At 39.9% G+C, this 111,403-nt stretch overlaps 1 protein-coding gene across 15 annotated transcripts; it reads left to right on the plus strand.

Moving 5' to 3' along the window:
• The first annotated feature begins 17,750 nt into the window (after nt 1-17,750).
• Nucleotides 17,751-106,560, plus strand: LOC136834415 (fibrous sheath CABYR-binding protein-like). Of its 15 annotated transcripts, none has more exons than XM_067096981.1 (12): nt 17,751-18,029; nt 27,204-27,515; nt 44,364-44,458; nt 44,824-44,899; nt 96,296-96,466; nt 98,658-99,896; nt 100,986-101,036; nt 101,470-101,535; nt 102,560-102,628; nt 103,095-103,547; nt 104,178-104,240; nt 104,940-106,560. In XM_067096981.1, exons 2-12 carry the CDS (start codon nt 27,300-27,302, stop codon nt 104,973-104,975), a joined length of 2,535 nt encoding a protein of 844 aa, XP_066953082.1. In that variant the 5' UTR covers nt 17,751-18,029; nt 27,204-27,299; the 3' UTR covers nt 104,976-106,560. The 15 variants fall into 15 exon arrangements, with proteins under 15 accessions (XP_066953082.1, XP_066953086.1, XP_066953087.1 ...); XM_067096985.1 differs by having other exon boundaries at nt 98,658-99,242; XM_067096986.1 differs by lacking the exon at nt 104,178-104,240 and having other exon boundaries at nt 98,658-99,242.
• Nucleotides 106,561-111,403: the final 4,843 nt, after the last annotated feature.

Below are 111,403 nucleotides of genomic sequence, written 5' to 3' on the forward strand. Positions count from 1 at the left end.
ATATTTGCGATTGAAAGAGATGTCACATTTTGTGGCGTATAATACATCAAATAAAGGTCCTCGTATTGGCTGTATTGAACTGTAAAATTTAGGGAGATTTTTTCGGGTCTGTTGTTAAGCTTTGAAGTGAATTTTGTCTTACATTAATTTAAAATAGATAACTGGGAAGAAACTAACCATGAGGGCCCAAGTATTGAGACATTGAGCCAAAGAGAGATGTTATGTCGGCGAGGAGGGGTTGACATGTGAGGGAGAGGTGCGTTAAACGGCGGAACTTTGGCGTACACCATGAGGTGTGATGCTCGTTGGAGCCACTGATAGTATTGCAATGGTGAAAGAGGAGATTTTTTAGTCGGTTGACAAAGGCGTGATTGGATTTTATTAAGAACAAATCGCATTCAGATGGGAGAAAAAAAAAGTTAAGTATACCTTAGTTTAACCAGACCACTGAGCTGATTAACAGCTCTCCTAGGGCTGGCCCGAAGGATTAGACTTATTTTACGTGGCTAAGAACCAATTGGTTACCTAGCAACGGGACCTACAGCTTGTTGTGGAATCCGAACCACATCATACCGAGAAATGAATTTCTATCACCAGAAATCACGTACTTTATTGTAATATATCAGATTAAAGATTTCATGTGCTCTGTTGCAATTCGCCTGCTGTGTTCTTTTGCAACAGATCTGACTGAGGGGAATGTCACATACTTTATTCCCCTCATTCTGGCCGAATGATATCTCACTGGTTCTGTTGCAATTCAAACGGCTCAGGGAAGCCTCACTGACTCTTCCTATTGGCTCAATTGAAGGTGATTATACAGTAATAAGTTCTGTTATACAATAGATATGATTGAAAACTGTGTCTTATGGGATTTATTGATTCTTTTTGTTAGTAAGAAATAATATGTCGGCTTCCATTGAAGAGGGCTGCTGTGCTCGAAGGAATGAAATCGGCTTCAGTTATTATAATTACAACGAGAACCGTCATATTAGTGAACAATAACCATAGTGCTATCCTTCATTACATAATGATACATTATTGTATCATTATCATTGTAGTATTATTGTATCGTGTATCATTGTGGTAGTAACGTTAATGGCATTAGAAACGCTTTCTTATTGGGCAGTAGAGAAAACTCTTGCAATAGAGGCACAATCCTCCTCGTTTTCGTATCGCAACTGTCAACATTAGTAGTAGCATTAAAGAAGCAGTAGCAGCAGCCCCTTTCTGTCGAGCAATAAGAGTGCGTTTTTTCAAGGGGTATTTGTACAGTAAACTTCAGGTTGTATTTTCTCGCTCTCTCATTCTTCAAAAGAAACAGAAACTTGGGAATTGCCTTTTCAAGACCGGTGCAGGTAACAAACCACTTGACCTCCACTGCTGCTTTTGGCTGTTCTTTGAAAAGTCTTCTTCTTCCTCCTCTCTTCTTCTTCTTCTTCTTTTCAAGAAAGGAAGGCACCCAAATCGCTGCTTGCTTTCGTGTAGACGACGTGTTCCTTGTTGAATGTGCTTGTTTTTTTCCGTTGTTAGCGGTGGATGAAGTTTTTTATAGACTTATTGTTGTAAGCATTGAAGTTGGTGCTGCTTTTTGATAAATTTATTCTCCTAATTGCTTGGATTTTGCTGACTTGATTGTCCTCATTGAGTATTATATTGTCTAGATTTCTATACAACCAGACACACCTCGTTTCTGGTGTAAGCTGCTAACATAGAACAGCATGCTATTTATGTACATGTCAACAATAACTATTGTCAGTAACGATAGGTAATAGATGTCTCATTCTTTTTCAGCTTTATGCTACGGATATTGATGATGTCATTGATATACAGTGCCATGTTAGTCAAGGTCATGATTGGCTCTGTAAGTGATTTAAAGTGCACTCGTGGGTACTAGTGTCCAGTGGGTAGGGCCGTGGCCACCGAGAGATTACGGTAGGGCGCTGCCTCACCCTTTCCCTGGCCCTCGTCTCGCCAACGATGAGTCCTGGCTTCGATTCCCGAACAACTGGAATTCTCTAGGCCAATTCCGTTAAACTCCAGTGGGCCTCTTTTGGCCTAAGCACTGTATTATGCACCTGGTAGTTAGACCGCTGTGATGGATTATAACTAAGAGTGAGAAGGATAGTAATATTATGCTAAGACTTACTTAAAACAAAGGACATCACCATCTGGAGTCACCCACTTTGCAGGGAAAAGGCGTATGGTGTATGTATGTATATATATATGTATATATATATATATATATATATATATATATATATATATATATATATATATATATATATATATATATATATATATATATATATATATATATATATATATGTATGTATATATATACTTATGTGTGTGAGTGTATGCATGTATGTATGCAAAACCTTTTTGTGGCCAGACCTAATGATTTTAAACCCTCGTTTCAGGATCAAGTTGAAATATGAATTTTAGTAACAAAAATGAAATGTCCGACGAGTCGCATATCAACATTAAATATAAAGCCGCTCAACAGCAATCACGTGCGTCAGCAATCGGGTCTCAGCGGTCGACATTTTAAACATTGCAGTGGAATTCCTTTGGACGATATCTGCATTATTCACCGTCAATAGATATTTTGCTGTGAAGGGACAGACATCCATGTGTACGTGACGCACGTACATTCTGCGTCATGGATACACCTTTGCAAAGACTTGAGTTGTGCCTTGACTTAGAAATATAGGGGCCGAAGGTGATAATATTTTTAATATATACTTTGATATGCGATCATACATCTGTAGTGTTCCTATTTATCGACCTGATATTATTCAGTGGTTACCAGGGGCCCTTGGTAACCGGGCCCTTGGTAACCAGGGTCACCAAGTTCACCTGGGATGTCAGGTACTTTTATTTGTGAGCTTGATTAAACTCGGCGATAAATCAGTCATATGTTAGTGTTACAAGATAAAGGAAAACAAAACTCATTATCAGAAACCTTTGTTAATTAACTGATGAGAAGTAGCATATTTATGCTTGTTGTTTGTTGAAGTTATGAACTGCAGAGGGAAACGTGAATAAGTTCTTAAAATAGATAAAAGATAAAAACTGAACAGAACATTACAATAATATTAATATTTATCCTTCTAATTTAAATATTTAACATGTTTGTGTACAGTACTCATTTATTTTTGTATAGATATCGCAATTTTAATAGCTGTAAAGCAGACGCCATTTAAATAATGGATTTTTTGAGAGAAGGAAAAAAATGTGCAGAAGTAAAACTTGCATGGCGTAATTAATGGAAGCTCCAAAAAAATTAAAATTTAGTAAGTGAATTTTGTATGCCGTAGAACTTTTTTATTTTTACCTGAGGGGTCTGGTTAGTGACGTTATTGTCTTCCCTCCCCCACCCCCTCCCATTATCCACTTCCTACAGGATCACGGCGTCTCCCTCCCCCTTCATCTTCTCGCTATCACTCCCATCTCCACTACTACACAATCACAAACATTCGTTCGTGCAACCTGTCAAATTTTAGCTTGTTTTTTTTTTCTTTCTTTTCTTCGCAGTAGAGCAGTTTAATGCGAATATTTCCACGGAGGAAAAAAACTCGAGACGGTGTGTATACCCCGAGTTTTATTTCTGCACCGTGAATCATTTCTTTTCGTTTTAACAAACGTTCGGTATAATACGAAGATTGCGTAGGGGAGAAACAATGCCCCAGCGAACCTTTTATGTTGCCTCCCCAACTTAATAATCTGTAAAAGAGCGTTCCTGTTTCCCCTGGGGGGAATGAGGGAAATAGAGGGGGAATAACGGTTGGGGAATTGAGTACCTTTGCAGGTTGGATACTCATGTGGTCTAATGTTATGAAGTTCGTGGTAATGGGTATTTGATGAGTGGTTGATAAATCCTTCTTTCTTCTATTGCATTTCAAACTTGGCAGACTACGGCAAGAAAACCAGCATACAATAATGACAATAATTGTACACGTCTCAGCTTACATCCATCATATATTATAATACGCTCTGGTGTTCTTATGTATATTTTTTGTCACACCATACCAAAATCCTAACTAGAAATCGGAAGTACGACGCTCTGCAACCCCAGCCATTTCGGCATAGGAAAAAAGACACATGCACAATAATTTAAGACGTTATGTACTGTCTTGAAGCTTGAACCAAGCCCGGACTGGACAACGGTAAATATATATATATATATATATATATATATATATATATATATATATATATATATATATATATATATATATATATATCCAACGTAAAAAAATGCGTCATATTTAGCGTTATTTAAATCAGTAGATTCAGATATAAATGACTGCAAGAGACAGCAAAGTCAACTGGCATAGGGGATCAGATTTCGAATTCAAGTGACGTCGGCAATGCAGGGAAGTCTGCGGCTACCGCAAAAACCGTAACGGTTACCAACGAGCTACTGGAGGAACCGAAGGCCGTCCGTCGCCGGCCAGCCGCCCGCCCCTGTCATGTGGTCTTGTGGCTGATATAGATGCGGTGACCTCATAGCCATCCCAGTAGCCTCCCCACAGTCCTAGTCCCATTCCCCTGAAACAAACACACCTAAGTCTCTCCTCCCACCTCCCCCAAGGATGTATGCCACTTTCCCTCCAATCCATCTTCCTTTTTCTGCTGTTCCAGCAGACACCTGCCTCTGGTGCTCCTTATCTGGGCTGACTTATCTTGGCCTCTCTCATTAACGTTAATTTGTTCAGGTTTATCCGCCTTATCTTATCCCTCACCACGCCCACAGCAGAGTTTTCCAACTAGAGTAAAAGACGTGTTAATACTTAGCGGTTGAAATTTTAAGGAAACGTTATGTAACTCAGTCATGTCTATTAATTGGTGTGGCGCTTGTTTTCGCCAAGTAATGTATCTTTTCAAGAAAGTATCCTCGTTGTTGATTAGTTGTTTTTTATTTGTTTGTAGGACTGTTAATGTATTCACTTGTGTTTTGGCTATTTTCAAGCCTCCAACTCTTTAATAAGTAACTTCTTTTTATTCTTCACTTTCGCTCTCACTTTTTGTAGATTTGTTGGTTGTAGTTTGAACTGTATTTTGCATTCATTCTGGATTTGGGACTTCTTGTTTACTCTTGTTTCGTCCCTACATGTTCGCGGTTTGTTGTTCATTCTGGGCACCAAACTTTATGTTTATATATGATACATTTTCATAACCTGCAAACTTGACGTCTCCTGTTTGATTGAATTCAAGATAACTTACTTGCATTATCATCAGGTACGATCCGTAAAATTAGCCGTTTATCACCACCACCACCACCACCTTCTCTGTTGCCATGTTCTGCCAGTTTTCCCTTTGGTCTCCGATGCCCTCTTAGTCCTTGTGGTGTCTATCTGGGTACATCCTTTGCGATTAACGAATGCTGCGAGTGCGCACGTACATGCATCGTATGTTTCTGATACTGAGCACGTCTTAGCAGCGTTGAATACCACCTTGACCGTAATGGAGACTCGGTTTCTTTTACATACGTTGAATTTGAAATAATAATAATAATTATTATTATTATTATTATTATTATTATTATTATTATTATTATTATTATTATTATAAGGGTACTGATGCTGTCAAAAATGACGGCAGCATGAGAGAGGGCGTAGTCTGTATTTACCGACCTCGGAAACGTTACCTACTGTCCAAAGCTCTTTATCAAGGTGCCATCATTCTGCCATCTGTATATTTCACATACACAGAAAATATACAGGTGTACATTGGATTTATTTATATGAAATCAATCCAGAACAATATCACTTGGATAAAAAGGAAGTTAAATTTCCCCAGGTACTTATAAAAGATAACGAAATGGGAAAGAAAGCGTCCTCTCTCTCTCTCTCTCTCTCTCTCTCTCTCTCTCTCTCTCTCTCTCTCTCTCTCTCTCTCTCTCTCTCCTGAAAATCGAAGTCATGTCAACCCCAATTAATAAGAGATTCGGGGAATCCGAGTTTGCCATGCAAGTCCATATCTTGCATTCAATAAGGCGCTTAGTGATTCATCTATCCCCCCCTCGCTCCCTCCCCTCCCCTCCCCCTTCCCTAATCAGTGACCCTATTTAGCAAGTCATGGTGTGATTACGGTATTCGTCGGATCATCCATCCTGGGGAGGTCGTGTTTTGTCATAGACGTTATTATTATGGATGCAAGGTTTCTCTTCTCTCTCCTTGTCAGTGCTTGGACATTGTGACACCGAAGTGCTTTGAGACAAACATATTCATGTAATGCAGATGTACCGCGGTGACGTTATAAATATTAATTGACTTTTGCCGTGATTCGATCACTGAAACACGAAAGTTCTCTCAGTATCCAAGAGAGAAGAGGATTTCTGGCCAATAAAGTATTTAATCCACATTCACAGTACCGGCCACACCAGAACCCTTGAGATCTGTTGCAACATCTTTTATATAGTTATTTATTTTCAAGCAGCTGCGCGTATCAGATTATGTCATAGTAGGCCGATGAAAATTAATTCAAGGCGTTACTGTGATTTTAAATTTTCTTTTGACTAGTATACTTTTGAAGTGATCTGTGAGCTGAGTTTATAAAATATATTTTCAAGCTCAGTTTCCTAACATTGGCTACACGTCCTCATGCGTCGTTAGGCAAAGGATGGCACACATAAGATGTCCCAAATTTCGGTACTCCAAATCAGTGATTGATTTCTTTGTAAATGGTGTAAAGATTTACTGTATAAAGAAGTTTACTGTTATTTTTCTTTTGAATTCGCTTCCCACGTCCCTTTAATCTTCCCTCCTGAAAGAGGCGGATTTAATGACTGTCGTCCTGTTGAAACCCCGCTGTGGTCTTCCATATTTTGAAGAGGGTGGTGCCCAGATGAAAGGAAAAGGTAAATATGAAATAAAATTAGATGAGCACCCCTTCATCGATTAACTCTGTTCTAAGGCACGTGATAAAAGAGGAGGATAAAACTTTATGAATAAAGTTAAACTTGCGACAATTACGAGATTTTTAATGCTGTTTATTTCACGAATTGATGAAGGAAGATCGCTGTAAGAAGTGAAGCTATTGATGTTTACGTGTTTTTATTTTATTTTATTTCATTCCTTTCGTTAATCTCCTTCAAAATGTACATGCATCCCTTAAGAATAAGCCTAGATTGGAATGCAAATGAACCTGCAAACAAAGATAAATCGTATAAATCAACAGACTGACACTCGCAAAAAATGCCATGTAGGAGCAGCTTTGCCCAAGAAGATGAAAAGTTCGTTTGAATAGTTTTGTCTTTCATTAAAATCTGGCTGTCAGTCTATCTGATTGACAGGAGGTATATCTGATCATTATCGGGTTGAAGCTAAAGTGAAACTATAATGTAGTTTCAAATGGAAGGATTCAAGTTATTGCTATGAATATGATTAAAACCAGTGAGTTCTGCTATGAGGAAGAGGTAATGATAGTGTATACAGAGAAGCTGGATGGAAAAGGGCTCAGGTTAAAACGCTAAGGTGCAAGGTTTTTTTGAGACGCCTGCAAAACGCAAGATGAGGTCAGTGTTTCAGTAGGGAGGATATTTGGACACAGACACGGAGGCAGAAGACCTAAAGCAGGGGTTTTTAACCTGGGGTACGCCAAGGGTCAGTTAGGGGATACGCTCTCCCCACGGGTCGTTAGGATTAGGGGCCTGGCTGCCCACTGACTGCATAGCCACAGGTAAATAATTATAAAACAATTTTCTTTATTTTATGGAATTCTTTGTGTTTACAATATTGTTGGTTGTGTCAGGAGTTGTGTGTACTTACTTCCTTCAGTACAGTACTTTGCAAATATACACAATGGAGTGTTTTTTCTATGTTTGTTTTGTTTTTCACTTATACAAAGTGAAGGGGGTACATTATTGACATTAAAAATACCCAAAAGGGCAATGTAGGGGAGAAAAGGTTGAAAACCCCTGACCTAAAGCATCAAGGGCTGGCATATTGAAATATGAAATTTAGTTAGGGAAAATCGGAAACTGCTCTAAGTTCAGTTGCACGACAGGAAATGTTGCAGAGCCTTATGAAAGAGGTACTCAGTGATGATGTGACTAAATAAAACAGTACAATATGTTAAGATAGTTTACAGGGGAAGCTGAGAAAATGAAGCTGTACTTTAAGGAAGTAAATGCAAAGAGGATAATTATTGAGCAAATGGACACCAGTTTAAAAAATGCAGATGGAATCATTGTGTCTGAAAAGAATGCAGCCTGTATTGATGGGGTGATTACTGTGAAAAGATGTTGAAAGTAAGGGATAAAGAAAGTGATGCAGATCTGACAAATGTGAATACAAAAGTAAAGTAAATTTGTCGGTGTTTATTAAATGACTATGGGAGATGTAAGGAGGGTAATTAATGAAAGGGCTTTGGGAGTTCATTGGTGTCATTGACAGTGTGTGTTAGTTATGTCCAGATAAAAGAATGTTTTAAAGGAATAGGTGACATGAATAATAGGATGTTTTGAAACCGTTATTTGAGAAGTCTGAGGAAAAAAAGCAAGCTTGATTTGGCCTAAACTTACAAAAGCTTATGATAGAATTACCAGAGATATGAATGAGAGGTGCTTATAATGACCGTACAATAAGTTCTAAAGCATATAGACAGGAGAGTGCATGGTTCGGTGTAAAAACTTACGTTTTAGACAAGGATGTGTTTTGTATCCTTGGCTGTTCAATAATGTTATGGAGAAAAATGTGAGTGCATGTTTGTGGAATAAGAAAAGGTGCTGTAAGTAGACTGGATATTGGTTGATGTTTACAGGTGACACTACTGATAGACAATACTAGAGAGAAGTCGCGGAGACTGGTGAAAGACTTTTAGGCAGAAAAAGTTGAAACTAACCGGCAGCAAGAACAAGGCCAAATGTAAAACGGAACCTAGGAAGATGGAGCGGTGAATATTATTTACATGACTGATAGTGGTTGATTCATAAAGACTGTGTACTTGGGAATAAATAGAACAGAAGATAGTAGAAAGAGAAAGGAGTTGAGATGCTTCTTGTAAAATAAAGATGAGAAGTGCATTGTGCTTGTAAGGTGGGAGAGAGGTATATGCGCTGCTAGTGGGTATTTAAGATTGATATATGAAATGGTGGATGTTAAAATTTTATGTGGTTCATCCTTCTTCATTCAGCAGGTGAAGGGTACACGTGGCAGCGAGTGTGACTTGTTTTTCAGTAGAGTCCGTCCTGTTAAGGGAATTGGCTTATCTACATTATATATATGTATATATATATATATATATATATATATATATATATATATATATATATATATATATATATATATATCGAGTATATACTGAATTGATAAAAAAATTGTTTACGTAAGACCTGATATGAGCCTGTAGTTTTTACTTCGTACCCCGTATATGATTTGTCGTAAGTGACTCGATAATATTTCATTTACATTTCCGAACAGAACCAGTAAAAAGGTGTATGTCCTTCAAACTTTATCGAAGTACAAACCACATAAATATTTACCTTGTTATCTTGTTAATCATTTAAAATTTTTGTGGCTTATATATACTTTTATAATCTGTTATCACAAACACGAGAGAGAGAGAGAGAGAGAGAGAGAGAGAGAGAGAGAGAGAGAGAGAGCTGCCTTTGTCTTATTCGGAATTCTGTTAAGCCTCGATTTCTAAAAGTCTGCAACACGTTAAGATGACGTCTCATGCTTCATCTTTACTTCCTCTCTCAACCCCCCTCCTTTTATTTGCTACCCCCTCCATTCTCCTTACGTGCGCTCCTCCACCTCACCCACCCCACCCCCTCCCCTCCCATCCACCTGAGGGCGTGTAACAAAGAATCGTGTGGTAGTGTGCTGGGGGCCGTTGGACTGACGTACCCTAAGGCCATTCTGGAGTTTCCATCACTTTCTGGCTTCCACACGCGCGCGTGCACGCGCGCCACGTCTCTTCCATGTGGGCACGCATTCAGCGACATTTGTATTATAGCTGAGGAAAGATCATTTCTACGTCAAAATGCTACAAATGCCCACAGGTGCATTGTGTCCTCGCCATTTATATACATGGGTGGATGCTCCAGCGCTTGCTCATGTAGCCGTATAGTCCAATAAAAAGAAAACACAAAGGATTAAGGCTCTCTCTCTCTCTCTCTCTCTCTCTCTCTTAAATGTTGTATCAACTTGTGCAGTGGTAACCAGGGTAGGGAATGCATATGTACTGATATTGCAGACACAAGACAGCCACTTCTCTCTTTCTTCTTTTCTCTTCTTTTCTCTCTCTCTCTCTCTCTAGCGTCTGCCCGAAGAAGGAAACGGGGTAACTATTGCTACTAAGTGCACCTTTCTTACCTGTATTTGTGAGACATTTGTCATCGTGAATAATTCTTTATTTGTTTGAATATGTTTGAATATGTTTCACGTACGGATGTTATCGTGTTTTTATAATCCATATTTCCACAGCCATTCGAAACAGATTCTTCACATATTGTTCCTATTACGGTCTCAGACCATTTTACCGAACAAAGCTGACTTTTCCCACATAACTTTTATTGTGCGTCTGGTACATTAGCAAGATCTATATATATATATATATATATATATATATATATATATATATATATATATATATATATATATATATATATATATATATAGAAGATATAGAGAGAGAGAGAGAGAGAGAGAGAGAGAGAGAGAGAGAGAGAGAGAGAGAGAGAGAGTGCTCAAATATTTTTCATGTAGACGATGATATATATATGCTATATATATATATATATATATATATATATATATTATATATATATATATATATATATATATATATATATATATATATATAATGTTTGTGTTCATGGACACACAAACAGTTATGTAGGGATAAGTCATCTTTGTTCGGTATATATATATATATATATATATATATATATATATATATATATATATACACTGTATATATATGTGTGTGAGAGAGAGAGAGAGAGAGAGAGTGTGCATTGAGAGAGAGAGAGCTTTTCTGGTAAATCGCGGATTCCTGTGGCCAAAAATAGACATTAATCATATGTGATGTCAACAGGAAATTAATCATACCATTATCGCATTGATAACAATTGTAATCATTAGGTATGCGTTGTGAGCGAAACCAGTTTTTCGATAAGATAATTCCCTTATGAGCAGGCATTACATTGCTTAAGGTCAGTATAGTACGGAATCTTTTTTCCTTAATTCTCTCGTTATTGTCTATTTTACTTTCATGGTTTCTTTCTACTACTGCTACTACAACAACAGAAAATAATAATAATAATAATAATAATAATAATAATTGTCTGCTAATATTGCTAGTTGTAGTAGCAGTATGTGAAAGCCACGAAATGAATGCTCTTGGGAGTCCTCGTGTTAACTAGAAGATTCTGTGACTTTGCAGGACTGTGGGAGGCCCATAGGTTTTAGTTTTCTGTATAAGAAAACTACTGAGATGGCTATTTGTCTGTCCGCCCGCGCTTTTTCTGTCCGCATTCCTATCTTAAAAACTACTGAGGCTAGAGGGCTGCAAATTGGTATGTTGATTATCCACCCTCCAATCATCAAACATATCAAATAGCAGCCGTCTAGTCTTAGTAGTTTTTATTTTATTTAAGGTTAAAGTTAGCCATAATCGTGCGTCTGGCACCGCTGTAGGTGCCACAAACACAGGCCACCACCGGGCCGTGGCTGAAAGTTTCATGGTCCGCGGCTGAGAGTTTCATGGGCCGTGACTGAGGTTTCATACAGCATTATAAGCTGTACAGAAAACTCGATTGCCCCGAAGAAACTTCGGCGCAGTTTTTACTTGTTTAAATCTTGGCTATGCTAGATGTAAGGCTTAAGTTTGTAGGTCTTGCAAAAGTATGATTTAATAGTGGATATATGGCAGATGTCAGCCTTCAAACCGTAGGTCTGACAGCTGTAAGACGTCAGAGTGCAGGTCTAACCAATGTAAGAATTCAAAATTCAGATATGACAAGTCTAAACCTTCAGATTGTAGGTCTGGCAAATATAAAGACTAGATTGTGGGTCTGGCAATAACAAGACATCTGATTGTTGTCTGGCAAAAGAAAGTAAGTCTTCAAATTGTATGTCTGTCAAAGGTAAGACTTCTGTTTGTAGGCCAGACAAAGGCAAAACTTCAGTTTGTGGGTATGGAAGGTGCAAGGCTTTTTAGACATTTCAAGCAAAGAAATGGAAGACTTTTTAAAAGTTTAGGCTTAGCAAATGCACAACTTTTTAGATTCTAGGTATGACAAATGCAAGATTTCAGATTTGATGTATGGCACGTGCAAAACGTATCAAGTGTTATGTACAGTGAAAATAAGACCATAGTTATAAGTATGGTAAATGCAAGACTTATCCAAGTTTAAGTATGACATACAACACATTTCATATGTTAGCTATGACAGTTACAGCACTTTTCATTATTTAGCACGAAAGGAACAAACATTTTTCAATTTGTAGATGACAAATGCAGGACTCAAAGGTCTAGGACTCGAAAATTTTAAGCTTATGAGTCTCTGTCCTGAGAATGCGAGATGTAGGAGCCTCCAGTGGATAGCCAAGATCCACGAATCTTATTTACGACAATGAGAGAATCAAGATCAGTTTTTTCAAGGATTAGGAAATGAATAAAACTAAAAATCTATTATGTTTAGCACGATTCTTTAGCGATGATTCCAAGAATTTTTACCTGAAACGTTTTACCCTTGAGTGATTCAGCATTAATAGTTTTTTCAGCTATGAATGATTCCGAATCCACCCGGCCTTGTCTGTCTGTCCGCACTTTTTCTGTCCGCCCTCAGATCTTAAAAACTACTGAGGCTAGAGAGCTGAAAACTGGGTATGTTGTTAATCCACCCTCCAATCATCAAGCATAGCCAAATTGCAGCCCTCTAGCCTCAGTAGTTTTTATTGTTTAAGGTTGAAGTTAGCCATTATCGTGCTTCTGGCACGATATGGGATAGGCCACCACCGGGCCATGGTTAAAGTTTCGTGAGCCGTGGCTCATACAGCATTATACCGAGACCACCGAAAGATGGATCCATTTTCGGTGGCCTTGATTATGAGCTGTAGCGGCTGTACAGAAAACTCGATTGCGCCGAAGAAACTTCTGCGCATTTTTACTTACTATTGAAATGGGCTTTAACCATGATAATTCAAGATCCATGACTTTTTAACCACGAGAAATGATAAGTTCATAAACCAAGAAAAATTCAAGATCCACGATTGTTCTATTGAAGGATTATTTTAAATATTTTAAATTCGAAATCCAAGCTTTGCTTTAGCTCTGGTAGTGCAAGATACAAACATTTATTTTTTATCATGCGAAGTTCTAGGCCCACGAATGTCTGGCAGCGGGAACAGGTGCAAGACTCGAGAATTTCCAAATCTCTAGGCGTGACACCCGACAGATTCAATACATTTAATAAGAACTTACAATAATGGACCCTGGACTCGTCGAAACCTTTAGTGAAGGACTCGGTAATTTTCTACTTGGGAGCAGCAGTAGTCAGGAAAACTTATCGACAAACTGATAGAGAACCTTAAATGTTTTTGTCATCGAATTCGCTGCAGGATCAGGATTCAATTTAACATCATCAGTAAGAATCAAAAGAACAGAAGCTATGAAATAAGCCACAGTAAAATCCATTAATGTTAAGTCAGTAAAGACAAACGCAGGAAGTGTAACAACATCCATGTGCACTGAAAACAAACTTGATAATGAGAAGTTTAAAAACCCCGATAAGAATAATCGAAAAAAACTAGGAAGTAAATATGGCAACATGTTGGAGTTAGTATACGCTCCTCTTCCCCAACAAAGCAAGGAAAAATATCGGGTGCTTGCTCCAACTCAAGGGGAGACAGTGATGGATAATTCGAAATCAAAAAGCACAGAATCGAGTAACAGAAGGCATTTTGATGTCAGTCCACCATGCAACTTTTGCCTTCTGTGAAGCCCCTCCAACACGCCTTTAAATAAAAAAAAAAAAAGGGGGGGGCGGTTGGCGAATAAAAAATCATCTCTTCTCAGCGTAATCCTTAGTCGGGGTCACGCTTTTTAATAATGTGGAGGGGGTGGTGGGACAAGATGGAAACACCGGGAAACACCAGCATTGGGTGCATCCTTAAGAAAGGGAACTCGCGCTTTAAACTGATACACCATGGTGCAGGGACAGAGGCGTGGCCTATGAGAATGTCCAGTGTTCGAGAACATGGGTTATGGTCACCAGACTCATAAGGCCACGGAATAGGGCATCTAAGGAGACCCTGGGGCCGCAGCTAGAGACACATTATACAATTAACTTTGTAAATCGTATACAAGAGTAAGGGATGGTGAATGGCCTGAGGGCCTAATCTACCCGACAGTGTGGTGTTTCTCCCACGCAATGCTTTCCCTTCCATTCTGCACTCACTGTCCACACCAAAACTTCATCGTATAATGGCGCCAGTTCCCGCACAGAGGGAATTCTTTTCCTCATAAGGTGTTATCGATGTCCTTGTAAGGTCCTTTATCCTCTCGAGGCGCCTCTGTTGACAGGGAGTACCACCTTGGAGGTATGAGAGAAAGAGATATATCCGAATTGACTATGCATTAGACGAAGCTCCATTGCTTCCCAGTGGAAGGGCCATTGTGCTCTCTGCAATTCCGTACACGTAGGTACCTGTAATCCCCTGCATATTTGTTTGGAAGGGCTGCTTCATCTACAGCCAGCGCGTTGAAGGACAAGAGGACGAGATTGTTATTATTCATTTAGCACTGAAATGATCCAAATCGCCAATGACAAATTGTTATTAGAGAAGCAGCATGATTGCTAGAAATAAACCTCATAACTCTGATGTACTATATATATATATATATATATATATATATATATATATATATATATATATATATATATATATATATATATATATACATAATGGTCATTAGAATTACATATGTGTGTGTGTACGTGAAAGCCTTATGAGTATAAAGAATCTGTATATCGTCACTGACTTGTTTACAGCGTTAAGTCGAGCGACTTAAACTTAACAAGATAATATTAAATCCTGCTTACCTCGACCTTTAAATGGACAGCTATATCCCGAAAATGTATAAACAGTACAGTAACAAGGCACAGAATCCTGAACAACAGCGAAAACAAAGTTAACGAAAACAAACTTAGGCCTCTAAACTTTGCGGTGACAGTAACACGTCTTAAGGCACCCCGAAGGTTCATATTTATCGAGTAGGTAAAGTCCAGTGACCTTGGAGCAGGTCAGTCATGGAGAAGACGATAATCAGGGTCTCGGGTCGTGGGTCATTTAGAGGATGGGGGAATTTGGGAAGGGTGGTTATAATTTACATAGGGCGGATAATCCTCCTCCTCTGTAGAATGAGATGAGGTGGCAACGTAAGTTTTATTTTGGTGAACTTATTTTGAAATCCAGACACTGTTAATATGTCGTGAATTTACCATAAAATAAGACGTTGTTATCATTAATGGTATAATTGTTAAAAGTAAGAAACCATACATGTGGGGCATGCATAAAAATCATCGGAATAGAATGTATGGGATGAAGAGGGCATAGAAAGGAATAAAAAAATAGGTAGCGATAAAACAACAAACATGAATACGAAAATCTACAAGACTCCATAAACAGTAATGCGAGTCAGGAGGTCGACGACAATTAGATGACAATTCATTGGTGCTCATCGTTCGTTCTTAACGACCAGTTAGACGTAGCAAGGCGTGGAAGTCTTTCTTGGTTAACGATGGTAGGTATTTTTTCTTCTGAGGAACACGTGGTTTTCCGGCTCAAAGTATCTAAAAAATATTATTGATTGTAAGCGATCTGGCGTTTTGTTATCAAATGGAGTATGGGTCACGAATGTTTTAGGTATTGCGGAAGGAAAATGTAATTATTTTACGGTGCAGTCAAGGGTGCGTGCATGCGTTTTATATATACACTTGATACTTACAAACGCATAGGATGTGCGTTACGTATTATACTGCACGTATAATACATAGTTTTTTATATTTACGCATAATTATTTGTATACTTTCCAGTCAAATGTTCAAACTCATTCTTTAATTTCACTTTTCAATTTTATTTTAAATTGCATATTCGCACACGGAGTTTATTCAACCATACACCTATGCTTAAAAGTAACTTGAATAAACGAAGCTGTGAAATGCAAGAAGTTTCGTTCAAGTGGGAATCAAAATGAAAATCCATAGAGAATACTTGATTTTCGCTGGGGTGTTGGCTGGACAAGCCTCTCCAAAAATTTGAGTTCTCGATAGCGCACAAAAAAGTCCTAGTGTTTGACGAATTACTCTGTCGTAACAAAAGCTACAATGATAATCGCAACATATGGTTTGAAGAAAGACTTGAACCAAAGTAACAGAATAAAAAAGTGTACATTTAAAAACAGCAGCCTTACGGTAAAGGTCTTCGAAATATCGAGGCAAAGCAGCATATGGAAAATTTCCCCAGGGACCATCCACGCTTCAGCGGTAGATTTTTGTTTTGGATTCAGTAATTCCTTTGTTTATCAAGGACAATGCAGGCAGTCCCCAGAACCAGATCAGTCTAAATTTTGCCACCCTCTCCTTTCCTCCTTCAACCAACATGACTGGATTTGAATTCACAGAGCGTTGGCCCCAACTTCCTAAATATTCTTCGTCATTCATGCCTATATTTATTTGTTTATCACTATTTATTTTCATCTTAACCTCTGTGACTAAGTATTTTCCCAAACATGCATTTTATTCTGTGGGCCCACACTGTAATGTCATATTTGATTTTTCGTAAGTCTTCAGTAGGTAATGTTTCACAGCCTATTTCTACACAAGTGTACTGCGTTTATGGCCATGTTAGAATAAATGTCTGGTAAAGTAGGTGAATTATAAAGTAAACACCTGATATGTAAGGGAGGAAGACATTATAATTCTGCAAGTATACCCTTCTTTCGATATTCGGTTGTATCGAGTTAGAACTGCATTTTCTCCCGCATTGTAGATACTGACCGTACTGTATATGTAAGCAATTGGTTGTCCGCTTCTGTTTTACGTTACTGTAAATCGCTGGAACGTTCAAGCCCTATACAATAGATATATGATGTTATTGTCATATCTGAATATGTTTCCATTCCACTACGAATATCTATATTTTTTCCTGCTGTACCTAAACGAGGAAATTTGACGACTACAATAGAGTAATGGTAGAGTTCAACCATTACGTGTGAATAGCCATTTCTAAACTTTCTGCTTAATCCAATAAACACAATACACACACAATAATATCATTTATATATATATATATATATATATATATATATATATATATATATATATATGTTATATATATATATATATATATATATATATATGATGTATAGACAAACGAAAAAGAATTTCCAACAATCTCATCTATGATCCAAACCTCGAGAAGGAGTGGCTCAGGAATTTGATAAGAGTAAATTAGGTGGAATTAGCGAGCTGCTTGTCGTTTTTCTCTGTAGCTTAAAGTAAATCTATATCCCGGCCGTTTCATATATAGCTCTATATATATGGAAGTGCCATGCATTTTCGTGAAATAACTAGCGTTACAGGCTATGAGGCTTTAAATCCCTCTCCGAGATATATAAATCAATTGAAGGCTTTAGACCGCGTTAAACGACGAAATGGTCCGAGGGGTTAACGATGGTACAGCGTTGGTTGTAGGGGAGGTGGGGGGAAGATCGGTAGGAGTAGCAGCTGTGTGGTTGTTCTGGAGCAGGACAGGGGGCGGGAGAAGGAGCGGGAGGGGGGGAGGAGCCATGATTTCGGGGGTTGTAGGAACGGGGGTGAGGCGTGGACAGAAGAACAGCCGTCAGTTCTCAACGAGCAGTGCCCGTGGAAGGTTACGCTTAGCTGTGTCTGTTCCGTGCTCAATTAAAAATCTAGTAGTGGATCTAGAAACTAGTGTGTGTGGTGTCCTTGGTAAACGGATATTAAGGAGTGTGATTGTTAGTAACCCACCGCGGGAACTGTATTGTAGGTAAGGATAAGTCAGCGTGAGTTTTCCGTCATTTTAGGGACCTTTTTGAGTTTTGGCGGGCCGGTTGGTTGGATATTGAAGGGGGTTGTAGGGGGGATATCGCGTCCTGTGGCGGGACTACTCCTCCTCCTCCTCAGGAGCTTCTTTCTTTTACCACGTGAAGAGAAGAGAATAAACTGTCAACGTGCCCGCCATTTTGTCATTTGCGCGCCAAAAAGCTCTGTGTTGAAGTCTTTGGTGCCCAGGGGTTATTCGAGTGGCTTATTTGGGTTGGAGGAGAAGTCGAAAACAAAGAATTAGCGTAACCTTTACAGCGAAAACCTCGTAGACGAACGCAGTAGAAGGGTTATTTTTTTTCCTTTAAAGTAGATGGGGGTAAGCAGATTCTAAAGCAAGCTTTCGGCCCTTATTGGCCTTAAACCTTTGGTTGATATATACCGAAACTTCGGTTTGTAATCTAGTTTACTTTAAGCCTAAGCGAGGCTGGGTAGTAAATTAGAAGATGTGGTAGGATTAGCGGTCTTCCCAGGGTCGAAAACAAAGACCTCGCAGCAGCTTAAGGCGGTTTGGTGCAGGGAGTGAACTTGCTGTTCAAATCTCGCCGTTATAAGTCTACGCTGTAATTAATGTGCTGAGCTCATAAATTCTAGTTTTGAGTGTTGTGATGTTTCGCTGGTAGCCTAGAGTTTTTTTTTAGGGAAATATTACTGTATCAATTTTTGTATTTTTGCGAGTTTACTCGCACAGATTAGTCTACAGTAGGCTTTTATTAAAAATCTGAACCTTGGCCAGTTTTTAGTGATGAATCAGTAAGCAGTACGACGGAAGTTTACTCATTTCCCGTAGCTCTTAATGTTAAAGTTCTCAACCTTAAGTTCTCGTTAACGATTTGGGCATGAAAGTTAAGTCCTCTCTAACATGGCTTGTGGACAGATTTATCCATCCCCAAGTCATTGCTGCCCGGCCTGAGTTCGAGTTCATATTAGGCCAAATTGATAGGATATTTTCATAGCCCTGCCAAGAAATTTGTTTTACGCAGGCCTACTTGCTTGTCTTTACTGCACAAAACTCGATTGTAGACTGCTAGTCTAGCCACTCCACTTCGGCTAAAACATGGACCATGGTTTTGCGCATGTCAATTCTAAATCGTATCTGCATCAAGCTTCGGCTGTATAAATGAAATTTGGAATCTAACCCAGTAATCTCGAAATTTGCTAGATCCCAGAAAGATAGTTGACCGTTCCGTTGCTCAAACTGCTATTAAAAGTATAGACTAATGGCAAGGCTGTATCCAAAGCCTGCCAAACGGCCTTGTATACAAAACTTTTAGGCTACGGTTATTTGCAAAATTGAAGTTTTCATTTGTAAAGCAGTGTTTTTAAAGACAAGAACTGCATCCGTGTAATGGTTAATTTACCATTTTAACTGTATCACACCTATTCCCGTGACCACACCTATTCCCGTGACCCGTTTTTGATACAAGCCCCATGGGAATGGTAAAACAAACATAAGGCTGTAAACATTTGAACAGTAAATTTTGCGCGTTTAGTATGATTTTCTTGTCAAGCATAGGCCTATGAGGGAGGTTCAAGAGTACAGAATGAAAGTTCCGTAGGGGGTTGTAGTACCATGATTGTCGTTAATTTTCCTTATAACCTTAAAATTGTATGCACATTGGGCTGTCATTTATCTGGGTTAGCAGTTCTCTCAATGCTCTTTTATCATACTTTAGTGATGTGTAATTTATAGCACAGTAGTTTTTAACTGGCTTACGCTATGCGGAGCCCTTCTACTTAGTACATGGTAATAGGTTTGCTACAAGGAAGTCTGGAATACCAGCTGATGGACTAAAAGAAGTTTCATTGTTTGATAGTTTAAAATTGAAGGGGGTGATTTCCATTATATATATATATATATATATATATATATATATATATATATATTATATTCATATTCATATTCACGATTTTCATGGTTATCCGTACTTTGTTAGAAAACGAGCAGCCTCTTGCTTATTAACAGCAACCTTACGCTGGTTTACGTAGGATATTTGTGCACTTTATATATATATATATATATATATATATATATATATATATATATATATAATGTATGTATATGTATAAAGGGTTAGGTAGCTTGTCGCTTAACAAACTCCAATGATGTCACTGTTTTCTGAGGAAATGACATGACACCCAGTGCTGTGAATACAGTAAATGATCATTTGTTAATGCCACCAGTACCGTACTGTTGTATTTAAAGGTAAAGATAAGTGGCATGCAGTGATTTCCAAGTACTGCATTTTTGTATTTGATTTCTTTTCATGTCATATTTCTCCTTTGAGCCCAAAGTTCTCCGTGGGATGGTTTATTAAGGAAATGACATTTTTTATAAATGGTAGTAGTTTAGTCGGTATTATGAACGTTGAATTGGCTCACAAGAAAGTACTTTAGTGGTCGACCTTGAAATTCAGTCGAGCAGCGGTGTCGGCTCCATTTTGAGAGGCACCTCCTCTTGCGATGGCTCTCATCCCCTGAGACCATGTGGGCTGCTGGCTCTCTCTCTCTCTCTCTCTCTCTCTCTCTCTCTCTCTCTCTGCGCGTGCTTTTGCTTCATAGTCTGTAGAATGTTTTTATATGGGTTTGCTAAAACTACCGCAGATGCATTCACAATTTTGGTAAGGCTGCAAGTTACTAGTGGTAACTGCCGTGCGAGAATGGAATTTTGTTTTGCAGCAATTTGAGTCTGTACTAGTTTCATTTTGAATTTAAAGTTTTATTGGCTGTAGTTGTACATTTCGTATGACACACAGAATTTACTGTGATACTCGTGCTGTACTAATCAGACAATTCCAGTTAATGTGTGTGCATCTAATAACTGCAGTCTCTCCCCGCCCTCTTGTACCTCTTAAAAGAGAGGCGTCTTGGTGCAGGTGGCTTAGAAACTACTATACTGCACCAGACACGCAGCTGGCCTCATCAACCTAAGGGATGAGCATTGGGTTTGATTGCGGTGGTTTCAGGGTTTGTAAAATCTGTTAGGGGGCCATAGGGCTGGCTCTCTCTCTCTCTCTCTCTCTCTCTCTCTCTCTCTATATATATATATATATATATAATATATATATATATATATATAGTTTTTATACACATTTTCATATACTGTACATATTTACGTGTATGTTCTCTCCATGCAAATGCATAAATACAGCTACGTACGTTTGAATTTACTTGAGCCTGGCCTAAGTCCCTGTGGGTGGGATTCGGTCACGAATGTCTTAATATTTTGGGAGCTTCGTGTTGGGAGATAGAGAGAGCATTTCATGTTTTTCCCGTAATCTCTCTACTGCTTTTCGAGAAAAGTTAGTTTTATAAACAGTTTATGGTTGCAGTTTTTTTTTTTTTTAACCCAGTGACTTAAAATTTAGATTTCTTGGTTACCGTGAGCTTTCATTCATTGGGCAGCTTGATTTATAAATAGTTCGAGGTTGAGAATCGCCCGATTGTATATTAAGTTACTAGTCTTTTCTGTATAGTTTTATGCAGCACTGGAGTGATTGGACTTCGGAATCTTTATTATTCTTGTATACTATTGTGCGCTCGAAGCAGTGGCAGGTTATGTGAAAGTGAAATGGAGTAGAGTATCCTAGTGGGTAGCTTTCAAAGCTGTAACACAAATGGTAACATTTGTTAAGTTTTTCGATTTAATTGAGGTTGCGAAGACCTTGATCATTTGAACATAAGGCATTAGCATTTGACAGCCTAATCTGGAACTTTAAACTTCTAGTCATTTCCAATCAACATAAACAGAATTTAGATACATGTAGTAAGCTGTTGCTTTTGATTTTACCTTAATTAAATTTGGTTTGTTGTTTTTGTGGACTACGTGATAGTGATTGGGCGGATGAATCGAGTTTTTCATAGTAGTATGCTGTTTCATGTCGCTAATATCGCCTTAAATAATTTGGGCCGAGTAGGTCGCATAGTAAAAATACCATAGTGGTTTGATTGCCTTTGATTGCAGTCTGAGGATTGCCTAAATTATTACCCTTTGTGAATACTTGATTTTAAGGCCCTCCCATTGGGAGTGAATTTATAATTTATGAAAATATACAGCGTAATGTATTTATATTTAAATTGCCCACTGTGGTTAGTGTGAGGATTCCTTCACTTATTGCTGGTGCTTGCAAAAATTGTGGGAACTCGTTCCGTTTTTATTAGACGAAAGCATTAATAGAACTATTTAGACCAGGGTCAGATTGTGTTAATGTCATTTAGGTATGCTAACTTCTGGTGTTTGTAAGGTCTTTTTATCGATTATAAAAAAATTTTTGTCCGGCACGGTATTGGTTAAAAGGCGTTATACCCCTTTCAGGCTGAATTACATGCTCTCAAGGTTGATGGTCTCTTATTCTGAGATGTTTTTGTAGATGGGGTTTGGTTAGGTTGTGGTTTGGTTGTAGTGAGCAACGAGAGAACAGTAGGCAAGCATGTGTTGTTGGAAGTGGTTAAATTTTTAGGACTTTTTAATAAAATATTTTTACATTTTGATAATATTAAAATTGTATGGAGAACCGTTCTTACACATTTGTCCACTGTTGCCTTGATATTCTTAACGTTTCACATTTAACCTGGTTTTTTTTATTTGAATTATCACTTTGCTTGTTCAACGTACGTTAGCACAGTTTTAAATAACGTGCAATTTGGTCCAACGGTTTGGTAGGCTGTTCACGTTAGCATTAACAGTCATTAGTAGCTCCTTGAGCCAACCATATTGGTCTGATTTATGGGCAAAAATGCATGAGTAAAATCTTTGTTCTGCATCAGATTTTATACTCTTTATGGCCAGTGATTCATAAAAGAAACATTACTTAACGATTTTGGGTGACTATTTTGGGTTTGACATAAATGTTTCCAAATATGAATTTTGTAAACTTAAGTTGGTAGATCGCAGAGAGATCCGATGAAGAGTGAGTGTCATTAAGTAACAGTAGTACAGTTCAGCGTAGCTAAGGTGCGTTTGCACAGGCTGTGCTTCCGGATGAGTGATGACTCGGCTGGGTGAGTAAGATGCCTTCAGTGTGGGTGCCACTTCCTGTCCTTGGGTCCCTGGCAGACCCACCCCCACCATCTTCAACCCCCTCCCCCTGACTATGAATGAAAGGGTGTGGTGCGTTCATCATATGAGGGGGAGATGTTGCAGCATGGCTTCTAAATTTAAATGGTGCAGCAACATGGCTACTGGATTTGGACTTTCAAAAGTAGTATATTACATAGTTCCCAGGCACCATTTAAGGGAGATGTGTTCAAGAGAATAAAGTGTGCGTACGCGAGAATAGTGTTCGATATCTTGGCACTCGAAAGATTGGTTCCTTAGACATTTTTAGTCGGATTACAAAATGGTTAGGGCCCAGCATTTGGTGTGAGACGCACATGGTCACCAAAAATGTTATGTCGTATGGGAAAGATGTCGAGGGTAGGAATTGAATAAATGCATTTTGTATCCCCAAGAATTGACTTTGGTACGGGTGTCACCATTTCTTGCAGTGTACGAGAATTGTTGATTTACGTAACTCATTTTAATTTAAAGAATGTTAGTCTGGGTTACTATGGTATGTTAACTATATCCTATAAAGAAAAAAGTAATGTTTAGTCCGGGTTACTGTGGTATGTTTCCCTTAAAGAATTAACTAATGTTCTGGGATGTTTAATTTTTAATCGTTTTGTGTATGTTATAATCCCCATACCTTTACCGTTGATAAGTTTTGGAATGAAGCAGTAACCTTAGAAATTAGATAGGTATTGTCTTCATTGACAAGCAGATGGCGGATCTGTATTAGTGGACCTCCGTAGGGGGCCCAGTGGCGTGAGGCACTGCAGGCATTACTTAAGGTTCTTTGCAGTGTCCCTTCGGCCTCTAGCTGCAACACCTTTCATTCCATTTACTGTACCTCGGTTCATACTTCCATCTTACTTTCCTCCCTCGGCTGACAGTTGATTCATAGTGCAACTGCGAGGTTTTCCTCCTGTTACCCCTTTCAAATCTTTTACTGTCGATCTGTTTTCAGCGCTGAGTGACCTCATAGGTGCCAGCTTTTAGCCTTTGACCCAATTTCTATATTTTGTTCTATTCTGTATTAGTGGACACAGGTTTGAACCAAATTGCATTCCTCAGTGCATGAAGTTACGGAAGTCTAGACTACACATTTTTTCAATTGTGCAGTGGGTCCGCGTAAAGCATTTTGGGAATATCCTTGCCGAGAAGCGGTTCGTAGGTAGACTTGTGGACTTGGTTCCAACACTGCAGTTGATGTTGAGTGTGAGGGCTGCATATTAAGACTGTAATTCAGCCCATAGTAATTGTTAGTTTAGTGTTAGTAGGGCCATATCGTATGTTTTATACCGTATGCAAAGGAAGGGTGAGGAAAAGAAAACTCATACAGTACTAACATCAACGCAGAGTGGGAGAGTACTCCGTTCCGTGTGTTATGTAACCCCGGTTGGTTGGTGCGGCCTCTTCCAAGGCCTTGCCTCTTCAGTTGCTACGCTGTGAAGGTTCTTGGGAGAAATTAGTCGCTGCGAATGGTTGAGAGTTGGTTTTGCAGCAGTGGAAGTGTCGCTGGCTTCATTTAAACTTTACTTGTATACTTAGTCAAATAGGAGTATGGGATTTTTCATAGGCTCTAAAATGGTGATTCTGGAATTTGGTTTGTTTTTCAGTGAACTGCTTTTTCTACTAGTATGGGTCGTCGATTTATATATATTATACATACAAATCTAAACTGCGCTCTGAAAGTGTACTTCTCTACCACCTCCATTGAAGACGACCAATGTCATATCAGTTTTCAGTCCGGTAATTTAACGGCCGGATTGTGTACGTGGTTTGTGGTTACGGCGGCAAGTTAACGTGTTTGTTCGTGGAGGCGGCACAAGCCAGTATTTACTTTATATATATATATATAATATATATATATATATATATATATATATATATATATATATATATATATATATATATAATATATATATAATTATATACACATACATGTATATATACACACATGTATATACATATACACACGTATATACATACAATTTTTTTTAAAAATGGTACTGTTCAGAATCCTGAACTGAAATGCTTTAAATTTCGGGGTCCTGTTCAAGTCGAATAAAACACACAATATTTTTCAAGGATTGTTAGTGGTATAAAATGCATTTGGTACTGTTAGGAATGTACAGTAACTTGCCATAGAGCAATGTACTGTAGATATAGGCTGAACTATAATTCAGCACTGTAGCACTGTCTGGTGCCATGTATTCTATGACACTGCATTCATCTTCGTAGTTTATAGCTTTTATGGCAATGAACGAACGTCCAACTGGATTTATTTTAGATAGCTACTTGAGTAGTTAGGTATTTCGTATCAGCCATTGGGCTTAGCTTTCGCAATTGTTCAAGCAAGTTTTCAAACTACCCAGTTGTGAAAAAATCGCAAGAGACTTCAATTGTACCTTTTCAAGTTTTTCTTTGGAGAGAATTTTCATTGTTTGATAGGCGGCCCTTCGGCGCAGAGTAGAAACGACCTAGTTTAAACTGCCATTGTGGCCGTAACCTTCCTAATTCAAACTTCTGACTTTGTCAGTGGTCAAAAAGTACAGGGCATTGTTAGAACCTGAGTGTTTCTATCGGCTCGGCCCCTTGAAGGTAAGAGCATAGGTTGGAAAGGGCGGTGGGATGGGAGGCGGGTAACCGGGGAATGGCTGCAGTTCTATTATTCAGCCTCTCTCTCTCTCTCTCTCTCTCTCTCTCTCTCTCTCTCTCTCTCTCTCTCTCTCTCTATGTAATTCCAAGCTACCGTTAGTTGCCTTCAGTTTTTAGTAGTTTTTGGAAAAAGTTGGGTTAAGCTGACATTCTTGCGCGAAATTTAGTTGAATTAGTTATGGTTTTATTAACATTATTGGTGTGGTTTTGTTAGAGAGACATTTCATTCGTAAGTTTAGTCTCTTTTTCTTGCAGATTAAGCTATTATCCACGTGATCCGACGAAATTTTTACTGAAGTATGTCATGCCGAATAGTTTAATAGTGACTGATTGTAATTTTGAAGGTACCTCTCGTCAGCTTCAATTATGATAATACAGTAACTTCATCTTGAAGTTGACCCTAATAGCTGTATGTAATTTTGAAGGTACTTCTCGTCAGCTTCAATTATAATACAGTAACTTCATCTTGAAGTTGACCCTAATAGCTGTAATATTTTTTTCACGGACACTTATTAGAAAAAGCTATACCCTAGACAGGCTTGTGAAGTCTGGCTCTTTTCGTCAAAGGTCAGGCTTCGTTTTTGCTAATTGTACCCAGTTTTGGTATGACTGGATCATCAAGTATTGAATGTTTCCTGTAAATATTAGAGCTTTGCTCTCTCTCTCTCTCTCTCTCTCTCTCTCTCTCTCTCTCTCTCTCTCTCTCTCTCTCACACACACACACACACACACACACACACACACACACACACACACACACACACACACACACTGGCGCTCGCCATGTGCGCGCACGTGTTGCATTATATATAACTTTAAAGCTCGGAAGTTGCAGGCCAGATTTTTTTATGAAACTTGAAATTAGAATGTTCTAGTGTTAATGATTGTCATGGAAATTGTGTTAAACTGCGGTTTAGTATTGTCTATTCTGAAGTAAATTAGGTAAATGTTATATTTTCCTTGAAAACGCGGTATATATATCAGGAATCCCTTAGGTTAAATACCATCGTTTGTGGTGCGCAAACATTTTTCATATTTGTTGGGGTTATACTGTAAGCTACCACACCTATACTGACTACCCCCCAACTCTGTACAGTAGCTGTGATGCCGTTAGAATGTCCTAGAATTTTAACGACCCTGACTAATATACCACTATACTCCAAGGCTTTCCATGTACGAGAATTATCTACGTTGTGCATTACAATTTTTCGTATAGGCTATGGTTCAATACCACCCCATATGTCTGTACAGTATCTTTTTTTTTTTTTTTTACTATAGTAGTGGTTCCATGGTTGGGCTGCAAAATAGCAAGGTATTTAGTAGTCTTGTAATTCTCTCTCTCTCTCTCTCTCTCTCTCTCTTGCTATTTCTGGTATTAGCTGACCTTTTTCATTAATTCAGAATTTTCTTTTTCAGTGGTAACTTCGAAAACCACACCCACCGGAGGAAATAGTGAAGAGAAAACCCACCGACTAACCAGTCAAGCCCCCACACCACTCAAAACACAACAAAATGGGTCTCCGCCACTCCAAGAAATCCGTAGACATCCAGTCCAGCCCCAAGAAGAACGGCAGTGCCGCAGAGCCCGACGTCAAGGTGAAGGAGATCGGAGAAGACGCGGGCGGAGTCAAGGTGGAGGATGGAAAGACCGGAGAGACCATTGAACAAGTGGCAGAGAAGGCTGCCTCCCCCAACGGGGACGCCACGGCAGATCAGACGCAGCTAGAGGTAAATGGTTCATTCAACAGGTTTCGTTTGTACCAGGTTTTAAGTGTTTATTGTCTAGTACCCTTTTAGATTAGATTGTGTTAGGTCTTGTGCATTGAAGGTATCATTTTGGAGTTTCATAGACTGGCTCAGGTAAAGTGTGAAAGATGAGTGCTCTGAGCTCGAATGGTTTTTCTGGAATGTGGTGAGTTTTCTTGAAAGTATGTGATTTATTTTAGTAAACATATGTCAACTATAAGTTTTGAACGGCATCTCATGTGGAGTTCGTATTAGGTCTTTATAATTGCCAAAGGACAACTGATTTTAAAAATTCAGTCAAAAAAATGTAAAAGGAAGGACCCTTTTGTTGTAGAAAGCCTTCACGGATAGAAAGCCGGTGGTGGTGGGTCCCATCCCTCTGTCCAAGTTTATTTAAACTTGTGTGAATTAAGGAATATGATTTGTTGTGAATATTTGAAACCTCAGTTATTGTTTTTTTTTTCATTCGATTAGTATTGCCAACTCCTGGGCAGGAAATTTCATTTTTGGGCGTAGTGTTCTTTTTGTTAACCAAATATGCATGATTTTATGGGTCCTTGCCGTATTCTGGCTGTACTGCCAATCCTTAAGGTTTCCCGCTAGATAGCTCTGCATTCCTTCTGTATCCACGACCCTTGTTTCGCTCAGGAATACCCCGGGCTTCGACTGTCCTGTGGATTGCCAGGTAGACGCCCAATACTGTAAATCCCTGAAGGTCATTATTGTAGGCCAAAACTGCATTTTTTTTTTAGTTGAAGAGTAATTTGTAAATTTTATGTTAAAAAAATTACCTTACATGTGTTTCTTAAACACTGAGGAATTAATAACTGAATATATAGACAGGTGTTTAATCCAAGTGTAGGAATTCCCTTCAGGGGTCAGCGGTTATGAAGCGAGATGGGGCTCTCGACTGGTTCAGTCGGTGCATTTAACTGCTCATCATAGACTTTCTCCTCGTATGGTGGGTGTCTTTTAATGGTGGGTGTCTTTTAATTTTTGTAAGCAACTGGTAAACTGGGTAACCTGGTTTGGATTTTAGAAGTTTCACCGTGACAAGTCTGCCAAGAGGTACCGCACCCTCTGCTGTTCATGAGCGGATAGAATTGCTGTTGTTTGACTAAGGGCCCTCCCCCCATCTGAGTTCACATTTAGAAGTGTCTTGCGTACTAGAGGTTTTGTTTGCCCAACGCATCAAGACTCGAGGGCGTGTCCTCAAAACAGTTGTTGCCAAGCTATTGTGATTTTTGGTGGTCAGTTTTGCGTTGAGTGGTTGCTAAATGGTCTGGTACAGTGTTGACCAAAATCTGCGGGATCTTAATCCTAGAAATACCGTGGTTCTCTCTCTCTCTCTCTCTCTCTCTCTCTCTCTCTCTCCACTGCTTGAGTGGAAGATGAGCTTATTTTGCTGCTAGTCTTGATTTTCCCGGTGTTACCTTATGGGGCAGCGGCTATTTCCACACGCTTTCCAGGTGTCTTGCAGTATAACTTGGCTAAATTTAGACTTACAAGAGGGTTATAACATGGTTTTGAAGCGGGTCCGAGTACAGCAGTAATGCTTTGAATTTCACCTTGAAATATAGCCATGCTCTTCGGTACATTTATATCAAAGATTCTGTGAGCTTAGCAAAGTAGTGGTGTGTGTAGGAAGGCTGGGTTGGGTGGAGATGATGCTATTAGAGTATAGTCACGGTTTGTGTGGCCCCCCCCCCCCCCCACCGAAATGGAGGTGAAGGTTGATGATTAGCATGAAGCTGATATCATTGCTCCAGCCGTCGATTTATAGTATTTTTTATTTTTTTCCAAAATCAGAGTTAAAATTTTAGCTGAATGTTTTAGGTTGGAATCTTCTCTTTCTGAATGAAATGTAATGATATTTTGCTAATGTCGGTCTACTTAAGCGTTGGAGCTAATGGTGTGGGCACTAAAATAAAGCGCATGTAAAATTTATTTGATAGTCAACCTGATTCTTGCCAGATGTATTTTGGATATGAAATAAGATGGATATTCGTCGGCGCTGGTTATAATTCCTTTTACAAAATAAGGAAAATCTCAAATTGGCCGGTTCCATTGAATAAACGAGGTCGCTTGTGGTGAAGTTTGACGTGCAGAAAGTCACTCCCTTCGGGACAGTGCCATTTGTTGACTCATCCATTCCACCTGAGTGAGGACCCTCCTTCCCCCCTCTCGTTAATCCTCTGACTCTCCTGGTTCTTGGGAGAGGGCAGTTGACTCATTTGAGGGGTTGGATGGAGGGAATGGGATTGAACTTCGAGGTTTTGTGTATTGCTTGACTATAAAGCCCCGTTATTTGGTGTAGTAAGATTGTGGACTTGAAGAAAGTACCTGCATTCGTGAAAGTACCTGCATTCGTGAAGGTTAAGTAGTCGTGGGTAGGGTTGAGGGTAGCTATGTACCACTTCATATTCACAGCTTGCTCTCCACGTCGTCTAGAAGTCTGTGACCTTGAATGGGCGTCGCTGGCTAGCCTTGGGGTTTGGGTTTTTATGCTCGCGTGCTGACTACTTTAGTGTTGGTTGGTACTGTACTGTACTGTGTGATTATTCATTTGTTGTTACTGTGCTATATTTGTCTGTTTGTTGTATAGCGTCTTTAACTTAATAAAACTCAAAAGGTATCGTGTCGGGATCGATGTCCTTAGTCCCTGGGATAGTTTTACAATTCAGGTTAGTTTTTTTCTTATATAGACATCCTAACTGTTGGAACGAATATTTCTGTAGCTGGGTCTTGAAGTAATGAATTGTTACCCGATTAAATTAGAACAAACTTAGGGTTTCGTAAAATACAACCATTACAGTGACGTAAGAACATGCTTTAAGAAAGCAAAATTAGAAGCCACACTGGTTCCTTATGTCGTGCGTCTTACGGAAATCTGGAATACGTCAAGCTAGTCTGGTCATCCTTATGAAGAAGTGGGAAAGCTTTTCATCATAAAGACTACCAGTTTTTATTAATTAAAAATTTCAGATGAATTGTATGAACGGTTTCTGCGCTTACTCCTTATTACACTATCAAATAGTGACGTAATAAGGTCTCTTAAAGTATAATTGAGATTCTTTATTAGATTTCCGTAAATCAGGAAGATCTCAATGGAACTTGACCCTTGCAGAGGCTCTGAGACAATATATTTTGGTCACTGCCTTTATGCATAGTTTGTGAAGAAAACATGTCCAAAGTTAACTAGCCATGTACCGTACCGACATTATTATGAATTAATAAAAATATGCTTTTGTTTTGATGCTTATATTTCCCAGGATGAGAAGGGAATTGGGGAGGGGGGGGGTTACCAATAAACTAGACTCTTAATTCAATTCCTGGTAATCACCCACCCTACCAGCCACACTGAGCTGTTAAGGTCGATTGTGCGTAATGGTTAAAGGCTAGTAGGAAAGCTGAGTTTCCATTTCCTTCCACTTGTCCAGAGCTCTAGGTACCTTGGGGAGGACCGTCCTTGTCCAGTTACCCACTGTCGTCATTGCTTTATCAAATAGGGAGCGCTTTTTAATAAAATAGTTTAGAATCAACGGAAACTCTCTCTCTCTCTCTCTCTCTCTCTCTCTCTCTCTCTCTCTCTCTCTCTCAATAACCTGGAAATTGCTGAAGCTAGTTGTACAGTAGTCGATGTGCGGTTGGCGTTGATTGTCAATTCTTTAGTGATGAAGGCGGCCTCGCAAGTCCACGAAGGGTTATGTTCATTGTTTTTGGCTTTGAATGTGTATATAGTTTGTATAAAAGGGAAGATATTTTTTGTTTAGGTGATCCACTGCGAACGTTGTTTCTCTGTATTTGATATTACTCCCTGGATCAGTTGTGGATTGACAGACCCTCTTAGTGTCATATTTAGGAAATGTTGAAAACATTCTCACTAAGTTTTTTTTTTTTTTAAGTAGCATACATGTTTGTTGTGAGGATCACCCCCCTCCCCATGTTCAAATGAAAGGGCTACCTTATAGAAATATAAGAGATAGATGGGTGGAATAAAGGAAAGTTCGAAGAGGCTTTGTTATTCCACTTGACATTCCACGCACTGTCGTTGGTTTGGGAAGGCTTGCGGGCTCGCTCTCATACACTCCGGTAATTTTAAAGGGGAATTCAGTGTCGAGCCATAATTTAAAGAAAAGAAAATTGAACAAGTCATATGTAAGTTGACTGTGATCAAATTTTCGGAACTGAACAACAAAAATGTGAGAAATGAGTGGCACGGTCAATGGCAAAGGGTTTGTAGCTATGGCCTTAATCGTCCTTTATGTCGGTCCCTCCTCTTTAGTTGTACGTCATCACAACTGAGCCGAGGGACTGGTGAATTCTGATGTTTATTAGTAGCGTTTGGCTTTTTGCACTAAATATAATGCAGTACATATGCTCTTGCCATGTTCCTAAACATGTTGACAGCAGCGTTGTCAACTGGCGTAGCAAGAAGAGTTTAGAGCATGCGTTTTGTTTGATCGGTTAAATAATTTAAAAATAAAGATTTTAAGCATAACATTACTTTCGCAGATGAAATAATGGAATCTGAGAAATTGTGGATATAGGTGGAAATGAGGGATAGCCTACTTGTGGATTGAGTAGGCTATACCGGATCTGCTATTGCTATGGTCCTGTTTTGACTAGGCGGAAGATGATCGCTAGTTCGAAATTTAGGATGAGATACATTACTAGATTTCACAGAATATAGTAATCAGTCTATGGGACAAGAACGTTTGAATTCCATTTCCTCAACGTAAACTGAACTTGCACGTGCTTCAGTTGGCGCGTAGCCAAAGAAAGCTTATATAACCTGCAAGAAAACAAGTAATTTGGAGATAAAACAAAAGACCGGCCGGTGAGTGTGCTACCGGTGTTTTTAGTCTGGTTCTGTTCGCTCATAGAAAAACTGGTACTCCTTGAGAATCTTCTGTTGGGAGTGGAACAGGGCATGAGTTTTATTAGTTCATTACGAAGTCAAGAGTAATGGTGGATATTTCAGCTGAGTTTAGTGCCTTTGGTAAATATATCGCTTAATTTCTGGTAAAGTTCGTGTGAATGAGAAACAAAACTTTTGTGTGAAGTACGAAGGTTTAGTGTAATGGAAAGCTCTTGAAAGCTTGTCATTTAAGTTTCCAAGGTTTTGACATGTCTTCCTAATCTACCTATATTAGAGACAATTCCTCTAAAAATTCGTTTTTCCTCTTGAAAGATTGTGGCTCACGTCGAATGAGACCACGTGGCCACATGTCGGTTTATTTGAAGAGGATGAATTGCAAGTATCTTGGCTACCATCCTTGAATTCTTTGCAATGTCTGGAAGTAGGATGTGGCAGGATTTTTGTGGACTTTTCAATGCAGATTCATTGTTTACTCTCGAGTAAGTGTTTAGTTACACCAGGATATTGAAATGTCAAATCCCCGATTAAACAATAAATAAAAGGCTTTAATTCTGTACTTCGATCACCTTTGGATCATCTTGGGATAATATTTCAATTTGTTTCACTCCATTGAATGACCGTATGAAATTTACAAATTGGCTGCAAAAATCCTCTTGCTTTGCATAGTTTGAGTGGTAACTCTCCAGCAGTAGTTAGATGGTGAGTTTAGGTAATATAAAGGGTGCTGGTGTTCACCTAGTGGGAGGTTGCTCTGTTGCTTTGAACGAAGTCATGTGCATTGTGACCTTAAAAGGTGCCAGTTGTTTTGAAGTCCATAATTAGTTTTAAAGCTGCTAGTGTCTCCATCTAGACATGGATTAAAAAAAAAAATTCGGGAGAAGTGGTGGTATTTTTTCATTGGGTCTAGGGATGCGAGGGGTATGTCGCTTAGCTTGAGTTTATCGAAGCTCCAGGGTCTCTGAGTACAAGTGGTAGGACTCTTTCAAGGTCAGTAGCGTATCTCTCTCTCTCTCTCTCTCTCTCTCTCTCTCTCAAAAACTAACGCCAGATTTTTGCATTTACCGAGCATGAATTTAAACTTTTCATAACATTAGTAGTGATGTGTCCAGTAGAATAACTGTTTGCAGAATTTTAATACCTTACTGAGAGACCTGTACAACCATGAAGTTATTTGAATGGGTCGTTCACGATCACAAAAGCTATTTATATATGCATAAATAGTGATCGCATTAGTTAAATGTACTATGAAGCAGAGCAACTGTATGATAAGGCTTGATGTAGCTGTTATAGGCTAGCCTATATTGATTTCTTAAGAACTGTTAGCAGTCGTTTTCGTAATAGTAAACCATTCAAAAACTTGAAGCAGACCGTACTCCCATAAGATTTCCTTACACTTAAATTTGTGTGAAATGTTTGTTCGGACTGCGCATCCAGCGACCACAAATTTTTTTTTTTCCTTGGTAATAATGTTATCAGCAGGTCTTTCATTAGTTTTGGCGTCAAGTCGGGCCATGTGATAAGCAGGTGTATTGTGGGAAGTATTTGAGTGGTGTAATCTGATAGGGGGGTGGGTTGCCTAGGTGATAGTGGAAATGGCTTGTAAACTCCCTCGTATTGGTATGTGTAGTGATTTAGTTGAGGCATGGTTACAAAAACGCTATTAAATCATTCGAGGCCAGGTTCATATCACGGATGGTATGCCGGTCAAACCATTTTGTTGAAGTTAACTGAAGCATATCTTATGATTGTTATGATCGGGTCTAGGGGAAATTTATGCATTTTAATGGGAGAAAGAAAATCTTAAGACAGGCTTCGAGCGTGGCCTTAGTTATATACATGACTTTGAGGACATGTAATTGCAGTTGATGTACTCCCCACCCCCCATCCTCTTCTAACTCGAAAACTTTTATGACCTCTTGCAGCGAGAAGCACCTGGGTCCCCTCGTTATTGATTGGCCAAAAAACCTCTTGCAACAATCTCCCATTCGCCCGAGAGGACCCCCACTCCTCTCTGCAGATCTGGCACCAGCACCCTCCCGTTCCCCAAACCAGTATCACCTTCCCTCCAGGTGTACTTAACCCGCCCCCCTCCCCCGTTATTAACGTCATGTACGTGGCACTGGTGACACGTCGCTTCATGGCAACTGGGTGGCACCTATCACTCTTTTCGTTCGTTTTCCCACGTGCACGCTCTCTCTCTCTCCTCTCTCTCTCTCTCTCTCTCTCTCTCTCTCTCTCTCGGTTAACAGTTGAAGACTCCTAATTTCGCTGTTATCACTAAATTGCACCTTGTCAAGTGCTTGATGCGATAAACAAATTTCGCCAGTTGACCCTCCTTCCTTATTTCCCTGTATCCCATTGCCGTTACAGTGGCTGTGCATTACATAACCAGCCCCGTGCTAACCTTGTTGCTAAGGAAGGAGTGGTTGGGAGACCCCACACTCATGGCGCGCGCGAACGCACGTACGTTATCTGCAACAGGAACGAAATGACTTGATAGTAAGGGAAGAAGGTAATGCCGAAAACTTGGGGAAGAAAGCTTGAGCTACAAGGTCACGAACATTTTATCAAGAAGACTGCTTTGGCACTCAAGGTTTCTGCAGACATTATAATCGTGTGGACATCAATCTTTGTCATCACGCCATACTACTTGCAGCTTAGGTAGGTCGCGAGGGATAGCTTTGTGCTCTTGTGGCTGCGTCGTTGCTAAATTTTCAGAATAATTTGTTGTATTACTGTTGCGCTGTGAATTTAATGTTAAGTTCCTTAGGTCTATTAACTTGAGGATTATTGTGATTTATTATGGAGGGGAAGAGGTTTCCTTAAAATCTTGCTTTACTGATAAGATTTAGCTTTTGAAGTTTAATTTTGGGGTCATCTTACTTTGCAAGGCGCAGCAAACAACCACAGTGGTGTCAGCAAGAAAATAGGAAGTGATTGTTGCTTGCAAGCAGGGGATTACTATCACTGAAAGAGTATAACGGTAGTATTTAGCTGTTGCGTAGAGCTAACTAGACCTAAATCATTTTCAGAATGTATAAAGTACAGGTTTAATTATGCCATTTACCCACATTTACTGAGAGTACTCAGTATGGCGTCCGTCTCTCTCTCTCTCTCTCTCTCTCTCTCTCTCTCTCTCTCTCTCGTCTCGTGTGTGCAGGCGCGCGCCATAGTATATTGAAGCCGGTTTTCCGTTGGTGACCATGACCCAAGGTGAGCACTTGAACCACGTGGGCCGGATGTACTTCTACGGAGAGAATCCTCCTGCCAGACCATCCATCCTCCTGTTCCTCCTCCTCCTCTTATTTTTGTTTTTTCTCCGTTCTCGTGTTTCGGGAAACCTTCAATTATTCGAACATCTCTCTAGTGTTTTGTTAATATGTTCAGGTGGATTTTCCTTTAACCTGTGCGTTTTCACTTTCGCCTTGGATCTGAGATAGAGGCAACTCTCATTTATGGCACCTAGGCACCTTGCCAGCCCAGTAGTATTGAATTGGAAGGGCAAGTAGGTTGAGCAGGAAGATTTGGAGATGCTATGACAGGCCTTCCTCTTAGCGTATTTGCAGCGAAATTTTAGTAGTGAATGGCACTTTTTAGTTTCGTGGAAATATGTTTTACTAGATTTGAGAACTGGAATCAACGTAGGCGTATGTTTTGGGTAAAAAAAAAAAAAAAAAAACTTAATACTTGCAAATTGTAAATATCCTTCCATCAAGTTGAAACATTACAGGGATGTTAGCTTTAATTAATGAAGTCGAACTGATATGGCTAATTAGTGGCTTGCAGATGGCCCTGTCAGCTGGGATGGAGAAATCAATACTGCATTAGTCATACTTTTTTGCAGGTGGTTTATTAAGGTATTAAACAGCAGGTGCCTTTGTGCATTATGGTTTTGTGGGCAGGGATTTGCATTATCATGTAGGACTTGTTTCATAACCTGGTTTAATTTGCTGCTCTAAGTAATCTTATGTTAGAAATAGGACTTTTTTTTTTTTTTTAAGCATGAGCGAGTTTGGACCGTAATTGATAATGAAGTCTGGCCTGCGGTACATTTAGGTCGTTCATTGAGGTAACTCATGAACTCGATCAGTGAAGAGATTTTAAGCATAGTTCTGTCCGTTGGAAGCTTGAATCTATTTTCAAGTTTGTAGCTGTGAAGGTTTTAAGCAGTAGTTCATTTTCTGTCTGAAAATGAATAAAGAATAGGGAGGAATAAAATTTTTTTAAGACCTCCCAAACTTGGCCATTTTTATATATAATTTGTAAGTTGAACGCCGAAAGAGTTGACTGTAGTCATATATCTGGGAATGCCTTTTGTTTTTTTATCTTGTGGGTTTTTAATGTATTGTCTTGAAAGACTCTACTGGATATTGGTATTTTAAAGGATGTGCAATTTGCGAAATTGTATCTTTGAGTCCGGTGACTGGTATGAAAGTATTTTTTTATCAAGTGAAAATGAGGGCGATTATAGTTTGAGGCAATATCAGTAGACCTACCTTACCTCAACCAGTCTATTCTCGTGTAATAAAAGGTTTTTGAAATAGAAGCACAAGTAGGTTATTTGGTGTCTTAGAATTTCAATGTAATGCATGTTAAAATCATAAAGGTTTACCAGGTAAGAATTTTATATTTTTAAGTGTAAGCTTGAATACCCATTTTCCCCTGTGGTTTTTTAATGTTTATGCATTATTAGGTTTAGATAAGTGTAGACGTTAAGCCTATTGAAAAATCATATGCTTGCTTCCCCTTGTTTTAAGTGTAACCGCGACTAGACCAGGTACAACGTTTTATGAGCAAAAAACAGGTATAAATTGAAAGAAAAACAGCATGTTCACGTGGTACTTTTAATACACAGGTACAAGGTAGACAGAACAATATTCAGGTACAATGGTGATTGACGTGTTTGTCGAATTCACACTAAAGCAGGTGTATTCATTTAAAATCTTAAGATTGCATCATAAAATAGCGGCTGGGCATTATAAAGAAAATGCATGGTGTAGCAAAAGTTGATATAGTGGTCTACAGCCTTATCAGAACAGTGTATTTCTAATCTGGAACATAAGCATGGTACTAAGAAAATTTCCATTGCTGTAGTGTTCGACCAAAATTTATCATCGGCCATTGTTACAGAAGATCTTGATAAAAATTTTCAAGGCGATGTTGCCTACCACTATCTACTCTTCTTTGACAAACAAACAAACAAAACACAACCACTCATGAGATGGGGCATGAACTCCTCCTAAGTCTACTTCTCCTCCGAGCAGATTCTGGTGAGTCTTAGAAAATCTTCAAATCCTTTCTTTGGCTGTGAGGCTTGCTGTATTGTCCTTTCTTCCTACAGGCTATGAAAATATAACTTTTTTCCTTCTAACTTCGTAAACTTTTAACTGTCGCCACATGCTTTATTCAAATTGCTATCACTACACTTCTGTTTTAAGTGCTCGCTACAAGTATTCTTGTTCATGCCACACCGCTGATATGCCATTTTGTTTTTGTTTCCTTTTATTTTTTGTGTTGGTAGGGTTTTGTTTGTGCAAAACTGTCTCCATGGTGTTAGTGTTAAGCAGCTTTTGTAAAGTGTCGACAAGTATGTTGTGTGATAAATTATATTGATTATAAACCGAAAAATGGGTGACACGAACCGCTTACGTCATTGGACAAAGATACTGATTTTATTATAGTTATTATAGAAGTAATTTCATAAATAACTATTGATCTTGTACAGTGCCAGATAATTTTTTATGCTGTACGAGTATTAAATCTCTCACTTTGTCCTAAGACAATGCGTTGTTGACACAAGATCACGGGAAATCCGGTTCAGGCACCAAACTAGACACCCGAACACGTGGGCCAAGAGATTTGATGTTTGTTTCATTTAAAGTTTTTGTACTTTGTCTTCCCAATTGTAGAATGCTTGCCTAAAATAGCTTGAAAGTATACGAACGAGAGAGGGGGGGAGCGACCAGCATGCAAATGTCAGTAAGGAAAAAACCCTCCCCCCCCTGCCATCCCACTCGTCATATAATATTCAATGGAGGCAGGATATTCCAACCTATACCCAGATGCCTCCCGTATCTGTCGCGCTGAGTATTATTCTTGGGTATATGAAGTCGTTGGTGGTTTTCAGTGGTGTATTTTCCGTAAATTAAATATCCGTTTACAGTGTAGGATTTTGGACGAAAGGGATGGCTGAAAGATGGGAGGGGTGTGGAAGGCAATCTCCTCAGCTAAGCGAGTGTGGTGGCGTGGTGTTGGCCGGTGTTGTTGACCTACGGAATGTCATAAATGATTATTTCATTACACTAAGCCTAATTATTAATGTTTAACCAAGTAATCATTAGATTAATAGCTGAAATAATGAATTACAGTTTTTTGGCGGTTGGTAGCACCGAGTCGGGAGAACTCGGGGACAGGAAGTTTGTACGGTTGGTACTACTGTACTTGATTTTTCAAACCGTGGGACCAACTGCCACACACAACACATTAGTACTACGTTATTCTGTCCTGTGTTCTTTACACGCTCTTGTTGCGCTCTTTCCGTCTGTTACATCAGCAATCAAGATTATTGTTCGTTGAAAATCCACCTTTCAATTGATGGATGTTTTAAACGGTTAGGGAGTAGTAAAATTTCCATCTCTTTAAGGACAGAGTATAATAAACTTAGAATTAACTGCAACACTAATTTTTAAGAATAAATATGAAAATTTAAGTTTTGTATTTAGGAACTGTATTCTCGGATTTCATCAGTCAGTGACTGACAGAATGCTTCCAGGAGTTTGTAATCAAACCGTGCGTAAGGGGAGAAAAGTAATTTTAAAAACGTCTTGGCCTTCCATGTTAGCTCTTTAGTTTTTATGTACGATAATCTCATTTTTTAATGCAATAAATTAGTACTTGCATAATTGTGGTGCTTTCTTATGAAGCTCCTGCTTATTTTTGACGTGCATGAATTATAACCACATTTAGCTGTATTTCCAGTGAGGAACTTTTAATAAAGCATCCTGGAAAGTTTAACACCGTTTTAGTTACTAATGGCTTAAAATATTAACAACACGTATTAAATTTAACTGCATAGCTTCCGTGGATATATAACTGGCGTCTTTAGTGCACAACAAGCTTCAATAACAGCTGGTTAGGATTGTCCGGTTCCAGACTTAGACTTTTCGTGCCTTAAGGTTGTAGGTAAGTTTGTATAAGAAAGCGTGATTATGGTTGTCTAGACTAGATATTTCGTGTTTTAACGGTTTGGAAATTTAGTGAAAAGGAAAATTGACCCGTTCGGCAATTTGCCTGCGGAAAAATTATAAACTGAGCATATGGCATTGTAGATTGACATAGTACTTTGGCATTGCCTAACCTTCAGTCGACTCTAGACTAAACTAGACCGGTTAGTTAGCAACGATGAGTTGAATAAAAACGGATACCAAATATGAATGTGTGATCTGCACATGGGTAAGGTTGCGAAGTTTACGAAACATGTAATTGCAGTATACTGTCCGACCTTAAAAATAAACCCAACTACTTTATGGATTTCGATCGTGAGTTTCTAATACGTTCGTATGTACACTACTCATGGTAATGCTGTGAACAACTCTACGGGTATCGCACGCATGTTTCCGGTCTTGAGGTAGACAGTGTGACAAGCACGTGCTTCATCGTAAAATTTATCCTTTGATTATCAACAGCTGTAGTTGCATGTTTCCATCTGTTTGGTTTTGAGGTGACAGTATTAGTTTTTAGCAATTTAAGGACCCTCAAACTATGGGATTCTGTTTTCCCATGAGATAAAATTAACCGGTATGTTGATGTAATTTAAGTGAAATGCCTGTCATTCTGTAATTTGTCAACACATGGTTCTCGCCCGCTAGTAATGACTTAAATACTTTTAAAGAAACACTTGTCAGCAGGCGGTAAGCGCGCTCGCGCTCTCTCCAACGCGTTGTCTAGTCATTGGAGGAGGACAAATTAACGGACCTACAGCTGTTCGGTGGACGGCCCCTCTCTCCATTCCTTCCTCTCCGTCATCTCTGCCGCCATCTTCCCTAGCCCTGGACCACCATCCTCTCTCTCCATTGCCCCTCCCTTTAACAGCACCGGCGCCACACACGCACAGCTGTTTGCATTATTCTGTAACCATTGCTGTCTGATGGTTGACGTCATGGATGACTTTAGCCGTGCACTGGTTTTGGGAATATGCGAAATATAGTTTGTCGGGCGTTTTTGTGGTCATTTCGATTTTTAGAAAATCAGCAGGTCAGGGTATTCTGATGTTGCCAAATAGGCATGTAACATCGAAAATCTTGAATTTGAGATTAGATCAGTCTTGGTGATATGAAGTAATGTTAGTACGGTGTTCTTGCAGATTTTCCTAACTCCGCCGTTAATTTAAGGAACGACTAAAGTGATGCTTATGCTTTCATAATTATCTGGCCAGTGGAGCGGAGGGTGGTTCGGCCTCTTGACTTCTCGAGCAGACGAGAATATAAATCAGCGTGAGGTTATAACCTCCAAATGCTGTAGCTGCGGGAACGTTATCATCCTACAGGGCATTGGGTGACGGAGGGGATGCAGAGGATAAGAGGCGCCGATGTGAAGGGCAAGGCATGGTAGACCAGCAGGAGGGGGAGTGGAAGAAGACTTAAGAAGTTGGTGGTGGTTGGATATACGACACTTCAGACCAACCGGTTCCCCTTCCTGCTCTGGATGCCATCACCGCAGGGTGGGATTAAAACATCTCTCCCCCCCCCCTCCATTCCCTTCACTAATCCCTCCTTACTTTCTAGCAGTGCTCCTTCACGCTGTTTATCCCACAGACCTTTTACAAGTTGACGCTGTTGCTTAGAGCATTCAGTTTTGTAATCGCGTTCTAGTAGTAGAGATATATAAGTACATAATGGGTTAGTCTGATATTTTTCAGTCGTGATATTTGGTTTTCTACGGTTCCACGATAAAAATTATAGATAATACTATAATCGCTGGTATGAGTTATGACTTGTCTGGGCTTTGAAATTGAGTAACCAAGATTTACATTTTTGACACCTTCAAGAAAAAAGTACATGTAAACTATTTTGATTATGTTAATGGTAATTGTAAAGTTTCATTGACAAAAACTTCCAAACGCTAAACGTCAAAGCTGGTAATCGGGTGCTTAAAATCGTTGACCTCTCAAATGAGATTCTCTGCCAAGATCCTGGCAGAGGCTGCGTGGTGAATGGGAAGGTAATTTCTCGAGGGAGTGGCCTCAACTATTTTTTTTTATAACTTTTTGTTTAACGATTTTTGAGGAGGAAGATGTTAAATATTCGACAAAATGTGAATTTGCTTTTATTGACGATTTGCAAACCAAATTCTACAGCCGTTAGCCTACATATTTAAAAAAATCATAGAATTGTTTGAGTCAAGGTATTTTTCAGTCATTGAACTTTACTTACACTACCCCCCCCCCTTTGCTTGCTTGAAGTATAGGTTAGGATCTGCTTCGTCTGAGTTTGCTCTACAGTTTGGCGGGGATGTTGAACTTTACATCCTATTATGTAGTTATTTAAAATAGCAATGAATTATTAGTGGTTTATCGGTAACCTTAAGCTTACAGGTGGTACTTGGAATCCATATATAAGGGCAGAGTAAAGTAGTAATCAGTATATATAAGGCAGAGTAGCATGTAAAAAGTGAGGCATCTCGGGTTTGGACTACACTATTCAGAGAATAGCCGATTGAAGTATCATTGGCTTCGGTGTCACGGCAGGCTGTCTCTGGTACAAAGATTTTTTCCTTTTAATCCAGTAACTGTGTTATAGTACGTAATTATGTGCAATATTCGGTTCGATTAATTATAAAGTATTGCTGAAGTTAACACTGGAACTTTTATTTCTGCATCTGTGAAGATTATTTTTGCTTGGTCAGTCTGACCATTGTAAATGAAAATAGTTTTTATGGTTGTACGGTAAGGGGATGCTTCGAGTAAAGATTACTCCCCCCCCCTTACACTCCTACTTTATCATACTCCTCCCTACTTTATCATACTCCTCCCTACATACCAAACACAATCTTCAAATGATTTCGGTAGTCTTATGCCCTTTTCTCCCGTTTCAACCACACGCCTTCTCTTACCATCTCGTGAATGTGATACTATCTATTCCCTGTCTGTCGATGGTGTTGCTTCTGGTACCTCCGTTCCCTTCATTCGAGTGGCTTTGGGGATGGCACGGGCAGAACAGCCCGAGCATTGTTTATCGCTGAAGGACATCTGCAGTAGCTACGTCAGGTTATAATCATACGTCCTTGAAAAAGTGGATGGGGACGGGGGATGTCTGAAAGGTGAAGGCCTTGGGTTGGGTGGGGGATTTGACCCCCCCTGCCAATCCTCTCGAAGGGGCATTTTATCGTCACTCGTAAAACCTAAATTATGGTGCCTTACGTCCCCCCCCCACCCCCCGCTCAAGTTGCTGGTTGATATTGGCGCTGCTGCTGCTGCTGTGGTGATGTGCTCGGAGGACGTTGATTCCCTTGTGTTGCGGTCATTTTATGATATTGTTTAACGGGTTAGGGACACTTGTCAGAACGTAAATCCCCCACTGCTATAGGATCACGTTGATTCCTATTTAACGAAGGATACAGCAGTGCATATAGTGAAAGCGTATTTATTAAATGAGAATTTAACGTTTAAAAATTGACTTGATTTACTTTGGGAAAGATTGAGATTTTTTTTTTCTTATTCGGGATATTGCTTTGTTGTAGTTATTCCCGAATTTTTCCGTGACAGACATTTACTGGGGCCGTGTTTGTACTTTTAGCTCCCAAAAACCAGTTGCGAGACTTGTAACAATCGAAGGCTCCAGACCTGGAACCAGTGTTTTGATGCGCATAAGTAACAAGAAACTAACGAGGTCTCCTGGGGCGCCCTGCCTTGTTTAAATGAAGAATGCCCCCCCCCCCACAGGGGTGGCAGATAATTTCTCTCGCCCCTCTGGGGGAGAGAGTGTTTTGACTGTTGATGGATCATGTCCGTATTTTTGTAGTGTATGGATACTGCAAGATGAGCAGTACACACCTTGTACAATTTTGTAAATATATACCCCTTGATATTTTGTAGCGGATGAAAAATTGAGCAGATTTGAGTTGCGTTTCAAGTTTTCTTCGTAAATATTGTATACTCATTAAATCATTGGAAGGTTATGAATACAGGAAGCGCACGTTCTCGAGTTTTCCAAGTAGGATGTCTTGAATAGCCTAGTCGCCTGTGCTTACACTTAAGAGATTTATAAAGTATGTAACACGCTTATCTTTGCATTTAATTCATGTGTAAGATATTCTTTACAGTACGAGCATTTATTTTTTTTAGAGGTGGTCCCAAATTAGTTATTAGTAGTAGTAATGAAACCATTAATGGGTTTGTTTTTAGAGGAAACGACGTTCTTAGAATCTCGCTGGATATAACAAGTGCATTATACAGTTACGCGTGTAACTATAAAATTGAGAAAGTGGACTACATTAACTTCAAGAGTTAAATAATTTGGGGAGCAAGTTTCCCAATACGAATAAATAAATCTACATATTAACAACTTAAAAAAAAAAAACCCAGTGGCACTGAGTGGTTTTCATGCTAAAATGCCTTTTAGGTAATTGTTACTGATACAGTACAAGCAAAAGCAGCTGCTAGAGCCGTGTCACAACTGCACATTTGTTTTACTTTTTGATTCCTGTTGCACTGTTTTGTTTCCCGTATTTCTTGCATTTTCATTTGTCGGAGTTTTCCAGCTTTTGCCACAGTTGTCTGTTGCTTTTTACTTTGCTGGATACAAACATTTGTTATAAGTTGAATTGTTAAGGTTCTGACATACTGAATTTAAAAAGGTTTGATTTGGACATATTGACGATTTTACTTTTTTTAGTTTTTAAAAATTCTGATGATATCTTATAATGACTGTTGTTGTCTTCTGCCTTTCCAGGAGAAAAACGATGCTAACACAGACGCAGCAAAGGATGACAAAGAAGACAAGGAGGAGAAAAAGGAGAAGAAAGTGAAAAAGAAGAAATCGTTCAGGTACGCCATTTTTCTTCAGTCATGAGTATTTGATTGTTGGAGATCGTCATAAATATAGCTTCTCCAAAGTAATCTCATGTTCAGGTTAATGAGAGTACTGTTTTGGTTAAGATAATTACAACTGTTCCGATAAATTATTATTGTTGTATTTCAATTCTTAATTTTCGAGAATATGGAAGATTGTCTGTTAACTATGGTTATTTCTAAATTATTACAGAGGATTTCAAATTTACCAGGTCTTATAAGAATTTTTTTTCAAAGATCATATTACTATTGATTTGAATTTCACATTGGCAGGCAGTTTGGTACCTTGGAAGTTTTTGAAACTTCCTTTAAATATACTAACTTAATTTTTACTGTTGCAGGAGTTTCTCGTTCCTCCGTCGAGAGAAGAAAGCGGCGAAAGTCGAAAACACCAACGGTGATGTCACGAAGGATGAGGTCAGTACAGTCTGTGCGAGATCGTAAGGGCAAAGCCAGAATCATCGCCATGTAGAATCATCAGTAGTGATAACATTAAGCCATTGTTCGCCCGGGGTGGAGCAAAGTCCATCGGAGCGGAGTCTCAAAGCATGCCTTGAAATTTCCTCGCTCTCCTTTTATTTATTTATTTATTTTTTTTTATACGTCCGCATATTTTAACGGAGTATTCTTTAACTTAGTTTTCAGGTTTGTCTGTCACAAACCCGATTATAATGGTGAGGAAGTAACCTTTAGTAAGGCAAGAGTTTTGTAGTTACAATTGTAGTGTGTATTTGGAATCAGGTATATCAAAGGTTGGATGATGTCAGGTGTCCAGTGTCCATACTTACTTTCCTACAAAACATGAGAGGATAGCCCCCTCCCACGCACATGCCGGGGAAGCTGTACTTTGGCAAATAGTTTTGAAAATTGTATACCGTATCGTATAATGTATGTATTTGGTCGTATTACTGAAAATATATAAACCCCCTCCCAGTGTGGGGAAACTACTCAATGCATTTAGTACCTAATGACCCTAACTTGATCATTATAGGGGGATGGGAAAGATAGCAAGATTCACTGTAAAGTTCAGAAGGGGGGGGGAGGCAAATTTGATATAGCTGCTGAAACCGGAAGATGAAACGTTAGTAAAAACAAAAAAAAAAAAAAAAAAAAATTGGTCGTCATACATTTTCATTGGTTTGTTGGTGGGTTAGGGTATTCGTGACAGTAGGCGTGTTAGTAGACATGCCCCAGTTTTAGCTACTAGAACAGTCTATCAGTGGGTACTTCCTTAAAGGACTGTGGTTTCCCTAATGCTTCAGTGAAATCATTTGAGTGTCCAGAATTGAGGTACATACTGTAGTCTTTAGAATGAAGTTATTGTAACTTCGCACTTAGGTTTAATTTGTTAATTTAGTCCACATTGCAGTGTGTGTGTGTTTTTTCGTGACAGTTAGGTTTTGGCTAGAGCCATTGAGTTATTGGGGCCGACAGAACTCTGTAGGTCGTTGTCGTCTTAAGTGTTTTAAGGACGCGAGAGAGAGGGGGGGGGATTATTTTTGTGTTGCTATATTTATAGTTTAAATATGGTCCGACTTTGCATAATTTAGGTATTTCCACTCCCACAGATATCTCGTCACAAATGTTTCGCCAGTTCCTGTCTCCTCCCCCCCCCTCACATTGGCAGTTACAACTTACGATGTGTTAGAAAGTCATGTTTTTGTACATGTCACAGTATGTCTGTGGCGTCACCATGTAGTGTAAACACAGTGGAGCTAAGACTGTCCCGAGTAGGGTAGTTTGACAACGGACCGTAAACCTTCCGGATGTTTCGAGGGACGACTCCCCCTTATTGATGGATGGTTTTGGGTGACTGTTGCCATCCATTGGCCCAAGTGCCTATAGGTTGTCCAGTGCTTCGTATGTTCTGTATGAAATTTATTGACAACTGGTGAACTATAGTAACAAGTGACTCCAATATGGAAGACAGCTGTGTTGGAGGGTATCCTCAGAACTGTAGCGACTGTCCGGGCGCATGTGACAGTCCTCTACAGTAAGAATTGTACATTTTCTCCTCCGCTGACGAGCTTTGAATTATTAGTGTAACATAGTTTTACCGGAAATAACTTCCATCATTGAAAAAATTCTCGTCAAAAGCTTTGTGCAGGCAGTCGCTTGCAGGTCATAGTTTAGCCTTGTTTTTGGTAAATGCTTCATCCTCTGTATTTGTAAATATTACCTATAGAGACAACGGAAAACAGTTTAGTATGTGCATGCTTTCGAATGGTACCAGGAAACACGTTCAGACCAAAAATTCTTAGTATGTGTGGGCGTATGAGTAATGACTTGACTCCATTAATCCCCAAGGGAGGGATGAGGGCCATCCCGTGGTGAGGCGGCTTAATTCTCTCTCTCTCTCTCTCTCTCTCTCTCTCTCTCTCTCTCGTCCATCAACCCCCAACTTCAAACCGCTCTTCCTACCGAGGGGTTGCCCTTAGGCGAGAATGAAGAGGATCAGGGAATGGATGAAAGATGGCAGATACTAAATTACTTTTTCCCTCTGACGCCTGTGACTTCCTAAACTAAACTTGACCCCTATGATGACCCCCCCCAATCTGTAACCTTTCTGTACAAGCTGTAGGTTAGTGGATTTTTTTTTTTTTTTCGTTGAGCCTTTTGTGTCAACGTGTGGCTTTGGTTTTTCTTAAAACTGCTGAAATGAGCCCTCAGTGTGCTGCTATCTTGAAAAAATTAGTCATACTTACCATTTTAGCTTGAAATGTTTTACAATACCGATTATCCTGTTACGCCAGACTTTCTACAGATTTCCCAATAAAATTTAATGTCAATGCTTTCTCTAGGGAGACATGGAACCGCTGGCGGTTGTATGCTATGTGAATGCCATGGTTAAGGGAGGGAGGAAAACAAAACGACGAGCTTATTCTCTGGAAGCCCTTGTCAGTACCTCACTGTTTTCGAAGATCTGTTGGAAAACGTGATCACCATCAAACGGGATTTTGATCAGAATGAGGCTTTGGCCCGCACGAAAATGGGAGCTAACCAGTTTTCAGAAGCCGTTGAATCTTGTGCTTTTGTTTTAGGCAGTGTAGGCTGGTTTTGACGATTGCTGTATTGTATGATGGTGATTTGTGTGTAGGTTTATACCTTATTTATAAAAATCATGCATATCGAAGTTGCACCGATCGTAACGATCCAAGAGTTTGTGATTAGATTAGACTACGTTAAGTGGTTATGGTTGGTTTGGGTTCGTTGCAGTGTTAGTTGCTGTGCTATGTATTGAAATGTTGTTTTTGCATTTCTGTTATTACAGTTTTGAGCGTTTTATTGAATATTTAGGACGATGTAGGGTTATAATTAAAGGCTAAATTTTCATATGTTGGTTTTTACACAACATAATACTTTGATGTTTTTTAAGGCGGTTTCATAATTAGGCAAAGCAATTCAGAGAAACGAGCGTTATCCTGCTTGACAACAGGGAATGGCAACACGATCCGTGAAGACTGGTTTGTTTTTAATCTGCATGGTTTCACTCCAAGTAACGTTGCGCTGCTTTGTCCTGTACACAACCCATTTTGTGTAGTTTCATAAACCTTAGGCCTATTTCGTTGTGAAAATGGCAATTTGTCTCCAGTAGGCCTACTATTCCAAGTGCGTGTTAGTCTCATGACTTTCCCCTCTGTGGATGAAGAGGAAGTCGTTCGTTTGGCCATCTCGCATCAACCCAATGCATTTCTGCCTGTGCTTTTAGGCCTATTCGCACGATAACCAATAATGAGCGTTAGGCCTATAGGTACTCATAAAGGGGCCTAATGCACTTGTGGTTGATTCTGCCCATGCGTTTAGTTTTTGTTTGTCTTCCATGTAACTTGAGGGTAATTAAATAGACGTTCAAGCGGTTTTAATCTGTGACGCTTTCATATTTTACAAACTTAGTATTATGTAGGGCAACTCTAGCCCCGTTAAGTGTTTGGTACCATCTGGAGGTTTAGTTTCGTGTGGTCAGAAGTCTGTAAAATATTAAAAATTTTACGATGTTATAAGACTGTTTGGAAATGGTATAATTACGTAACCTTCGGAAATAGGATACCCAGGGTTGTCGACTATCGAGTAGTAATTATCACTGCTAGAAGTAATTGTATTCACGCTCCAAAAAATTAAAATTTGCTACGCTACAACACCATCCGGACAACAGCCTACGGAAAACTGTGGAAACTCCCTCGGAAGCTCATGGAGCGACCTCGCTGAACGATCACTGTTTTTAGTGTGTTCGAGGAATTTCCCGCCTTTTCCCGTTTCATTTCAGTTCATTTTACTGTCATATTACTATCATTTTAATAAAATATTTTCTTCCAAATAAATGTTACTCTAAGATTTCCAAGGGTCTCGGTTAATTTCTTCAAAGTGAGATGCATAAAGTGCTGTCGGCATTTATTAACATTGACTTTGGTACTTGAAGTTATAGTTTATCGAAGTTTCACTGTTTTGAGAAATTTTCGGGTAGAATGCTGAGTAGCGGGTCACGGGGTACTTGGGGTGTGGGGGAATTACGGGGCGAAGCCTCTAGGCCAGGTTAAGACTGCGTCCTATATTAGGTTAGGTAAAATAAGTCTGGTTAGGTTAAGACACTGCGTCCAATATTGGGTTAGGTCAAGTAAGTCTGGTTGGTTATATTCCCTCTGAAATGCCTATCACAAAAATCCCTACTAGGTCTACAGTGGCCCTGACCCCCTACTCTGCATTCGATCCATCCTTTTTTCCTACTTTGATGATCTAAATTGACTATTGGTTCTAAGCTAAATAAATACAGGTTCAAGTCCTGACAATTTGTTGGCGATTCAATCCGGGTGGTAGGTTACCTTGGAGTTGAGGTGCATTGCTCGTTCACCTGTTTTCCTTAATATATATGCGAGTGTTGAATTTTTCCGCTCTTGTGAGATGTTTGTGATACAACAAGAGGTTACAGAAGAATTCGTCCCACTTACTGTTTTCGAGTCGTCATTGGAGAGACTTTCTTACATCTAATTTCGATAATTATCAGTTTTTAGTGATCATGCTTCATATTTGGATTCAAAGCTATCTACAACTAGCAGTCTAATGTGAATTTCAAAACTATTCCATTGGTTTTTTTTTTTTTTTACATTTCCTTTTCTGTATTATGCAACGTCATAATTTTAAATTTCCTTTACTAAATAATCTTATTCGTTTCCTTGTTTAAGTCGAATGTCATTGTTTGGTGAACGAAACTCCCGTAAGTGTTGAAGAACGGTTGTGTACAGTTGCAGAACACGTGACCATGAGATCATTCTAACTTAGTCCAGATGTAGCATGGCTCCCAGTTATGCTTGGTCATGTAGTATGAGGTGCGCTGTTTATAGCAGCTTAGTGACTTGGTTGTTGTGATATTTTCTCTCTCTCTCTCTCTCTCTCTCTCTCTCCACCCAAGAAAAGAAGCATGCTGAAGGATATTACTTTGCTCCATGGGTTGCCAGTGTCTTGCTTGTAGTTTGTGCTTAATTCTCATTCTAGTTTTAGGAAATTTTTAATAAATATCGAAAGGTTCTAATCAATGACAGTGGCCTCGTGGCACAGATGTAACGGCGCACAGCTCACCGACTCCGACCTGTGGTCGAATCTGGAGACGAACTATTATAGAGGACGATGAACGAACGAGCTCTAGAATTTAATAAGGTTGTTTTTAGCCTAAGCTTTGGATCAGGCACATTGGCGTTAATCCTGTCTTCTGGTTGTGTCGTACCTACGGTGGAACGGAAATCTCAGTGAATTCATTGCTGCGTCAAACTGTATACAATCAAAACTGAGGCCCCGACGTGCGTTAATTGACACCACGTGCGTAACGCTATTCCTAAGATTGCCTTCCAACTCATTTATTGTTCTTCGAATATAACTGATTGTCACCTTTTGATCAGTTAGGCGGTTGTCTTTGTTAACGACCAGGTAACGGTAACGTGGTAAGGACCGTGCTAATGAGGCAGGTGTGTTAAATAAGGATTTTTTTACCTTGATAGTGTACGCAGTGGATGACCAAAAAAAAAAAAAAAAAACTATGAACAGCTGGATTGTTGACGTCGTTTGCAAGATTCTTGATATTGACATTAGTTGTGAGGAATCGCCCAATTGAAGGTTTAATACCCAAAATAGTTTCATTGGATGATTTACCGATGTTTTTCATGTTTATCTTGCTGCCAAAGAGTTGAATTTGTTGCCTGGTTTGGAGGCGTTTGGTCTGCCCCCTTGGTCTAGAACTTGACGTAGAGCAGTATTGTCATGTTATATTCAGTATTGTCGTGTTATATTAAGTTGTGCACCGTGGTTATTGTAACTTTGAAACGTTTGTGATTATATTTTTGGCAGAGCTATTGATGTGAAAATATAGAATCTAAAACTGCCCTGAAAGATAACTTTCGTAGTGTAACAGTCTTTTAGACGTGTTATATTAACTTGACTGAGGGTTGAGTGAAACGCAGGATTCCAGATTAAAAGAGTACATCCGCATAATTGGTGTGTTCAGGTGAGCCACACCACACCGCACCACAGGTGTTAGGTCGAGTTTGGCGTGGTTGTTACTGATGACGTGTATTATGAATTGCGCTGTAATTTTCTCCTGGGGTTTGTTTACAAATTTTTTTTAACAGAAAGGGGACTGCATAGTTTTATAGGTAATGAAAGTATATTGGTTATTTCTTTTTACTTGTATCAATTTAACAGCTGCCATGTTGATTTGTTTATTGTTACTAGGCGATATAACGGCGTGTACAATATACCTTTGACTTGTGATTTATACACAGTTGTCAGCAGTGAGCAATTTATTCTTCTACACACTTCTCAGGTACTGCGTATCATTAACCACCACTGTTGTCTCCCACTAAATAAGTTCCGTTTAGGGAGAACCATGACCCCGGACACTCTCTCTCTCTCTCTCTCTCTCTCTCTCTCTCTCTCTCTCTCTCTCCTGACAAGAACCCCATTCACGGTTAGTCTACGCCCTACGGACTAACTATACATGGACAGTGCATTAGAATTTTTTTCCCTTTATTATTATTGACTTGAATTAATATTGTGAACCCGTTAGACATAATTGCTCGGACTGATGAATCACACGGTAATGTATTTTAGCAGAAATTGTTCAGTCCTAAAAACCTTAAATACTTGAGTGCCTTTCGAGATTTTCTAGTGGAAATGCGATGCCATGAATTTCAAGCTGTAGCACCTACTTTGTCATGCTAAGTGTCTTGACATTTAGGTCTTGGCATGCATGTGGATATTCTGAATCTGCGGTTGCTGAGAAACAAATTTCAAATCGCCTATAGTATTTGCGGTACTAGAACTTCTGTTTTAGGGATTTTGTTAGATGTCTTTAGCGGACACGTGTTCTAGAATATCCTGTAATCTTTTACTACGGATAGATAGTTTTTCTTTAGAAGCAAAATAAAGTGGAAGTTTTATATATTGATATGTGGTCACTTTAGGAAAGACGTTAATCTATATAGTACATTAGATTGAAAGTTGTAAGAACCAGTCAGACGTTACTCTCGTCCAAGGCCACTAAACTGCGTGCTTGAAATTTTCTGGAAATCACGAAATTAGGCGTTATTAACACTCTCTCTCTCTCTCTCTCTCTCTCTCTCTCTGGTAATTGAAGTTCTTTATTGCCAACGCATGGAGTGGTCCCGTGAAAAAGACGCAGGGGCTTGTGAGGGCGTGGTGGTGGGGTCCTTTCCCAATGAGGAGTGGAATAGTCTATGGACATGTGGCTGCTGCCTGCAGTAGCAGCTGCTATGCCTGGCATCTCCGATATTGGATAATTATCTTGGTTAGTGGCTGTAGGTTAAATTGAAAAGTAATTTGCACGCTGTTCGGAGAAATACCATATAATTATCTGAATCCCAATTTGAAAATTATAATTAACTTTGCTTCATCGGTCGAAAAGGGCTTTGTATCGTTTTAAATAAGGAGACTAAATGCAAATGTTTACATTTGAGTTACCAGTTGGGGGTTTGGGGAATTAAAGTGCTTGATGGCACAGAAAACATTATAGGTATAAGTATAACTGAAGTAGATAGGATTCTTTTAAGAAATCAGATATCGTAACGCAGTATCTCTTAAATGTAATTATATCCCAGGTACATTAGCAAACAAGCCTTATCGGTCTTAAGAAGGCTGAGATGACACATTAAAAGTTCCAGGCAACTTTAAATTACGGAGTTAATCTGGGAATCATTATTGCAAGTTCATCCGTTTTCTGGCACGTACTTCTGCTCGTGCGTTTTATTATTCGAAAGGAGTTCATTTGGAGGGACATAAACAAAACCAAAACTCACAGCATTGACTTGCCAGCGAACAGCTTGGGTCCCTTTTGACGACATTTTATTGAAGAATTAGTGACTTTAGCTTGTTTGATGGAGTAAATAGAAATATTACAAATTTTTATAAGAACTGCATTTAGTTCTGCTACTCAACCACCATTTTAGGAACGACAGTGGAAAACTTGTTGGCATGATGTTTTCTTTTTAGCAATTTTGGAAATTAACTTATCTTTTAGCTATCTTGTTATTGAATCTTTTTAAAGCTAGAATAGTGTTCTTTATATCACATAACACGAGAACTTTTTTGTATGCTTTAATTTTATGTGCTTCATGACGGGAGACCACTGCAATGGGCAAGGCTGCATGACGTATGGAGACGATCAGTTGGAGTCGCAGGTTATAGCAGCTGCTGGTAACCTAGGGGGAAAGTAGAGTGGGCTAGGAGACCCTATCATTACGCAACTGCTGGTGCTCCATAATTGGGGAAAGTTTAATTTCGTGGAGGCTGTCGCGCGTTGGGATTCGCTTGAGACTTATTCAACCAGATGATGAATACAGGACAGGTTTGATGAACTTTTTAGTTTTATTAAGGTGGATATGTGATGAGCATCTCGTTTTGTCCTTTCATTAAGCAGGATTATTAGTTACTCAACTGGTTTAGTGGCCGGTAGTCGGATCATCTCCCCAATTCCCTATTTGGTGTAAATTTTTTCCTGACTTACTGTGTTCTAAATGTAAAATTTCCAGACCGCTCAATCGCCATTGCAGTCCGAAAATCGGTAAACTTGGGTTAAACATTAAAGAATTAATATGAATAGTTGCAGTCGTAGGAAAGCGAATCTCTTAACCGTGAGGTAACCATTTGAGGGACGGGTGTCACGGGGTGAGTTTCATTTGGAAGTCGTTTGGTTGGATTAAGAGGGGAATTATAGTCCTTAAATCCCCCTCCCCCTCCCGTTTTCGTTCCTCTTTGAACTCTGCTCCCGTCCAAGAACCCCCACTTTGACCCGTAGTTCATCCCTGTCTAAACCCCTCTACCTCACCTCCAAACCCGTACAGTACTCCCGTCAATAACCCTCCCGTTCTCTCTGACTCGGACGCATGGAGTCGAAGCCATTGTTGCTAGGCTACGAAGCTGTGCTACTTCCACTCCCATATCTCTCTCTCTCTCTCGGCTTACTATACTGTTTGTAATTTTTGTAATAGTTTTTGTACCAGGAGCTTTATTATGACAACCATTGTACAGTTTTAGTTTGCGTTTCATGTAGTCTGTATTTTGAGCCCCTACTACCGTAACTTGCAATTGCCCACAATCTACGAATTACGTAAGTTGTACTACTATTTGGGCCCTGTGACCTTGGGGCATATCGGTACAGCATTACGCAAGTTAGCCGTAATAGAGCTGATTAATGCGTTGTTTTTGGTCCGCTCTTTATAGTTGTTGGTGTACGTTGTAGATTTAAGCACAAGGTTTACTTAAAGGTATTTTCAACCGCTGTAGAAGTTTTGACGTTCATTGAAGTGGTTTAGTATGTCAAGGCCTAATTCACGTCCGTGTGTAGAAGGCCTGTGATTGGAAGGTCTCAGTTCTATGTAATAGGTTGGATTCTCTCTCTCTCTCTCTCTCTCTCTCTCTCATGATAATGGATATAAACATTTTTGAATAAGAGACTAAGTGGTACGTGGTACTTGGAGGGTTTTCGCTAGCTTTTATAGTTTTTCATGAAATACTCCAGGCGTTTCAATAGGACTTGAATTGTTTAACCAGGTGATGTCTGCTTAGCGCATCATACTGCTGCCGGATGATTTTATGGCGAGACTAAGTACAACAATGAAAAGAACAGTCAAAAGAAGGAAACTAAAAAGTATTGTCAGGGGAACGGATACAGATGTGGTGGTTGATCAAAAGGGCAGATGAGGAGGGGGAGCCTTCAAGCTGTGAGGGAGGGGCAGTCATGGAAGAGGGCGCAGATTTATAAAAGGGAGAAGAGGATTGTACTGAAGGCAGTGGCAAAGGAGAGTTTGGAGGAAAGAGTCAGAATCTCCACAGTAGAAGCAAAGAAAATGTCAGGAGAGTAAGTGGCTGAGGAAATACAGAAGGCTGAAAGGGTGTAAGTATAGTAAAGACGGAGAAATTTATAACATAGGAACGTGTAAGGCAGTATTTCGAAAATAATCTAAAGGAGTAGCTAGTTACCCTTTTACACACTGGTGGGGAGAAATTTTACACTCCAGTTATATTGGAGATTCAGTGCGATGTGGAAATTTGAGTAACAAGTTAGCGTAAGATAATGCAGGTGGGAATAGTTTGTGCACCAGAGATAGTGTGTGTGCCGCAGTACTTTATATTTGAAGGCATAGCATGTAAGACAAATTTAGTGCCCTGCCACGAAACGAAAATAAGTGAAGACAGTGACTGGTGGTGTATCAGGATAAAATTTCTTAGAACCTTGAGCCTTTTACATGTGATCCGTAGAGGAGGAAGTGATAAAGTGCAGATGAAGCACTCCCTCTGGGAACTTCCATATGCCGATAACTTAGCTTTTACGACAGAATTGGAGGAAGAGATTGCACGGGAGGGCGAAATGCAGGAAATTGAAAATAAGCGACTGTAAATTCTGGCTAATATGAAAAGAGTAAAGGGAAAAGAACAGGCTGGAAGGCGGCTGTTACGGTAAAATGTGGTTAACGATGTAACCATTGCAACGGAAACGTGGCTGCTGATGAAAGTGGAGGATACTTTGAAAAGTTGTGATTATTGAATGTTGAAGGTTCCTGGCCAGAGTGCGCTTGGACAGTTACCAATATGTTAAGATGTCCCACTGTCGGAAAAAAGATCTCAACAAAATTATAATTTTGGAAGGGATGAGGAACATAGTCAGGAGATCAATGGATATTGCTGAAGAAATACGCAGCTTGTATGAAGTCTCCCGAAACACACAAAAGAGGCAGAAGAGCTGGCGCTGTTTATAGGAATAAGGACAAGTCAGCTGAACAGTGTCGTTGAGGAGCAGCTCCGCCAAAGGATTATAGACGTTTACGTCAGTGAAAAGTTGAGTATATCTTTGTTTTACCAGACCACTGAGCTGATTAACAACTCTCCTAGGACTGGCCCGAAGGTTTATTTATTTTACGTGGCTAAGAACCAGCTGGTTACCTAGCAACGGGACCTACAGCTTATTGTGGAATCCGAACCACATAATGACGAGAAATGAATTGTATCACCAGAAATAAATTCCTCTAAATTTACATTGGCCGGTAGGAGAGTCGAACGCTGGCTTCAGATATTTATTCCATATTTAATTCATTACTATTTAATGTTTCCCTCAGCCTTACTTATGAGGGAATGAACATGAACCAAGCGAAGTGAAGGGCTAGCGGCCGCGAAGATTGACGGTTAAACTAGATGCAACAAGAGCAACACAAGTACCTTTTGTTCTTGAAGAGAATGGGGCCAAGGCAAAACCTGGTGTAGACGCTATTGGTGCCCTAGTTTGTAGTTAGTGCAATGGTGGTAGCGTCATTGCCATTAATATTTGCACTCCCTTTTTCCTAGTTGGTGGTCATGGTGCCTAAGGGTGAAGTGATGGCAAAGGGAATTTACTATCGCGAAAGGGAGGTGGGGGTTTAACTGAATACATTAATGGTAATTAAATCTTACATAGATTTAATCAGGTTCCGGTTTGATTGCTAGTTAAAGAGTAACAAGACTAGTAATTTCTGCTATGCTTGTCATTTTCACTTTTTTGTAAATTTCATTGAAAAATAAGTTTTACCACAATTCCCCTGCACTCACTGCAATAACCGCCTTGGTTTGTGTTTTAGGGTTGCAGAGGTCATAGTATAGGGTATCATGTAGTTTAACTGTTACGTTTTCCAAATAAACCTGCAAACGATGACGCAATACTCAGTTCCTTGCCATAACAAGTTTGAGTTCAAATCTTTTAGTGAAAATCTTATCCTTTATATGAAATTCATAATGCTCAGTCGATTGTCATTCCTAATGGTCTTGGATTCCATAAGTTATAATAATGGAATTATGTTCGTGTCTCGTCCATGTTAGCCGTGGTGCAGTTGATGAAAATTATATTTAACTTGCTATGTAAAGAACGGCCAGGCGCTCTATAAATACTGTAGGCGTTATGTTGCTTTCGGATTTCACGAAAGCTGTGGCCTTCGTCGCAGGGACTTGCTTTCGTCCTGGGCCTGTAATTAGGAATGATTGAAGGTTGCTGAATGTCCCGTTACTTTGTCGAGACGTACTGATAAAGGCCCGGCGCCACGTCGATATTAGGAGACCCCTAAGGCGCCGCTGCAGCAGTAAGGGTCGGCGTTTGTGGCCTTGGGTCACGCTATCCATACAACTTCACGAAGTTGCGTGGAAGTTGCTCTACCCCCCTCCTCTTCGTCCTCCTGCCAGGTGCCCCATAGTTGGCTGCGGTTGTAAATACTGCGCTGATCTTTATTTATACACGATTTATTGTAGCTCTCTCTCTCTCTCTCTCTCTCTCTCTCTCTCTCTCTGTTGCTTGGTTACGCAGTGTTTTTATGGGGCTACGGTATTCGGTGGTTGTATTCAAATGAGAAGGAACCAAGGCCAGTGCTGGTGACATACATTGTCTCCAGCCTTTACAGAATTAATGAGGCTTAAGTTTAGCATGGCGTGTTTTAACGCGGTAACGGTTCTAGCTTGCTGGCCATGTAGAAGTGAGCCGGGTATTTTGATCATTAAAAATGTTCTAGCCTGAAAGGGCTATTTTAGTAGTACGAAATGTTCTACAGGAGTATAGTAATTTTCAGATATATAATTAATTCGGTCATGTTTCTTTGTGCTTAGAAGTTGTAGTAATAGGTTACTGTAATTTGTGTCGCGTAGACCTAATGTGGTGTGGAATTGCCAGGGAATCTTAAACTTTTAAACTGCATCTTTCATTGAATTATTTTGCAGGGGCTCATTTAAATAACCACTGGGTTTTACCTTACGGGCTTTATTTTATTCCTATAAAGGAGGTTTGAATAAGTAAAATGTAAAATGTGCTAACATTTCTGGGTATGACATGTTTAATGATATCCATTTGTGAATCTTTGGTAGTCAAGATCGCTTATGTAAACATTCCTTTGGGGCAAGGTACACTTGCTGATATGCATATACTGAGCGTTGCAGAAATGGATTTTCCATGCATGCCTTTCAAATGACAGCTGCTTAATTTTTCAAACGTATTTGACAGTTCTACATTCTTTAGCCATTCGTAAATCCGAATGATGTCCCACGAATTTGTTACTGAAAGTATATACAAAGCAATGTATTAACCTCATGTTAGGTTAGGTTAGAAGTGTTAAGTGTGACCCGTACACTTAAGTTTAAAACTAAGTGTCCATGTGTCACTCAGAAGAATTTTGGGCCTATATTAGAAAACCAGCCCATTGGGATTAGTAAGTTTTATGTAGTTTGCAACTTCGAAAGCTGTGATAAACTGGTAGCTAGTATGCAATGACGTAGTGTGTTCATCCTGCCTGTGTGTAAATAATGGAGAGAGTACGCAGGATATGCATTTTTTTTAGGGAGAAAAATATATAAATATATAGTAGTACGTACCCACTTTGAGGACCGCTTAAGTCTAGGGGAGAGAATATGAACTCCGGAAGCTCGGACCTCATAGGTTCTAGGTGTGAATCAGTGAGTCATTGGTGTCCACATATTCTTAGTTAAGCGTGGGAAGTGGGTACGGGTTACAATTATTTGACCATATAGTCTTGCAAGCACACTAACATTGCTAGGGTGGGGCGAGTAAGGAATGCATGCTGTCAGACGTCTTTGTTATGATTAATAAGTTTGCCTTGTTAGAGCCTGCTCAAGTGAAATTTTAAAAAGTTACTCATACTCATTTACAGATAATAACGAATAAGTCTTAACACTTTGCGAGAGAGAAAATACATATTTTCGTTCTAGTTAATGTCCTTAAGTTTTTTTTTATACTGCGTTAATGTTGTGCCTCTTCAAAAAATAGTGCTCAGGCGGTTCCATCGTGTATTGCAAGGCCATTTTAATCAGTTGAGTGAATAGTACGTTGAAAAATATAGTAGTAAGGGGTTTTCGTTGTAATATTTACGGTTAGATTAAGTGTACCCTGTTGGATAAAACACCAGAGCGCGCACTAGAATAGTACGTTGAAAAATATTGTAGTAAGGGAATATTTCGTTGTAATATTTACGGTTAGATTGAGTGTACCCTGTTGGATAAAACACCAGAGCGCGCACTAATTTTGTTCGTTTTTAAAATTTCGTTTCACAAAAATTAAAATGCCGTCTTCATTAGTTATTTAACTGACATTAAGGCCGTCGAATCGGCTATTATCTTGATGTGCTCGTGGATTTAAAGTGTAGGCTGTTGCGAATTTAAAGTGTAGGCTGATCTTGCTTGAATCATTGATTCATTCACCTCAAGTTGCCAAATGGAGATTTTAGCGCCTACCCTTCCCATTTAATCTGTGCTTCTGTCAAGAAGGTTTAATGATATTCATTGAATCTCTCTTCTTTTTGACCTTCCTTGTGATTATCTCACGCTTGTTTTTGTGTACTGGTAACAGTGATGCATATATATAGCGCATTTATCCAATTGTGGGCACATACACAAAGCCACAAACAAGACGGTCCTTCTCGTTTCTTTCCAGTTAGAGTATTCATAACATTTTTCTCTATTCATATATCTTTCTTTTCTTTACAGTTAGTTCCAGCTTTGCTATTTACTGGAATATTTCACCGTTTTTTCCTTGTTTTTTGTTCGTTATAACATACAAGATCCTTTGGTAAACGATGAAAAATATCAGTTTTTTGGTTCCATAAGGGTTTGTCAAAACAAATTTGCCATGACGTCATTTGGAATCCGTATGAAGATTAATGCGGGAACGAGGACTTCCTTCCATGTTTGTACGACAGACCCTTTAATGAGTCAGTGAATTAGTGTATTGGTTCTAAACAAATGCAAAATTGCAACCGATGGAACGGTACAACGAGGGAATATTTGTGGAGCGCCAGTCACCTCCCATGCCCTGCCCCTTTATTGGTATGCAGTCCTCGCTTGTACAAAAGTCGATGAACTTGCACTGGCAAGTCCTGCTTCTTTTGGGAAGCTTCAATTTATATAGCTTGGCTATATTGGCGTGCGCGATCTTACATCTGCGAATTGCCCAGGGAAAAAAGTTGCCCAGATTGAAGTTGAACGTTGTTCAAGGGACCTTGAACGGGATACGACGGAGGGGCTGCCTGTTCTTGACCAGAGGGTGAATTGTCCTGACTGAGGACTAACGTCCCACGCACTGTTAGGATGGAGAAAGGGACGTTGGGAGTAGTAGGACCCGCGGTTATGCTCCTGGGGTGTTGGCAGTAGGAAAGTCGGGTAGTGTTGTCGACGTCACTCGGTGTTGGAGTGGTAACAAGGAGGTGGATGGGCGGTTGAGACGGGCTGCGGGGTGGAGGAGGAGGAAGAGGGGCGGGGGGATTGTTTAGGGCCCTTGGTTGTTTCGGGGAACTAGTGTAGGAAGGGTGAGTGAGGGAGGAGAGGAATGGTAACAAAGGAAAGGCGGAGGAAGAACCGTACAGTGTCGGGGAGCTGAGAGAATGTGACTGGTTGAAGGCAAGTGAAGAAACGTACTGTGGGGGAACATCATCTACCGGTGTTGTGAAGGCGCAAGCGATGCCGTGTTTAGAAGTTGTACGATGCCATATTTATAGTAGGGACCGCGCAACTCCGCAATGATTATTTTTGATGAAATAAATGGTATTAAGTTTAATTTTAGTGGTTGTGCTCTCAACTTTAAGAAACACTTTTGAGAAAAATATGGTTATAGTACCAAACCTGTCTTGATAGGGATATGAGAGATGTAAACGTGGACATGGTAGAATTTTTCAGGTCTTGAGATATTAGTGCCGCCTGCTACCAGTGTAAATTGACATTGTATGTAATCGCGCCCACTAAACGAATTCATGCTTTCATTAAATTTTCAGTCGAGTTTGTGTAGGTGAATTAGCATCCCGTAGGCGGGTAGCGCCGTCAGTGCACCTCACGCGGTGCACTGTAGGTATTACTTTATTTGCAGCGTGCCTTCGCTCCTAGCTGCAACTCCTTTCGTTTCTTGTACTGTACCTCCGTTCATATTCATTCTTCCATCTTTCTTTCCACTTTACTAACAATTCATTCATAGTGCAACCGCAAGGTTTTCCTCCTGTTACACCTTTCCACCTTTTACTGTTAATTTCCGTTTCAGCGCTGAATGACCTCATAGATCCAGTGCTTAGCCTTTGTCCTAAATTATGTATTCAATTAATCAATTAACATGGCAATAATTGACATGCTACAAATAAGCTGCTGCTGCTTTCATGGTGTGTGTGTGTGTGTGTGTGTGTGTGTGTGTGTGTGTGTGTGTGCGCGCGCGCAAATCTAGATTACGGCTAGACATACCATGAACGTCAACCGTACTGAGATTATATTAAAAATGCTAGTCATCGTCGATATTCGTGGGAACCTACTTTCTTCGTGAGTGGGTGGAATGGCAGTAATGTTGCTAGGGCCTCCTACGCAACCACAAAATGTATAACCAGTGGTAACCACCAGAAATGGTTGTAGTTTACTTGACCACTCTCCATCTCGAGGTTACTCTACCACTTAGCCATAGAACATAGTTTGCAAGGTCTCTCTCTCTCTCTCTCTCTCTCTCTCTCTCTCTCTCTCTCTCTCTCTCTCTCTCTCTCTCTATATATATATATATATATATATATATATATATATATATATATATATATATATATATATATATATATATAATGTAAAGCTGACTTAGTTAAATAAGGATGTTATTTTTGAAATTTTATACCATGCCACCTTCAAGGTTAAACTTTAATTAGAGGCTGTCAGCTTTGAGCACCGTACTTTTACTTTGACGTCAGTGCATTTAATGGTAGTCCACAGTCCCCTTCCCGATGTGAACTTGGATCTTATTAACGTGCGTTGTAGCGAGAGGTTTGTGATCGCTTGATAGGAAATGTTCATTTATCGCCTGTTTGTTTTTTTCCAACCTTTGGGTGACCGGGAGATGAGAACAATGTTTTAGTTTAATGGTTCAGTAATTTGTTTCCGCAGGCGCGAACGAATGTTCTTTGGCTACTTGAAATGCCATGATGCCGTAGGCATAGTTTTTTTTCCATCTTGGTGTGAAGGTTTTTCTGGCAAAAATTTCATTCATTCTTCAGGTTGCTCGTAATTCATTTTTCATCTGATCGCAAAGTGCAACGGTTGACCCTCCACGTGGCTTTTGATAGTATTCGTCGTTATTTTAGGTCTTTGTCTTAAAAGTCAGCTTTCTCACTGAATCAGATTGCAGAAAATTTAAAAACACATTCTTTTTGTTCGGAGAAGGTGATCTATTTTTTTTCTCGTGTGACCAACTGACAGATCTGTTACTCCGGTGGATAACACAATTACAGGACCCTTTTTTTTATTCATTAATCCAGCCTGCAATGTGTCTTCCCATTCAAAGTGATATTTCAAGATCTGAAGTACTGTTCTGTTTGCCGTTTTGATTGTAGTGCATGTTCGCTACGTTAATATGAAATTACCGTTGAGTAGAGGGATACTCGACAGAATGGCCAGTACGCCAGTAGACTTACCAATGGCCATCTATCAGTTGAAAGATGAAAGAACTATCTTCAACAGCATTATGAAGGAACTTGACAATGGCAGGAGAACAGGGCGGTGGGCTTGCTGCTTCCGGGGCAGAAAGCAATTACACGGTTTAATTACTGTTTTAGGGGGATGCTGTCTTAAGAGCTGAAGAGGAAGAGAGCCTCAGTGATAGCATTGTGGGAGAGTTGCTTAGCAAGGGGAGCTTTTAATTGTCCTAGTAACGTGCTCATTTGACATTTGCAAGGGAGAAACTATGCAATTAGAGGTTGCTGAAAAGCTTTACGCTGTAGCTTTGGAGTTTGGTTTCTTAGAAAAACTGTTAAGTACTTTGGTATTTGCTCCAAACACTGCCCCCCCTTCCCTCACCACCACCACTACCAAGAAAAGGGTGGAGAGGGTCTGACGATTGTACGAGAGTACGTAAAAATCGCAGTGTTCATACATCTTTTCGACGTGCAAATTCTGCTTGGATACAGATCGCAGATGCATCTAACTATATAGTAGTCATTTAGTGTTTTCAGCCTTCTTAAATTGTGAAGTAGATGGTTCATGAGGCACGTATTGATAAAAGTCGGTAGCATTGCATGCAAACACAACCTATTGAAATCATAACCTTGACAAGCAGGAGTAATCCTCACAATTTAGAAGTGTCCTACATGACAGATTGTATATCGTTTGTAATAAATTATAGGAGTTCTAGCGTTTTATTTAACCTTTACTGCATATGTTAGAATTAAGATGATTGTTTTAATGCATACTTATTTTTTTACAGGGAAGTTGATAACTTTTGTAAGAGGCGCAAAACAGGCAATTTATTTTACATGGTGGAAATTAAATTTGTTGAAAGTTATATAAAGGTTCGTGGATATTAAGTTCATAATACTCCCGTAAAATTTTCACTTTTATTTTACTTACTAGTCCCTAAGAAGGATATCGTGGCCCCCTCGCTCGTTGGTGTTATTGTCCAAAATGAAGTCGTAACCAGGAAAAGCAATTAAGACAATTTTGTTAAAAATTGTGGCTGAAATGGGAAAAGAATTAAAATATTTTAACTTTGCGCAACTAGACGTCTTGATGATTGTTCAGAACCTGTCAGGTTTGCCGGATCAAAATTTTATGACCCTTTAGTCACAGAATTCCATTCTCGTTATAAATCGAAATGCTGAAAGTCGCATTAGCACACCAAGCGGGTTGCCACGGTGTAGACTGCATTCACCTTAAAATGTGCACATTCTATACAAGCTTATTCGTTTACACGATCTTTAATTTTAAGACCAACCATTTGAGGTCAAAACATTTATTAAAGAACTTTCAACCCGTACCCATGTAACCGCAGCAACGAGCAAAATACCGTGGAAGTTCGTTACACCCCCGTATTTGGGAAACTGTTAATAGAGTAGTATGAGGCACAATTGTCATCTTCGGAGTGGTGGTCCGCAGGATTTGATTTTTGCCCTTGTTGTAAGGTTCCAAAACATATAAGATGCACTTTAAGGTAATATGTATTGTCCAGTTCGCAAGGTGAGAAATTTTGTGGTTGCTTTAATTGCGAATAAGAATTACGTTTACTATAAACGATGAACTTGAATAACTCAGGAAGTTGGTGTAATCTTTGTCTAATCATGATAACACTGAAGCAGGGGAACTTACAGGTGGTGAAATAGCGTTGAAGAGTGGGTAGTATATTAAGATTTGCCATTAGTTAGTTGAAGCAGAACTTCCTTGATAGTTATTCCAGGTGAACATTAAAGCTTGCTTTATCGATGTCCAAGAACTAGTTTAAGCACGCCGTACATTTTTCGTTCAATTTTAGACCAAAAACATTATATACACATGCTAAAGAAAAAAACATTACATACACATGCTAAAGAAGCGTATTTTTAACATTTTATAGCGCCGGTTAGTATTTTTATAAGGCTGGATTAACACAGGTAATCCTGTTTCAGAGCATATCTGCCGCCGGTAAATCCTTGTTAAATGTACACGGACCGATGCGGCACTAAGAACTGTTCAGTTCATATAATTAGGCCTATGGAGTGGCGGCTGTTTTATGCTCGTGGGACGTGGTAGAGGTTCCGGGTTTTAAACACGCTTTAAAGGGTCGACACGGTTTTCGTTGTTCGTACTTTATTTTTCTCGTTTAATAAACAGGTTAGGTGGCTTGACCCATTTTGTGAATAATAACTAATCTACGCAAGTGTTTATTAATCTTTTTCATACGAAATATTCGGTGTGCTCGGGCACGCAGGGTTGTGTATACAAATAGTTTGGGTGGTTTCGTCCGTATCTTCTGTCTTTTCCCACTAGCCGTGGAAGCCCCTCCCCCACCCTTTAAACCAGACAAAATGGTAGGTTAGTTATGTGGCGATGCGTTAGTCAAGATTTAGTGATGAAACTTGTCAAATTTAAACTTTAATCTACTAACATTCACGGTTAATTTAAATTTAGTTGCGGTGGTCATAGGAAAGAAGTTTAATTCCAACAATATCCATTTAACGAAGCTACTGTTGAATCACCGGGTAATGCGCTTATTTGATTTGTGACTCAGCCCATGGCTCTCGACTTCCCTCCTACCACCTCCCTCAGCAGATGAAAGGGTGAATCACCCGCGCGCTGCGGTCGACCGCTATAGGAAGCAATGCAGGATTATCGACTCTGCGCGACGATTATTGAAACGTCTGGCCACATCTGATGTGGAGGGAAGAGGGTCCCGAATGTTTCCTGCATGTTAACCTGCCAAACGTATGCTTGAGCCATCATAATTTAGTATTTTTGTCTATTACCTATTTAGGGAAATTTAGTTTATTCCAATTTTTTTTTGTAGATGCAGCTGACATATGTAGCCGTTATGGCAGGTTGCGTCCAGCTTTTATGCATACGAATAATCCACGAAACCGCATTACTATTCTTAAGCACCTCTTGTGTTTACGTTAGTTCCCCTGAATTGAAGAACCTGGGAAAAGTTACCATTTTCTTTTGCGTTTCATGGTAAACTTTGGTAACTTGCATCTGCAAATGGAATGCACCGTTCTTTGTTGTGATTAGGCCTTATATTAACAATTGTACTTGTCAGTATTATATAGGCCATATATTAACAATTGTACTTGTCACTATTATATTTTACAGGTGTCGAAATACGTGACTTCCTTTCTGCCTACGATAATGTATGGTGCTATTACACCGCAAAATTTTATTTGTGGCCTTGCTTCAGACCTTATTTTTAACCTTTAAATTTTTCTTTCCAGGTAAGAGTCCACGGTGGTTTGTCGGGTGTGGTGAGTACAAGAGGTAAAATGAGTAAATTAAATACTGGTATCTAAACTTATGAATGTTAATAGCCTATACAATGCATTTATAAAATATAAAGTTTTATTCTAATTGCATTTTAGTATTAAAGGTTTTGCAGTTTGCTAATTTGAAGTTGAAATTGAAATAACGCGATGGATACGAATAGGAATGTAATGGTTTGAAAGTAAAACCAATCATGGTTTACGAAACTCCCGTGGATCAATCAGCAGCGAAGAGTTGAAGTACTGTTGCTTGAAGAGACCGTGGGTGTAGCCTGTGTTAACAGTACATTGCTGTTGTCACAGGAAGATTATCTGGATCCGGTGTTTAGTGTAATAAGGGGAAATAATTCATTGGGCATATGTATTTGGGTGGGTGGTTCCATGAACCTAAGAGCTGTTGATTTAACAAATTATATTATGGTCCTTGAGTTTGCGTCAAGTGTTAAATACAGATAAAGGCCTAAAAAAAAAGTGGGCAAATAGGCTTTGGTGGCGTCAATTACATTCGCGAGTGTCGAAAAGAGTATCAGGAACTCGTTTATCGTAACATCAGTTTTGATAGATTTACTGTTTTCGATGTATGCCTGCTTGTGGTCGAAATGCGATTGGTTAGACGTAGGTTTAATGTTCGATTTTCTTAGTTTTAAGACCGCGAAATCCTGAAAGCCAGTACATTATGCAGCCAAACCGGTTACTGAAAGTTTTTCCCATACCGGAAACTTGCATTAGCAACCCCCGCAAACAGGAAATACCAATAGACATATTTCTCTCCTGAACCCTGTGGTATCTTCACCATTTACCCTTGTAGAATGCTTGGCTCGGTACCTTAAACGGGTGGGGAGGCGATGGGACCAGAAACTGGTTTCCTTGAAAAGCTCTTCTCCCGTCCTTTTGTTCGGATAGGAAATGCCTCGTGGTGCATGAGGTATTGGTGAGTGAGGAGAGGAGGAAGCAGTTTTTGTGCGGGAGGGGAATGTTTAATGAAGGAACTCTGTCTAAATAGGGCTAGCATGCTTGCCTCAGGTATTTACAGTTAGGTTCCATTAATTTTACCCCAACTTTCCTCTTAGGCTCTAGACTTGAACGCATTTATTCATGTAACACAGATGGATAATGTATGAGCGCAAGATTCGTTATAACTCTCTAATTGTTTTTAATTTGTAATACGTCAAACAACGGTTCTCATCCCTAATTTGTGGTCGATTTGGTTCTGAGTGTAACGTGCTGGGTCAGGAGATATCCTTGTGCCCCACGTGCCCCAGATTGGAGTTCGAGAACAGTTCTTGTTGACGTATCTTAGCCCAAGGTCCTTGAACTGACCTTGTTCAAGTAGTAGGGTTGGAAGGAGTGCACTATGATGGTGCAACTTAAGGTTAAGCTGTTTGCCGTCTGGTAGAATGTAGACTGGTTTTATTTGATATTAGTGAGTTTTTTTTTTTTTTTTTTTTTTTTTTTTTTGGGAGAATGTATGGAAGGAATTTGATTAGAATATTTCAGAAAGTAGCGACAGCTTTATAGTCTTTTTTAACATGCTTGTTTTTCCCATTTGTATGGGGTAAGCACGATGCCTTCTCTTGAAAGACTTTGATTTGGCTTTGGGGTAGACTGTAGTCTCGATCGGCTCCCCTGCTTGTCATCGCTTAGACCCCGGTATCGTATGTACAGTACATGTATTGTACCAGTCACCAGCGCCCTTTCTCCCAGTAGCGGGGAGTCGTTGCGCGGTTAGGTCGACAGTCGAGACACGTGAGGTGTCTGTTATGTTTTAGATGATGTTGGAGTGGCTTTTTTGTGCGTATTATATTTTAATAGTCTGTAACATCCATTTGCTTTAAGCAAAACTACATTCGTAGTACACAGTTCGGCATTGCCATTGATGATTTGAGCTTGTCCCAAATTTGTATTTTACCCAATGCTAAGGAACAACGAATGCATGGTGAACTCGTACGGTCACTTTTTTAAGGTGTTTGCAATGTAAGCCTTTATTTGAATGGTTCATTTCTGATAGTTTACAGTTACATAAGCTTTTTGTCCGTTTATTAATAATACGAAGGTGTTTCAGTAAAAGTAACCAGTGGGTCCGGGTTGAAATTTGGAAAATGCTAAAGCTAATATTTTATTAGGGTCACTCCTAAATATGTTAGTATAAAGAGTCAGTATTTTTGAATTTTAAAGACTGTCCAAAGTCTACAACGGGTTACTAAACTCTTCCTTAACATCCGCGTAATGGGCGTTTATAGTTTTAGGGGCCTTTCAAAAATTACGTAACACTTTTGTTTTAACCCCCCTTCCCCCTTGTCACGCCTCATAACACATGTCCAGACCCCCTAGAAAATTATCAGCTAGTCCCCCCCCCTCCTGCCATTAGTATGTTTCCCTTTTTTTAATGCAATAATATATTAGTCTAGCCTAATACCTGGAAATTGTTACCTATAGTTTTTTCTCTTAATACTTTTATGGTATATAATAATCACACAAATTTGAAATTAAAATGTTCTTTTATGCCATGTTTAGAAGATTAGTTTAATTTTATATTTTTCTAAGTAATTTTTATGCATAATGTAGGGAATGTGGAGCTGAGAAAAGGGATGAGTTTGTGAATATTCGATGTCGTGTAATACATACGATAGAAAATATTGAAGTACAAACAACGGTTGAATTTGTGATTTTTAAACATAATTATGCAAAAAAAAAATTAAGTACCATATTCTCAATATTACTAAAATATAAGTCTATTGCAGAATCTTTACAATCTCTTTTGCCCTATTACATTTCTTTAAATAAGAAACAGGAAAAAAATCTGAAAATATTATGGACTTATGGCTACAACCCCCTCCCCCCACTGTAACACCCATAACACTTCACCATACTCCCCGAAGCCGTTACATAAATTTTTGAACACAAAATCTTGATTCATGCTTCTTTGAAGGAAGTAACTCGCCTCAAATTTCGTATATACAAATTAAAATCCTAATTCATGTTTCTTTGAAGGAACAGTAGCTCTCCTCAAATTTCGTATGTATATACAAATTAAAATCCTAATGCATGCTGCTTTGAAGGAACAGTAACTCGCCTCAAATTTCGTATGTATATACGGAGAGAATGGGGCTTGAGTTTTCTATGAACTGGTCGCCAACAGTCCTGTTTTCTATAACGAAAACGGGAATTTAGTCAATCGTGTCACGAGAATCCCGCAGGCTTTTGTTAAGTGTGAATATCTGCAGTCTAGGCGAGGGTTTAACATAGATCACCCATTACTGTGTAATCATTCGTTTCCTTAGAGCACTTATGACTAAGTTTGTTTACTAAGTAAAAGTTGTGGAAATAAAATTTTGGTTGAAAAACACTTCTTGAACGCAATGCCTTAAGGAATTTGATGCTCTTGCCACTGTCTTGGTGGATTGGCGCCACTGCTGGGCATTCCCGGAAGGGTTGGGATTATCTTCTGCACTGCCTTTGTGGAGCACGACAGGGAGAGGGCGATGGAGGTGGTGTGTGTGTGTTTTTTTCTTTTCCTACACCATAGTTGGTCGTAATTCAGATCAGTAATGCATGTTGCAGATATATAAATTATCCAATAGCTTGAGGTTCAAAGAGACATCGGGCTTGAAAGTTCGAGGGTTGAGAATTTAGAATTAAAGTGTGTTGAATTATGAAATGTGCACAGGCATTACTAAATCCCAGCCTGTTTGAAAAATATTTTAAGAATTAAAGACCGATTTTAGATGGCTCTGAAGGATCACTGAGAGTCTCTCTCTCTCTCTCTCTCTCTCTCTCTCTCTCTCTCTCTCTCTCTCTCTCTCTCTCTCTCTCTCCACAAATTTGTAAATATTTTGTTTTGCTGTTAGATTCAAGGTACATGAATATCCTTGAAACATAGCGTTGAAGGTCTTCGATGGTGCTTGCGGCCACTAGTATACAAGGTCGCCACCCATTTCACCTCGTCGTTAGCATTACGGTGGTGACAGTTATACCGTGGTTTAGAAGTTGGCCAAAAGCCATGCCCGGCGTTTTTGGAGTGTTAATGACTGCCAAACCTTTTTGTTGACAGTGTTTCCGAAAGGGTGTTTATAGTACCTTTTCAACAAAGACTTTTCTGATAAGTATCTGATTTAGATGCCCCTAATGCCGTGTTCCCTTACACGTGTCATTCGAAATTGTGATTACTTAGATTGCTTTTGATATGCCATGGAGACTATAGTTAATGTATAAAAGTTAGGTTGCTTCGAGTAGCTAGCTCCCCTGTGATGTTGCTTCAGAATCCGGCCAAGGTCACTCCTCGTGGTAAGGAGGGGTAGCGGATCATACTAGATAGTCGAGAGCGCGACGAGAAGAGGCCATACCCTGGCCTAATGATCATATGGTAAGAATATGTTGGCCTTTGTCATACTTGACGACCTTTGTTAGCGTTACCTGTAATATAAATGGTCAAGTTCGTCATATAATCTAGACGTGTGAAGGGTGAGCGATTTGAGTGATAAAGTCCAAGTTGAAAGTTTAGTGAGGCTGGTTGTAAGTGTTGAACTGCACATCTTGCACCTTCGGGATTTAGCCATGGCATTATCTCGTACCTCTTATGATCAACGCAACAACGCACCCCAAATCAGGCTCCGGGGTTGGTCCGTAGACGGAGTGCCCAGAAATAGCCAGAGAGAACAGTGGGGTCTTTCGCATTATTCGTCTGATGGTTGTGGCAAGGGAACTCGTACAGAAGGTTATGGAGACATCCGTAATCGTTGTTGTCTCTCTCTCTCTCTCTCTCTCTCTCTCTCTCTCTGTGTGTGTGTGGGTTTTTTTTTTTTTTGGGGGGGGCTATGTAGTGCGAAGACTGAGAAGATTCAGATATGCGGGATTAAGTTTTTACTAAGAATCCCATTGCACCTCCCTCCCCCCTTCCCCGTGTGTGTTTGATGCAGTACGTTTACTGAAAATACTCAAGTTCAGTTAAATATTTTAAATGGGATATACCATTGCGGACACCCCGTCCCCTCATCGTTAGGCAGGTGCAAACGGAAGTTTGGTGCGCTTACATATCTGATCGTGTGTTCGTTCAGGAGGTACTCCCGAAGTCTTGAGCTCAAAGGTTATAGAACTCGGAGCAGCGCTGTGAAATATAATGACAACTTGCGTTGGTCACCGCTGGGGGAGATTTTGCGTTGGTGCCTTTTGGCAGAGGGGGAGTTTGTCAAGTGAGTGTCGCTCTCCAGACTATTTACGTGGCATTGTTACTTGGCAACTGTCGGAACCAAGTCTTGCTGACACTCGGCAACCTCGTCTATTTTATCAACGAAGGCCGGGGGATGTTTTGGGAGGGAAGAGGAGGGTGGTAAGTTGCGTAGCTTAGAAACGTTGGGATAAAAGCACTATCAGTGGTTTAGCTGGTAACAGCTGATGCCGAAAATCGATAGGGATGAGAGTTAAATCTCTTTCGTGAAGGGTTCGAAGGTAAAGGTCAAGGTGAACAGCAAAGAACTTTTAATAGGCAGTTATGTCAAGATTTTCATATGATCTTTTAATAGGCAGTTAGGTCAAGATTTTCATATGGTTTCAAGTCCAGTGAAGTAAGTAATAGTCTAAGTGCTCTGACGATGGTCATTATGCAACCTCATGCAAATGCGTTAACGAAAGCCTAAATTAGGCAGTTTTATTGCAGTGGCAACTTTCCCAAAACTTAAGGAGCTTCAGTTCTGTGTACTGGTTTGAATACCAAAGGAACATAAACACTGTACACTTCACTTGGCACGAGTGTTTTTTTTTTTGGGCGGGGGGCGCTTGGTGGAAAATTAGCATGTGAATTTAAACATGATTAATTCTTTCAAGGTTAGAAAAAATTTTCACTGGCACCACTGATAAGAAGCTTTTATGTACTTGAATAATTCAAATCTCAAATTACTTACGGTTGTGTGCAGAAAGCAACCCTTGGTGTAAAGAATCTGTTTGCATTCCCTGACGCAGACTTTCGTTCACAGTCGGATTGTTGCCGAACATTTTTAGCCCCTGGCAATAGGGTGGCAGGAGTGAAAGGCAACAGGTGTAAACACTGCAAGTCTGTTAGAATCTAGAACCGCTTTGAGAAGTTTTAACGTGAGATTTTATTTTTCCGTCGTCAGTGCCCTTGGGCTCCTATTGAGCAGTTGTTGCTTTTTTTTTCTTGGATGATACAGACTGCGCACAGTGCACAAACTGTTATACGTGCATTTGTGATTCTGCGTGGTTCATCGGTTGCGGCCTTCCAATTGACAATCGAGGTTCTGAACTCTGGTTTTCTTCTAGTCTTCCTCTTGCACTATGTTGTATTTTTGTATGTAGGTCTTAAGGTAGATGTGCTGCCTCTGACATGCGTATCTTAAGTGCTTTCGTTCTGAAGTAGCTGTGGTGGTTTTTCAAGGGGAATTTTTGCTACGCATTGCGTAGTCTATATATGTAAAGAATTTATCACTTGCCTTTCCCCCGGTTACCCATTGGCAGTGTGGTAAACACTCCGTAGCTCTGCTTGCTGATGGATTTTTACGTAGCCGGTTTTGATTAATTTGGAGAAACTGGTTTGCCCCATGAGTTGAAAAAAATTGTCCCTGCTGAAAATTGAAACAGACTGCTGAAAATGTTCATTGTTGTCTTTGACATTTAAGCACCCTTCCAGAGAGAGAGAGAGAGAGAGAGAGAGAGAGAGAAATATCTTAGGACCTAGATCAAAGTGCGAGGTATTTATAGCGTTCTCTTGAATATTCAAGTGCCTTTTATGGTGATCTTAAATATTACCATCAGGGTAACAGTACTCCCTGCCTTTTGTGATGTTTTACTTATACAGCTACATTTCCCGAGCAAAAAGTGAGGTTAAAACTATTGGGATTGTATGTCCATGGAGTTCTAGCTAGTTATACTAATGTTGGGTGAGAGCAAACGCCAACATAAAGTAGGATCTTGCAGTGTAATCTTGCGGAATGATACGAAGGGACAAATTGTGGAACCATTGGGACGATCTCTGGCAGACTGACTGAATGAGTGTCCCGGAAGAAACAGTATTGCCAAATTGGTGAAATAACTTGATTACCATGGCATGCATCATGGAAGGAGGCATAGATTATTAAGAGGTGTACATTAATGGTATATAAACATAGTCAAATATTCAGCGTAGAAGAAAAATGCAATTGGAACGTAAGCAATGTCTTTTCGCATTACAAACCTGCCACGGTATATGTATACCAACAGGTATGGAGAGCATTAAACTGTAGAATGTTATTAAAGTAAAAGAAGATACAATACAAATTTCTGGTAATCATACTGTTGTAGTGAGTTGGATATTGTTCCCAGTAGCTTGTGATAACGCAGAATGTGTAATAGCCTATCTTAGGTAGATTATATCAAGTAAACATATTTGTTGGCCTGATTATATTTCAGACTGACATTATATGGAGGGACACTACATACTATATGATAATTTGTTTGGTTTTAAGAATTATTCATCCTTTAAAACATTTTAATAACACCCCGTCTTTTAGTGTAAAAAAAAAATTCCGTAGATATAAAAGTCGAGCCTATGACTAAAATGTTTGTTGACGTGAGCAATCCCTGCTTCTGAAGCCTCGGGGTGTGAAGGTCATTTCGCGGTGTCAGGCCTTTCGGTGGGACAGCGTGTTGTAAAGAGATTCTGGGATCGAGTCATGATACAGGTACACGCCGATCATGAGTTTCTGTACTTACAGTATACTGTAATATATTCAACCTTTTAGGCGCTATTGAAGTAAATTTTAGAACTTAAAAGAAATACTGAAAGTTCTCAAACATTTCAGAAAGATGTTTTATTGGCCATAAGTTCCCTTGACTTCATACGTAGTTTGACGCCATCGATCTAGCATATGGTCATGACTCATTCCTAAATCCGGTCATGTGATACGGTATACAGTGTTTGGGTGGGTATCGTTTTTGATTTGAGCGTAAGGAGGCTGTGACATCAATGTGGAGTTCAAAAGTAAAAGGGGCCGGGGATTGAGAGCGATAGTGTGTGTGTTTGTGTGAGTGAGCGAGCGAGCGAGCGAGCGAGTGCCGAAGTGCGAGAGGGATAGATGTGCCAGTAGGTCTTTTGAGAAGTTCCCGGTGGCTTCAGTGTGCGCAGCCTTCTAGTGACATCCACACCGGGCTCCGGTCAAGCGGCTTTGGAGAGATACCTTGGGAACTTACTTCCTTCTGAACTACTTGATTGGTGAGATCGTTTTAGTGTTGAAGGAAAGATCGCTTCTATAGGAAACGGGGAACCGACTGGTTTACATCGGTGGATTTGGGGATATTTATACGCAGCCTAAATTTCTCGATTCGCAAGTTTTCAAAGGATCTTTTTTGGTAACCGCAAATATGGAATGCATCAGGTGGCTCTTCAGTAAATTCGCCAAGAAGGCCCAGCCAGCTAAGAAGGTGAGGCATGATTTTGTATGAGTATGGTGACATGTTTTACTTTGTAGAAACATTGTTTTTAATATAGATGTATCACGTTCTTGTTGCCAAGAAGCTGGAAAGTGTTGATTTAAATTAGATGTGAATATAATATAAGTATTTTTAGGAATGGTGGTGTATCTCCTTGTCTCGTCAAGCAGATGCCTGAACCCCCTTCTCGGTGTTCCTGGCCCCCACGCAATGCCCTACTCCCCCTCTGCATCTCTGTGCCGAACCTAATGCTACGATTAGATCAGCCCTGGTGTGCCTTAATCTTCGACAATTCGGTCTGGGGACGACTCGTGCCCCCTCTTGAATTTTTCAGACCGTGAATCCTCAACGGTTTCATTTTGAGGTTATTCATCGCCGACGTCGAGAAAATGTTCTTTTCGCCGGCATTCTGCTCTGTGGAGATGCCTCTTGTCAGATGGCCATGACTCACGTGGTGCATTTCGAGGGTTTTAAAAGGGAGAATGGAGACCTGGCGGGTGTCTGGTTAGGTTTTTTCGAGTTGGGCGGGAGGGGTGTGGAATGGGATGGGATGTGATGTGTTGTGGCGTAGTGCCACGCTGTGCCATAATAAATTTCCATCCGCTTGAAGAAGAGCCACATGGTTGTTCCGTAACTGGGTCAAGGCTGCTTTAGGTTTGTTAGAGGTAAAACAGTCGTTCAACCAGTAATTATTTTCTTTCGTTCCCTTAAAGAGGGGAGATGTACGTTAGGACGTACCTTGAGTAGACAATGTAATGAAGAGTACGGTTACCGAGCATCGGGTTGTGGCCAGGGTACATCATGCTGGCCTCTTGGCAGAGGTTTGCCGATGCCATATATGTTGGGTTTTAGGCCGGCTCCACCGTTCTGCTGTTGTCTGTATTCGTTGATTTTGTTTGTTGCCATAGCAACGTTTGGGCTGCTTTTGTTTCCTGACTTTGGACATGATCGCATAAAGCCCCGTTATTTTTGGGGAGTAAATCATGGGTAGTTGAGCTCTCTCTCTCTCTCTCTCTCTCTCTCTCTCTCTCTCTCTCTCTCTCTCTCTCTCTCTCTCTCTCTCTCTCTCTCACCATTTGGGTCCTTAATTTTTATTTCTCTATCATAAGAGCGATCGGTATTTTTGGCACATTTTTTCAGTCAGTTTTCTATATAAGTGATGCTATTAAAGCGGTTGATGCCCTCCGGTGAAACTCAAAATCAGAACACGATTTTCAACTTGCCATGAGTTTCACTTGAGTATGCATAACTTCAATAATCTCTTGAAGTTTTTAATTTACTCAAATTTGATTTTGTTGACCATTATTGGATTTAGTGCATTTTTTTTTTGTAGAATATGAATTATGTATATTAATGTAATATGAATTAATTTGTTTTTGTAGATTAGGTTAGTGAATGGACTTCAGTATTATCTGTATATTAAGGTGCAAACCGGATGTTGCTTTTATTGGAGTATCTGGATATCAGGATAGTTGGTGTTTGACGAAAATTTGTGGAACATCCGCTCTCTCTCTCTCTCTCTCTCTCTCTCTCTCTCTCTCTCTCTCTCTCTCTCTCTCTCTCTCTCTCTCTCTCCCTTCCTTCCTTCCTTCCTTCCTTCCTTCCTTCCTTCCTTCCATAGCTTAATGCTTTCGCCTCATTTGCATTAGTAGTTTTACCTCACAGATGTGGTGAATAAACCCGTCACCTGTTTAGACGGCAAGGCGACCTTGAAGCCTTATTATTAAACGAAGGTTCCTCCCAGACTCGCGTCATCACTTAAGCTCTCGTAAGGCCCTCAATGGTAATTGATGACAGGTTGAACTTGCGTCCGTTGTAAGTCTCCTGTCGACGAAGTTTTGTTGTCCTTTAATGTTTGAAGCTCACCTTAATATAGCAAATCTTATAAGTTTGAAGGTAAAAAGTCCCCGGGGGGGCGGGGGCAGTGCCGTCTGTGCACCTCACATGGTGCACTGTAGGTAGGCATTACCTGCAGCTGCAACCCCCTTCGTTCCATTTACTATACCTCCTTTTATATTTTCTTCCCTCCTACTTTCTACCTCTCATAATTATTTCAACATTCTAAGCGCTGAATGACTCCATAGGTCGCAGCACTTTGCCTTTGGTCAAGATTTTATATTCCAGTTCGAAGAAGATATTCCAGTCAAAAAAAGTCATATGTAGTTCTTGATGGGAGATTGTCGTCACTTTTATTTTGTCAACGTAACCCCTAGACTCTGGAAGGGATTTGTCTGACATGTACCATATTAAAACTACTACTACTTTTACTACTATGTCTGACCGGATTTTTATAGATAACACCTCGTTGTGAATGAAGTTAGTCTGTCTGGTCAGTGTCGCCGCCGCATACCTTGGGAAACATGGTACAAGAGCAGTCAGTCAATCATTATTACAGTTCATGTTATACAGGCGAAGGGATTAAAACTCGGACATAATGTGTATGAAAGGAAAGTATACTGTATCTCATTTACCTTATGGCAACTCGTACAGAGACAAATGGATTTCAAACTTGGTCCATTTGAACGGATATCATTCATTCTGTCAGTTAGCGTGTCTCTTACTTGCCTTGTCACTGCCTGTAAATTTTGACGTGCATACTTCACTCACGGAAGCCTTCCAGATGATCAAGTTAGTGACTGACTGACTTTGGCTGCCATCTGGCCATTCTGGGCATCTTGTCGGTAGAAAATCGAAGTTATTTAATTTTAAGAACAGGTGAAATGCTCATGGGGTAGATCACGGGCCGGTAAGGGACTTTTATTCCGAAGCATTATTCACGGAACGCTTGTGAATGTTAAAGGTGGCTAGTTGGTGTGGTTCGTGGTAGTTTTGTCTGATGTCCTTAGTAAATGGCAGATTAATACTTCAGGTAAATAGGGTCTTGAAGGATTAAATACAAGAGGTTAAGTGGTGCTGAATGATTGTTCTATTTTTAATATTTAAAGGTTTTAAGCTGTAATTGCTGTGTTGGGGGTTGGGGCGTCGAAGTTTCATTAGATAGTTGTGAAATTGCCAATTTCTGTGTTATCAAGATGTATTATTTGCCCGTATGTCGTTTTGGTAATGAAGTTGCATTTCTGATAATACTCAAAATATACCTGCATGGCGGCTTCAACGTTTTTTGGGGTAGGTTGTTGTGTTGATGGGTTCTAAGCGAGTCTCTCTCTCTCTCTCTCTCTCTCTCTCTCTCTCTCGGTTGCTATGGATACGAATGTTGGCAACTGGAGAGGGGGAGGGGGTGCTAAGAAAGTGGGATGGGCGTTGTTATGCAAGAGATCGTCGGGGTGGGTCGGTGGTGTTGGGTCAGGATGGAAGGACGGGGTGTCGGCGACACGTCTATGGATGGCATCTCCTGGCGCCCTGTCAAAAATTGGACCTTACTCTTTTCAGTGTTTCTCTGGTACTGAGAATGTGGGTCGTCTTGGATACTTTCCCTTTCAGCTTGCCATAGATTAGATCAGGGTAGTTGTACCTGTGAGTGAAAACTATTTTGTCCAATCAGTCATACTCCGTAACTTAAAATTCGGTATGTAAAACAGTGTGCATGACTGATCCATTATAACAAAACAAGGCGTTAATGTACAACACACATTGTTTATCCTTGATTTTTTTCTAGTTTAATTCTTGATAAAGAAGTCTCGAGTAATAGTAGCGGTAGTATCAGCGTGTCCTTCCCCTTCCCAGCACAAAAGCTAAGTAGTAAATGGTTATTTTTTTCTGATATCAACAAGTTTCCTCTTCCTCTAGCAGTCCCCAACTCTCCCTCTCTCTCTCTCTCTCTCTCTCTCTCTCTCTCTCGTGTTAACGTTCAATGATCCGTGAAGAGACATGATGCTCTTATGTTGATCCTGTTGGCAAAACGAGGCTATAGAGATCAGTGCAATGGGTCTGTTCAGTGTGTTTGTTTTCCGCCATCCACAAAGTACTTTTGTTGGCTCTTATGCCATACTAATTGATTATGCGAAAGTAACTACGTTACTAGTGATTTGTCCGTTTGTATATGATCCATGAATAGGTTTTTTCTTTGATGCTTGATAATTCGTTCTTATAAATGTTGACATTCAGATAAAATTTGACGTTGGAAGTGGGAGAGTATGGGTTCTATTCTAGGAACTTCTCTCGAGCAAGGTGGTGCCAAAAGGCTGGACTGTCTGTCGGCGCCTTTGCTATTCCCCCCTTCTATAGATCGTAAGGCAACTGCTGGGTTTGCATGGAAGGGGGTTGGATGTCCCCTCTCTTTGGGGAAGGCAGGCGGTCGGGCGACAAAGAATGACTTGACGGAACAGCTGGAAAATTGTTCCAGCCTTATTTCTGTGGTCATGACGTAATTCTTATCCGACGGTAATTATGGCTAATGTAGTTTTTATCAAAGAGGAGACTATTTTTATCTGTGACTTTCCTTTGAGTTGTCTCGGACGGAAGTACAGTATTTGTGCCATCCTGAGATTAGTTTTTTAATACATTTAATCATATTTCGGAAAGTAGGCAGGAAAATATTATCCTTCGACATACATAATGTACTCATAAGGGTCTGCTACATTTTGAAATATCAGTGAGATAGTTGAACACAGATCTGAAATGTTTTCCTCAATTCGAGACTGCGATGGAGCCTGAATTTAGTGAGGAGCGGGAGGTTAGCCAAGTGACCTTTTTCTACGGATCGATTTCCTGTGGAAGTGGGTGATCGACGTGTTTGTTGAAGCGTCTTGTTTACTCGGTCAGTTTATTTTACAGATGGACGTAGTGAGGGTTTATGATCTTATATTGTGCTCGTTGTCGTCCCCTTTGACTCGTACCTTGGTGGAGGCACGTCTAGCTTGCAAGTAGACGACCCGTGTTCGAGTCCTGTACTGGACGAGGAGGTAATAAATAACAGAATGGAGTGTTAAATAGAAAAAATAAAACTCGCTTTTATTAAAATGCAATAAAAAGTGAAAAATACATTTTTTGAGACAACAGGATTTTCTTAGAATTAATCATGATCTACAAAAAAAAAAAAAAAAAAAAAACGTGGCCACCAAACATGGAAGGAAATGCTACAAGAAAAATATACTTTTTCATTTGTTGCAGCATCTCCTTCCATGTTTGGCGCCCGCGATTTTATTTTTGTAGACATGATTAATTGTAAGAAAATCCTGGTGTCTCAAAAAATGTTTCACACTTTAATGCGTTTTAATAAGAAAGTGTTTTTAATTTTTATTTTTTATTTTATACTTTTGACAGAAATTGCAACCGATTAATATCTTGTCGAGCCAAAGGACGTTCGAAAAATTCGCAGTGTTATTAACTTATCCTACCGAATCAAAGAAGTGAAAAATCCGAGTTTCATACAAATCTTCATACAGATCACTGTAGTCATTAAGAGGTCACTGCTGACCTGCTGATCATTTAAGGTTGTATTGTCACCAGAATTGAGTAACCATGCAAAATTTAATTTAAAGTCCTTCGGATGAAGGGAACAGGTCGAAAATTGAGTTATAAGTTTTGACCCAGACAGACGACGCAAAAATCAAGTTAAATGAAAACATCTAAAAATACTTTGCCAGTTCATTGATCAGGTGCCTATTAGTTAAACTGCTGCTTTCGGTCGCAGGTAGATCAAAACTGAATGGTCTATAGGTTATCACCACAAAGCTTGGTATAAAACCGCTTTTAGTCTATATTAGTGGTATTAATGGAAGTATATTGAAGGTTTAGTCATTTCTGTTAGGTTTATATGAATGACGCTCAAATTTTTGTAGACAAATTTATATTTCCTTCATAAAAGCAAAATAGCCTTTAATTTTTCTGCGTAGTTCTAACATTGCTGTAGCTGGACAGGATTTTTTTTATAGAATTGAAATAGCTGTTAATAAAGCTCCTTCGGGGCGATTAGTGAGGATTTTGCTCCTTCCTGGTTGGAATTTTTTTTTTATTCTCATTGGTATCATTCCTAAGGCTTAGCGAAAAGTTGCAAATTTGTGCAAAATTCGGACGAAACGTTATCCCCCTTTGGAGAAATCGACGAATTTATCTCTGGGGATGTGCCGATCTCTAAAACCACAGCTAAACTGGTCTAAACCTGACGCGCATCCGAACTTGACTTGGGGAATAAAGTCAAAGTAAGAAAGTATTTAAATGTTTTTTCTCACAGTATATGAAACTTTTGGTAGGGAGTTGCATGGGTCTACCTTTGACGCTTCCCATTTGTTTGGTCATCACGTTGCCGGTCTGCACGTCATGTCGGTCTAAAAATAGGTCGATCGTTCATTGTTATTCTGCTAAGAAAATGCGGTCGATTGAAGCTGACATTTCTCGTCTTCCTCCTTTATCACTTCCATTAATGGCTTTCCCAAGGTCGCGAATCCATGTTTTCAGTCACTTTCTCCACAGTGAACGCTTGACTTTCTCCCCTTCTTAAGCCCTTACCAAGATGCTTTGGTTGAAGATCACATGGTATTGTGTGTGCCTTCAGAATAGTCTGATGCGTAAGGTTTGTTTTGCCGGGTTCAGAATACTTGAACGAATCTTAAAACAATATACCTTTAAAGAAGCTGGTCTATACTTGACCTGCTAAACCTCTCTTTCCCTACCCCCTCCATGTTAGCATCGGGGCTGGGCTAGAGTAGAATTCTCTCTCTCTCTCTCTCTCTCTCTCTCTCTCTCTCTCTCTCTCTCTCTCTCTCTCTCTCTAGTTCAAGGCCTTGAGGCCTTGAAGTTGTGGCTTTCAAATTATCCAATGTCCCTGGAGGGAATTCCCTCTTCTAATACAGCAGTCGTTGTGCTCATCTGTAAATAATGCATTTGAGTCCTGTTGAGCTCAAATCATTGTCTAAAACAGAGATTAGAAAAATTTGGTCCTTGAGATTGTAAATAAAAACTGGTTGACGAGGAGTTCTGTATTTAGTAGTTTTCTATAACCACAAGAGGTTGAATGTGGTGGAATGTTGGTCTCGACGGACAGTGTCTATGGGGAAACTTTTATTACAGCTCCGCCCCCCTTTGTTTTTTCCTTGTCAGTACGTGAAAGGTCAACTGCTGAGATTTGTAATTATTAGAGGGGGGATTTCATGTGGTGCTAAGATATCGGCTCTAATGTGTAGTGCGCAAACTTCTTTTGAGGACCAAAGATACCCTGATTAAAACTAAAAAATGCCCCGCCCTCGGAGGAGCGTGAAAATAAGTATGCCTTACAAGAGCCGCTGCATGACGAAACTGGGCCACCGCCCATCCTCGAGCGATGAGGTGGCACTGTTTTCTTTTAGGGTGTATGACGTGGCACCTCACTCGAGCCCACCAGTGTGGCACCGCATACCCTCCTTTTGCCTCCTTTGAGCCCCCCTCCCCCTCTTCATCAAGCGCTGACTCGGCCCTTGTCAGGCATCCTTTCCTCCCTTCGTAGGGGAAACTTTTCCTCCTCCTCCTCGCCCTCTTTCCATCCCTTCTAGTTTTATACTGTGTAGTCTTGAGACGCACGCGTCTTCTGCAAGATATGTTCAAGCACCATCTCCTTTTTTAATTTTCTCCCCAATTGTTTTAATTGTTTGGCTTTATAATGAACGTATCCTTCATTCTGCAGCCAAAGTTTGCGATCCTTATACCAAACTTTGGCTGCAGAATGAAGGATACGTTCTTATTCTCATGACGTAAACAGTCTTGTTTGGGAAACAAACTTGAAGGGATGAATGAGCGCGTTTACATCCAGTATACCTCTGTTTGATAATATCCACCCAGTCGACTGCTGTGGGTCGCATCTGACTAAAAAAATAATTACTTCATTTCAAAACTGCTGAGCCTCGAAAGTTAATCTTACCCCACTGGAGTCTCTCTCTCTCTCTCTCTCTCTCTCTCTCTCTCTCTCTCTCTCTCTCTCTCTCTCTCTCTCTCCCGGATGCATTTTCGCTGGGGTTGATCTGTGAAAAACTGGTAATTTTGATGAAAAACTGTGATACGAACTGCAGTAGAATTGGATGAATTAACTAAATATTTAGATGAATTAACTAAATATTAGCGCTGTACAATCGATCTGGTTGTGGGTTTTTCCTTGAGAACGGCTCAAAAAAAAAAAAAACTGATTCCACCGTTCTAGTTAATAGTTAACAGAGTACTGGAGGAGTTGGTTTGAAAGTTTTCAGATATTCTTAGTTGCACTGGCTATAGTTGAGGCCAGCAAGGAAGGTATTTAGGGTAATGGGACATGAGTTTATTCTTTACTCTTCCGTGTTTGCTGTAAGTCAGCACAATCCATTTCCGTTCGTAGAAATATGATGAACTTTGAGCATGGAATCTGTAAGCTAATGAAATTATTCAGGTAGAACTCAGAGGGGGGAAAAAGTAATTTATGGTTCACAATTCTAACTGTGTTGATCCTTGCTCCCGAATAGCTTGGCACGCTCAACTACTAGGAGCAGCTCGTGCCAATTAGGTCGCCACATTAGTAAAAGAATCCGGTTATATATTTTGCCCTTGTCTTGAGACGTAGAAAATGTTTTGGGGAAATTCATGTAAGAAAACGCGTGACTTCTTCACAGAAAACGGTAGGCCAAAATTGAAATTCGTAGGTTTCATAGAAAACGAGGCACCGAAAATGGGAATTGGTCCACAGAAAGTTTTTAGAGAAAACTGTAACTTAAGGAAGGATTTAGAACTTTGGTGTGATTAGCGAGTTTGGTGGTCTGGTCACAGTAAAATATTCTTGTTCTTACTTTGGATCTTACTTTGGATTTGCGTTAATAAGTCTAGTAAGGCAGACCGTGTGATGATCTAATGTGTGAACTTAGAAATTAGGAAATGATTAGCGTTGGTTTTCAAGTATGGCAAACTTTAACTTGCATAGTAAGTTTCTATGCCGAAGACATTTGTAAACCGCGCGCAATTTCAGCAGGGCACTTGAGAGGGTGGCGAACTTGCTTTAACTTAAAAGTAACGATTTGTTGCTGGAATTTTGTGTATTTTATCACAGGTTTTAACTATATAAATTAATCATAGCAAATGGAGTTGCTCGTTCCTTTGGAAGGGTAGTAAGTAGGGTAATTTATTTTTCAGTAGTTTCTGGATATTAGTAGAATCAAGCTGCATGAAATTACTTATTGTCGTATTTCACTTTTAATCAAGATACAGGGGTTGTCTCCTTAAATTTGGAGTTATAGTAACGATCCTTAGATTTCTTGAATTTGATAGAAATATTTGTTAATGGTTTTAATTTCATCAGTTGAGAAATATTATCTTGAGAAAATCTGACTAGTTAATAGAATGATTGGTAATGTATTTCTTTTGATAAGTTGACAAAATTAAGTGATCTTAGGGAACTTTCCTAAAATGAGCGAGGTGTTGGTTTGCCAACTTACTCCCCCATCCACCTCCATCTTACTGCGTCGGAGTGTTTAAGAATGTGCGATTGAAAAAGTTTAATATTAACAAAAATTACGTGGAATTTTGTAGTATTTCCGAATTGTAGGAGGTATTCTTAATTGAAATCATGCAATTGACAACTTTTTCACCATTTTTCCACTATTACCAATAGTTTGTCGTCTAAACTATTCTTGTTTGAATCTTGATAGTTTAAAATCCAGTAGTAGGCGAGAACACGGAAGTTTTAAATGTTGTGCTGTGCGATCAGTTTTCAAATGCATATACTGTTTTGAAGAACGAAGGTGTGTGGACACGACGCAGTATCAGGAAATACAACCACTCACGAACAGTAAATAAGCTTGGATCCCAACAGTAAGCTCAGAAGGTTCACGTTGATTTCTTTAGGGGTTGGTCAGCACTCTGAAGAGAAGAAGGATGGGCATTTAAGGCCTTACAACCAGAAAACAATACTTAAAACACTAACCGAGCCAGATCACTATAGGAAGTGGTTTTGAAGACATTACGTAAAGTCTGGCCTTGCCATGATTAAGGGGTAGGGGGTATGGCCTTGGCTTGAATAGGGGGTGGGGGAGGGGTTGGTGCATGAGGTGCTGGTTATCATTGTCAAGTGTTGGCTTGAGTTTTGTCGCGCTTTGTTAACAGACCGATTATGGAATTTTCTTTCTTTACGGCCAAAGATTTTGTGATATATGTATATTAAGACTTGATAAGGTGTATGAATAGAGACAGAGTTAAATGTTACGTAGTTCTATCATCAGTAAAAATGTTAACTGTACCACCAGTAACATTTTATGGCTTCACTATTTCATTGTCATGGTTCCTAAAACTCTCTCTCTCTCTCTCTCTCTCTCTCTCTCTCTCTCTCTCTCTCTCTCTCTCTCTCTCTCTCTCTCCACGACTGGCCGCAAAAGTAATCTTTGGACTTGCTGACCGTCGCACACTAGGCAACCTCTCCCCTCCCCCCTCAAAAACTCTCTCTCTCTCTCTCTCTCTCTCTCTCTCTCTCTCTCTCTCTCTCTCTCTCTCTCTCTCTCTCTCTCTCTCTCTGATGTAAAATGGCTGTGTGTTGTAGTCACTATTCCTCGAAGTATATAATCGTAGCTTATTACTAATTTGAGAATGTTGAAAATTGTGAGTTTTGTTAGTAGTGCTTTGATTAATTTGGTGCCATTATTAAAAAGTAAAAACCTCTCATAGCAGGTGACATTGGAATGATATCAGCATTAGAGGATGCCTTCTCGTTACTTGGCGAGTCGATTCCATGGTTTTGTGTATGAAATTGTTCAGAGCCCTCCAGTTTTTCCAAGCTTAGTATTCTTGCCAGAGGTAACATTGGGGGCAAGACTGAACTGTATCAGTAAAGTTGAGTTATTCCGGCAAGTCATTCAATATAATTGATGCGAACAGTGAGGACGTGCGCTTTCTGATAGTATTAAAAAGCTTGACCATTCCAGCTCCTATATTTCGTAAACTTTCCTAAACCTGCGTAGGCTTAAGACCCAAGGTCTAAGATACTGGGGAAACTTCTCTTAAGATTGTTCTGTTTTCTTCGCTTGTCCCGTTACATCGAGGAGGCTACAGCTTTGGTGACGGCATATGACCCCTTGCAAGAAATCGTTGTGCTAAAGACGCCTGACCCCAGAAGTCCAGAACTCACGGAGACTTACTACTATTTCCAGGAGGTACATTTACAAGTACATATCCCTAAATCATTTCCGTTAATAAACTTACAACCCCTTCCCCACGAGTGATGTTTTCTGTTTAGTTTATTTTCGTTACCGTACCTCAGTGTTTTCTGTTTAGTTTATTTTCGTTACCGTTCCTCAAGGTAATGAATGGCTTTTTGTAACTGAACAGCCCGGTCAAGACGATGGGGATTCTCTCTCTCTCTCTCTCTCTCTCTCTCTCTCTCTCTCTCTCTCTCTCTCTCTCTCTCTCAGAAGTGGGAGGGCTTCACAATTGAAATTAAAAGCCAGGTCAAGATGTAAATGGCTTTCGAGCTCGTCGTAAATAGATCGTCTTGACCAGGCTTTTATGCAGTAACACGAATGGTTTTTGATTAAGTTTTAATTGTGAAGCTAAATACCCAAAAATGTATTTTTGGAACCTTTACAGTATATTCTTAAGAACTTGAAAGTACCATTTTGGAAATCGTAACTTCTAAAGTATATATAATCTGAAATTTTAACTAGGTTAATTTTATCAATTGCAGTCACTAAGGATCCTTACCCCCTACCGCCCCTCCCTGTCATTATGAAGCAAGCAGGTTTGAAAAGGTCCTATCGTAATCCCCATTTTTTCAAAGTAACTACTTTTGCTTTTTAATGTAAAAACCTTTTGATTCGGCTGTGCCAATTAATTTTATTTCACACTAAACCCCCCAATAATCTGAATGGCTCCAGCCCCCAAAATTTCTTTGGAGGGCGACCCCGTTTCTTGCCTTCAAGGTATGGGGGACCAAGGCAACAAAACCGGTCGTAGCCCGTGTTGAATTGCAACGGCGCCACAACTTTATGCATGAATTCTGAGACGTCTTTCTTTTTCACCCTTCTTGCTCCTCAAAGTTCATTTCATCGTCTGTCACTATAAACCCATACATTTTCTAGTTTCTGATACACAGGAAACCAGTTTGTTGCTGAACACCGGAACTACTTTTCCAGGTATGGCGTGTTGGTGGATGGGTTGTTTAACATGATTTTTCAAGTTGCATAGCACGTCTTGTTAAATATTTGAATATTTATTTTATTGATGCCAGATTTAAATCTCTGCTGCGTAGATGAAGGGAAAGACCAGGTAACGCAGCCTGGTAACTGGTTGATCTTGTTTGTCTACGTCGCACCTCCGCCCGCTCTTTGTTGCCGAGAAAGGTCTTACTAGGAACATTATTTTTTTGTGGGGTTGTCGCATCTTTTGAAATATGCGCCTTTTACTGAAGTATATTAACGAGTGATTTGAATATTAAAATCGATGCATAACTTGGTTATGCAATCGGACGCTTTTGTTATCTTGGTATCGAATAACGCTGAGGTATAGAGCGTGACATCACTCCCACTTGACTAGCAACCTGTCTGGGGTAGGCACCGGAACTAAATCCACTGCCTGTTTCGACAACTTTACCTCTTAAACCCTTGCCACCTTGGAGAGCTTTTTAGATGGTTCCCGAAGGCATTTGCTGAAGGTGGTTTGAGGAGACCGCGTCAGAAGCCTCTTGATTCTCTTCGTATTGGGAACCGGTTCAGATTATTCGTGCTTGTGAGGAATTGACTGACAAGTATTCTGATCAAACGCGTGGTGTGATCTTTGCATTCTGTTGACGTACCAGCTGCTTCAGTCATGGTCGGAGTTACTTTCAAACAACCGCATCCAGCGGACTGTCGTTACTGCACTTTCTGGTCTGTTCATCGATTTGGCGTTCCAGGTACCCCGCGTACCGTCAAGACTCCTCGGACGCCGAAGACTCCAAAGGGTATACTGAAATGTAAGCATTTCTTTGGTAGCGAGGAAAAGGCGGCCGCCCTTCAGGCAGCAGGCAAGCAGCATAGATTGACTGTTCCTGGGGAGGAACACCAGCAGGATAAACCTGACACGTCTCGTCGAAAGTCCCTTTCCAGAACACCCTCTGGTAAGGTCAAGAGGCGACCATCGCATTCCGCCCTGAGCGACGAAGTTGTTGCTCAGGATCAGAAGATCGCCGGCCAACCCCTTTCCCCCACCGTAGCACAGAAGCCACAGGAACTGTCGCAAGATTCAGTTGACCAGAAGAAAGATGACCAGTCTGCAGTTGGGATTACCACCGATAAACCACAGACTCCAGTTCTTACAGTGTCCTTTGGAGATGCAAACGTCATTCCCGATGATGGCCCAAAAAATGCCAAAATGGAGGATGGTGGTGGTTCTCGTGTCGAAATGAACGGAGAGGCTAAAACAACCGCCCTGGTCCAGAATGGTAAAGACATCGCCCAGCCTACGCTCTCCATGGACGCTGCCGATGTTCCTGCATCAAGTGCAGTTCTAGGTGTCCCTGAATCGCAGGTGGTGGAACACACACCCGAACCGCAGAAGGGGGTCGCAGACAACGAACCGCCTAAGGGCGTTGCAGGCACTCCCGAAACTCAGCAGGCGGTCGCAGGCATTCAGAAGAGGAAGTCTCCAGAGCTCCCGAGGCGCAGAGAAGTCTCAGGGGCTCTCAGCCACCCTCCTCAGGGCTCCCAGCCTGGGGGTCTCAGGCTCCCGAGCCGCAGAAGGGGGTCTCAGAGGCTCCCGAGCCGCAGAAGGGGGTCTCAGAGGCTCCCGAGCCGCCAAAGGGGGTCTCAGAGGCTCCCGAGCCGCCAAAGGGGGTCTCAGAGGCTCCCGAGCCGCCAAAGGGGGTCTCAGAGGCTCCCGAGCCGCCAAAGGGGGTCTCAGAGGCTCCCGAACCGCAGAAGGGGGTCGTAGATATTCCCGAACCTCAGAAGGAAGTCGCATATATTTCCGAACTGCAGAAGGGCGTCCCAGATATTCCCGAGCTGCAGAAGGGGGTTGCAGACATTCCAGAACCTCAGAAGTCGGTTGTAGAAACTCCCCAACCGCCTAAAACCTTCCTAGAAGCCCCAGTGGTTGCCTTTGAAACTCCCAGACTTTACCCAGAATTTGTTCCATACGGAGTTCACGTCCAACCAGAAGTAAGTGTTTGCATTGAGTGCGCCACAGACAAGTTGTTAAGAATATAGACAAATTCGCTATTGTTTCTTAATAATAGTTTATGATACCAGTTATTCAGCTACAGCTGACTTGGTTGGCGGCGCCAATTTTTAGCAGACTGACCTCCAGTATAGCCAAAGCCTAATTTCCATGACGTCCTATTTTTGAAGTATGTAGTGTGACTTTAAGACGGCATTTTTGGCCCGTATTGTCGTAAATTTAAGCAGCTAGAGGGTAAAAGCTTAATGTACAAAATCTTGAAATTCAGCCCTCTCTCTCTCTCTCTCTCTCTCTCTCTCTCTCTCTCTCTCTCTCTCTCCTCTTTTGGCATCGATGGTGACTCCTGTAATTTGTTAGCTAATGATGCACGTGTCCACCAGTGCCTTCCGGGTAGTTTGTGACCGCTGGCTTGGAAAGTTGATAACTTGCATTCTTGGGTGTTAGTAATGTTAGTCACTCTTGAAAGTAGTAACGTATGGCAGGAGGCTTTCCTGACTGCGATACTTTTCTTGCTGGGCGTCATGGATGTTACAACCCAACTTCTTTAGCTGACTAAAAATTTCAAACGAAACCGAATATGTTGGTTTAGTCAAACAATATTAAAAATTTCTTGTCGATGACGCATCCAATTTGCGTAGTTTCTCGAAGATAGGTGCCCAGTCTCTTTGGCACGCACTATTTCCCGAAAGATTTTTTTTTAAAGCACGCCTGATAAACAACCTTACGAGTATTCTGGCCTTGATGGAATTTTTAGACCTTAATTAGCGCCTGTGCTTCCGGGCCAATAGGTGCAAGTCTTTTGCAGAATACTAGCTGGTTCTCGGAAGGTCTATTTCTAGCAAAATCTTGATGGCGCATTTTAGTCCGGTCCCCCCCTCCGCCCTCTCTCTCTCTCTCTCTCTCTCTCTCTCTCTCTCTCTCTCTCTCTCTCTGTGTGTGTAGTTCCTCTAGCTATGAGAGGCCTTATGTTTAAAGTTTTGCGCTTACGCTCTGTATGTTAAACCATAACGAGGGGAGTAATCTTTCTGTTGTATTTGTCATATTCCGGTGCTTGAATTGGCCGCCTATCCAAGGTGGGTTTGGCTAGAGATGAGTATTGGTTATTAAACGTATGAAGATATTAGGCTGCCCTAAGAATGTAAACCCTTTCGTTGCCATTATCAGGAGGAATGGGTTTAACCAAATTTTGCGTTTAGTATAAAGTAAAAAAAAAAAAAAAAAAAAAAAAAAAAAAAAAATACAGGGTGTAAGTTGAGTTTTGAAAGTATCGAAGTTACAGAATTTTCATGTCCAGTCATCATACCATAATGTTAGATATATTTGCACATGCACGTTCATCGGATCGTGTTTTGAGAGTTTCAGGTTGGTGGGTCGGGTTTTGCTCAGTGCTGACCCTTTGGGGCGGGGCTGGGAGGGGGGAAAGATTTGTGTGGAACCTGTGACCTGAATTACTGTGTTGTTAACAAAGCCTTATTTGTTCAGTATAGTGTTAGCTACCTCTTGTCATGTAATTCTTTGACAGTGTTCCACGCCCTTTCATTCCGTTGCCCCCTTCCCTTTGTTTCGTTCTTTGATCTTGTCGTGACTAGTGCCAAGATCAGGACCTCGTTAGATGTATTTTCCGTTTAGTCTTTATTCCGTAGCATAGCGGATGGTTTTTACAGATGGTCCCGCGCGCTGTTTTCTGACTTTTGGTGATTCGAGTAAAGTGACGCCAGAATGTTTGAAAACTCAGCGTCTGAGGTAGAATTGGCGGTTAGAGTACTAGGGATGAAAGATTTTGAGATTTGTTTCATTGCCAAGTACAGCTATGGTTTTCTGTTGATTTTGAATATTGCGATTTGCGGAAATTTCTCTCTCTCTCTCTCTCTCTCTGAGGATCCCCTCTTCCCCCTTCAGAAAAATGTCACAGGAGATTTATCGCGTTGACGTTCTACTTATCTGAGGTGTAAGCCAGCGATATTTGCGTTCTTGCGGCTTTTTTTTTTGGGGGTGTGTCAGTGTCTGGTTGATCAGATATATCCTCTGGGAGCAGTGTCTTGAAGCTTGACTCATCAGCACAGATGCGGAAACGTAAAAATTTTAAAATTGTATATTTAGCGATGAACTCTTTGCTGTAAACCTTGTAAATTTGTCATGCTTTGGTGCCAGACTTCGTTTTATGCAGACACTGCGTTCATTATTTGTTGAAGCGCATTGGAAACGTAGTCACTGCATTCATTATTTGTTGAAGCGCATTAGAAACGTAGTCAGTGTGCTTGTTTTGACTTGCTTGTAAGGTGGTGTCATGGGGAACAACTGGCTTTTTTTTTTATCATTTGCTCCAGTTTCTACCAAGTACGCTATGGTGGCAGCCAAAATTTTAAGACTTGTACATCCTACAACTGAAGGTAGGCACCTTTGGTCGTATGCGAAGAACTGAATATCAGGCCACCGGACGCGCCGCATTATAACAGCACAGTGCAGTATCAGTTAATTACAATTTTATATAACCATAGGAACGAATTATACCTTGAATGACTACGTAGTTGTCAGGTTTTAACATTTGCTAGGCCCTCTAACAGGTTATGTTGAAAGCTGAAGTCTCTTCTGTTGCTCATTAGGTTATTCTTATTCGGCTGCTACTTGAAAAATGAGGTTGGAAGCTATGGTTAACCGAAGACTTGGTCATTCTAAAAACAAAGCATCCTTTGGTGCCCTCATGGGTAATAGCGCATTTAAAGCGGTTCATAAGAAAATGAATGAATCAACAAACGAAAGTAGCCACACGATTGGAGAGGTTATTTTGAAGATCTGGAGCGGACATGCCCCCCCTCCTTCCGTAGCACAAGTGATACTGCGTTCAACTATCAAATACGGAAAATGCGCTCGATCCCAGGTCTGGACGAGGAGACATGGATATCGTTGTTTTTCCGGAAAATACTTTCTTACTGCAGGGTTTAGATACTAAATTGTTAATTAGCTGTGGTAGGTCGTAGTTGGCATGGGAGACTTAGATGAGTGATCAGTGCTTCAATTGTTGAATGCTGTGTTAGTGACGACGACCATGAGTTGATGGGAATGTTGAGAGGCTGATGTTAAGGGATCTCCCAAAATAACATTCTGCAAGGCCTCATACTCCCCGTGTACGTCCCCACTTCATGTATCATTCCCCCCCCCCATCGAATTGAAAAGTATACCTTAGTTTTACCAGACCACTGAGCTGATTAACAGCTCTCCTAGGGCTGGCCCGAAGGATTAGACTTATTTACCGTGGCTAAGAACCAATTGGTTACTTAGCAACGGGACCTACAGTTTATTGTGGAATCCGAACCACATTATAGCGAGAAATGAATTTCTATCACCAGAAATAAATTCCTCTAACTCTTCATCAGCCGGCCGGGGAAATGAACTCCGGCGTCGAATTGAAGAATGAAAGGTGCGAAAGGAGTAGCTTACTTCCTCAAAACAAAATTTCTCTCTCTCTCTCTCTCTCTCTCTCTCTCTCTCTCTCTCTCTCTCTCTCTCTCTCTCTCTCTCTCTCTCTCTCTCTCATATAAGAAGGCAAGGATGCGCGGTGGTCGTCTTGACCCCAGTGCGTAAGCTTCGTCCATAAATACCTACGTCCAACGTCCCACCAAAGCGGAGAGAGAATTTTGTGGGGAGTGGTGTTTTGGGTTTGAGACACTCGTCGTCGGTCTCTCCCCGTAATTCTCTTGGGGCATAAGAATCTGGCAAATATGTGATCATTTTACTGTATTTAAACGATGCACGTTGTTGGCATGTATTTGAATCCTCGGAAGAGCGTTGCATGAAGAGCGTATGTATTTCACCTAAGGAAAACTTGGTCGTGGAAGAGTAGTTGGATTTGGGAGGGAAGGGGTTTATTATTGGATCTTGATTACTTAAATACTTGATACCATAGTTTATGGCGTTTTTAAGTGTTGCTATTGTAGGATTTCAGTAAAATCAGAGCCAAGGTATTGGTGTATAACGTATATATTTTTTCAGAATTTTTTTTTTTAGTAAAATGGAATTTTTTATAAGAAAAAATTGCTTGCATAAAGCTTTCAGCTACGTAAATAAACTTATATTGCTTTTTAATTTGTATTTTTGCTAAGTACTGTAGATAGAATGAAAAAAGCAGTCATCCTACAAAACCACAGGAATCTTAGTGGACGTGAGTTGAGTCAAGACTTCATTCAGTCTTGGGTAAAGCACTACAACCCCTGCTGCCCCTTTCACCCATATCCCAGCCTGAGGGTGGGGTCGGAGCATCCCAAGTTTCCTTGCCCGAGTTTTATCTCGGCCTAATGCCCCTCGCAGTTTTATGCCCCCAGCTCCCTTTCATGAAGTAGCTTGTAACGTATATTTAGGCTGCATAAATGCCCATATCCTTACATGACGCAGTCAAGATAGTCTGCCTACAAGGTGAGTATTAGTTGATAACTATATCTAGCCATTACGCCAGTGTAAGACAGCGATGTCCATCAAACTGCCGGTAATCTAGACTTGAATGTCGTCTGGCAAGAGCCCCGCCCCTTCAGTTACAAGATCATGCCAGGGTCGTCGTCAGTTGATGGGAGGTCAGAGATGTTTATTAATAACTACTGTAATTGTGATGTTGGAATCGACGCCTGTTAGAAAGCGAGAAAAAAATCGGCTCGAATGAACATGAATTCTTCCCATCGACTAACACGATGCCGGGTGTGCCCTATCACCCCCCCCCCTTGTTTCCGTCCTCTTGAGAGTCTCTTACATCGGCGTAGTGTAATGATGTTAGATGCCTTGCCAGAGATTCAGCAAGAGGCGCGTTTTATTGTCGGTTTGTGCCAAAGGTAATTTTTTTTTATATACGGAATTTGAAATGACGTTTTATCACATCCTACCTACTTGTGTAACTTTCTGATCTCAATTACTTCTGTATGTACTATCTTCGTACTTATCTAAACTGTACTTCCCTCAAGTTACTCTTGTACTTCACTTGGACTTCTATATTTACTGTATTAGTATTTATCTCAACTTATATATGTACCATCTTGGCCACATAAATTAGATATTTTTCTTAAATTTTAAAATCGTAAATCTCGTCTCTAGTGAACATACGGTCTACAGACGCTGTATGTGTAAACATGCTTATGTGAAACTATCTTTATAATCTTCGGTTTCTGTCTTCCATTTACACCTCTTCCACACGGTCTGTCTGGCTTTTCGAAGGGAAAGAGGGTGTGTAGAGAAATTTGACAGCTCTTCAGACCCTCCCTCTCACCCCCCCTACCCCTCTTCTTATCCAGATGTGCTTTTACACAACCATTTCCTTTTACCCTCCACCAGATGTGTGCTTTCGAGAGGCCTAACCTTTGTGTAGCACCAATGTGTGCGCGTGTGAGCGCGCGGCCACTGCATCAGGCAGTTGTGGAACTCTGCTTTCTCTCGAATTTTCTGACGATGTGCTTTAGGAATTTTATCAGATGCGCCTGTGAAAAGCAGTTGTGGATATATATGCGCTTGCGGGTGTTGGGGTATGGGGTACCATGATGGTGGTTCTCAGCTCAGAACGGCCTCCTTCATCTCGCCCCACCAGTGGTTTTTCCCGACCCCTTCCCCTTCCCCTATGTTTCTCTCGTCACAGTAATGCCTCTTAACACCGTCCCCCACTATCCTTACAGCTCGTTCTTTTGTATCCCACTGTATTTTCTCATCAGTAAGTTTGTATAAAGTACAGTTCGCCTGCCGATTGATAATCTTTAGACATTCGCATTATTAATTGGCCGAAGTGGACATAATGCGGACTGGCGCTACTTTCCGAAGCTAGGAAAAAGTTTGTTTCATGTAAATGAAAGCGTGCGCTTTTCATTCGTGTAAAGGATTCTACTGGATAGGTGGTACGGAGGAAATCATTTAAAAAGTGTAAACGCCATAGTTCTCCAGAGGACGATATAATATAAAGTAAATAATCGAGGACGATGCCAGGAAGCTCGAAAATTTTTCAGATTTCTCAGTATTATTGGGATATTAATTAAGGGAATCGCTGTACCTACTATATTTAGCTTATTCGTGTCCCTGGTGGATTAGAAGGCGTGGCTTGTGTGTGGGAAGGCGGGGCAAACTTTTTGTTGGAACCAAACTTATGAAGGGTATACATAGTAGTAGCTGCAGGGTCCGTGTACATTGTGGGTGTGGGGACGGGGCGGGCGATATTGGAGAGGCTTAGGTGACGAATGTAGGATTGGGGAGTTAGTCTTAAAATTTGGGTCCCCAGAAGGGAGACTTGCAGTTGGAGACAGTTACCGACGAGAACAGCTTCCTGGACGCGGTTCGAGGGATCTTTCTGGTTTAGGAAGGCATAAAATCTGAACTCGCGACGCTTTTAGTGTAAAGCAGTAATTATGGATCCTATTCCTTTAGAATGTACCACGACTGTTGAACAGCCGCCTCCTGCAGAAACAAACGGTCTAGGCGGTCATGATCCGGATCCCAAAATGGAGGCTTTAGCAGAACTCAAAGCTCTGTCAGACGCTCCTAAGCAAGAGTCTCCTGCAGCAATACTGAGCAGCCAAGCTGATACTCTCGTAGAACCTGTTAAAGCAGCAGCCCCTTGCCCTGAGCAAGGCGCTGAACCTACCAAGGAAGAAGTCCCTGCCGCTGCACCTCCTCAAGACGAAGATCACTCAGTACCCCAAAAAATTTCCGAGGAAGTATCACCTACAGAAGATTCGGCTCTTCCAAAGAAAGAACTTTCTGTGTTGCCCATCAAAGACGCACCACTAGTAACAGTGGCTTCAGAAGTAGCAGTGGCTTCCGAAGTAGCAGTTGTTGCTGAACCCTCGGAAGAAGGAGCACCAGTGCCCATACAGGATGCCCATGCCGCTAAGCTTGAACCTGAAATTGCTGCAAACAATAAGGAAGGAGTTACCACTGCGGAACATGAAAATGAATCTGCTACCTCTGAACCTAGGGCAGAGACGGCCACTGCGGCCGTAGTAAATGAAACTGAACCTTCTACCACTCATCAAAAGGAGGAAGAGCAAGCACTGCATCCCCCTCTGAACAGGAAACAAGTGGGAATGTTGAAAATAAGGAACCTGATCCGTATCCTTCTGCAACCGAGGCTCCGGTATGTCTTGAATTTCTTGCCTTTGATATGATATCTGAACACTTGCTGACGTGGGTAATTGGCGAGTCTATTCTTTGTAATCATTACGGCTTTGAGTTAAAGATGAAAGAATTTTTCATATTTGCCGATTTAGTTTCGACACAGGCCGGTGTTGAGGGGAATACGGGTCTGACCCTAGCTGGGAAGGGTGATGAGCAGGCTCAGACTGGCTTCTTGTAGACTTTATATCTAATTAGAGGTGGTCTGTAAGTCTTCATTTTCTTCAGTTTTATGAAACGGGATTAGTTGTCGCCTAAGCCAAAGATCAAATCCGCAACTGTAATGAGAATCTTCTCAGTGTGGGTAATTGGGACTTGAATTTAGCTTTAGTTCAGAGGTTGAAAGGAATCTGTTGTTTGTTTCCGTGACATATTCAGCATGGCCTTGTTTGTATTTGTATTGCTGCAGTTACCAGCCTGTGTAGTGTGATCTTGGTATTCGTCCAGTTTGTAATAATGAATTCCTTAGAATTTCCAGTGTTGTGGACAATGACCAACCAGTAATAGTACATGATGAGTATAGGCCAGTTATTGACACGTTTTAGTATTTTCTGGTATGTTAGATCACCCACTGAAAAGCTGCCTTGTTTTTTGGAGTTCATCTGGATGGTCTGCAAGCAAATCAGGCCAAATTAATTGGTACTGAAAAATTTTGTAATCTTGCAGGAGTTTACTCTTGCGTAATTACTGTGACATGGATTTTTTTTATTTCCATCTTTTATTCTAGTTACAGTGTTGTGGTTGTGGTTTTATTTGATAATTTTATTGGAAAAAAAAATCCTGAAGAACAGTTTCTGCGTTTTACAAAGCTCGCGAAGCGGTAGTGATATTTGTTTTCCAGTCTGTAGTCCTACTTTTGTAGATTGTTACAGTGTTGACTGATTGTAATTCGTTATAATTTTAATCATGATATTACGCATATGGGCGTAGTGTCACCGGAGATTACCAACTTTTTCTTCGTTTCTGTACACTTTAGGCCAAGGCTGAGGAACCAAAGGAAGAGGAAAAGAAAGAGGAGGCTGCCCCCGTTGCTGCTGCCCCAGCAGAAAAGCCCGAAGAAGCTGCTCCCGCCCCAGCCCAGGAGGAGAAGAAGGAAGCTGCCCCTGTAGTGGAAGCTCCTAAGGAAGAGGCAGCGCCTGTTAAGGAGGTAAATTTTCTTTCCGTCAGATTTTCCATCCCTCCCCCTTACCCCTTCCTAAATGAACCTTGCCCCTTCCTAATAATCCCTTACATTGTCCTCACACCTTTATTCCCATGTCGGGTTCCTCATGACAGTTGTTGACATGCAATTTTTTTTTAATGCTTCTGCTATCTTACTACCATCTTATCCTATCCATGTGTGTATTTTGACCAAAAATCCCAAACTGTTTTGTGGTGTGGATTTATATAATCGCTGTTTCTCTTACCTTTCAACATTAACACAAACCCCCCGCCCTGTTGTGCGAGAGCGCTGCTATACAGTGTTTATATATATAATATTTATACAGTATGATCTTTGCTGTTACTACTAACTCTATGTACTCAGTGCTGCGCCTTAATGCTCGTGGTTGTCAGCAACTGGTTGGTGTATACGCACACTTACAACAGTATGAACCTTGCAGTTTGTCTTTCTCCCTGTATATTGTACCTTCATGCTTGACTTGTCAAGTCTCAATGCTAACATTGTATAGAATGTTTTTCATGGTATTACCATTCTTTGATTGATGTGGTTTGATGCTTCTTAGTTTGTTGAACTAATTTTGTGCTATGGAGTGAAAGTGGTGTAACAAACCTCAGTGGTATTTAATAGAATGTTTTACATGTGTAATTTCCTATAAAACCAAAGTTCCTGGTTGCTTAATTGATTCTGTAATTTTGTTTTTAATTTCTTTTAAGCCCTACCTCCCTTTAAAAGTTTCCTTATACTGTGTGCATGAGTGTTTTTGTTTTTTTTTTCTATTTCTCCTTCAGCCCTTTCTCAGAACTTTCGTCTGCCTGATATGCAGGATGTGGATAACAAAATTTCAACCTATTGGTGGTATGTGCTTGAATAGCATCATATTAATGGATGAGACTTCTCTTTCCTGTGCTATCAAGGGGTATTGAGATGTATGCTGTAATGCATTTTCTATTAAGTGATGTGCTTCTACAAATGTCTTTCCAATTGGACATGAAAAAAAATCAAGGGGATAGGAAAGTCAGAAGCTATTGGTGGTGTAATTTGGTGGACCTCAAGTTAGGAACACCTTCCCATAGCCCCCACAATTAAGTCAGAGCTTGCACTGTTATTTAAAACTCCTTGCATGGTACACATTAATAATTGTGTGGCATTTTTGGCACTGTTGTGAATGGAGGATGGTCAAAGTAATCCCAGTTCCTGAGGCCAAATAAAAATAAACAATGATTATTGCCCTGTGACTTTGTCTGCCATTGCATGTTGTAATATGCGTTTGAATCATACAGATGCAGCAATCTTGTTACACTTGTGTACTTGATTCTTTTGTCAGTGTTTTTATATACCTAAATTCATTCAAATTAACTACCAAACTTGGTGTTTTGTGAAGCATGATGTGGAGTTGTTACTAACATCATTTAAAAATATTGTTGAATTTTATTACAAGGTGTAGCTTGTTAAATATGATTTTGATTTTTAAATCTGTTACAATGATTAAAGATTGAAATTTAATATTAGTAAGGAAACTAGTATTTTTGATATAGCATGTAAAGTACAAAGTGCTTACTTAATGCTTATTGATACAGTATTGCATAATAATTCAGTACAGTACTTCAAGAGACTAAGAAATTTTATTTCACTTCCTTATACTTTAATGGATTTCAAATTTGTTGGAGATGTATTACATTTTGTATGAAAGCTCTTGAATGGTTGGATCTCTCTCCTTTTTTAATTACTTGTGATGAAAGGGCATTTCACTGACCACATTTAAATTGCCATTTTTTTTTTGGTGTTGTTAGGGGTGGCTTTTAACATGGAGAGGACTTAACATGTCCATCTGTAATTAATATTGGATGAGTGGTATGTTTACCTTTGACCACTTACCCCTATTTTAGAGCTTGCCGGAGGCGTCATCCGAGGCAGCTCCACCCAACAGCGTCCCCCCTCCCGGCCACCCCACCCCCACCCCCTTGAGGCTCAGGCCGACCAAACTGCACCCCTCGCTCAGCCCGAACAGGTCTCGGAGTCTGAGGCCTCTCCTGCTCCTTCTCACACTGATGTTGATATAGCATCAGAAGCCTCCCCTCACAGTGAGCCTTCTAAGGATCCTCTGGAAACAGTCCAGCCTGCAGGTTGTGTGAACACTGCTGATACTGACAATGCAAATGATGCTCTCCTTGCACAGGATACAGCTCCAGCACCCTCTGAGGAACCCAAAGTCCAAGATACTGCACCTGTAGAAGAAACTCCAGAAGCAGAAGCAGAGCCTCTTGTAGTCATTGATAGTGCCCCAGTTGTTAAATCAGAGCCTGTTGAGGAGCCACTTAATAAACCAGAGCCTGCCCCTGTAGTTGAATCAGAACCATCCCCAGTTGAACCAGAGCCATCCCCAGTTGAACCAGAGCCATCCCCAGTTCCAGTTGTTGAATTAGAGCCTGCCCCAGTTAAATCAGAACCAGTTGTTGAGTCAGAGTCCGCCCCAGTAACAGAACCAGTTGTTGAGTCAGAGTCCGCCCCAGTAACAGAACCAGTCATTGAACTGGAGGCAGAACCACTTGTTGAGTTGGCTCCCACCCCATTAGTTGAACTAGAGCCTGCCCCAGTTGTTGAATTGGCCCCCATCCCAGTTGCTGAACCAGAGCCTGCTCCAGTTATTGAATCTGCTTCTCCAGTTGATCTTAGTGAGACAGTGCCTGTTGAAGCACCTGCTGCTGTTGAACCCACACCCGTCCATGAATCCGCGCCTGTTTTAGAATCTGCTGCTCGTGAAGTAAGCCAATTTGCACGATCCGAAGAGGTTGTTCAGGTATCACATTTTAACAGGGAGTCTTTTGTTTCTAACACAGTTACTGAAGAGAATCATTCCTTTATTAATGAATCCCAAAGGTTGGAGACTGCCCCTTTAGTTGAAGAATCACTAACATTAGTCAAGTCCCAAGTTTCTGATATTAACACTGACAAGGAAATTGATGAAAAAGACACTAAGGCATCATCTTCATTATCATCTTTTATGGTTGAGGAGTCACTGTCATTAGAATCTCACATTAATAACATTGAGGTTAAACAAGTGGAATGTAAGTTGGCTCAAGAGTCTTCCTTTTCAGTTGAGAAATCTATATCTCTAGTAGAGTCCCAGGTTAGTGATAAGTTTGTTGCAGTTTCTGACAGTTTTGATAAAGAAATGGAAAGCAAGGCCACTGAAAAGTCTTCTGTTAAATTAGAGGAATTGCTAACAGTAGAAGCCAAAGTTTCCACTAACTCTGAAAAAATTGAGGCGACTGAGACGTCATGTGTGACAGAAAGCACAGAGAGTGCCATATCAGAGCCTGTAGAGGTGAGCGAGGTGGGTTGCGTGAGTGGAGACTTAAAAAGGGTGGAGTCAGCCGATGGGACCAGTGACCGCTGCCAACCCCCTACTAATCAGGTACATGTCACATACACCATAACCTACTCTCTGATCCTGGAAGAGAAATTTACATCCAAACAGGTCTTCATCACCATGGAACACATCTCTTGCTCACTTTTTGTTTTGTATTTCTGCAGTATTGATAGTTTTTCTTCCTTTTGGATTTTGTTCTGTTCTTTTTAAGCTATCGTCTGGGAGTAACTGTCTACCTCCTGGGTGCTTCTTCAAAAACTGTCCCAGTATTTAGACTCTCATCCCCTCCCCTTTTTATCATGATTTTAAGTTTGTCCTGCTAACAGCTGTAGAAGTGTGCGAGTAGACCAACCAGACTCGAGAGACACAAGCCAGAGGAAGCACACAGGTGACAGAACTCTATATACCTGTTCTTTTCTTTTGGTATTTGGAACAAATTTTTTTTAAAGACTTACAGTTAACATGGGATTTTTCTAGTATTAGTCTTATTGCAGTTTTAAAATGTTCTAATGCACCGTGAGTAGGTTGCCATATGTCATGCGAATTTACCAGCTAATAATGATCAGTTGTTGCCTGTATCCTATATTTATTGCTATCAGTGGTTTTTTTTTTTTTTTTTACCCTTCACACTCCTTTTTAATAGCTTAAGGGAAATGCATGTTGGGTTCTTCAGTATAAATAAATACATAGTAAGTAGGCCTCCCAACCTGACTGGGGATGTCTGTCTTTTTTTTCCAGCATCATGAATTAATGTTATACCAGCTATTAATTACAAACATAAATGCATAAGAGTAATGTAACTTTACTTTACTTTTTTTTTTTTTTACCTTTTTCGTTAGTGTAAGGAAACTTCTAGCTGTAAATATGTAGTAGTTAAAATATTGCTAGCCTCAGTTGTATTGTAATAATTTGGTATAAAGGATTGTCATAGTATTGTTAGGTTTCTTAAGCATCTCAGTCGTAATGGTACAAAAAGTTAGTGTGTTTTCCTTACATTACCAACTTCCAGTTTGAGAAGTTATGTAAAAGGTGTTTTTAACTAATGGGTGTTAATTGCTTAATGCTTGACAAATGAGTAGGAGTTGGTGTTTACCTAATGGAGGCTATTTTGGCTAATGCCTTGTTTAACCATAGGAACAAAAGGAAGAGGTCCCTGCTGCTGAACCTGCCACTGAACAGATAGAGGTAAAGTTGCTTTTTGTGCTTGTGCATTTTTCATGTTTCAGAACACTAAACTGTTCAAACACTTGACCTAAGTGATGTATACATGAGAATATATGCCTATTCTTAAACTACATATATACTTATAATTAAATCATAGTAAATGAATTATTTTAACCTTCCCAAATCTTTATTTCCTCTAGGATTTAAATATTGCAGACTGAATCATGATGCACATTGAAAATTGCCAGTTACCGCTAGCACATTTTTTCTTGAACACGATTTTGAAAAAAATTGGAAAGTTTGTAACAGGCATAAAGTATCCCATTACAAATGCTTGCACTGATTTGCTTAGCTGAAGCATTTTCTAGCCCACTGTCCCTATAAAATCTAACCATTTTTCATAGGTGTGCATTTGCACGAGAGAATCTCTTCCCAAAAGTTCATACTTTTACAGGAACCCAAAGTTGCTGCTGAAGAAGTTGCTGCTGCACCAGCTGAAGAGAAGAAAGAAGAGGAGAAGGTGAATTTAGAGTTTTCAGTAGGATTGAACTTGAACAACGCCAGATTTGCATCTGCGCAGTCTTAATCTTGGTTTGGTCTTTGTGTATAAAGTTACCATTTTGCCATTTTCATTAAATTAGCTTTTGATGTTATGACTTGGGGAGTGAATCTGCAGTATTTGAAATTGCTCTGTTGTGTAGTAAACCATAGCTTTTTTAATAGTGTAAATGAGCAGAGAATTTGTGGTTCTCAACTAATTTTCTTTAAGATTGTGCAAGGTAGTATTTTGTTACCACAGGTAATTTAATTTATTGGTCATTGTGATGGTGGAATTTGTGCCTAGTGCCTTATTGTGACAGTAATCATTAGCTATACAGTACTTAAGGATTTTTTGAAAATTGAAAGTAAAGTTGCAGAACATGAGCTCTGCAGTCGAGTGAAGGTATTATGCTTGTGCCTCTGCTCTAGAAATATGTACTTGAGGAAAATTCTCCCTCTGTATAACATATCTAGATGTACTTTAGAAGGAACACAACTGAAAGTGCAAGAGGCAAGGCAGCTTTTTAATTAGACAAACATAATAAAAAAGCAAATAAGTAACACTTAAGTAGAAAAAGTAAAAAATTAGTCAATGATGGAAAAGATATATGCGCAAGATTTAAGTTTGTGTGTACTAAATTTAAATGGTTATTACAGTGAGGTTTAATCTTCATGGGAGGGATAGCAGTATTGAAAGTCATTGTAGTGGAATAAAAATATTGAATCCATATTCCATGAAATTATACTATAAGTACGTAGTTGCTTTAGTGATAAACAGCTTATAGCTTATAGATATATTAAGTAGCTTTCCCTGGATGCCTACAGTAGTCTTTTCAGTGCAGTTTGAATTTTCTTCTAAATGCCAAGCCAAAACCTTGGTCAATATTTGGCTTGCTTGGTAAAGTCCTAAATGGAAGTCAAAGTTTCTGGTCAGGAAGTGTTTTTACCCATTGTCATGCATCATTATTTTGATGGCTGATTTTGATTTTTTGAACTTTTGACAGGTGGAAGCTGCCCCTGCTGAAACAAAAGTCCCTGCTGCTGAACCTGTCAAGGAAGAAAAGAAGGCAGAGGTAAGACTTTCAGAAAATTAGTTAGACTACTTCACAGTTTATTTTTATTTTAAAAGTTTTTATATCCTTATTTGTGGTCCTGTTACTTGACATGGGCATCACATTTTAGTTTTCAACTTCTTCTGGAGACTGTCATGCCTGTCTTTAGGATAAATGTGGCTTCTTTGTAGTATGCATTCTGTGTATCACTGTACTTCAGTTCTTATTGAGTACTGTATTGTGAGGTCTTTACTATGTGCTGTGTAATTACAAGTATCCCCAGTGTACACTTCCTTGCTTTTTATCATCTCCTTAGCAGTGTCTTTACTTTTAAAATGATCCAGCTCGCATAACAACACTGCAGCAGCAGCAGCCAGCACTAGGCTTAATACAATGTTGATGCTTATAACAAGTAAGAGTAAAGTTGGTGCAGTGGTGTTGTGTAGGTGGTGCATGTGTGCCTTGTGCTCATGGGTGCATTCATCAGGTGGAGGAAACCGTTGCCACTACAGAGGCTCCTGTTGTAGAGTCTCAGCCAGAGCAGGGAGTCCCTGAGGAACCTGCCCAAGCCCAGGAGGCATCCTCCCCTGCAGTAGAGAAGGCCCCTGAACCAGAGGCTGCCCCTGTAGTAGCAGAAGCAGTTCCTGAGCAGGAGGCTGCTCCTGTTGTTCAGGGAGAGAGTGCAGCTGTTAAGGAGGATAGTTCTGCAGTTGAGGAAAGTACTCCAGTAATAGAAGTTAGCACTCTTGCTAATGAGGCGAGCACCCCTGTAGTACAGGAAAGCACTCCTGCCGAGGAACCTGCCCCTGTTGCGGAGGAAAGCCCTGTTCAGGAGCCTGCTCACATTGAAGAAGTAACCACACCAACACAACAATCCGAAATTACTCCGTCCAGTGAGTTGACAACAGAACAGAGTGCAGATCAGGATACCACACAACAGGTGAGAAACAACCAACCCTGCTGCGTCCCACCCAGAATTACAAAAATTTTACTTCTACTGTATTGGGATCATGGAGGGGAAGTAGTAGTAATAGTTTGTGCTAGTCACAAAATTTCATCCTCTCCCCCCTTTAGATGTCAGTATTTGTATTAAAGACCTTATATAAACTAAGCTGCATTATATATGCAAACCTTCAATAAGTGTAGAGGCTAGAAATGCACAGCTGTCTTGCTTCTCCCAACTTTTTTTTTATTATTATTTTTAAGCTATAGCTGCAGTTAACCTTCCATGTTTGCAGTCTTACACTGTAGTGTACATATAACTTATCTGTACATACAGATTAGATTAACATAAGGTAATATGTGGTAGTTGGTACATCAAAATAACTTGAATTGCCTTAGTTTTCTTGATAGGAAATGAATGTTCAGCTGCTTTCTCTTAAACTGTTGTTATAAGTCAACTAACATGCTGCTCTTACCTGTTCTTATGCTTCCTTTAAGTAATGATGCATGCCATGTTGTCTAGGTACACATGAGTCAATCTGTAATATTGTGTGAAGGGTTGATTTGAATGGGTTTCTTGGCTATACTATACTTCTGACTGTTCTCTCCTTGACTTTGTCCCTGGTAGGTTCTTGAGGCTGCTGCAAATCCTGTAGCTAAACCTAAGACAGGAAAACAGAGGAAGGGAAAGGTATGTGAGGGCTTTGAAGAGTGGTATTGTGTGCCTTTGCCCTTGCATTTTTTCCGTACCCTCCATTTCTTAATCAAATTGTACAGTAATACTTTAGTGAGCATGTAGTTTCCCCTAACCTTAACAACCATGGAAAACTTACTTGGTATGAAGACACTGATGTGACATTCCTTGGAAAGCTTTTAAGTGTTTGTTTTACTAACCCTAAATTTATCTGGCAATTGTATTTCAACATCTGATTTGGTGGTAATCTCTTGGTACCACTGGATTAAGGGAATACAGCAGCTCACTTTAATTTTCCAAGGTTTTGGCAGCCAGCATCTTGAACTGTTTTGGGACGGACTTTTAAACCTGACAATTTCTAGTTATAATTTTATTACCCATTATTAACATATATAGTTCTTTCATGAAAGTTTTTTTGTATATTTTTATATTGTATATTAATCTTCAAGTGGTGACATGGCTATTAATGAAATATGAAAGTAGATATGCATTGAAAGATTTTTTGGATATCTGTTTTTGAGCATGGCCCGTGGTAGGGTATTTTAACATTTACTAAGTTTCTTCCTCAGCTACTAATGCAGCTTTACTAATTTAGTTTCACTGTATAGTTGCTTTCTGGAAGAAAATGTGTTATTGGGTATATGCAAGAAGCAGTTTATTAGTTTGATGAAATCTATAACTAGCTTGTTTTTTCAGAAAACTGAAGCTGAGGAGAAGAAAGTTGAAGAATAAAAGAATAGTGTGTAATGCCACAAGCCATTCCACCGTAAAGCTTAGTCGGGACATCCCTCTCATCCCCTGGAGTCAGCAACTGTTTAGACATCTCGTCTACTTTTTATGGCATTAGAATTTTGATTTTTATAACTTCAGGAATCCTAACTACGTTCACCCGTTGTTTGTACGAGTAATTGGTAGATCACTTGAAAGATTTTTACATTAGGATTCTTTTTAAGAAAATCGCCTTTCCTAATGGTTTTATGTGCGGTTTTGCATGTTTTGGAGGTCTGTTTACCTCCAGTGCGTACAAAAGACAGGTCCTTTTTATTTTTATTTTTTTTTCTTTATAAGGTTGAAGTTGCTGTGCTCTTGACATTGGCCATGTATTTTGGGTGCAGTGGAAGTGGCTTTATAAGCCAGAGGTAATTGGGGTCAGAGGTTAACGGATGTTGTACGACTTGTGTGTAAACCATTATAGACAAACACATAGTCTTAAGTGATCACCATTTTCAGTATGTGCGGCAAGACTTAGAATTTATATATGAAAGTGAATTATGTAAAAAAGTGAAGAGGCCAATTATTTAGTCTTAATAACCCACATGCGACTGGTTTGTAGAACGCCGTTAAAAGGAACCCACTGTGTTAGCCGCTAAAGTGAAAAAGCGATTGTCGATAGGTACGCCCAACTTCTCTCTTCCTCCTGTAGGATAGGATTGTTTTTAATTCTGTCTGTTATTGGATTTGAGTCATCATTGTCTTATTGTTTTAAGGGGAGGATGATAGGGTATGAGGAGGAGCGGTGTTGGGTGAGGAAAGGACTTTTTGTATAGTTTGTATTATGTATTGTGAATAAGGGGTGAAATTTTTTGCTAGAGCAAAGAAAATATTAATAGTGTAAATTCTAGACGCAGTGAAAATTATTGTACCAGTAGAGCATAAAATTTGATGGTACTTTTGTACTTTGATGAACTAGACAGAATATTGTATACCCAAATCTATTAATAGAACTTTTCTTATTGCTCATGTAGTAAAGGTTTTTCTTTTCAATACTGCTGTATTAAGTCTCTAGTTTCTTCAATTGTTCCATGACATGTGCTTCTGCCTGTTAGGTATAAGGCCTAAGCACCAAAAATTTCTGTTGCATTGAAATGGGGATATCAATTGGGCGTTCCTGCAATCTTCTCTAATGAATCGTAGATTAGATAAGATTCAGTTTTGCAGAAAACCAATCTGTTGCAGCAAGGAAAGCATAAGTACTACAGTACCATATATTTAACTAGCTGGTCATCATCTTGGCATTATTATTATTATTATTTTTTCTTTTTGGTTTTTTAAACAAGCTTTACCTATACTTTTAAATTAGTCATTTATTGCAAAAGCACATTAATTGGTTTTTAAGTCAAATTTTTATGTAAAAATTTTTTTTAGTGCTGATGCAGATGGTTTTGGTGGATTCCTCCACATTTAATTTATATAAATTTTCATAATATATGCAGACTTCTCTTGGCATAGGCAATGAGCAAAATTTCTGGTGCTTTGCTGTTTATGATATCTTGATTTGCCGTGTAATAAAGGATATTAAGAAGTTTACACATTGTAAGTTTTGTTTCATTGGTACTAGTTTCCTTTTTATTTGTAAAGATATGGTTTGTTTGGGGGATTTACGGTAAGCCTTTTACAGTGTGCTCCATGTAAGTGTTACAAGCAAGTATTAACACCTGAAAAAAATATTGTGGATTTGTTTCTACCTCAGAAGTTTAATTGGAATTTCAGTAATGTACCTATAGAATTATTGGTATAAGGTATAGTGGTGTAATATGCACCTTGAAATTTTATGTATCAGCGTGTGAGTAAAAATGAAACGCTTCCAGGTGTTTGGGAAGTCATAAATCTGTTAAATTGACCAGACTTGGCAGAGTTTGGATATGAGGGAAGAGAAAGGTTCATCTAGGATATGTAATTACAGGAAGCACAGGTAAAGATAGGAAACTAATTATTCCCTTTTCAGGTGTGATCTTTAAAAAAAAATACTTTATTTTGCATTCCACTTTATTGCAAGGTTTGAAAGTTAAACTTTATGCCAGTTCCATGCTATTGCAGGTTCTGAAACAATTGAACTCATAACCTTAAATTTGGTAAATTTCTTTCCAAATGGGCAAAGTATGATAGAAAACTGTTATATAGTGAAATAAATGCTAGGTGGTGAGTGTTTTTTTAACAGATGTAAAGAATGGCTTAAGGTTTCATTAGTTACGGTTCTTTTCAAGTTTTACACATTACACAATCTTAAGTATGTAAATTTTTAGTCTTGAAAATTGCAATTACAATGCTACATCCTTATGGCTGGATATAAATGACATCTGTAATGTGCAAGGCAGTTTTTGGAGCAATGACTGATGAAATCCCAAATGGAATGGGACATTTCCAAAAAGTATTCAGTACTTTTAAAGAAATTAAAGACTAATTTGATTTTCAAGATCTAATAGACTGAAAAGCAGTTGCACATAGCATGGTTTGAAGTTAATTTTGGTAGATTGAAGTACAGTGCCTTGAATATTGTCAAGGGAGGCTGAGGGAATTAGTAAGCGTCCTCTTCAGAAGTAGCGTGAAACTACTTTTTCAGTGTCCAGTAATACTAGTATCAGATGTTAGGTCAGGATGTAAATAGGGACCTTAATACTGTTTTCATTTGAAAGGCCATGAAGTGTTCACAGGTGTTATAAATCTCTGGATAATGCATGTGTCCAAAAAGAATTTTAATTCCAATTAATATGCTTTAGAAAATATTCCACTCAGATTTTATCCAAGTTGTCTTTAATATATAACTAGAAACGGATTGAATTACCAGTAGCGTAAGTGCAGTAGTTCGGTTAGAATAGTCTGAGCTGGCACTGCATCCCCTGGTGTAAGTATGCTCAGTCAAAACAATTATTTGCAACCCACCACTGTAGTGTGGTAATGAGGACTTGACTGGTTTGAAAGGTTTGAATCTTTAGATGTAACCCCCAAGGTTTTTAACCCGGTATGTATCCACCTTTGCGGCATGATTAGTACCAGCCTGTTGGGACTACCATAAAAACTTGAACAAAAGACTATAATATTAAGATGATAACCCCCAAGAAACATTAGTCCTAGATAACTAGGAAAGATCTGAACTTTCATCCTTGCTAATATAGGCACTGCAAGAAGTAGGTACGATGAAGCTGCTAAAACAATGGCCAAACTAGGAATTCATGTAGCCTGTGACAACGTAGCAAAGTAACAGTAGCATGAAAATAAACTGGTTTCCTGAAACATGAAGCCTGTTAAATACCCCATTAAATTTTTTAAATAACCCACATTCACAAAATTTGTATAATTTCCTTCTGACCCAGTTTCATTAAAGTAGTGTAAGGGAAGTCTCTGCATGCTCCCAGATTTTGAAAGACTTACTTGTTAGAGAATGTACATCGTCCTTTGGCAACCCTTAAAAGAATTTATGTTGTAAGCACAGTCCTGGCTACTCTTAATTTGCGTAGTAGTAACCCCTCAATTGAACTACTTTGCTGTCATACAGTTTTAGAGGAAACATCTATAGATAAATCCAGTTATCAAGATCAATGGTTGTAAAGTAGCAGATCCCCAATTGGAGTTTGCTAATCATTTTGCAAGTGTTGCATAGAAAAATGACACTTTGGCTCGAAGAAGGCTAATGGAACAGGTAGAAATTTATTTTAATACATCAAGGATTGAACAGTACAATGTATCTTTTACTATGAGAGAATCTGAATCGGCGATAAGTAAATGTAGAGAATTGGCTCCTGGACTATATAATATAGCATATTCAATGATTAAGCGTACCCCCTGGAAATGCCAGATCTTTCATATTAAGCCTTAACAGAATTTTGAGAAAATATCTTCCATAATCTATGGGAGATGTTAAAATTGCTGCCATTCATGAAACCAGGGACAAACCCATTCAAGACAGAATTGTCACATTGCCCTACATCACGTCTGTGTAATATGGAAAAAATGTAGAATACCCTTGGTATGTGGAGAATATCGGTCGCCTGCTCAGTGTGTTTTTTGAAGTATGCACTTGACAACTGATGTGGTGGTTCAAATGGAATCTGCAGTATAAACTTTGGCTAATGAACCATATCACGTTGCTGTTTTTTTTCAACCTTGAGAAGGCTTGATACAACATGGAGATACGACCTTCTGAGGGTTCTTTATGAATGTAACCTGAGAGAGAAATTTGCCTGTTTTTATGAGGGCTTTCTTAAAAAATAGGTTTTTCTGGTTCAAATTGGAGTAATAATGTCGTGTATTCAACCAAGGAGGAGTGCCACAAGGAAGTATTTTAAATGTAACCTTGTTTGCCTTAGCAATCATTGGGGTATTCAAAATAATTCCTCCCAGATTAATCTTGGTGACAATCTTCCAAAATCTTTTGCAGCAACAAGGACAGTGGCTGAACACTGACTCCAGTTCTGCATTGATAACAGTAAAGTGGGATGAGATAAAAAGGATTTAGGTTTTCAGCTAGTAGAACAGTAACCATGCACTTTTTGCTGTATAAGAGGATTCCATCCTGATCCAATTCTGTTCATACATGGGCAGAGAATTCCTTGTGTTGGTGGAACAAGGTTTCTTGAGTTGATTTTTTTATAGCAAGCTAACTTTGATTCCACATCTGAAATATATAAAAACAAAATGCTTGAAAGCAATGAATGTGCTGAAAGTGGTCTTACACTTTCTGAGGTGCAGACTGAACTCGGATGTGGGAACTATACAAAGCCTTGGTCTTTTTAAAAACTTTTGGGTTTGAAGTTACACTTCAGCAAAGTCTAATAGCCTTAAAATGGTCAATTCAGTTCATCATGGAGAAGTAAAGTTGTCTATGGAGCATTTAAGTTGTCTCCCACTGAGAGCATGCTTGTAGATACTGATGAGATACCTCTGGATCTTCATTACCAGCATCTGCTGGTTCGGAGCTGGTACGTATGAGAAATGAAAGGCATTGGCAGCGTTATGAAAAGCGCCCCAATCAACCTCAATCATTTGCTTTTAGAGTAAATTTTATCAGGTAACAAAACATTCCAAGGATGGAGATTTTACCAACTAGGCATTCAGTTAGTCACCCCTGGAACCTTCCAGATGTAGAATTTTGTAGATATTTGTAGATATTTTCATTTTACCAAGGAAGCAATGTCCAATGAGGCAATGTGGTCAATATTTTGAGATTCCTTGCAACATAACTCTTGAAGTTTTTACAGATGGCTCAAAGTCAGATGCTGGCATCAGCTTTGGAATGACCCCTGATACAGAAAGAAGTGGTAGAATTTCATCTGTTGCATCTATTTTTACAGTAGTATTTTTCAACTCGGAATGGAAATAGTTTTACTATATATTGTGGCTCGGGTAGTGTTCTTCAGTCATTGGAATCTTTTAGCTCCTTAAACCCTCTAATTTTAGGGATGTTGGAATGGTAGCTTTTAGTGACAAGAAGAGGTAAAGAAATATATTTTTACTGGGTGCCTTCATATGCTGGTATGGTTGGGAATGAGCAAGCTGATCAATTTGCTAGGTCAGCGGTTACTTCCCTCTAGTAGATCAGAAAATTAAAAAGCAGTCCCTTTGGGGAAATATTTTAACGAACCATAATATGTGCATTATTATGTCATCAGTGTCTCCTTGATCACATCCTTATATGCCAAGGAGACAAGAGGCTATGTGGTGCAGGCTTAGGATTGGGCACACAAGACACTCTTCGGTTTTTAATGTCCAGCAAAAATCCTCCATTCTGCGGTGACTGTATTGTGCCCTTGACTGAGAAGCTTGCTGTTCGAATGACCCTGTCTTGGGAATCTTAAGGCATAGGGTCCCCTGTTGGGGACATGACAGAGATGGACATTTCATCTGTGCAATGATTCTCGGGAGGACTATAATTTAGAGTAGCTATGCTGCATATGATTATATACAGTATATATTTTTAGATATTTCTTGCATGAGACTCCTTTTAAACTTATTTTTTAATTATCCTTTTACTTTAATGTTTAATTTCATTACGGCGTCAATAACCTAGATGATGTGACGCCAGTTTCAATAGTCACAAATCAATCAGTCAGTCTCAATAAATCCATTGCAGTTTTCACGAATGGCTCAAAGCCGGATGCTGGCATCGACTCTGGAGTGCCCTTCCTTGATGTAGAAAGAAGTGGGAGGTTATCATGTGTTCCATCTATTTCTACAGCAGATCTGCATGCAATTTTAAAGGCCATAAAAGAAATTTTAACTCAGAATGGAAATAGTTTTACCATATACAGTATTGTGACTCAGGAAGTGTTCTTCAGTCTTTGGAATCTTTTAACCATGTACACCCACTGATTTTAAAGATGTTGGAATGGCTGCTTTTAGTGAAAAGAAGAGGTAAAGAAGTCCATTTTTGCCGGATGCCTTCC

This window comes from Macrobrachium rosenbergii, chromosome 53 (assembly GCF_040412425.1).
Source record: "Macrobrachium rosenbergii isolate ZJJX-2024 chromosome 53, ASM4041242v1, whole genome shotgun sequence".
In the NCBI taxonomy this organism is placed as follows: domain Eukaryota; kingdom Metazoa; phylum Arthropoda; class Malacostraca; order Decapoda; family Palaemonidae; genus Macrobrachium; species Macrobrachium rosenbergii.

What these genes read in the sequence shown, in the direction of transcription:
- LOC136834415 (XM_067096972.1), top strand. Translation starts at nt 86,839, where the DNA reads ATGGTCGGAGTTACTTTCAAACAACCGCATCCAGCGGACTGTCGTTAC. An exon ending in CAGCAGGCGGTCGCAGGCAT is followed by an intron (nt 87,639 to 87,733) that starts TCAGAAGAGGAA and finishes GGGGTCTCAGGC; the next exon opens with TCCCGAGCCGCAGAAGGGGG. An exon ending in GAAAACAGAGGAAGGGAAAG is followed by an intron (nt 104,241 to 104,939) that starts GTATGTGAGGGC and finishes TTGTTTTTTCAG; the next exon opens with AAAACTGAAGCTGAGGAGAA.